At 38.3% G+C, this 133,412-nt stretch overlaps 15 protein-coding genes, 10 non-coding genes and 3 pseudogenes across 38 annotated transcripts in view; 19 read left to right on the plus strand and 9 right to left on the minus strand.

The window, feature by feature from the left end:
* Nucleotides 1-2,727: 2,727 nt before the first annotated feature.
* On the minus strand, nucleotides 2,728-8,064 carry LOC103343273 (uncharacterized; annotated as a pseudogene). Its single transcript, XR_016123548.1, has 11 exons — nucleotides 8,041-8,064; nucleotides 7,815-7,949; nucleotides 7,560-7,718; nucleotides 7,079-7,162; nucleotides 6,195-6,437; nucleotides 5,864-5,947; nucleotides 5,434-5,638; nucleotides 4,773-5,349; nucleotides 3,771-3,884; nucleotides 3,222-3,662; nucleotides 2,728-2,992 (listed from the first exon to the last, which is right to left on the minus strand). The product of XR_016123548.1 is annotated as an uncharacterized LOC103343273 (transcript).
* A 3,861-nt stretch (nucleotides 8,065-11,925) lies between these two features.
* LOC103343274 (uncharacterized) lies at nucleotides 11,926-25,467 on the plus strand. 7 transcript variants are annotated; one of them, XR_016124646.1, is made up of 12 exons: nucleotides 11,933-13,523; nucleotides 13,638-13,775; nucleotides 14,009-14,083; nucleotides 14,311-14,370; nucleotides 14,497-14,571; nucleotides 14,656-14,760; nucleotides 14,871-14,966; nucleotides 23,371-23,628; nucleotides 23,903-24,040; nucleotides 24,274-24,485; nucleotides 24,610-24,988; nucleotides 25,067-25,467. XR_016124646.1 is itself a non-coding variant. In XM_089047201.1 (11 exons), exons 1-10 carry the CDS (start codon nucleotides 12,636-12,638, stop codon nucleotides 24,439-24,441), a joined length of 2,001 nt encoding a protein of 666 aa, XP_088903327.1. In that variant the 5' UTR covers nucleotides 11,933-12,635; the 3' UTR covers nucleotides 24,442-24,485; nucleotides 25,067-25,467. The 7 variants fall into 7 exon arrangements, 3 of the variants coding, with proteins under 3 accessions (XP_008245165.2, XP_088903327.1, XP_088903326.1); XR_016124647.1 differs by having other exon boundaries at nucleotides 24,628-24,988; XR_016124648.1 differs by having other exon boundaries at nucleotides 11,932-13,523; nucleotides 23,386-23,628; nucleotides 24,274-24,988.
* Nucleotides 25,468-26,054: 587 nt separating this feature from the next.
* EMB2004 (RNI-like superfamily protein) lies at nucleotides 26,055-31,662 on the plus strand. Of its 2 annotated transcripts, XM_089047203.1 has the most exons (19): nucleotides 26,055-26,275; nucleotides 26,368-26,668; nucleotides 27,041-27,253; nucleotides 27,610-27,668; nucleotides 27,796-27,933; nucleotides 28,167-28,241; nucleotides 28,368-28,451; nucleotides 28,558-28,619; nucleotides 28,801-28,870; nucleotides 29,266-29,341; nucleotides 29,478-29,608; nucleotides 30,099-30,158; nucleotides 30,285-30,359; nucleotides 30,450-30,554; nucleotides 30,665-30,760; nucleotides 30,861-30,941; nucleotides 31,026-31,127; nucleotides 31,238-31,295; nucleotides 31,599-31,662. In XM_089047203.1, exons 1-19 carry the CDS (start codon nucleotides 26,234-26,236, stop codon nucleotides 31,640-31,642), a joined length of 1,872 nt encoding a protein of 623 aa, XP_088903329.1. In that variant the 5' UTR covers nucleotides 26,055-26,233; the 3' UTR covers nucleotides 31,643-31,662. The 2 variants fall into 2 exon arrangements, with proteins under 2 accessions (XP_088903329.1, XP_008245154.2); XM_008246932.3 differs by having other exon boundaries at nucleotides 26,056-26,275; nucleotides 31,238-31,662.
* A 137-nt stretch (nucleotides 31,663-31,799) lies between these two features.
* On the plus strand, nucleotides 31,800-33,706 carry LOC103343265 (gibberellin-regulated protein 11-like). The gene is made up of 4 exons (XM_008246933.2): nucleotides 31,800-32,848; nucleotides 32,957-32,995; nucleotides 33,099-33,138; nucleotides 33,287-33,706. Exons 1-4 carry the CDS (start codon nucleotides 32,792-32,794, stop codon nucleotides 33,469-33,471), a joined length of 321 nt encoding a protein of 106 aa, XP_008245155.1. The 5' UTR covers nucleotides 31,800-32,791; the 3' UTR covers nucleotides 33,472-33,706.
* Nucleotides 33,707-36,858: 3,152 nt separating this feature from the next.
* Nucleotides 36,859-38,917, plus strand: UGT74B1 (UDP-glucosyl transferase 74B1). Its single transcript, XM_008246934.2, has 2 exons — nucleotides 36,859-37,742; nucleotides 37,937-38,917. The coding sequence occupies exons 1-2, from the start codon at nucleotides 37,095-37,097 to the stop codon at nucleotides 38,699-38,701; spliced, it is 1,413 nt and encodes a 470-aa protein (XP_008245156.1). The 5' UTR covers nucleotides 36,859-37,094; the 3' UTR covers nucleotides 38,702-38,917.
* Nucleotides 38,918-38,920: 3 nt separating this feature from the next.
* Nucleotides 38,921-42,234, minus strand: EMB3108 (DEA(D/H)-box RNA helicase family protein). 2 transcript variants are annotated; one of them, XM_008246935.2, is made up of 9 exons: nucleotides 41,753-42,234; nucleotides 41,337-41,627; nucleotides 41,069-41,182; nucleotides 40,531-40,952; nucleotides 40,100-40,418; nucleotides 39,651-39,803; nucleotides 39,421-39,472; nucleotides 39,149-39,213; nucleotides 38,921-39,050 (listed from the first exon to the last, which is right to left on the minus strand). In XM_008246935.2, the coding sequence occupies exons 1-8, from the start codon at nucleotides 42,059-42,061 to the stop codon at nucleotides 39,158-39,160; spliced, it is 1,716 nt and encodes a 571-aa protein (XP_008245157.2). In that variant the 5' UTR covers nucleotides 42,062-42,234; the 3' UTR covers nucleotides 38,921-39,050; nucleotides 39,149-39,157. The 2 variants fall into 2 exon arrangements, with proteins under 2 accessions (XP_008245157.2, XP_008245158.2); XM_008246936.3 differs by having other exon boundaries at nucleotides 39,149-39,210; nucleotides 41,753-42,189.
* A 3,191-nt stretch (nucleotides 42,235-45,425) lies between these two features.
* POL{LAMBDA} (DNA polymerase lambda (POLL)) lies at nucleotides 45,426-50,087 on the plus strand. 3 transcript variants are annotated; one of them, XM_008246937.3, is made up of 13 exons: nucleotides 45,426-45,633; nucleotides 45,705-45,863; nucleotides 45,980-46,292; nucleotides 46,385-46,515; nucleotides 46,914-46,976; nucleotides 47,228-47,407; nucleotides 47,503-47,556; nucleotides 47,834-47,922; nucleotides 48,227-48,317; nucleotides 48,938-49,018; nucleotides 49,248-49,315; nucleotides 49,613-49,700; nucleotides 49,790-50,087. In XM_008246937.3, exons 1-13 carry the CDS (start codon nucleotides 45,523-45,525, stop codon nucleotides 49,886-49,888), a joined length of 1,527 nt encoding a protein of 508 aa, XP_008245159.2. In that variant the 5' UTR covers nucleotides 45,426-45,522; the 3' UTR covers nucleotides 49,889-50,087. The 3 variants fall into 3 exon arrangements, with proteins under 3 accessions (XP_008245159.2, XP_008245161.2, XP_088903368.1); XM_008246939.3 differs by having other exon boundaries at nucleotides 45,427-45,633; nucleotides 45,726-45,863; XM_089047242.1 differs by having other exon boundaries at nucleotides 45,480-45,633; nucleotides 45,719-45,863.
* A 1,018-nt stretch (nucleotides 50,088-51,105) lies between these two features.
* PRIN2 (Serine/Threonine-kinase) lies at nucleotides 51,106-52,573 on the plus strand. Its single transcript, XM_008246940.3, has 3 exons — nucleotides 51,106-51,417; nucleotides 51,500-51,595; nucleotides 52,165-52,573. The coding sequence occupies exons 1-3, from the start codon at nucleotides 51,166-51,168 to the stop codon at nucleotides 52,354-52,356; spliced, it is 540 nt and encodes a 179-aa protein (XP_008245162.1). The 5' UTR covers nucleotides 51,106-51,165; the 3' UTR covers nucleotides 52,357-52,573.
* A 663-nt stretch (nucleotides 52,574-53,236) lies between these two features.
* Nucleotides 53,237-53,356, plus strand: LOC148919819 (U5 spliceosomal RNA). The gene has a single exon (XR_016124870.1). It is a non-coding gene; the product is annotated as a U5 spliceosomal RNA (small nuclear RNA).
* Nucleotides 53,357-55,139: 1,783 nt separating this feature from the next.
* LOC148919820 (U5 spliceosomal RNA) lies at nucleotides 55,140-55,258 on the plus strand. Its single transcript, XR_016124871.1, has one exon. It is a non-coding gene; the product is annotated as a U5 spliceosomal RNA (small nuclear RNA).
* Nucleotides 55,259-57,094: 1,836 nt separating this feature from the next.
* On the minus strand, nucleotides 57,095-57,703 carry LOC148919821 (NDR1/HIN1-like protein 10). The gene has a single exon (XM_089044449.1). The coding sequence runs from the start codon at nucleotides 57,701-57,703 to the stop codon at nucleotides 57,095-57,097; it is 609 nt and encodes a 202-aa protein (XP_088900575.1).
* A 4,211-nt stretch (nucleotides 57,704-61,914) lies between these two features.
* Nucleotides 61,915-62,033, plus strand: LOC148919822 (U5 spliceosomal RNA). The gene has a single exon (XR_016124869.1). It is a non-coding gene; the product is annotated as a U5 spliceosomal RNA (small nuclear RNA).
* Nucleotides 62,034-65,454: 3,421 nt separating this feature from the next.
* On the plus strand, nucleotides 65,455-65,569 carry LOC148919823 (U5 spliceosomal RNA). Its single transcript, XR_016124867.1, has one exon. It is a non-coding gene; the product is annotated as a U5 spliceosomal RNA (small nuclear RNA).
* Nucleotides 65,570-65,884: 315 nt separating this feature from the next.
* LOC148919824 (U5 spliceosomal RNA) lies at nucleotides 65,885-66,004 on the plus strand. Its single transcript, XR_016124868.1, has one exon. It is a non-coding gene; the product is annotated as a U5 spliceosomal RNA (small nuclear RNA).
* Nucleotides 66,005-66,179: 175 nt separating this feature from the next.
* On the minus strand, nucleotides 66,180-68,555 carry LOC103343589 (Putative thiol-disulfide oxidoreductase DCC). Its single transcript, XM_008247245.2, has 3 exons — nucleotides 68,152-68,555; nucleotides 67,811-67,978; nucleotides 66,180-66,535 (listed from the first exon to the last, which is right to left on the minus strand). The coding sequence occupies exons 1-3, from the start codon at nucleotides 68,447-68,449 to the stop codon at nucleotides 66,312-66,314; spliced, it is 690 nt and encodes a 229-aa protein (XP_008245467.1). The 5' UTR covers nucleotides 68,450-68,555; the 3' UTR covers nucleotides 66,180-66,311.
* Nucleotides 68,556-68,779: 224 nt separating this feature from the next.
* On the minus strand, nucleotides 68,780-72,445 carry LOC103343590 (RNase H family protein). Of its 3 annotated transcripts, XM_008247246.2 has the most exons (10): nucleotides 72,050-72,445; nucleotides 71,796-71,954; nucleotides 71,234-71,317; nucleotides 70,785-70,874; nucleotides 70,450-70,542; nucleotides 70,229-70,372; nucleotides 69,712-69,819; nucleotides 69,508-69,559; nucleotides 69,354-69,408; nucleotides 68,780-69,264 (listed from the first exon to the last, which is right to left on the minus strand). In XM_008247246.2, the coding sequence occupies exons 1-9, from the start codon at nucleotides 72,395-72,397 to the stop codon at nucleotides 69,377-69,379; spliced, it is 1,110 nt and encodes a 369-aa protein (XP_008245468.2). In that variant the 5' UTR covers nucleotides 72,398-72,445; the 3' UTR covers nucleotides 68,780-69,264; nucleotides 69,354-69,376. The 3 variants fall into 3 exon arrangements, with proteins under 3 accessions (XP_008245468.2, XP_088903081.1, XP_088903079.1); XM_089046955.1 differs by having other exon boundaries at nucleotides 69,508-69,819; XM_089046953.1 differs by having other exon boundaries at nucleotides 69,133-69,408; nucleotides 69,508-69,819.
* A 1,817-nt stretch (nucleotides 72,446-74,262) lies between these two features.
* LOC103343591 (RNA-binding (RRM/RBD/RNP motifs) family protein) lies at nucleotides 74,263-76,497 on the minus strand. The gene is made up of 4 exons (XM_008247247.2): nucleotides 75,840-76,497; nucleotides 75,537-75,744; nucleotides 74,563-75,222; nucleotides 74,263-74,472 (listed from the first exon to the last, which is right to left on the minus strand). The coding sequence occupies exons 1-4, from the start codon at nucleotides 76,426-76,428 to the stop codon at nucleotides 74,385-74,387; spliced, it is 1,545 nt and encodes a 514-aa protein (XP_008245469.2). The 5' UTR covers nucleotides 76,429-76,497; the 3' UTR covers nucleotides 74,263-74,384.
* Nucleotides 76,498-76,562: 65 nt separating this feature from the next.
* Nucleotides 76,563-76,636, plus strand: TRNAV-AAC (transfer RNA valine (anticodon AAC)). Its single transcript has one exon. It is a non-coding gene; the product is annotated as a tRNA-Val (tRNA).
* Nucleotides 76,637-78,897: 2,261 nt separating this feature from the next.
* On the plus strand, nucleotides 78,898-78,971 carry TRNAV-AAC (transfer RNA valine (anticodon AAC)). The gene has a single exon. It is a non-coding gene; the product is annotated as a tRNA-Val (tRNA).
* Nucleotides 78,972-79,074: 103 nt separating this feature from the next.
* TRNAV-AAC (transfer RNA valine (anticodon AAC)) lies at nucleotides 79,075-79,148 on the plus strand. The gene has a single exon. It is a non-coding gene; the product is annotated as a tRNA-Val (tRNA).
* A 102-nt stretch (nucleotides 79,149-79,250) lies between these two features.
* On the plus strand, nucleotides 79,251-79,324 carry TRNAV-AAC (transfer RNA valine (anticodon AAC)). Its single transcript has one exon. It is a non-coding gene; the product is annotated as a tRNA-Val (tRNA).
* A 5,205-nt stretch (nucleotides 79,325-84,529) lies between these two features.
* On the plus strand, nucleotides 84,530-87,871 carry CYCD1;1 (CYCLIN D1;1). Its single transcript, XM_008247248.2, has 6 exons — nucleotides 84,530-85,015; nucleotides 85,281-85,367; nucleotides 85,864-85,962; nucleotides 86,060-86,261; nucleotides 86,407-86,537; nucleotides 86,620-87,871. Exons 1-6 carry the CDS (start codon nucleotides 84,764-84,766, stop codon nucleotides 86,857-86,859), a joined length of 1,011 nt encoding a protein of 336 aa, XP_008245470.2. The 5' UTR covers nucleotides 84,530-84,763; the 3' UTR covers nucleotides 86,860-87,871.
* A 20,000-nt stretch (nucleotides 87,872-107,871) lies between these two features.
* LOC148919825 (small nucleolar RNA R71) lies at nucleotides 107,872-107,976 on the minus strand. The gene has a single exon (XR_016124829.1). It is a non-coding gene; the product is annotated as a small nucleolar RNA R71 (small nucleolar RNA).
* Nucleotides 107,977-117,667: 9,691 nt separating this feature from the next.
* LOC103343330 (protein PLASTID REDOX INSENSITIVE 2, chloroplastic-like) lies at nucleotides 117,668-123,059 on the plus strand (annotated as a pseudogene).
* Nucleotides 123,060-127,802: 4,743 nt separating this feature from the next.
* On the minus strand, nucleotides 127,803-128,542 carry LOC148919826 (uncharacterized; the record flags this gene model as incomplete). The annotated part of the gene is made up of 3 exons (XM_089044450.1): nucleotides 127,803-127,965; nucleotides 128,109-128,308; nucleotides 128,407-128,542. Coding segments are annotated over 3 exons (450 nt in total), but the record flags the coding sequence as incomplete, so codon positions are not given.
* A 272-nt stretch (nucleotides 128,543-128,814) lies between these two features.
* On the plus strand, nucleotides 128,815-130,667 carry LOC103343333 (putative amino-acid acetyltransferase NAGS2, chloroplastic pseudogene; annotated as a pseudogene).
* Nucleotides 130,668-131,338: 671 nt separating this feature from the next.
* Nucleotides 131,339-133,292, plus strand: LOC103343332 (protein PLASTID REDOX INSENSITIVE 2, chloroplastic-like). The gene is made up of 3 exons (XM_008246998.2): nucleotides 131,339-131,611; nucleotides 131,721-131,819; nucleotides 132,925-133,292. Exons 1-3 carry the CDS (start codon nucleotides 131,381-131,383, stop codon nucleotides 133,117-133,119), a joined length of 525 nt encoding a protein of 174 aa, XP_008245220.2. The 5' UTR covers nucleotides 131,339-131,380; the 3' UTR covers nucleotides 133,120-133,292.
* The window catches only part of LOC103343329 (uncharacterized), a 1,522-nt gene continuing 1,217 nt past the window's right edge, over nucleotides 133,108-133,412 (minus strand). Inside the window, exon 3 of the mRNA XM_008246997.2 lies at nucleotides 133,108-133,412. This exon is cut by the window's right edge and continues 224 nt beyond it. The gene's annotated coding sequence lies outside the window, so the exon portion shown is untranslated.

Here is a 133,412-nt window from a genome sequence, read left to right on the forward strand (position 1 = left end):
ATGGGTGGTAAATCTTTCAAAAGATACAGGGAATACAATAATTCAACTCTGGCACTCAACCGTCAGTTCTTAAGATCACTTCCCTGTTTTTCTTGAAAGAAAACCCAATATTTCTCCTTAATTCAAACTGCCCCCTGTGAGATTAGACTGTGATGGCTAGTTTTTTATTTCTTTGAACAAAATCCCTGTTTTCCCGCTTATCTCTTTTCGAGCTTGTAGTCTGCTTATCTCTCGGGAGGATCTTTTATAGAAGAAATATCTCTGAAATATATTAATATGTAAGGGGATTTTGATAAGCAGACAATAGCTTGATGTCCCTTCCTAATTTACCAGCTATTGCCCTTCTCTAATCAACTCTGTGATAGTTGGTTTTGTTGACTTTTCTAAATATGAGAAAAAGGTGTCACGTGGGTTTCTGAAAACAATGGGTCTCTTCTTTTATCAAAATCGTGTTGGGTTTATTTTTGTCTAGAGCCCGAAGGTGATTTTTCTTTTGAGGCCCAAGTTTGCTTGTCTGTTTTGATAAGTCTTGGGCTAGACCTTTCTGGATTTTGGGCTTCTGTTTTCCTATTTTTTCAAAGACAAAACTATTTGAGTTTTGTAGTTTTATTCTGAGCCTCTTTTGTTGGGTTAGGCGTATCAATTTAGGCCCAAACAATATATATATATATATATATAAGGCTCACTCCTCTTAACAGACAAACAAAAGTAAGGAATTGATTGGGTAATGGAAAGTTTGAGAGATAATCAAATCCTATGAGATTGGAAGAAGCCAAAGTGGGGATGAGGGAACAATAGAATGGCAACAAAGTACATGAGAATTTTCTAGTCCAAAGATAGAGGTATTTATAAAGAAGTACATAATGCTAAACCCTAGACATAATTACAACAGAAAAGAAAACCCAATTATGATAGGACTATACAAACAGGACCCAATTACAGTAGGACTATACAAACAGACAAGTTTGCTTCCAAAAAACAAGGCAAGTTTGACTCCAAAAAATTAGTCATGTTTTTGGATAACGTTATAGCATTCCATTAAAATCCCTACTTTTTAGCATTTATATTTAATTTCTATTATTTGGGCACCTATTCAATAATAAAGGATTCAACCAAAAAAATAAAATAAAAAATCAATGAACACACGCATAAATAATATAATTACACCTAATGCATATGTACAATAATATACCTATATAATAATAATAATAATAATAATATCATTCGATAAACAATAATAAATATACCTAATAAAAATTGGTCTTTTTGCCTAAAAAGTATTGTTTAGGTAATTGTCCGTAGGAAAATTATGGTGATACATGCAAAAGATTACTTGGTAATTTACCTATACTTTGTAGGTATACTAATTTACTTACATTGTAAATTAGGCATGCATGTTTTCTTAAAGTTGGAAATAAAATAAATTATCTTTAAATTTGAGAGAAATATTATCGACTGAAATCTAAATATTGTCTCCCAAACTTCCATCTCCTATATTTCCAAATGATGACTTCAAACCTAACTTCAAGCCCACTCGTGTTAATGAAGCATCTATATGTCATGCATGTTTTACTTGTTTAATTTTGAGAGGTATTTTTTCCAACTTGTTGTGTCGTTGGATATGGCTAGGGCGGAGACTGTGTCGACGTGGTGCACCCAGGTGCACTTCTTGTGTCGCCGGATGGCGACGTAGTCCTTGGGAGAGAAGAATCGTGGGAACCGGTCTTTTAGGGCGGGGATGGTGGCGATGCATCTGAAGTGTTTTTTATGAGATCGTGTGGATTTTGTGGTCTTGGTGAGCACTGAATAGTAGCTCCCCAACGACCGCTAGACTTAACGGTGCTGTTGGTGGTGGCTACCACCTTGTTGGGTGATGAAGGGTGTGATCGGCTCCATGCTATGATCTGACCGTTGGATGAGCCGCTGTATAGGAAGTTTCCGGAGTGGGCTAGAGAGCATACGTAGGAGGAGGGCTGGGTTTTGAGGGTGGCCATGCGTAGGTGGTGGGTGTTTGGGACTTGTAGAACAAGTTCAAGTTGGTTGGAGATTGGGGAAGTTGAGGGAAGGAACAGAGGGAAGGTTTGGTTGGGAAGATAGAGAGGAGGAAGAGGTTGATGCTTCTGAGTGGAGGAGGTGATTGGAAATATTGGAGTGATCTTCCATGAGATTCTTCTGCGTTTATGTGACATGGCAAGGGACGGACAAGGAACAAGTCCCATTAAAGAAAGCTTTGGTTTAAAAAAAGAAAGATAATTCAAACGCAGCTATATCTTCTGTATGGGTTGTCGGAATGAGTTTACCTTGTTATGAAAGATATCGTGCGCTTAATAAGTACAAATTGAAGCTTCAAAAAAGTAGCCGCGACCCACTGGAACATTCATTTTCCAACTTTTCTTGACAATAAACTAGCTGCTGCTGCTGTTGGTGTAGGATGCAAGTTAGATATATTAATTAGCCTACTCTCGACCCTTTTTTTTTTTCCCAAATGGCATGGCTTGGTTGGCCGGGCCTAATTATTAGTTAAAATATTTTGTGGATTTTCCATTTGAAGGATAATGCTTTCCACTTGCTTCCTATGCTGCTGTACAAATATTTCTCAAAATAGAAAAGCATGGGCCCTTAGGCCATTTTGCTGATGCGTATAAAATTAGGTTGAAGGGCTTAAAAGTTGGAAACATACATATCCCATGTGAACCCAATTCATGATGCTACCTCTAACCACCGCTCTTGAATCAGATTTTTGAAATTAATTAATCAAATAACTGACTTAAGAAAAAAGGGTTGGAAATATATAATCTGGGTCTGCATGGGTCCAGTCCTTTCAGATTGTTGAATCTGTCGACCAAAGTAACATCTTTATCATTCACATTGTTTTTTGTAAGGATAGAAAGCTGAAACACATACCAAGATAGTGTACGTAAAATTTGTCTATGATTCCAGAAGTCCACCTTCCTAACCCAGCTACTTGAGTGGCATAGTAAATTGTAAGAGGCTGAAAAAGAAAAGAAAAAAGTAACAAATGTTAATATTTGTGAAACATATCAACATATCCAAAAACGGGCAGATATACAAAATTAATATGAATTCATCGATTTGGACGGGAGAAAAACTTAAACTAGGATCCCATATATTCAAGCCAATTAGGTATCTTTCCTTAACATGCATACTCCAAACTCTATTTGTACACAAATTCCAACTCTCAACTGACATACATATCATACCCGGTGGAGAACCAAAGCAACAGGCGAATGCAGTGGGATGGACCTCCATTCATAGTATGCCTTCCAACTGGTTAAATTCTTTGATATCATAGATAAAAGGCTCTGCATGTGTACGTCAAAAATTTATAAACATCAACTTTTATTGAATTATCTTAGCAAGATAAACAAGATGATACCAGTACATGGGTATTTGAGATATCCCAATAATTATTTAACCTGCCAATAGAGAGAAAAGAGAAAAAAAGAAAGAAAATAAAACATACGCGAACAGAAATAGAATCAACATGAAAAACAAACTAATGAAGAGAATTTCAGATGTACCAGGCAGATCAATTAAAAACAAAAGAAACCTTGAACGATCAAAGGAAATAACCACATTCCCATCTGATGGACCCCTCTTTTTTTCAAGACTGAACACCTTGTCTCCTGCTTTTCACACACCTGAAAGATCACTCCCGAGAGACACATCAGTGAAAACACTCAGACAGTATAATAGAAAAGCCACTACTCAAAGTTCTCTGTCTTGCAAAAAGAGAAATTGTTTATTACCTGAACAGTAGCTTCTTGAGTAAAAGTGAAAGGAAACTCATTCAAGATATCCATATGCTTCATATGTTGCTCCAACCTTCCACACTCTTCTTTATTATCAGGCCAATGCACAATCTACAATAAAAAGTTATTGAGTTGGACAATAACTTAAATTCAAGGAAAATCATGACAACCAAAACACTTTTTGGTCAATGGAAGTTAGAAAAAGATTGTAACCCATTCAGCCATAATGAAATTGAGCAGTGAGGACCGAGCATAGTGAGAAGACCTAGCGACCAATGTAAACACGTAGGCACATGCCTACAAGTGGTGAAGGCTTTGACAAAATTAAAGCCGCAGCATCAAACGGTATGAATACGGTTAAGATCGCAGCTCATTTGGGTCTCCACTGGATCAAAGGCAAGTGCAAGACAAGCCGAGAGCAGTAGCAGCAGCTTATCTTTAATCTTTGTACAACATACACGCACAGGCATTGAGCAGTGAGGAATGAGCATAGTGAGAAGACTTAGCGACCAAGGTAAACACATAGGCACATGCCTACATGTGGTGAACCTATACACATGGACTATAATGCTGACACCCAAATAATCAGCTAACCCATTATCAGTAATTTCTTTGTTTATTGAGTTACTTTAGTCTTATTAGCTCAACTGCAATACTATTTTGCTGTGGGCATGAGTTACCACTTAAGACACTATTCTAAGCTGCAAACCAAGACCCCAGACCCAAGCCAACAGACCCTTATAATCAATTTCTCCCTTCCTCCTCACACACCATTTCTGCACAATTTAAGACTAACCCAATTGTTGCTCTCTTACATGAAACCTAAAAACATAGCTAGATATCAGCACCCATGACAAAATCAAGAATAAGGCTTCTACACTTGTATTTTTAAAACTCAGCAGTCCATGTTTTGCGGCATGCTTATCAATTTCTGATTTGCTTTCAAAGCACAGCCAATTGAAAAAAATAGAAAGAAAAAAATAAAATAAAAGGTCATACAAATTAGAAGGACCTGCTGAGAAACAGAGCAACAACCAACAGCTCCACAGCAAGCACGTCATCTTGCGGTTGTGTTTGTGGCTGGTCCTGTGCACCGAGTCCCATGTCCCTTCCCGGCACACTCCATTGTTACGCAGAAGCCTTTGCTCTTCCTCAGTTCCTCTCACTCTCCGTTTGAACTTGGGCACGTTTGTACTGTATGCCGTACGGACTGCGGCCCTTGGAAAACTCTGGGCCTTTCCAAGTCTACCCAACTAAGAAATGCCCATTGCTTGCCCATAAGTCTTACGAATTTTTCAATACACAACTGCAACTTGATAAATGATGTATTACATGCCTAACTGGGAGGTACAAATCTAGTGGGACTTGAATTTAGCACCATAGAGGTCTGTCGTCAGTAGGAGGTAGGGAGGGGCAGTGCTCATTAATGTTAGCGTATGGCTCTATGGTGTTATATTCAGGTAGTTCCGTCCAATATTCACCAAGGATCCGGGACCTATTCGTCCTTGCCGTTGCACCAACTTGGCAAGCGGGTTTGGTTATCCTCAAAAATCTTAAGCATGTACGCATCACAAATCTGTGACCAAGTTTAAAAGCCATGTCATATATGGTCACGGTTATGAAAGTTCAAAGAAAACTACAAGAGTGCAAAATGACTTACCGTGAATTCAGTAACTTGGATAGAGTTGGAAACAGGACCAAAAATCCCGGCTTCTTTATACATTGCAAGAATAAATGCAACACATGTTGTAGATTTGGCATTGCTGCATGCATACCCATTCATCTTGTTCTGGAATTGTAAGCAAATTATCAAAGGCCATTTCACGATTCTCAATCTCAATTAGAATCTCATACAGGTCCAACCCCTAAAAGGAAACACAGGTGCAAATTAACATCAGATTCAATATGGAGCAAGCAGATAATATACTTAAATAAAATTAGAAGATGCACAGGGCATTAGACTTCTAAGAGCAGGCCTCCGGTGTTCATTAAACAAAACAGAACAAACTGGCATGGCTTAGGATTTTAAATAAGTTAAATTTAATAGACACCAAAAGTAAAATGAAAAGCCTCAAGCAAAGCATAATTGCCTCTTTACCCAGCCGCTTGTTGAGAGCTTCATTCCACATATTTGCAGAATAAGCAGGCTGCATACTTGTCCGCATAGAAACAACCTGAAAACAGGAGGTGCCAATTAGGATGAAAACTTGATTGACCAAAACCAAGCACACTCCATCTTAAAAAACATATATACGTACATGCATATATACATGCATGTGTGGGGATGAAACGCAGGATGAAATGCGTGCGTGCTGGTGAAATAACAATATAAACTAACAACCTACATGACGATACTCTGCCTCATCTCTATAATGCTTACTGTACTAGGTCACGTAAAAGTTTCAAGCAGCAAAGGCATACCAAGTGAGTATCAAGACGAGGAGGATAGTTGTCAGCCATGGTGTCAATCCAGCTAAACATCATATTGTGATAACCATATGGCTTCCCTGACATACTCTGAGCATATTCCCATTCTTCCATAGAATTTAAATTCGCACGTAACTCTGGATGCAAGGGAAGCAAGGCTATTTCTGGATTAGAACTATCCTTGAGTGCCAGTTCCCACCACTCATCCCATGGAACCACTGGTATAATTTCTTCACCCTGCAATATTAATGCTTGTAAAATGTCAAAACAACCCAACATGCAGTCAGACGAATCACAATAACTTCACATAAAGAGAAAGAACTAACCAAAGCTGAAGAAAATTAAAAAACCTATGCAACATTGTCATCAATTTAATTTTTTTCAATACACAAATCCCCATCATCACTTCCAGCCTGATTCAACTATCACTTCTACTCTTTGTAAGAACCAAAACATTTAGAAAGCTTAATTAAAGTCCAAACCAATGAAATCAGTGAGTTAATTCTATTTGAAACAAGTAGAAACTAAAGCAGCAAAATCAAAATGAATCTGACGCACAAGGCACAGAATATAATCAACCTACAACGTCTTTAAGTTGTAGTTATATCCATATTATACGCAAACCAAAACAATTAACAATAAGGAATAAGCTGAACATTTGAATAGGGATAAACAAGAAACAAAATAGAAAATGCCCAGAAACACACGAGATGATGTATCTTTATTGTATACAAAGAAATAGAAAAGCTGAAGAATACAACAAATTTTACTGGTAGATTGTTGGAAATAAGAAAGTAATAGCATTTCCAAGACAATTGTTTTTCATTTTCTCCAATGAGGGTTTTCCAGTTCAGAGATAGCCCTGATTATGAACTCACCAAATTATCTGATGCAGGCACTTCATGGGATCTCCTTTTAAGCGCATCCGTGACAGTTGCTCCACCTTGCAAAGATGCTGGATCCTGAAGTGAAAAAAGAAATAAATTATACTCCCAATCTGTAGATAATTAGTACGAGATGCACGGAGAAGCAACTCAAATTAATTCAAAAACACCTGTCCAAAAAAGCTTGAGCTCAGACTAACTATTACATTCTTCAACCTCAAAGTTAAAAAGTGTCTCTGTTGAGCATAGTAAATTGTCTCTCTTACTCCAGAACATGCAAAGGAGCTGACAATTACCAAAAATAATCTATAATACAAGATACAAGCACAATCAACTGCTATGCCATAAATGATAAATCTCACTGGTCCATTGGAAGTCTAATTACGAGTTTAATTCCAAATGGGCACACGTAAAAAATTTGCCTTTTTGAAATCGAAATCGGAAACGAAATTGAAGGTAGCAAGTGAACTCTTACTTGAAAAGGGCAATGTATAAGCTTGCCAAAAATATCGTCCTTCAAATCAGCAGCCGCGATTGTGTAAACGGCATTCGTAAGTCCACATGAACCAAGATACTCTTCAGTGTCCTTAGGCAAAGAGTACCCTTTGTACACACTAACCGGAGGATCAAATATCTACCACAATTCCAAATAAAAAAGAAAGAGTGAAGTGAAGTGAAGTTCAAGCACATTAAACCCATTTAACCCAGAAAAAGAAAAATGTAAAATTACCGAAGAACTAAGCTGAGCCTGACAATCGCCGACACCCTTATAAACACCAACAATATCTCCTTTGCGCACTACATAGAAGGCATCTTTTGCCAGGTCCACAACCGGTTCAGCTTCTGACTTCCTCCGTGAACGAGACTATGTCGTCTTGCTGCTGGCTTTGCTTCGAGATCAGCAGAGCTGAACATGGAATCTCGTTGATTCTAAGTTGATGCACTTAACCCCACACGAAAGGTCCAATTTTCTTTTCCATGAACAGGGTCTGTACAGAAAACTCGTCGCCACGAAACGACCCTTCGTTCTGAAAATGGCGGTTGCGTATGACGAAACGTGCGACAAGCAGTTCATCACACACGCAGCGTCAGGATGGATTGTCCAGGTTTCTGAAACAGAGCCAGAGGAGGCAGAGAGATAGAAAAGGATTTGGGTTTGACTGGGCACAAATAATGGATTCTCATTGGAGGGCTCTTCATTCTCTGTCGAGCCCTATAACACCAATAGAAATGTTTCGTTATTAAACTTACAAATGCTTTTTTGTCTGTGAAAACGATCGAGAATTATGTTCTTTTTTATTCTTTCTCTTTCTTGTTCTACCATTACCCTACAATTCCTCATAATAAACATATACAATCACTTACTAATATTATGAAAGAATAAAAATCTGAGTGTAATAACTCGATCCTAAATTAATATTTAATAATTAAATTATTCAAATAAAAGACAACTTTACCCCTCGAGAATATTTTAATGGGATTAAAAGTTGACTTTTTGTTCGGGAAAGAATCTGGAGATTTTAGTAGTACTATTGCGTATATCACGTCGAGATGAATCTGTAGACACGTAGTGGGCTCAAATCGAATTTATAATGAAGAAGTTATGATCTAAAGTAGCCTAGTGGCAAAATCGTAATTATATCAAAAAGGGTTTTAAAAAAAATATGAAATCTCTCTCAAATAACAGAACTATTTAAGAAAAACTATTGCTCGTTTTGTCAATTAACAATTATTTAAGAAAAAACCACATCCACCATCATGTTCCATGCACACGCTCAAATAACAGAAAAAGTTAACAAAATTAATGGTAAGACCATTTGTCCTAACGAAACTAAAGTTGAAGGACTACGGAAATGATTTTGAAAATTGAGGAACCAAAATGCAAATTGAGTCAAAATTCAAGTACCATTGAAACTTAAAGATGACCATTTACCATCTCATCCAACTATTTTGTTGGTTGAACACCACCAACTATTCTATTTTGTGTTATCACACTAAGAATTTGCAATACATATTTAGAAGTAGGTTGTTGATGCTCTTTTTCGGAGAGGGTCAACTTAGAGAAAAAGGGATTTGCCTTTAGCAGGGAAAGGGTCTGGGCCTTCAATAAAGGCTAGCCTGCAGAAGACAAAAATAGGGAAGCGATCGTCAAGCTCCGGCACCGTGTGGTGCCGAAGGCTCTCCGATGCTTAAGTCACTAAGAAGGGTAACTTTTGCAGAGTAATAGTAAAAGGCAGAAAAGTAGTTACCCTCTTACTAGGGTACTGTTCCCTTTATAGGGAAGTGAAAGTGGGAGGTTGGTGTAGATTTCCGATGTGGGACTCTGCAGTTGCTTTGCGGTGGTGACACGTGTCATGAGAATTAGGTTTAACAGTTTGTGAGCTTTGGCAGTCGGGAGTTTCGGCAGGTGCTTGGCACCTCGGAATAGTGTCTTCCTTCGGCAAGAGAGAAGGCGTGTCTGCCTTGGTGCTAGTTGTTTTGAGACTGGATATGCTCGGTTGATTATGGTGTAAACAGAGGTCAAACTAATATATGGTCAAGATTTTTAATATAAAATTGAAGTTTATAAACTCATTTTCCACATGCATGAAAGGAAATCCCCAAAAATCTTGTGCATTGTTACGGTGAGAAGGATAGTTTTAAGCAATAATCACCTTTCACTTTCCTAATGTCAAGTTCCTGAAGGCCTTATCCACAATATCAAAAGTAAACCATGCAGCATATGATTCGGCAGTGTTAGGCCATGATCAGACTCACCCTTCAATTTGGTTTCCTAATTTTTCCTTTTCAATTGTTTGTAAATTTTTATATGATCATGTAAAAAGACAATTAGCCATGGTTAAGATATTCAAATGTTATAGCAAGTGCAAGCTTTACAGTTTTGATTTTGATCCCAAGTTTCTAGAATATTAAAAGAGATAAGAACTTTCCAAGGGCATCATGGTTTTTTGTTTTTCTATTTTTCTATTTTTTAAATGGATCCATGGTAATAGAAAATAGGGAGTTTCACTAAAACACCCAAAATGAGGGTTGAAATTATAAAAAAACTCAAGCACTATTTAAACATATAAACACACCCAAAACTCATCATTACACACACTCAAAACCCATTTATAAACACACCTAAAAAGTTGACTTTGGGGTTGATTTTGGGTGTGTTTCTATGTTTAAATAGTACTTGAGTTTTTTTATAAATACATGTCTAGGATTGAGTTTATTTATAAATTTGTATAGAAAATACTGTGCGTCGGGTTGAAACGGGTTAGTGGATTAGCTTCAAACAAATAAAATTTACAATTAAGAAAAGAAAAAGAAAAAAAGAGAAAAAAGGAGCTGTATCGGGTTGTACGTACGTACATAGTGTTGAATCGGGATTGAATTTGATTTGGTCTCTGGTAGAGAGAATATTGGAATGGGATTGTGAATTGGACGTGTTACAAAATGCATCTCTTTGGGAGGGAGTAGGACACCTTGGTTAGGTGGGATCTTTGGCCCTTTGCCCTCATCACCCTCTACTCCTGTTTTTCATGTCTCATTGTCTCTTTGGGAGTGGTATGCTCTCAAATCAAATTTTTATAGTTGAGACCCAATCATGCTCCACATAACACTTTTTTCATATATTGATTTTTTTGTTTGTTTGTTTACATTGGAGAAAAGAAAATCTCATTGAGTTTGATCTTAGGTGTCATGAGAGGAGGGAGAATCCACCACCACCGTGGTGGAACCCATTAGCATATATTGATTTTCATTATATACAATTAATAAATGATTGATAACCATGAATGTGTGTGAGATAGTTTTGTCCGAGGCATTATAGGAGCAACGTTTTTCGTGAAAAAATAAAAACGTGTGTACACATTTATTAACAATCCTCCACAAAACTTAAAATTATAAATTGGTATGTCAAATATTCTCGGAGTATAGGCAGAACATTTATGGTATATATCCCAGCAAAATTTGAAGTCATGGAGAGGCCCACGTCGTCTATACAAATTCAAAGATAAATAATATTAATTAATTATGTGGTCCCAACATATATAGTGATGGATTAATTATCACATGCTAATTAACTACAAGCTTGTGATGCTGCAGACAATGAAGTGAGGCGGCGGTCAACGGGGCAGCAAGATAGTTGACCCTCTTGGCTAGGCACCACGACAACAAGAGAGAAAATAGTATAAGATCATTCAATTACTCTTAATAATAGGAGATTAACGTACACACTACACACACATGCATGCAAATGATCGATGCCAATATTTAACATGGGAACGTATTAAATCAATTAAATGAAGAGAAACATATGCCCACGGCTCAATTAATCATAATTATAATTATAAATATAAATATAAATTTTGTAATTAATTAATTATTAAAGTCATAAACATATGATATGCACATCGGACAAAAGAATAGTTGAGGAATTGTGGTTACAATTGATTTTTTTATCAATGACTTTTTCTATGACTTCGTTCTTCTGTCTCTGTCATGCCTTTAATAAAAAGCTTCATGTTAGAGTATATTTCAAAAAGGCACTCAAAACATCCAACTAAACTCCAATAAAAAGCCTCTTATCTATCTAGCTTGCTGTAAGTGAGGGGTTTTGGTTGTAATCTTTATTGGAATTTGTTCAAAGGCACACAAATTGGTTCAAAGAAAAATAAACTAATGCGAGTGAGGTGAAGGTGACATACCCACGATTTTGGTGCTTGTGCTGCCTTTTCAGTAACAAAGTTAATGAGGTCAGTCTCATTTCCATAAATGATATAAAACTAAATGGATAAAAGTAAACCTACACGTGATCTATAAATATCCATATGTATGTAATAGTGAACAGCTACTTGACCTAAAATCTCACTCCCAGCACAGAACCAGAGTCTGTCACCTCCATCCCCTTCTCCCTCCTGTTGTTGCAGCCTTAAAGATTTTGGTATTGGGTCTCAGTTGTCCTGTTGTTGCAGCCTTAAAGATTTTGGCATTGGGTCTCAGTTGTTGACTCTCTCTCTCTCTCTCTCTCTCTCTCTCTCAAAACATCAGCCGATTTGTTTCTTGCTACTTCTTTTTTTCTCTCAGAGCATTACATCAGCCAAAACATTAACCTATCTGTTTACATCTCCCACATGCCTCAACCTCCTTCCTCTCTCTCAAACCGATCTGTTTACATCAGCCACATGCCGCCTCAACCTCTTCTGCGGTTCTAGCTCCCGGCCAATACGGGCTCACAGAAATTGTTGTCGTTTCAGCCCGTTTCGGTTGAGCGAAGGAACGCAGTAGCTCCACCGATCTGTTTACATCAGCCATATGCCGCCTCAACCTCCTTCCTCTCTCTCAAACTGATCTGTTTACATCAGCCATATGCCGCCTCAACCTCCTTCCTCTCTCTCAAACCGATCTGTTTACATCAGCCACATGCCTCAACCTCCTCTCTCTCTCTCAAAACATTAACCGATCTGTTTACATCAGCCGATTTGTTTCTTTTTTTCTCTCATAGCTCAACCTCCTCTCTCTCTCTCTCTCAAAACATCAGCTGATCTGTTTCTTTTTTTCTCTCATGGCTCAACCTCCTCAACCTCCTCAACCTCCTCAACCTTCATTTGGTTCTAGGATTATTCAAACCCTAACTCCATCATGGGTTCCAGAGCTCACTCTCTTCCAACAGACCGATGGGGAAGCGATTGTGTCCAAGAGCAATATCTTATTAGTGGTGACCACATTTGTGACTGTTTTAGTGTTTGGTATGGGCGTGAATCCACCGGCGGAATACTGCAAGTGCTTCAAAGAGGAACATAAAATATGCAACTGTGCTATAGCAATTTATGTGTGGGAGTTCATTATGTCTGAAGCATTGGTGACATGTCTTTTGGTCATCAAATTTATGGTGAGACAGTATCCGGTTAGACAATTTATCTACCTTCTCCTTCTCTGTCTTTTGATTGGATATTGGTGCATACTCACTACGTTCATACTCATGTCTTTATGGGTGACTATGCTATGCCTGTGTTGTTTTCCTGCTATTTTTGCCTTGTGGCTAATGAGAAGCATTGACCAAGCTGTTGAGAGAAATGGAGGGGTTGTTGGAGGTGGCATTGAAGCTGGTGCGGGACATAATGTTGCCATTGAGGCAGGTGCTGGAGGGGGCGTTGGAGCCAGTGCTGGAGAGCCTGCTGAACCTGCTGGAGATGAAGCCGTCGGAGTTGGAGAGCTTGCCGGTGTGCTTGCTGGAGATGAAGCTGCACTTGAGCTTGCCGGTGTGCTTATGACAAAATCCACCATTGATCCTTGTGATGATCTTGAGGTAGAACTCATTGATAGTGAAGAAGAGTTAATTCAAAAGTACGGAGAACTTGTGAAAGTGCCTTACAATTTAAAAAAGCAAAGTGTGCATCTCTGGAATAAAGTCATTATGCTTCAACAAGAAAACTCAGATTTCTCTATTCGTGTGAGTCAACTTAAGCAAGAAATTAAAAAGTTAAAGTTTGACTTAGATCTGTCTAGAAAAAGAGAAATTAATTTCACCATTGGACAATTATTTTGCGCTTTTATTGTGTTTCAGACTGCTGAAGAAGTGAGTTTTGCTGCAAATGGAATAACTGGAACTGGAATGAAAGCCTTTGATGGTGTTCTTCAATCTAACATTATGTTAAAGACTCTTAATCTTTCTGGAAACCCCATTGTGGATGAAGGCGTTAAGGTCAGTCCAAATTCCACCTGTTTATGATAAAGTTGTCTTGTTAGTTTGCTTGCAAGATTGAGTGTCGGAAATTTTTTCTTTTGAACATCAAATGCTCCCTGCTTCCTAGGCAAAATAACATTTTTCAACCATGGGAGTGCAAAGAAAAAGTTTGTAGCTCAGTTGCATGTGTATATTATTGCTTATTCTTGAATCTGAGAGCTTAATGTTGTGTGATGTACTCTTCTTCACAGTGCCTATGTGATATATTGGTGAATAATAATGGTATTCAAAAGCTCCAGCTCAACAGTACTGACTTAGGGGATGAGGTTAGCTTACTTCTTTCTATCAAAACTAGTGCCCTGATGAGTACAGACACATGCCTTCAAAATCTGCAAGAGGAAAGGATTGTCCATGAATGATATGCCTAACAAGCTTAAGACATAAAAGAGAATTGAAAACTAATTTTGATCTACTTACTTATTTTGGAACTTAGTTCATTGTTTTTGCTAAAACTTAGTTCATCCTTGCTGGTTTAAATCCTGTTCATGTTTAGGGAGCTGAAAACATTGCAGATGCTTTGAAGCAAAACCGGACAATAACAACCATAGACCTGGTGAGAAGAGCATGCTTCTTTGTTAGCATAACTTTTTATGTACATGTTTTACTCTATTTTATTTAAAAACGAAAAAAGAGAGGTCCTGAACATACTAATTTAAAAAACATTGGGTCGCTTTCAAAGGGAGGAAATAACATCCATGCCAAGGGAGTCACTGCCATAGCTGAAGCGTTGAAAGATAATTCTGTCATTACATTTGTAAGTCTCTAATCTGTGCCCTTTTCCCTTTTTTTTTCATTTCTATTCATGAATGTAATGGCAGAAACTCATCTCTTCTCTCAGTTGGAGCTTGGTTATAATCCCATGGGACCTGATGGGGTGAAGGCTTTATCCGAAGTTCTCAAGTTTCATGGAAACATAGAAACCGTTAAGCTTGGCTGGTGCCAGGTAATCTATAGTTTTTCACATATGCTTATCTATTTCTAGAACTTCGATCTGGGTTTTCTGTATCCGTTTGAGAGGATCTTGTAACAATGTAATATAAAAATCTTTTGCAGATTGGTGCAAAGGGTGCAGAGTTCATCGCGGATATGTTAAAATATAATACTACAATACGCGTTCTGGACTTGCGGGCAAATGGACTTCGAAATGAAGTTAGTTCCTGCAGACAAGCAATGTCTTTAAACTCCATTTGGGTCGTTTTGATCACTCCAATCTAATGTTATTTTCCTTTTTATGCATTGGAAAATACAGGGTGCATCCTGCCTGGCTCGTAGCTTAAAAGTGGTTAATGAAGCTTTAAGTTCATTAGATTTAGGGTTCAATGAAATCAGGGTATGTATTGACTTTGTGTTTTCCGTGTGCTTTTTCACGTTTTAGCAGTATTTTGCACAACTTGAAAATGGTTTTGTATTCAGGATGACGGGGCGTTTGCAATTGCTCAAGCACTGAAGGCCAATGAAGATGTGACAGTCACATCTCTGAACCTTGCGAGTAATTTCCTCACCAAATTTGGGCAGGTAACCTTCTCATCCTCTTGAGGGGTTTTTTTTTTTTTTTTTCCTCTTTCACTATTTTGGCATTTTATTCTGTGCTGCTTGTTTTTGCATGCGTCTTAATGAACTTTTGCATGATGCAGAGTGCTTTGACAGATGCAAGAGACCATGTATATGAGATGAGTGAAAAAGAAATCAACATTTTTTTCTAGAAGGCTTACTTATTAGACTAGAAATGTGGGTGGTATGTGGGAAACAAATCAACATCTTTTGAGTTCTTATCGACTCCACTTACTGAGGAACAAATTGGAAATTTTGACATTGAGAGATCATAGTTGGCTCTTCAGTGATGGATAGGTACTGTTCGTAAGGCTTTGTATCTTTCAATGTACTGATAATTCAGAGTAGTTTTTGTAATGATTTATTATTAGTATTTAGTACCAAGACCAACCAAGAAAAGATGAGTGGTGGTGCCTTTATAAATTAGAGAAGTGAGTTTTGAGGGTGCCGATGCAATGCAGTGCCATATAGCCTTGGATGAGATGATCATTTACCATCTCATACAACTATTTTGTTGGTTGAACACCACCAACTATTCTATTTTGTGTTATCACACTAAGAATTTGCAATACATATTTAGAAGTAGGTCAAGGTTTTTAATATAAAATTGAAGTTTATAAACTCATCTTTCACATGCATGAAAGGAAATCCCCAGAAATTTTACTTCTACGGGCAATGTTTCTATGAAACTATGTTGTTTGAAGGATCTTTATGGCTGGGAAAGAGTTTGCAGAAACCATGTCTAATTGGCTACGTTTTCAGAATCAAGGATGGCAAAGGCAAGTGGAAAAGAACCTGTCAAATTTAAATGCAAATGTAATTACTACAAATATATTACATAAACCATTACCGGACAAATACATTTACTACAAACGCATAAACGTTTGGCATGTATATTTGTTCTACAAGTAATTTTTGTGATACAAACCTGTATGGGTATAGTTGGACATACTACCTGTCCTGTAGACTTAGTTTGGTTCATAATCTTTTTCACTACAATAGCAAGTAATTTTGAAAAATAAACCTTATAAGCCTAAGGTACAGGTACATCAACCAATACTAATAAACGGGAAGAAAAAAACACAATCAAAATTTACCTACAAACAACAAACATGAAAAATAAACCTTTCCTTACATACCTTCACTGTAGTAGGTATGTGCCAAGTCAACTATTTTCCACCCCATATTCAACACTCAAATCGACCTCCATTATAGACACATGAACCTAACGAAAAAAAACAGATAAGTTGAATACTTCATAGCAAACCTAATGGGAAAAAAAAACCAGATGTAACCCAAGTAATTCAATCCTAATTTGGAATTTGTGAAAATCTTCATTAAGGAAGTAAAAAATCAGCAGAGATTGGGATGGAATTACCATGATTATAGGAGACAAGCAGATTTTTAGGAGGGGTCAGTTTTATTTGCCTTTTCTATTTAATGACACTAGAAGTAAATATCTTAAAAATGATGGACAAAGGCATTGCTTACGTATCCATTGAATTGTATGGTAGACTGCTATTGAGGAGCCTAAATTGATATCCTTCATCCATTGTATCTTAATGAACATGGACCTATATCTAAGAACACAAACCACACCCCCAAAAAACTCTCTTTCTCTTCTCTTTTTCTTTCTCAACTATCTCATCTTGATCTTGTCTCTCGGATATTGGCTCTCAATCTCCCCATAACAACCCATTGCTCGTTTTGTCAATTAACATCTATTTAAGAAAAAACCACATCCACCATCATGTGCCATGCACACGCTCAAATAACAGAAAAAGTTAACAAAATTAATGGTAAGACTATTTGTCATAACGAAACAAAAGTTGAAGAACCACGGAAATGATTTTAAAAATTGAGGAACCAAAAATGCAAATTGAGTCAAAATTCAAGTACCATTGAAACTAAAAGATGATGATTTACCATCTCATACAACTATTTTGTTGGTTGAACACCACCAACTATTCTATTTTGTGTTATCACACTAAGGGGGGTGTATTCAATTAGGATTTTAAAAGACTATTTTGGGATAAATAAATCTTGTGGTATTCAATTAAGACTTTTAAATAATCTAAACAAGTCTTGTGATATTCAATAAGGATTTTTAAGATTTTTTAAAGAGGGTGTCCAAATCTAGTGGTATTCAATAAAGACTTTAAACAAGTAACAAAAAGTCTTTTGGTATTCAAAAACTTGCTAATTTCGAAGGATTTATTTTAAAGAAGGAATTTGTGTGACTTTTTAGTGGGAGGTATAAATACCAAACCCTAAAAAAAATCTCACTATAACCCGTCAGACTTTTCACGTGAGATTTTTTTCTCTCTGCGAGAGAAGATGAACAGTTCTTCATGAAATCGCAAAAGAAGTTAAATGGTGAAATCGATTCTCATACCGGCTCGAGGTAGATGTATCCATGAACGTTGTCCAAAACATGCTTCATTGATCTCCGATCCCGATAGCTCCCATTGTTCGCAGTAGCTCTAATTGTTGGCTCACAACTGAACTTGGAACGCTGACAGATTGATAGAGATAAAGGGGTTTAGCAAATATTAATCGATTTCACCGATTACTATGTCAGAGGAAAGGCATAGTAATTTTGCACTACTCTAGCCGGTTGGAAAGACTATGCACCAACCACCTTTTGACCCCGGTTCTAGCTGAAGATATCTGTATCAGATAATGGTTTGTGCTTGCTTGGTTCAAGTCTATACATAAACCCTAACCCTAAACATTCAGAGACTACGTGAGCCCTTGTTTGGGCAGTACATAAACACAATTGGTAACAAATAAATAATTGCTTGATGTCTCGACTAAACGAGAAATTCTGCGTCAGTGAGCTCAAGAATCAAAGTCATATTGTTAATTTTGTTGTTGTAATTGGGCTAACAATATTTAAAAAAGTCTCACTGCCTGCAAGTAGGGGAGATTTCCAACATCCGATTCCTCAACTAGTCTACTACCAACTATCGTTTTTATCTCCACCCTGAGCTTGTTGAATATGTCGGGATGGTTGATGAGCTCAGCTACTGCCCATTGCATGGCCTCTGCTGTGGTAGCAGTACCTCCGATGAAAAGATCCTAACATAATGGTAAATTATGAATTGATCAGAAACAAGATGTGGTTTGAAAATGGAAAGGATTGAAATCGCTTACAAGCAAGAAAGCCTTCACATGAGTTCTGGAAATCTTGACCTCGGCTTTATCATCTTGATAGGCCTTCAATAGTATATCCATCAAATCTTTATCTTCTCTATCCCAACCCTCCCTCTCTGCTCTCTCTTCATGCTGCTTCACCCTCCAGAAGTTTATCATACCCATGGTCACATCCATGAGCTGCTTCCCATCAACCCAGAAACCCAACCTCTTCAGTGGGCCCAACACATCCCCAAAACAAACCTTTGCAGCCAACTCAAATGATTCTTTTACCAACTCCCTGATTTTTTCAGCTTCCTCACCATTCTCCGAACAACTAGTGCTTATAGCCATCCTGCTATTAAACAGGCACTTGTTAAAAATAGAAATATGGGAGAAAATTTCAAGGGTCATATCAAATTAATTGTAGAGCATGCCTGCATATACTGTTGTTTGTAAGACTCATCAGCTCAGCACCCACATCAACCATCTCTTTCCTCGTAGCACTCTCCAACATTTTCCTCAAAAACTCTGCAACCTCTGCATGTCGAATGGCACGTGACCTTTCTATTTTGCAAGAGGAACATCACTCACATGTATGTAACCCTTGGATAGTTACATATTAAATTAATAAGAAAGCTGAATTTTCAGCTTAAATCCAATTTGGATGCAGAACCATTTTTGTCAAGCCTTCCAATGTTGGCGAAGATTGGTGTCAATTTTATAACCCATTTTATAAGCCTTCCTGTTTTCATTGACTCTTGTAATTTTGAATGTTTGCTTTTATTTATTGTTCCATTCCATTTGATCTCGTTTATGTTATTGCTGATGCAAGTGCCCACAACTAAGTTGGTTGGTTATCGTACAAATAAAAAATCCATGTTATCTTTTCAAATCTTATAAATTCTTATGATATAAATCTTTAAAATCCAAATATAAAAAATTCTGAATATAAAAAATCTTTCAAAAAAATCTTATAAGTCATTATATTCTTAAATAGTCTTTTAAAATCCACTGGACTTATTTATCCATAAATAGTCTTTTAAAATCTCAATTAAATACACCCCCTAAGAATTTGCAATACATATTTAGAAGTAGGTCAAGGTTTTTAATATAAAACTGAAGTTTATAAACTCATCTTTCACATGCATGAAAGGAAATCCCCAGAAATCTTGTGCATTGTTATAGCATAAGAGGTGCTGCATACTTGAGATTGGTTTAATTTTCTGCGTTTGTGTTGGCCTCACACTACACCAAGAAAAGCATATGAGTTCTTTACTAATCTTTTGTAAATCTCTTTGATTGTATGAATTAATTGTTTAAAATTTTGGAAGTTTGTTCTTTCTTTTAAACCTTTCTATGAGTTGAGAATTCTGATTTGTGTTCCAATGTACTTTCGATTGATTGCATTGTCCCACTGAGCATCCACTTGATTCTCCCAGATTTGAGTTCCTACGAAAATCTATAGGTATCGGACCAAAAGATTAAAACTGCACTGCACAATTGTTCTAAAAAATAAAAAATAAAAAAAGTTTTTTGTGTTTGCTCTCTCTCTTTCTCTCTTCTTTTTATTTTTTCCAATCTTTTTAAGTTTTTGTGGTGCAGTTCTGATTCTTAAATCCTTTATCTTGCAAGTCAGTGTTTCGTTGTTTTTTTTGAGCATCATATATCATAAGTTCAATCCTGGCCATTTGTTGGATTAATACAGTAAGAGCTCGTTTGGTACACCGTATTAGACTCTGGATATGAGTAAATAGTCTATGTCAGGTGTTTGATGTCAACTTGTATTATTTAATTACCCAACTATTTTATACGGGTTGGGCTTTTAATACTCTCCTTGCCTGACTAACTAATACAACCCACACACCTCGGTTTAGATAATACACGCTTAATTATACGGCTAAGCACGCGTTCTACAAAAAAAAAAATCATACGCTCTTTTTATCTTCTTCTCCCTAGGGTTCTTCTCTGCTATCTTCTCCACATGTTATTTTCTTCACTCTTCTCCAGGTGTCCATCTCTCTCACTCTCTCTCTTTTTCATACTCTCTCCAATGTGCTTCTTCTTGCTTCTTCTCTATTCTTTATATATTTCAATTTTTTAATTAAATTTTTGTGGAAATTAGGTTATGTATTTTTCGTTTTTGAAATTAGGTTATGCTTACTTACATGAATGAAAGCTAAATCGTAAAAGGACCTATTTTACAATGAGAAACATTGGACATGGGATTAATGAATGAATTTTTGTCTCTCACTTGGAAAGTGATCAAATTCCACTAATATTTTTTCCCAAAGACTTTGACCCTTTTATTGATTCTATTTTCAATCTGCCCACCACCTTGAGGCATATGCCCCTTCCTCCTGTGATTTACCCAACCCCAAAAAAACTCGAAGTGCATAATAATATATGAACCTTTTATTGCTTCTGTTCTGCTCTTCTTATTGTACATGAAACTTTGATGTTAGTACAGACATATGCATATCAATATTTACAGTACAGTTCTAATAGTTAAACCACATATATTTCTGTATATGCAAGCCGAATGGTATTTTGTAGTCTTCTGTCATGTGTAGAATTCTACTTATTTTTGAATTATTCTAATTTTACATGTAGTCTTGTGTAATGCATGATTATGAACAACTTTCCCTTTTTCTTTTATCATCTTAGTATGTGATCACTTTGAATTATACATTATTTGGTACTGTTTTTATTAACGTATGCGAGTATGTTGGAATTTTTATGAGATACTACAATTATGATAAGGGGTTATATGAAAAAAAATCTTGGCAAAAACAATTGAAAAACAAATCTTGTCATATAAATCTTACCAAAAAAAATTCGTGTCATTTGAATCTCAATTTCCGTTAAAATTATCAAAGAATTTTTTTTTATTTTAAAAATAGTCGGATTTGATGTGGAACATCACCAAACACAGTATAACTTAGTCGACTATTTATCCGGAACAGCACCAAACGCCTTATAATATTATGGATAAATAGTCAGTACTCTTTGAAATAGATTAATACTATCCGACGGAAATTAGTCAGTACTGTCCGACGTGTTGTATTAATACTTCCACCAGGATTGGAACATTAGCAACTTCTTTGTCTGTTTGTGGTTGTCCTTTTTGTCTTGTTTCTCTGCATTTTTTTTTCCTGCTGTTGTGACTCTATTTATTCTTTTATTTGGCTTGTTTTTATCTTATTTTATTTATTTCGTTTTTCTGTGTTAGTTTGTGTTTCCTAGGGGTTGTTCTCTCTCTCTCTCTCTCTCTTAACTCAACTGGCGTGTTTTTCTCTTATTCCCTCAGTTTCTCCGCTCTCTCTCTCTCTCTCTCTCTCTCTCACTTCTCTTCTCTCTGCTTCAATGGAAGAAACCGCCTCTGGCCCCTCTCGCGTCACAAACCCGGCTCCCTCAGGCACTCAAGCGCCACCTCCTGCTGGTCCATCCCTTTATCCTTCATCCCTCAGGCACTCGGCGATTATCAGGCTCAGTTTAGTTCTTCGGTAATTTTACATTTTTCTTTTTCTGGGTTAAATGGGTTTAATGTGCTTGAATTTCACTTCACTTCACTCTTTCTTTTTTGTTCGGAATTGTGGTAGATATTTGATACTCCGATTAGTGTGTACAGAGGGTACTCTTTACCTAAGGACACTGAAGAGTATCTTGGTTCATGTGGACTTACGAATGCCATTTACACAATCGCGGCTGCAGATTTGAAGGACGATATTTTTGGCAAGTTTATGCATTGCCCTTTTCAAGTAAGAGTTCACTTGCTACCTTCAATTTCGTTTTCTGATTTCGATTTCCAAAAGGCAAATTTTTTACGTGTGCCCATTTGGAATTAAACTCCTAATTAGACTTCCAATGGACCAGTGAGATTTATCATTTATGGCATAGCAGTTGATTGTGCTTGTATCTTGTATTATAGATTATTTTTGGTAATTGTCAGCTCCTTTGCATGTTCTGGAGTAAGAGAGACAATGTACTATGCGCAACAGAGACACTTTTTAACTTTGAGGTTGAAGAATGTAATAGCTAGTTTGAGCTCAAGCTTTTTTGGACAGGTGTTTTTGAATTCATTTGAGTTGCTTCTCCGTGCATCTCGTACTAATTATCTATAGATTGGGAGTATAATTTATTTCTTTTTTCACTTCAGGATCCAGCATCTTTGCAAGGTGGAGCAACTGTCACGGATGCGCTCAAAAGGAGATCCCATGAAGTGCCTGCATCAGATAATTTGGTGAGTTCATAATCAGGGCTATCTCTGAACTGGAATACCCTCATTGGAGAAAATGAAGAACACTTGTCTTGGAAATGCTATTACTTTCTTATTTCCGACTATCTACCGGTAAAATTTGTTGTATTATTCAGCATTTCTATTTCTTTGTATACAATAAAGATACATTATCTCGTGTGTTTCTGGGCATTTTCTATTTTGTTTATTGTTTATCCCTATTCAAATGTTCAGCTTATTCCTTATTGTTAATTGTTTTGGTTTGCGTATAATATGATATAACTACAACTTAAAGACGTTGTAGGTTGATTATACTCTGTGCCTTGTGCGTCAGATGCATTTTGATTTTGCTGCTTTAGTTTCTACTTGTTTCAAATAGAATTAACTCACTGATTTCATTGGTTTGGACTTTAATTAAGCTTTCTAAATGTTTTGGTACGTACAAAGAGTAGAAGTGATAGTTGAATCAGGCTGGAAGTGATGATGGGGATTTGTGTATTGAAAAAATTAAATTGATGACAATGTTGCGTAGGTTTTTTAATTTTCTTCAGCTTTGGTTGGTACTTTCTCTTTGTGTGAAGTTATTGTGATTCGTCTGACTGAGTGTTGGATTGTTTTGACATTTTACAGGCATTAATATTGCAGGGTGAAGAAATTATACCAGTGGTTCCATGGGATGAGTGGTGGGCACTGGCACTCAAGGATAGTTCTAATCCACAAATAGCCTTGCTTGCCTTGCATCCAGAGTTGCGTGCGAATTTCAATTCTATGGAAGCATGGGAATATGCTCAGAGTATGTCAGGGAGGCCATATGGTTATCACAATATGATGTTTAGCTGGATTGACACCATGGCTGACAACTATCCTCCTCGTCTTGATACTCACTTGGTATGCCTTTGCTGCGTGAAACTTTTAAGTGGCCTAGTACAGTAAGCATTATAGAGATGAGGCAGAGTATAGTTGTGTAGGTTGTTAGTTTATATTGTTATTTCACCAGCACGCACGCACGTTCATCCTGCGTTTCATCCCCACACATGCATGTATATATGCATGTCAACTTAAGCAAGAAATTGAAAAGTTAAAGTTTGACTTAGATCTGTCTAGAAAAAGAGAAATTAATTTCACCATTGGACAATTATTTTGCGCTTTTATTGTGTTTCAGACTGCTAAAGAAGTGAGTTTTGCTGCAAATGGAATAACTGGAACTGGAATGAAAGCCTTTGATGGTGTTCTTCAATCTAACATTATGTTAAAGACTCTTAATCTTTCTGGAAACCCCATTGGGGATGAAGGCGTTAAGGTCAGTCCAAATTCCACCTGTTTATGATAAAGTTGTCTTGTTAGTTTGCTTGCAAGATTGAGTGTCAGAAATTTTTTCTTTTGAACATCAAATGCTCCCTGCTCCCTACACAAAATAACATTTTTCAACCATGGGAGTGCAAAGAAAAAGTTTTTAGCTCAGTTGCATGTGTGTATTATTGCTTATTCTTGAATCTGAGAGCTTAATGTTGTGTGATGTACTCTTCTTCACAGTGCCTATGTGATATATTGGTGAATACTAGTGGTATTCAAAAGCTCCAGCTCAACAGTACTGACTTAGGGGATGAGGTTAGCTTACTTCTTTCTGTCAAAGCTAGTGCCCTGATGAGTACAGACACATGCCTTCAAAATATGCAAGAGGAAAGGATCGTCCATGAATGATATGCCTAAAGGACCCTTCACCATTGGCAATATGACTCCTCTAGGTAGATGTCTCTGTTATTTGCTAAAATCTAATGTGTTTGCTCCCACCAACAAATCAAGAATGCCAAAATCCCTTGTTGGCATGGCTTATCTCATGATTTCCTCCTCTAGTCCTGTGCCCATCAGTCGGCTCATTTTTTACAGTATCTTACATGCCGGAGTACAAAACAAGGATGACAAATCCACTTGGCTTGTGTTTCCCTCCTTGATTACTTCTCTTGCCCTTCAAGAAGGTTGTCCTGTGTTCTTCTCTGACTCCAGACACCTTCCTCTCACTGTGGATGCAACCACTTTCAAACGCAGTGATGCTGCCTCTACGAGATCAAAAAATCTTCCTCCTACTGCTCCCTCATCCAGTTCCTCCTCTGAAACTGCAATTCTTGCACTGCAATCTAAACTGGACACCATGCATGAACTGTTAAAAGAGATGTCTAATGCCCCATTTCTGCCAACCAAGCTTCTATCATTGCCATTCAAAACTTGTTGGTCTCTCACGGTATCTCTGGTGCATCTCCCTCTTCAAAAACTGCCGTTTCTTCTGCTTCTCCACTTAACTCCTCTGATCCTAACAACTTTGCTGCAGAAGCCCATGCTGACTCTGTCTCGGATGAGGATTTCATTAGCACGCTTCTCAAATCTCACAAGCGAAAAACTGCTGAAGAAGTCCCTTGTGCCTCTGTTAATCCCTCACCAAATCCTGTCGCTTCTCCAGTCATTCCTATCGAGAGGAGAAAGCTTCCTGCTAGGAAACGTCGGATCTAATACTAAGGGGGAGCTGCTGTCATTTTGTGTTTTTCTGTTTTTTTTTTTTCTTCTTTTTTTGCTGTTCTAGTTTGGTCTGTGATCCCTTTGTCTTTTCTAAGACAAAAAGGGGGAGAATTTTGGGGACAATTCCAATTCTGTGTTGTCTTTGTAATTGTGGATCAGCTGCGGTTTGTGACACACTTTGTTTGCAGGTAAGCCATTTAGCTACTCTTAACTGAATTGTGTAGATCTTCGTGACGACTTGTGTAAATTTACTTTTTAAACACAGGATACGATAAAAACTAGTTAAACACACATATAATAGTTTAGAGAGTTTAGTGTCGCATTGTAAGCGGCTTCTTTACATAAACACTCCCAAATTGGAGTTAATGTTTTGGTTGACGTTGACACCACGTGGAGCTTTTATAACACTAGGGCTACGTTGAGGAAGTGTTGAGAGTTTCAATCCAGCTGACCGTCGAGTAATATGAAGGAATTATTGAACTTAATTATTTTCATTGATCGTCTCTATTTAAAAAAATAAAATAAAATAAAAGGAAACATTTTCATTGATCGGTGGATATTAGAGATCCCTCATTATAGCCCCTCATTGTTGTATCATTTGACACATGTCATTTATACATTGTTTGGAAAATAACATAAATGAGAGAAATTAGCAAGGCACAATTCGAGACTGTTGGTTTTGGGCTTCAAAGGCAAACAGTCCAACAAAATTCAGATAAGCCCTACAATGTATTTACCCAATAATAGCAAGGCCCAAGAGAGCTGTGAAGCGTCCACTGAACAGGTGAAGCAAATTTTGGACGGTGTCTTAGTAGTTGATAGGCTGATCGCCTGCTGCTGGTTTGTTCGATAACAATCTCAGAGACCCCGCCGCTGCAGAATACTATCAACTCTGCAATACAAACCTCCATAGCCATATCCGTACATACGTAGCCAAGAAGAACCCTCTCTATGCCCTTCTAACTTCTATCTCGCTCACCCTATGGGCTCCGCTTCCGCCATCTCTCTCTGCTCTCATCCCAAGGTACTCTCTTCTCTCTCTCTCTCTCTCTCTCTCTCTCTCTCTCTCTGTTATCCTCTTTTACTTCAATAATGAAATTCCTGTTGGGTTCTCAGATTCTTCTGCGGCCCCTCACGAACAAGCAGAGGCTGCAATCTCAATGCCAATCCCAAGGTTCGGGGAGTGCTTGGCTGGGCTATCGTACGCAGGGTGTGTTTTTATCTCCTATCCTTCTTAGAAGGAGGAGATGCTTGGCGGTAAAAGCGGCTTCTGCGGCTGAGGGAGGTTCTAGAAGGCCCGCCAGTGCTCGGAGAGTGTATAGAGAATCACAGAGCGCGAGCTCATTGCCTGTTGCTCCAGTCAAGCAGCTCGCTTCCTTCGTCGTTCCCGCCGCCTCATTCTTTGCCGTCACTTTCGGTACTGAATTTACTTTCAATTCCTCCCTTTTTTTCTTTTCTTTTTTTTCTTTTTTTTTTCTTTTTTGTTGAAAAACTCTAACTTGGTTGAAATGTGGGTTAGAAATGAGGAAGTAGAAGCCTTTATAATTTGATTATTAGCAAATTTCAACTGGCAAAAAGCATTGTTCTTTTTCTGTTTCTGTCTTAATCTGATCCTCCATATATAAATGCCGAATGTAGATGAGGATGACACTCCCCCTACCTGTCGATAAATACCCTTTATTGCGCTTGAGATAATCAAAGTCATTTTTTCGTTCCGCCATTATAATTTCATCTTTATGTTTACCATGCCTCCCAAATTGGTGCACTAATTTATGTCTTCAGCTGACAGTTTTGTGGAAATTGGTGGAGAAAATCCTTGTTCCAAAGCGGCAGAGGACTTCATCTGTTGAAAACAAAACGCCTGCCGAAGGAATGAAGTGGTCTTTTGCCGCCGGTTCAAATTTGCTTACAGGTTTTGGTGCAAAGATTGAGAGAGAGTCCAAGCTGAAGCTCAATGACTTCGCCAAGGAACTTAGGTCATTCAGAAGTGTCGACTTGTCAGGTAGTTCTAGATGCTTTACTGCTCGTGCATGCAGCTTCTCTATTTTTACAGACTTTTAGGAAAAATACTGGCTAAAAATTATATTCTACTTTACGTTCTTATTTTCCATTATTCATATCAATTTCATTTAGATGCCAATTTCATTCGTGTTAATTTCTGTAACAATTCATATTTCAAGTTATATGTTTTCATAAGAGGTTTATTATTGTTTGTTAACTGTCTCACTTGATTGTATCTTTCTTTCTTTCTTTTGAATACAAACTGGGTTTATTATTCAATTAATGTAATGATTGTACTATACTTCCAAACAAAATGTAAAAACTCATGTATATTTTGGCAACACTTTATTTTGACAGGGCGTAATTTTGGAGATCAAGGATTATTTTTTCTTGCTGAGAGTTTGGGTTACAATCAGGTTTGAGTTCTTTAGTCAAATATTTCCACTATCTGTTTTTATTATATATATAATAAAAAATTCATCTTATTAATTTATGAAATATTGTGACTTTGGACAATTATTGTGTGCTTTTATTGTGTTTCAGACTGCTGAAGAAGTGAGTTTTGCTGCAAATGGAATAACTGGAACTGGAGTGAAAGCCTTTGATGGTGTTCTTCAATCTAACATTATGTTAAAGACTCTTAATCTTTCTGGAAACCCCATTGGAGATGAAGGCGTTAAGGTCAGTCCAAATTCCACCTGTTTATGATAAAGTTGTCTTGTTAGTTTGCTTGCAAGACTGAGTGTTGGAAATTTTTTCTATTGAACATCAAATGCTCCCCACTCCCTACGCAAAATTACATTTTTCAACCATGGGAGTGCAAAGAAAAAGTTTGTAGCTCAGTTGCATGTGTATATTATTGCTTATTCTTGAATCTGAAGGCTTAATGTTGTGTGATGTACTTTTCTTCACAGTGCCTATGTAATATGTTGGTGAATAATAATGGTATTCAAAAGCTCCAGCTCAACAGTACTGACTTAGGGGATGAGGTTAGCTTACTTCTTTCTATCAAAGCTAGTGCCCTGATGAGTACAGACATGTGCCTTCAAAATCTGCAAGAGGAAAGGATTGTCCATGAATGATATGCCTAACAAGCTGACGGCTTCACTGTGCAGGGTGCGAAGGCTATTGCAGAAATGTTGAAGAATAATTCAAGCTTGCGTGCTCTCGAACTTAACAACAATATGATCGACTACTCTGTAAGGAGTTGCCTCCAGATATTCTAAGATTGTAGGTTTTAATGACTTCAATCACAGTTGAATAACTGGTTCTATTTGTGATTTGTTCTTTGCAAAATGGAGGTAGGGATTTACAAGTCTTGCTGGAGCTCTTGTTGAGAACAACACAATACGGAATATACATCTGAAGTTAGTGCACCCTCCTCCTCTTTCTTATATAATACAATTTCTGGTTTATATGTACCGTTTGTTTGTTTGTATTGCTTGGCAATGGCTATTCTTGAGCACACTAAGTTAAAAATTCTATTGTAGCGGTACTTAACTTTTATTCTTTTTAGAAATTCTGATGTCATTTTATTATTTTTTATAGTGGCAATTATGGTGGTGCCTTGGGGGCCAATGCTTTAGCGAAAGGACTTGAGGGGAACAAGTCTTTAAGGGTACATGTTTCATCACTTCCACTTTTTTTCTGTTTTGCATTGAGACAAATTAATTTACCACTCTATGTTGATGACCCCTCAGAATTTTGTATAAATTTCGAAGGTATTTTACATCCTCTGGTAACTGGAAAATACAAGTAGTTAGATAGCTGAACTGACTATGTAATAAGAAGTCTTAAAAAGACATTCGGTCACAATGGATTCACAAAATATGCTCTTCATCAACACTCTAAGAGATTGACAAAACCCTATTTAGTGTTGCCAAGAAATGGTGATCATTATTCTTCTTTGATATGTCACAATATTGTTGCATATAAATAGATGAGCTCGCAACAGAATGGATTAAGTTCTTCATTGTAAGGGATCTGAGGTTAATAGCTATGTTATATATGCAGGAACTTCATTTGCATGGAAATTCTTTTGGAGATGAAGGAGTGGCTGCTTTGATGTCAGGTTTATCATTACATAAAGGTTTGCATTTCACTATATCAATTGCCAACGTTAGTGATGCAGAATGCATATGAATAGTTTTCCTAGTTCTACATCAGTTAGTGAGCTATTTTATTTTATTTTTTCAGCAATTGATCTGATATGCATATTTGCTCAGGTAAACTCACACTTCTAGATATTGGCAACAACTCTTTTAGTGCAAAAGGCGCCTTTCATGTTGGTGGATATGTCAAAAAGACCAAGAGCTTGTTATGGTTGAACGTTTACATGAATGATATAGGTGATGAGGTACAGTATTTTTAAGTTGCTAACCATTTCTGCCGCACACTTACGCGAACTCGTACTTTTATTTGGTTCCCTGTTCATTGGTTAAAATCACTTAACATAGAATATTTAGGATTTTTGTATGTGAAATTAGATTGATGGATCAAGTCCTCCATTAAGTGTCGTTTCAAGGTTGTCAGCTTGCTTTGAACTCCTGCTACTGCGACAGCTATCACTGTTTGGATGTTTCTGGCATTTGACAAGCTTAAGACATAAAAGATAATTGAAAACTAATTTTGATCTACTTACTTATTTTGGAACTTAGTTCATTGTTTTTGCTAAAACTTAGTTCATCCTTGCTAATGGTTGGATGTTTCTGGCATTTGAAAAGCTTAAGACATAAAAGAGAATTGAAAACTAATTTTGATCTACTTACTTATTTTGGAACTTAGTTCATTGTTTTTGCTGAAACTTAGTTCATCCTTGCTGATGTGTAAATCCTGTTCATGTTTAGGGAGCTGAAAACATTGCAGATGCTTTGAAGCAAAACCGGACAATAACAACCATAGACCTGGTGAGAAGAGCATGCTTCTTTGTTAGCATAACTTTTTATGTACATGTTTTATTCTATTTTATTTAAAAACGAAAAAAGAGAGGTCCTGAACATACTAATTTAAAAAACATTGGGTCGCTTTCAAAGGGAGGAAATAACATCCATGCCAAGGGAGTCACTGCCATAGCTGAAGCGTTGAAAGATAATTCTGTCATTACATTTGTAAGTCTCTAATCTGTGCCCTTTTCCTTTTTTTTTTTTTTTTCATTTCTATTCATGAATGTAATGGCAGAAACTTATCTCTTCTCTCAGTTGGAGCTTGGTTATAATCCCATGGGACCTGATGGGGTGAAGGCTTTATCCGAAGTTCTCAAGTTTCACGGAAACATTGAAACCCTTAAGCTTGGCTGGTGCCAGGTAATCTATAGTTTTTCACATATGCTTATCTATTTCTAGAACTTCGATCTGGGTTTTCTGTATCCATTTGAGAGGATCTTGTAACAATGTAATATAAAAATCTTTTGCAGATTGGTGCAAAGGGTGCAGAGTTCATCGCGGATATGTTAAAATATAATACTACAATACGCGTTCTGGACTTGCGGGCAAATGGACTTCGAAATGAAGTTAGTTCCTGCAGATAAGCAATGTCTTTATACTCCATTTGGGTCGTTTTGATCACTCCAATCTAATGTTATTTTCCTTTTTATGCATTGGAAAATACAGGGTGCATCCTGCCTGGCTCGTAGCTTAAAAGTGGTTAATGAAGCTTTAAGTTCATTAGATTTAGGGTTCAATGAAATCAGGGTATGTATTGACTTTGTGTTTTCCGTGTGCTTTTTTCACATTTTAGCAGTATTTTGCACAATTTGAAAATGGTTTTGTATTCAGGATGACGGGGCGTTTGCAATTGCTCAAGCACTGAAGGCCAATGAAGATGTGACAGTCACATCTCTGAACCTTGCGAGTAATTTCCTCACCAAATTTGGGCAGGTAACCTTCTCATCCTCTTAAGGGTTTTTTTTTTCTCTTTCACTATTTTGGCATTTTATTTTGTGCTGCTTGTTTTCACATGCGTCTTAATGAACTTTTGCATGATGCAGAGTGCTTTGACAGATGCAAGAGACCATGTATATGAGATGAGTGAAAAAGAAATCAACATTTTTTTCTAGAAGGCAGGCTTATTAGACTAGAAATGTGGGTGGTATGTGGGAAACAAATCAACATCTTTTGGTTTATTCTTTTTCCCAGGAAGCATGGGTAAGAACTCCAATATCCAAACTTGTGGTTGAAAATTTTGAGTTCTTATCGACTTCCACTTACTGAGGAACAAATTGGAAATTTTGACGTTGAGAGATCATAGTTAGCTCTTCAGTGATAGATAGGTACTGTTCGTAAGGCTTTTCTTTTTCTTTCATGGGTGGTGTTATTCACTAGAGAGTTGAAATATAAGTCTACAAAGCTTTGTATCTTTCAATGTACTGATAAATTCAGAGAAGTTTTTGTAATGATTTATTATTAGTATTTAGTACCAAGACCAACCAAGAAAAGATGAGTGGTGGTGCCTTTATAAATTAGAGAAGTGAGTTTTGAGGGTGCCGATGCGATGCAATGCCATATAGCCTTGGATGGATGATTTTATTGAACTGTTAAGCGGTGTAGCGTGTGCGTGGCTCACTTTGGAAACAGCATTCATGTCGTGGCTGGGACCATGGACTGTTGTGTCACCGCACCACCGCCTCATCGTCTAATGAGCTAGCTGGTCCTCTTGGAAATTTAAGGGCAGGACACACCCACCGTTTCAATTTCTGTGCCGAGGCCAACTTTTTTATTTTTGTTCTGCACTCATGGTTAGTCCAGTTGGCTAAAGCACATCTACTTTTTGCACTTGAGTTTCATCACTTTCTTCATACATTAGAGTAATTTAAAATATCGTTTTGTTTGAAAGAGAAAAAATAATACAATAATTCAGACATGTTCGACATTATTGATTCAAAATCCGTCTAGTAACAAAAGATTGATTCAAAACCATCCTGTAACAAAATATGGATTATGACGTCTCATTCCCTTATATGATACATACATGCATTATGCATACAATACAACTAGAGCCGAGCTGTCTCCTGTATACATGCATGCTTCCAATCCATACATCCAGCCAGCTTGGTAGCCTGCCTCCTGCATCCTGCATCCTGCTGCCCATCGCCATTTTTATTTCAAATTCCTTTTTTATGATCTTATCTTATCATAAATAGTTATGTTATGCATGCATACTATTACTGGTTTACATCCAAAAAGGGGAGAGCAAGAGAGAGAGAGAGAGAGAGAGAGGAGTATATCTACTTCTTGTAAGATATCATATGTTCGTATTACAAAACAAAGTCAGCTACTGCCAAAATGGGGTCTGTCATGGTTTCAGACCCCGATGGCGTCGTACTTAGTTGAAAACAAAATCACAAAATAAAACGACACTGTTGTGTTCATCATCTAATTAAACGCAGAAGAGTAGAAGACAAGACATGCGCAATATGGGAGAAGATACATGGGCAATAAGGTAACTATATTATTAAGAGGCAACTGCTATGCTGTATATATCAAGAGCTTTGCCTTTCAGTTTCGGATATATACAACACTGCCTCTGCTTGTGTTTAAATTGAATGGCTTTTCGCTTGCTTCTTGTTATGGCGGTTTTGCTCTTCTGCATGGCGACGCAGGTAATAACAAAAGCCTTAAAGTTCCACTCCCTTCCCTTTATTACTCACTCTTTTCCTCTGGAGATCATGCCTTCACCAAAATATTTACATGTTTTTCCATACATGCAGGTCTCATCTGATTCGAATATACAAGACCATGAAACCCAGGTTTAGACTAATCACCACGACCTTCTTTTTTTTTTTTTTCGGGGTGGGGGGGTTGTTTTGTGTGCTGGATATTTAATTAATTAGTTCTTACCGATTACTCTAGGTGGTGAAAGGAGCAAACAGAAGGCTTTTACCCTACCTGAGTATGCCTTTTCTCAATCCCTTGCCCTTGTTGATGATGCATGCATGTAGTTCATTTAGTGTTTAATAAATAACATAAGTTAACACAGCGGTGTGTGTTAATTAAATGTGTTTTGTTTTGTATTAATTTGATAATTAATAATAATGCAGATTGTGATGAGTTATGCAACTCGAGGTGCAGGTTGCACTCAAGGCCAAACGTGTGCACAAGGGCATGCGGTACCTGCTGCGTGAGGTGCAAGTGTGTTCCTCCGGGTACCTCCGGCAACCGGGAGGCCTGTGGAAGGTGCTACACTGATATGACCACCCATGGCAATCGCCTCAAGTGCCCTTAATTACTACTATATTTCCAATTAAGGCCAATTACTGAAAAAACCAAAAAAAAAAAAAATTCGCACTAGGAAATAAATTTCAGATATTTAGTCAGTGAGTGTTGTGTTTTGTATGATGTTGTTGTGTATGTGTCTCCTCTACTATTTTCTTTCTTTGTATCAATGTTGAGTTCAGTTTCTGAGTCGTGTTATTTGTTGTAACTTGTAGCGAACAATAATAAACTAAATATTGCAGACTTGTGTATCTGTAAGATTGTATCTCCTCCTCTCACGTCCAATGCTCTTAAAACACAACTCTTTTTGTTCTTTTTGAAATCATAAAACCCAACCTCTTTGGCCCATTTTATTACTGGACAGAAGAACCGACACACCATTTAGGAATTATATATATTTCGGGTTTTATCCACGGTGGGTCAAAAATTTAAAATTGTTCTTATTTCAACTGGTGGAGGAAAATAAAAGATTTGTAGCTCCATTGATTAAAAAGTATTTATTTTTGCACTTGAGATCTTAGGATTGAATCTAATGCTCCTTTCTATCCTGATAGTGCTTGTAACCAGGGACGGACTCACAGTGGGGTCAATGGAGTCAAACGACCCTATGGACTCCATGAAAGCAAGGTAAAAGCAATGGCGGATCCAGAATTGTTACCCTATGGGGTCATAATGTTAAAGTTTCAATTTTCTTTTTAAAATGAAATAATGCAAAAAAATAATATTTAAAAACACACCAAATTTATTCCAACTAACAAAAACATCATTCAATAAATCAAGCTCATATATGTATTATGTAAGCCATAAATTCCATCAAAATAATAACATCAACCTAAATAATAAATAAACTCACCCAAAAATAACCCAAAAAATAAAATATCTTAAATATTAAAAACAAAAACAAAAACAAAAAACACAGTGAATGTTAAACCATTATCCTTAAGGTCCATTTCTATTCAAAGACCACTATGGTAAGTGATGTCTTTATGCTATTCATCTATACTTTTAGTATTTATATGTCTACTCAACAAAATTAAAATAATATTAAAAAAACACTAACAAATATCTTCCTTTTAAAAAAAATTATGTCGACGCATCTTCTTCTCCTTCTCAGTCTTCATCTTCTTCCTCCCCCTCCTCTCTTTTCTTCTCCCTCAGTCTTCTTCTTCTTCCTCCCCCTCTCTCTCTCTTTCTTCTTCCTCCCTATTTCTTCTCCCTAGCAGCTTGCATCTTCTTCTCCATGGGGTCGTCTCCCACGGTTGCCAAGAGAAACCAAGAACCTCCAAGCTATTTCTAGGGCTGCCTCGGGGTCGTCTGACCCCATTGACCCCATGGTGGATCCGCCACTAGGTAGAAGGTCTCCTTGAATGGCTGTGTGTATGGCTGAAGGAGAAGGTTGTAGATCTGAAGAAGAAGAAGCTGAACAACTATTCTGTTTTTTTTTATATATTAAACAAGCTGGCCAAAACGGTGTCGTTTTGGTCCAGTTCTAATTTTTTAAAAACAGGCTGGCAAAACGGCGTCGTTTTAGACCAGCCTAACGATTTTTTAAACACACCGCCAAAACGCCGTCGTTTTGGTCCAACTTCTATTTTTTTAATAAGCAGGCTGGCCAAAACGCCGTCGTTTTGGACCAGCCAATGACTTTTTTTAAAAAGCGCTGGCCAAAACGCCGTCGTTTTGGACCAGCGATGTAATTTTTTTATGAAGACTTAGCCAAAGCAGCGTCATTTTGGTCAGGTCTTTGAAAAAAATAGAACAAATTGTATAATTGAAACAAACCCTCCCTCCCGAGTTAAGAACTCCAAAACCCCAATTTCCTAAATCATCAAACCTAAATCCCCAATCTCCACCCCCCACAAACCCAAAACCCCCATTTCTTGAACTTTTACACTAGACTGGAACATTATAGTCATTAATTAATATGACAGTAAACTAGCAATGTTATTACCCTAGACTGGAACATTACAAAGGTATACATGCATTAGAAATAGGATGTCATAGGAAACTAAAAGTGTTATTACCCTATATTGGAACATTACAGGGGTAGACATGCATTAGAAATAAGATGTCATAAGAAAATAGCAGTATTATTACCCTAAACTGGAACATTACAGTCATTAATCAACATGACAGTAAATGTGTGGAATATTACAGTCATTAATTAACATGACACATTAATAAAGCTATGGTTTTCAAGACGTATTGTTTGTAATGAATTATTTGGGTTCTTTTACAAAATTGGGCTGGGTTTGTTTTGGGTGCTATTTAATTTTTTTGTGTTGGACTTCTTTTTTAAGTTGATTAATGGCAATCACATAATTTACATAAATTTAAACACCAATTTCTTATATAGTAAATGAGTTTTGGGTGTATTTCTAAAGTGCGTTCTATGTGAGTTTTTTTTTATAATTTCAGCCCTTATTTTAGGTATATTAATGAAGCTTTTTTTTTTTCTTTTTTTTTGGGTTACAATAATGTCATATCTTTGATCATATTGAAATTTGTATTATGTGATAATGAAAGATTATGAATTTTTTTTGTGATGATTATTTTTTCGTACAAACCAATCATTCAATTTAATCTAATTCAATATACATTAGATTAGATTAGATTGGATCCTGACATCTGACCATATTAGATTAAAAGTAAATTTAGATTTTAGCCACAAAAAAAATTTCACTTTTTAAAAAAGACAAAAAAACCTCTCAACTTTCAAATCAAAGACATGCAAATGTGAAGGATTCCTTAGGAAATCCAAAAATAAATCAGGATAATTTTGTCTATTTTTACTTATTTTACAAAAAATTTCTCTCTTTTGTGTTTTTTCAAAGTCTCCTTAGATTAAATTGTAAATTTTGTAATCTAATAAAAAATTGGATTGAAATGAATTGGTAAAAAAACCATCGGTTTCAAACCGATAGGGGTTGATCTCAACTACTCCTTTTAAGTTTCTTTTCCCTTTCGTGTTGTACGTGTATCTTTTTGAAGCCGCAATAATATGGATGGCCTGCTGAGTGTTTTCATGCGTCAGCATCTACCAGCTTCTTTAATAATTAAATGGCACTTTTATCCTGTCGATGACCCCATGCGCAATCATGGAGTTTTAATATGAAAATACTGCCTTTATAATCCATGCAATTGCAATATCGCACGCTAACTCTTTGTCGCTTTAGAGCATTTCCATCCCTCCTTTTGCCATTGCAAGAACACCACCCGCAAAGGAAAAGTCCGTGATAAAAAATGGGCCACGAAATTGAAAAAGTCCGAAGGCAAGACTTATTAGGCAAGCTGATGTCATGTTGATAATTAGCATGATGTCAATGGCCAATTTAAATACTAAAAAATTCAGAATCTTTTTTTTAATAAATGTCTAGCAACATTCTTTACTTCCCACACCAAAATCCATACAAATTCATCTCATCATATCTTATGTAAATAGTGATTGCCCTTAGATTGACATGGCAATCGTGGGTGGAAATGCATCAAAAAATTGCTAGAGTAATCACTATTCATATGAATAGTATTTGCCCTTAACTTTTACCATGACACAATGGGATGGAAGTTCTCGTAGCTTATAAATAAACAGCGCCGGTGTTAGAAGAAACCAAGCACAGAACAAAAGCAAAAGAAATGGAGAATCATCATAACGAATATAGAGGTCATGTTGTGGTGCTTCCATATCCAAGCCAAGGCCACATCAACCCTCTCCTTCAGTTTGCAAAACGCCTGGCCTCTAAAGGCGTCAAGGCCACATTGGCCACAACCAGTTACACTGTCAACTCCGTTTGTGTCCCGAACGTGGGGATCGAGCCCATCTCCGATGGGTTCGACCAGGCCGGCTTTGCTCAAGCCGCAGATGAGGACACTTTCCTTCAATCATTCAAAACCAATGGCTCAAGAACCCTATCTCAAGTCTTGGATAAATACCAAAACTCCGACTTTCCTGTCAATTGTGTAGTTTATGATTCTTTTTTGCCATGGGCTCTTGATGTGGCCAAGAAACGTCGCATATATGGAGCTTCATTCTTTACCAATTCGGCCACGGTGTGCAGCATTTTTTACCGCATTCATCATGGCTTGCTTTCTCTTCCATGTAAGCTGGAAGATATGCCCTTGTTGGTTCCTGGCCTGCCGCCACTCAACTTTCCTGACCTGCCTACTTTTCTTAAGAAGCCAGATAGCTACCCAGCTTACTTGAAGATGAAACTGAACCAGTATCCTGACTTGGACAAGGCTGATTGGGTCTTTATAAACACATTCGAGGCACTAGAAGGCCAGGTACGAATGCTAATCTAGACAACTTGACATGTTATGTTGTTCGACTATCAATCTCTTTCCATTAATCAAGTACATATGCTAGGCATTTGGTGTCCATAAGCGAGCTTTCTTATCAGCATTGCATGCATTTGTGCTAGCTGCTCAATTAAATATCATGTTGCCAAATTCCAATTCTAATTTTAGTTCAATGAAAGGCTGCAAACGGATTATCAAAGCTGTTCTCTGGGAAGTTGATTGGCCCCATGGTCCCTTCAGCTTATTTGGATGGGCAGATTACGGGAGATAGAGGATATGGAGCAAGCCTATGGAAGCCTCTTGGCGAAGAATGCACCAAATGGTTAGAAGCAAAGCCACCCAAATCGGTTGTTTATGTCTCCTTCGGAAGTATGGTGTCTTTGACAGAAAAGCAGATAGAAGAGTTAGCAATGGGGTTGAAAGAAAGTGGGGTGCATTTCTTGTGGGTGGTGAGAGAATCTGAACGCTGCAAGTTGCCCAAAGAAATCTCTGACTCAGCGAAGGAAAAGGGTCTGTTTGTGAAATGGTGCAACCAGCTAGAAGCACTTGCACACGAAGCTATTGGGTGCTTTGTGACTCATTGTGGCTGGAACTCTATACTTGAAGGGCTCAGCCTCGGAGTGCCTATGGTGGCGGTGCCGCAGTGGGCTGACCAGCTCACTAATGCTAAGTTCGTGGAGGAGATATGGGAGGTTGGGGTCAGAGCCAAGGAAGATGAGCAGGGTGTTGTGAGGAAAGAAGAGTTTGTTGGGTGTTTGAAGAAAGTAATGGAGGGAGAGAGAAGCCAAGAAATTAGGAAGAATTCAACTAAGTGGAAGGAGTTGGCTAAGAAAGAATTTAGCGAAGAGGGGAGCTCTGACAAGAACATTACTGGATTTGTTGAGCATTTGAGGCTTGCTAACAAGAAAGGAGAGGCAAAGCAATTCTTGAATGGCGCAGATTAAACTTTATTATGACTGGTATGTGTGAGAAAGTCGAGCATAAAGTGGTAGATTGTGTTCGTTGTCGTGTGGTTAGCGCTCCTATTTTTATATGTAAAAGACTTGTTCTTCAACTTAAATTTCTTACCTTGTTTTTACGAGAGAGAGAGTGACAGATTCATCTTGTGTCATTTCCGTATTAATAATCAAATGCAATTGGGAAGTTACTGAAGCACAAAATCATTGTTGAAAAAAGTAAAAAATCTATAAAGATCAACGGTGTGTGCTTCTTTATACATAAATATCCTCACAACCTGCTTTTTTATGCTAGAACATCCTCATCAACATCTAATGAGCTTGATTTTCGTAAAACCTGCAAAAATATAAAAATGATAGTCAGTCCCGTATATCATTACCAACATGAAATCTATCATAACAAAATTATTCAAGATGCAAGTTTGTTCCACTAACCTAGCCGTTCTATGCTACAACACGCTCTTCATCAGCTCGTGAATCTGTGATCCTTTGCAAAGCTGCTGAAAGAACAAAAATGATAGAATCAGGCCCCCTATATATCATAACTAATCTGTCCCTAATCATAACAAAACCATTGAAGATGCAAGTGAACCAAAACTCAAATTCTGCTTTACTACAGATTTTGCAGGGCACACTTGATTTATTTTTAATTTTTTCATCTTGACTTCTGATTTTAAATTTTACACAGTTGAAGATCTGAACTTTACCTCTTTTCTTAAGCTTATTTCGAAAGCTTCTTTTCCTGCTAAATGCTGTCTCCTGTAATAAGAAAGCAAACTAGTTACCAAGGTGCAACTAAAAGATTCCATCGTCAACCAGAACACTAGAAACATAAACATATGCAATTCATTATCTAAAATCCAGGACTAGGAGGTTGCAAAACTGTTGAATCACAACCAGACATATCTCGTTGGATATAGCAAGTTTCAATAGTTACCACAGGCTGACTAAGTTCCCCTGCTTGACGAACTGCAGCAACCAGATCTCGGTTGGATTCAGTATACATGCTAGTTACAAGTCCGTACTGACCAGCTCTGGCTGTGCGACCAACCCTGTGTATAAAATCCACAGCAGAAGTAGCAAAATCTGCCTGGATAAGTAAACAATGCCAAGTGTTAGCTCCTGTTCATACTACTAATAAATAGCATCACAGAGGCCAATGAATAAATAGATCACAACTAGAAAAAGAAAAAAAAAAAACAAATATCTTAAGAAAGCATGCTAGATAAAATAGTGTCAGAGAGCACATCATGAAAGAGGAAAAAAATCATCCAGAGTTCCATCTAGAGTCTCAAGCGGCCTGCAGTAAGTAATTGGGGAATTCATTTGTCCCTTCCCAACATTTTTGTTGGTCTTCAAGCTAATTATTTAAAAACTAAGACGCACCTGGATAACATGTGATACGTTTGGAATGTCAATGCCACGTGCAGCAGCATCTGTGCACACAAGAATACCACCTTTCTCTTGGAAATCAGCCAATGTCTTTGCTCGGTCTTCCAAGGAGCAATCTTTATGGTAATGGTAGCATTCAATGCCACCTCTCATCAATATCTTTGCCACTGATTCCACAGCCTCCACAGTATTTGCAAATACCATTGTTCGGCACTGACCAGAAACTGATCTCGACTCAAATCCATGCTTCACAGCCTTTATAAGTTCATCCACTTGAGTATCAAAAGTAACTTCAATCCACCTTTGCTTTAATCTGAAATACAAAGCAACCAAAAAATGTTGTGAAATGAACACAACACAACAGTTGACTAGTGAGGAGGTAAAGAAAATTACAAACAGTAACTGGTAGCTAAAACATGGTGTACCTGGGGTTGTGACAATGGAGGTAGTTTCCACTAACCCAATTGGCCTCGGGAAACATCTTTTTCAACACTGCCCCGGCAGTTCTCTTTCCATTTACTGGAAGAGTGGCTGCAACAAAAATGTATTGTTTACTGCGCTTATAAATTTTTCTCACTCTCCTCCAGTCTGTATTTTTGACATGCCCTGCCTCAAGCTCCTCATCTAAGTCATCATTTTCCACAGCATCTCCCTCTTCTTCTGACAAATCTTCATCCTGCAGATTGTCTTCATCTTCTGTACTGAAATGTGATGAAGTTTCAGATTCTGGTAGATTTTGTTCATTTGACCGTGACAATAGCTTTTCGTCAAAGCGGAGCATGTGTATGAGACGGATAACCTTATTCTGGTAGCCCCCAGAGAGAAGCATATCCGCTTCATCAAACACCTGCAAATGCCATATTAGTCATAAATCATGTGATTTTTTCTATGCATGAAATTTCACATATGCGATTTTGAAAACAAAAAATAATCATACAGAGTATGAATGAAACTAAAACATACCACATATTTTACACTCCGTATAAAATCCGTACGACGGAAATTTTTTGGGTCAATATTATTCAGAAGAGCGGCTGGTGTTGAAACAATAATATCAGGTTCATTAACCGGCCATCCCTGCAGTCAAAGTTTCTTATTTGTGAGAACCTCATTACAAAAAATTAATACGCAAAGCCAAAGAGAAAGAGAATTGCATCCTTCAGTAATAGAAGTAACACCATATAAATACAGAATTCTATACCCAGAACAGAATAATAAAAACAATCAATACCTGTCTCCCACATAGGGATACAACACTTAGAAGTGGTTTGCCATTTTCGTCACAAAGACCGTCTGCCATCCGAACCACTTGCTCAGACAGTGTTACATTTGGACACAAAACAAGAGAAATCTTACGGGGTTGGGAGACTCCTTGATCAGAAGAAGCAATATTCGCAGAGTCGTTCTGTTCATTGCATAGCTTATCAATTAGAGGGACAAGGAAGCTATGCGTTTTGCCACTACCAGTTTCAGCTGCAACCACCACATCCTTTCCTGAAAGTATAGATGGTATGCTAGCAGCCTAAAATGCAAAAAACAAAAACAAAAGTTTCGATAAAAAGTTCAAACTTTTTAAATGATTTCAGAAATCGAACCAATACATCGAGAAATTAAAAAGTAGATTAGGGTTAGGACTGAACTTGGCACCTGAACCAGAGATGGTTGGCCAAGGCCGGCATTGTAGAGAGCTTGAGAAACCTTATCGGATACGCCAAGGGAAGTCCATGAAACGCTTTCTTCAGTGAAAAACGTATCTCCTCCTTCCTTCCGATACGCGGCGGTAGTGACGGTTCCAAAAGGGCGGGGGTGGCTCAGCCAAAGCAAGCTAATCCGGAACGAATATGAAGAATTGGAGAGAACAGAGTAGGAATATCTGAATTGAGAGAAGAGTTTAGGGGGAGATGACGATAGTTTGTAGAGTGGAAGCATTGTTGTTGCTGAGCGATGGAGTATCATTTGGGATTTTGTGTTAGGGTTTATGGGATATGGATAAACCCTTGCTGTAAGAAGATTGGGTTTGGGGATGGAGGGAGAGGTTTATGAAGAAGATACAGCGACAGCGATAGTGAAAGCAGTTCCTGACTGACGCATTTGAGTCCGTTGGATCATTCGTGGATCAAGGAACGCAAATCTTGTAATTCCTTTCTTCTTCTTCTTTTTAAATTTTTTTTTTTTTTTTTTTTCCCAATTCTTTGGAATTTACCTCCAGACTGTAAATTTAAGCAGAAAACAAATATGAATATTGGGAAAACGTTTTCCATCACAAATGGCTTTATACATACATGAGGATGATGGTATCATGGTAGTATGATTTTTTTTTTTTTTTTTAGTAAAGATGGTGCGTAGTATGATTTTTTATTCAAGGAAAAATGATATTCAAGTCTTCTTGTGTTACAAGTGAGAAAATATATAACGAAAATGCTACGTTAGTAGTATGTAGATATGCAAAAGCATGTGTGTCTAGGTTAGATCCTTAAGACAAAGACAATTTAAATCTCAACTTAAAAATGTGAAACTACAATTAAATTTGCATATAATAGGCTCCGTATGTACTAGTACAAGTAAATATCATTGTCCTTTTACTTTCATTTATTTTTATATTACTCTATTTACTTAAGTTTACAATGTAAATAAGAAAGTACCCCTTATTTGGATTCAAATAAAAATACTAGAAAATCAAATTCCCACCAAATCAAAATATTAAAAATCAGTTTTAGTGTAAAATACGATTTAGGCTAAAAATGATGGCTCATTAAGTCAATATATGTTTCATACTAAAATCTCATAAAATCAAATTTTCTTATTTGAAGTGTAAGGAATAAAAGCAGCAGAAAATTATCTTGAGAAAACGATTATTCCGAAAAACCATTTTTCATACTGAGTCAATATTGCACCTCCGCTAAAAGATTTCTAGGTCCGCCAGTGTATGCACTTATTAATAATACTCACTTTTATTAAATATATTATAATAAAATACATGTTGTTCTTGTACTATTGAGAAGAACTAAAAATATTTAAATTGTGATATAATTACCAAATTTGTTAGAGCAACTCTAGCGGTATGACCAAGCCTCGAGCTGGGGGAAAAAAAAGCCAAAATTCGTTTCAAAGAGGAGCCCAAGCCCGGGCTGAGAGTGGGTCCCATGAAGACAGTGGCCCAAAGGCGATTCGCCGAGCTCGAGCCCAATGGTTGATGACGTCAAGCACGACGTGATTGCGCGTTTTAATTTATTTTTTTAACCTTTGGCGTGTGCAACGGTAAAAAAATTTAAACCAACGTCTGACGCGTCACCATATGCAAACTCCAACGGGTAGAAGACAGGTGTTACACCCCAACGCTCCTATCTGCTTCTCCTCCTCCAATCCAACGGTGACATTTTTTTGGCAATAAAATTATGAAAAAAAATTGAATTTTAAAAAAAAAAATACTAAATTTTTTTATTTTTTTTCTTTCTATAAATACCTATCAATACCCTTCACTTTCAACACCAATCCTAATACATTTTATTCTACTTCTACTATTATTCACTTTTTACTCAACATTTTCCTCTCTTTCACCTTGTATTTTTATTTCTTATCTTTATGGTTTCTTCTATTGAAACTGGAGGGGTGTGGCGCACCGGGAAGATGTTTCCTTATCTGAGGCTTGGCTCCAAGTTTGTTATTGTCCTATGTCAGGCAATGAGATGAAATTTTTTCATATGTGGAAAAAAATTCATGCCGAATTTTGTGAAAAAATTCCGGGGTCGACTCGTACGGAAATAGCATTGTCTAGTAGGTGGAAAATTCTCAATAAAGAGTTGGGAAAATGGAGAGATGCCTTGGCAAAAGCGATGGACAACTATAGAAGCGAGGAAAATCGTAGTAACGAGGTAAGTATTTTGTAATTTTCATTTTATTAAGTTTAATGTCCTAATATATATATTTTGTTAATATTTATTGCATTTTCAATCTTTTGTTAATATTTCTTGCATTTTCAATATTTTGTTTATATTTCTTGTATTTCCAATTGTTTCTTAATATTTCTTCATCTTGCAAAGCCATTGCTATGACAACTTGTTCATCGGCTTCTCTCTGTAACATATTTATTTCATCTGCTCTACGGTTTCTCTAATTTGATTCTTGCTTTTGCCTCTCCAAGCATCTCCTAAATTCTTCCATTGAAAATGAATGGAGTATGAATTCTAAACTCTGAGAAATGGAAATATAGAAAGATATGGTGTGAGAGGTATGAGCTGAGCCTCTGATTTTACCTCCAAACTGTAAATTTAAGCAGAAAACAAATATGAATATTGGGAAAACGTTTTCCATCACAAATGGCTTTATACATACATGAGGATGATGGTATCATGGTAGTATGATTTTTTTTTTTTTTTTTTATAGTAAAGATGGTGCGTAGTATGATTTTATATTCAACGAAAAATGATATTCAAGTCTTCTTGTTTTACAAGTGAGAAAATATATAACGAAAATGCTACGTTAGTAGTACGTAGATATGCAAGAGCATGTGTGTCTAGGTTAGATCCTTAAGACAAAGACAATTTAAATCTCAACTTAAAAATGTGAAACTACAATTAAATTTGCATATAATAGGCTCCGTATGTACTTGTACAAGTAAATGTCTTTGTCATCTTACTTTCATTTAGTTTTATATTACTCTATTTACTTAAGTTTACAATGTAAATAAGAAAGTACCCCCCATTTGGATTCAAATAAAAATACTAGAAAATCAAATTCCCACCAAATCAAAATATTAGAAATCGGTTTTAGTGCAAAATACGATTTAGGCTAAAAATGATGGCTCATTAAGTCAATATATATTTCATACTAAAATCCCATAAAATCAAACTTTCTTATTTGAAGTATAAGGAATAAAAGTCGCCAAAAATTATCTTGAGAAAACGATTATTCCGAAAAATCATTTTTCATACTGAGTCAATATTACACCTCCGCTAAAAGATTTCTGGGTCCGCCAGTGTATGCACTTATTCATAATACTCGCTTTTATTAAATATATTATAATAAAATACATGTTGTTCTTGTACTATTGAGAAGAACTAAAAATATTTAAATTGTGATATAATTGCCAAATTTGTTATCGTATATATTTAAAATATTTACAGAAGAATACGCATCGTTCCAACAACAACAAAATACACATCGCATATTTTATCTGTTACGTATTGGATTGTCACCCATCAAAAGGAAAAAACGGTGTTTGATTGCCAAGTGTCTTCCTCGAAACACACGTGTCCTCCAACGATCAGGATTGACAATTTGACAGCATTGATAGCGGTTGCACGCAAAGCTCGCAGATGACGAGCTCACCCAATTCAAATGTAAAACTGTAAAAAGCCCTCGGCTTCTTGTAGAAGGCCCCCCGACACACCCAGAATAAACGAAACCCAGTCAAAGTAATGGCGCCAAAGGCAACCAGAAATCAAAGTCCACCGTCCGATCCTCAGGGAATGTTCGCTGGATTGGTCTTCTTCTTAGTCGAAAAACGAGTTCAGAGCCGTCGTTTACAGGTAAAACACTCATAGCTTCTCGACTCCATGGCCCATGCGTTTTTATTGTAGCTTCTTCTTCATATTTTCAGCATTGGTGCCTAAGTTTTCAGATTTGGAAGAAAAAATTGGTCCAAATGGGGGCTACAATCAAAGACAGCCTAACCGAAAGGGTCACTCACATACTTGCTATGGACACAGAAGCCCTCTTACAACAACTGGGTAGTGAGCGCTTGGCTCACTTTAAAGGAGTGAGTTTTCATTCACCATTTCATTTTCTTTAAGGCTTTGATTAATTGAATAAGATTCAATTCAGTTTTAGAATCGAGTATAATCTTCCAAGTTTCAAACTTGTGTTGGTTTGCAGACAGTTGTAGTTTATCAGTGGCTAGAGGATAGTTTGAGCTCAGGAGAGAAGGTATCTGAGGATATGTACCATCTAAAATTGGTTGCAGACAAGTCTTCCAAAGATTACATTTCTAGCGATGATGAACCACCAAAACCCAAAAAGCCAAGATCATCCTCTCCTGATGACTTGGCTCGCACTTCAATACCCAAAACCCCTGAATCTCCAAATAAGGATCAGATCACTGCATTGCAGTCGGCTGTGCCCTACAGCCCACCTGACTTGAATAAGAACATAACCCAGATATTCGGGAAACTTATCAATATTTATAGAGGTGGGATTTCTTTAACATCTGTTTGTTCACTTTGCATTTTTGGATTCCAGAATTCTGATGCTTGGTGGTAATCTTGTGTGTTTCAATTAAAGCCTTGGGTGATGACCGAAGATCATTTAGCTATTACAAGGCTATACCAGTTATAGAGAAGTTGCCTTTCAAGATTCAAAGTGCGGACCAAGTTAAAGACCTACCCAACATTGGAAAGTCTATGCAAGATCATGTAAGACACATGCCTAAGTTTAAATTTTGTATTGGGAGGATTCTGTTCTGATATGGGTTTGTATATAGAGGAGGATTTGCTAGTTCTTTGAATATGTTTTGTGTCAAGTACATGTTACTAGGTGCACTTTGTGAAGTCACAAGTCTTATGATATTATTCTTACTATTTATTGGCATTTTGAAATTTAGTATGGTCAATGCTTCCATCATGAAAGGATAGTCGAGTGGGAATTGTTTTCAGTTACTTAAACTATAATTAGATATCAGTCAGCTACGTGAGAGATTATATTTCATTTGGAGCTTCCTATTCTGAAAGTATGCATATTCCTCTCTGTGAGGAATGGTGAATTCTTCCTACTTTGTCCACCTGATAACAGAAGCTTTGATCTGTGATTGCAGATTCAGGAGATCGTGACTACTGGGAAGTTATCCAAGTTGGAGCACTTTGAAACAGATGAAAAGGTGTTGGCAAGGTTCTCAGTAAATCTATGGTTTCAGTATTCTGCTGCTAATTTGAATTTGAATTCTGCTTTTTGTTAAACTCATGCTCCAGTAGATGTTTCCTTTTTTTAAAGTGTAAAGACACTGATTCACTTATGATTTATGTTTGTGTGTGCAAGGGGAATGCACTATTTTATCAAATTCTAAGGCTATAACTTCATATCTTTATTGTTTGACGGTTCTGGTTTCTTCATTTGGTTAATGAATTGCAGGTACGAACAATTGCCTTATTTGAGGAAATTTGGGGTGTTGGTCCAGCTACTGCACTGAAATTATATGAGAAAGGACACCGCACATTAGATGATTTGAAGAATGAAGATTCATTAACAAATTCGCAAAAGTTGGGGTTAAGATATTATGACGATATCAAACAGAGGATCCCACGCCATGAGGTCTAATTATAATATTTGTTTTCCCGATTTCTATGCTAACCTGATTCCTTTGCATCTACTTACCCACAACAAACTGGTTTTTTATTATTCAATAGGCCGAAGAGATGGAACATCTTCTACAGAAAGTCGGAGAGAATGTTTTGCCTGGGGTGAGCATATAATAATGTTTGAACTAACTGCCATGTGAGGCAAAAAAGAACTGGGTTTGCATGTTCACACTGGCATGGCACTGCTACTATATACTGGATTTAATTGAGCCAAATTGAACGTATGCTTTTTCTAATTCCTTGTTTAAGTATGACCTTTTAGAAAATGAATGTGGATACAATGTAAACATTCAGTGACCCATTGTTTAAAAGAATTAGTCTTGCTCTTCTCTTCTAGTGTGTGGCTTGATATTTGTATGTGGGCTATATCTACCTGTAGGTGGTCATTGTATGTGGTGGATCATATAGACGCGGGAAAGCTTCTTGTGGGGATCTAGACATTGTAATTACACATCCTGATGGAACCAGGTATGAAGCCATTGTTTCTCATCCCTTTTTGAAAAAAAATTAAAAAATACATGTATTCTTTAATAATGATGTATACCAGCTAAAGGGAGTTCTCATTATACCCTGGGCTCAATTTGGTTAGATGCTACTTAATTTGCTGGTAATTTTCCTTGTGGATAGCTTGCATTTTTCTTTTTAATCCATGTTTTTGTCTCAGATCCCATTCTTTGATACTACTACTTTAGTTGTGTTCTTGCTATTTACCAGTAAAATTCCTCCTGGTTTTAGTTTTGAAAGGATTACTTACTTTGGTCTGTGTTTTCAGTCATAAAGGTTTTCTACCAAAATATGTAAAGCAGTTAAAGGATATGAAGTTCCTACGAGAGGATTTGATTTTCAGTACGCATAGTGAGGAGGTAACATGATATATAAATATATATATATATATACAGTCCCGATCTCTTGTACCACAGGAGTCCAAGAGATTGTGGTCACCCACCTTTGGATATTAATCCATTGGTTCAAAAAAAAATTTCTTAAAAGGAGTGCAAGAGTGAGTGAACCGTTGAATTTACATCCAACGGTGAGTGACCACAAATCTTTTGGACCCCTGTAGTCCAAGAGATCAGGACTGTTATTATATATATATATATATATATATTTTTTCTTTTTTCTTTTTTCTTTTTTCTTTTTTAGCATACATATTTTTTTTCTCTCTCTGTTTTAGCCATTTCTTCGCATGATTTTTGCAGTGTACATATGTCAGTGTTACACACACAGATGCTGTCATAAATTGAACTCAGGTTTTCATTAACTAGTTGAGTGGTGATACTTTTAGGAAGCATTTGGTTTGTGTCAAGTTAGAATGCTGCAAAATGTATTATACACTCGTTGAACATCAGAGTCATCTGACTTCTCAAAATATATTTTAATGTTCTCTTAATATTTTTCTTGTTTATGATGCTATGATATTATTATGCACTTGCCATGACATAAATTTGCTTGCATTAACTTCTTCTTTCAATAACATGAGCAGGGTACTGATTCTGGCGTTGACACATATTTCGGACTTTGCACATATCCAGGAAGAGAGTTGCGACTTCGCATAGATCTTAAGGTATTTGGTGATCTCTCTATCATTTTTTATTATATCAGACAAAGTTAGCAGAAAGTCTTTATTTTTTGATTTTTCATTTCTTACTTGTACAATTATACTTGTGTAGTATGTCCCTCCTCCCGGGCAGGGACACTATGGCCTGCTTTTTGTGATTGTTTATGGGAGAGTCACATTAATATATATGATCAATTTTCTGATATATTCTAATGTCTTTGGTTTGTTTTTATAGGTTTACCCATTGGAGATATATGCATTTGGACTAATAGCTTGGACAGGGAATGATGTATTGAATAGGAGGTTCGTTTTCTTTATTGACTTATATGCTATGTCAGGCATAGTATCATATTTTTGAAGCATCCTCTCAATTTAGAGGGAAAAAGCAAGGCTCTTAATTTCTCAGTCTTGTAGTTTCTATAAACATCATGACTCGATGATCCGTGTTTCTATAAACATCAGTCTTGTAGTTTCTATTGGGGTAAAGTGTTATTCACCCAAATGCTAAGTCGAAAAGTTTGTAAAATTTTATCTATTTTGTTCCTTCTGTTGGTGAGAACTTCAATACACCATCTTTAAGTTTGTCACAATCTAATGCAGGTTGAGATTACTAGCTGAATCTAAAGGATTCCGGCTTGATGATACAGGGCTGTTTCCAGCTACTCATGGCTCTTCCGGCAGTAAACGGGTAATGGCTTGTTGGTTTTTGTACCTTTTCCCCCACTTTGTATCTCTTCATGGTTCACTGAATGCATGCTTGTATCTTTTATGTTGCAGGGGGTGAGAGCTACCGCAAGCTTGAAATTTGACACAGAAAAGGAGGTGTTTGATTTCCTTGGGTTTCCTTGGCTTGAACCACATGAGAGAAATTTGTGACGTGTGAATGTTTTGTATGAGCAATGTGTACATGTAAACTAACGAACTCGGCCTTGTAAGGGAAACACACTTAAGTTCCAATTTTGCAGACAAGGAGAGAGACAGTCTTGTTCACATACAAACCCTTGCAAATTTTTGAGTCTGTCTAATGATATTGTTATGATTATCTTCAATTAATCCGAAGAACTATTTAAATACAGTCTAACGATCAGGATGATGAGCTTCTCATTTTTAAGGGACACAAATCACAACTGCTAGATGAAAGAAAAAAAAAAAATCAAATGGGACATAAAAATGAAAATTACTGTTAAAATTCAATAAAATGCAAAAATTAAAAATTAAAAATTAAATAATAAAAAAAGTTCAGTGTTACTGGACTCTACAATTTTTGCTGGCGTTCACATTGGCACGATATAGATAATACATTCTCTTGTGAGTTTTTTATTAAAAATAGTCAAAATTTACTCTTTATTTTCATAAATGTCAATTTTTATAAAAACTTTTTAAAATAGCAAAAAACTTACTTAAAAATACTCAAATGCCCTCAAAACTAAAATCCATGTCAATCTTAAAAGCAAAGCCTGCATCTCTTTTTTCAATTTGATTTCAAAAATAAAAACAAAGTTTCAGTCAATGTTATATCATTGTAGGACTGAACCATGAATATGATTTCCAACCTGTAAACTCCCCTATGTTTCGATCAATGTTATATCATTGAAACAGGAAGGTACCATCAAAGCAATTAGAAGTGCATCATCAAACACAGGACTTTGAGCAAACATATGGTGATCATGATTCAAATTACTTGCGCTTGTACCAGCAGTTGTACTGCTATGCAACTCAGTGAAAGATATATAGGCTTGGGGGCACTGTAGGGAAGCTTCATGGTTCAAGTCCTCCAATGATATAACATTGATCGAAACATAGGGGAGATTATATGTTGGAAATCAAATGAAAACGAAGATTGCAGGTTTTATTTTTTTAGGTTTACGTCGGTTTTAGTTTTGAGGGCATTTGAGTCTATTTAGGTGAGTGTTTTTCTATTTTTGAAATTTTTAAAAAAATTGACATTTATAAAAGTAAAGGGTAAATTTTAGCTATTTTTGATAAAAGCTCTTGTCCTAAATTGTGAAAATGGCAGCTCTGTACCCCCTGGGGCAGGGGTGAAATTGTAATATAAAAGTAGTGAGGCTATCAGCCTTATAATAAAATCCCATAATTCCAAGAGCAGACATTGTTAAGATTTAGAGGAGGTTTTAGATAAGAGAAGGAAAGGGATGAGCTGGAGTAGTGTAGGTCCGCTTCTATCTGTAACTCCTTCAAAACTTGACTCATCCTCTTCCTTCCTGCCTTCTTCTTCCTCTTCGGTTTCAAGTGTTAGGGTTTCGTTAAGCTTGTCATGGAGATTTAGACCAACTAGTATCAGATACCTTTCTTCATCTTCGTCATCTTTGTCGTTAAGAAAGCAAATATGCAGAGCAGCAGCAGAATACAAATTTCCCGACCCAATTCCAGAATTTGCTGATGACGTGAGTCTCTTACAACTCACCATCTTTTCCTTCTCTAATAAGAATTGATTTTTATTCGATTTATGGTTTTTTTGGGGCCCAGGAGACAGAAAAGTTTAGGACCCATCTCCTGAATAAGCTTTCCAAGAAAGATTTGTATGAAGACTCTGTTGAAGAGGTCGTTGGGATCTGCACTGAGGTACTGAGTTAACTTCCCTTGTAATTGTATGCCTCATTTTGTAATTCTAAGAGAGAGACTGGAGCTAAAAACGACTTTGCCTGCTTAACACCAAATATTTTGCTTAGGCTGTTTAAAGTTTATCAGTTTATGTTTTGGAATTTACTCAGGGCAAGCGACTAAGTAGCTTGGAGAACAAAAATCCTTGCTTGAATTAAGTTTGGCATTGTATATCCATAAACTTGATATTTCTTTTGTAATGACAAATTTGCGTTGGGAGTTCTCAATCGTTGCCAGATATGTTGGTAATCATAATGTGTTATATGAGTTCCTTGGGAAATAGAAAGAGAGAAAGTTCTTCACATTGCATCATTGTCTAGCACGTTCTTTGCCTATTTGAAGTTGTTCATAGAAATGCTTCTGCACTGAAATATTGTCATTTCAGAGCTTCTACTTTCAAAGCCACTTCCTTTGTGTATGGATTTGGATACTTTGTGTTATATATCGTCTCATTAGGGATAAGATTCTTGTTGATTTGAATGGAAATATATAGGCACTAAACTGTTTTCCCTATTGATTCTTTCCCACAGATATTTAGTACTTTCTTGCACACCGAGTATGGTGGTCCTGGGACACTCTTGGTAGTTCCTTTCATTGATATGGCTGATACTCTGAATGAGCGTGGATTACCTGGTGGACAGCAAGCTGCGCGTGCAGCAATCAAATGGGCACAAAATCATGTTGACAAGGACTGGAATGAATGGACTGGTGACGAAAATTAACAAAAAGCTCATGTTCTGCAAGATTGTTCCCCTAGTCAGTTTTGATTCCTGTTATGCTTGTAAAACTGACGAGGAGGGAAAAATTCGAAAGTCTATTAGTTGCCCTTTGTTGTAATGTTATGCTTTGAAAATGTACTCCTGGGGGATGGGAGTGTCTACTTGAAGGCTTTTGGTCCAAGCATCAATGAAAAGCTGTTCTTTCAGCCTTATGATCTCATCTTCTGCTTCTTGTCTTTGAGATTTATCTTTGTCCAATAGTCAAAGTACTCAGTGTTGCAAATTTGCAATAGGCGACAAAGTTTTCTCATTGTTGGTCTTCTATGCAAATATCATACTGACCACCCTGGGATCCAGTTATGACGGAATATCATTCAAATTCTGCGTTCTTGTTTTGAATCAATTTTCTTAAACCCAGAGGCTTAATCCGATTTCATGGAAATTGTCCAATTTTGGAATCTGACCATAACCTTGGCGTGCAAGGGGATGGAATGCTACGGCTCAGTAAAACACATTTGTGGTGAGGCTGGATAGCTTCATAATATAAATATAAAGATTAAAGACAGGCCATGAGACCTCCAAAGGACAAAAGGGAAAGGAAAGAAGGATATTGAAAGATGGTTTTTAAAGTCTTACAGAATAGACCCAATTTGATATGGGTTCGTTTTTGAAATAAACAAGTTAAATTTTGAACCACCCAAGCCATGTATCAAACATCCCATGAGGTTTTCGAATGCAATCTATAGAAACTCGTATAGGACAAGACAAATGATAAGGTGTTGAAAGCTAATCGCAACGAAAGTCCCACATCGACTAGGGGAGTTGCACAACCTACCACAGAGCTTCTACATTATGCCTCTTGAGCTGACAATGAAAAGACACGGAGCCGTGCGGTGAGCACAAAGTGAACTATTCTTTCGCCTTTTACTAAAGAATACCGTGTGCTCGCCGCTAATATTGGCGTACTCTATATTTTTCAAGGGTGCATCATTCTTGTGGTGCCCTACAATTACAGTCTAATCTTGTATCTGAAATGTTGTAACTTTAATGCGATCAAAATTGCTTCTCCCTCTTCATTTTCTTATGTAATTGTTAACAAGAAATAGCTGTGTGCTTGTTTTTTAAGTGAAAATCTAATTTCTAGTTGTAGAAGGGCTTTATCAATCAACACGAAATTAAGTTCATCTCGGAGTGAAGAAGCTTATAGACATTGTAAGTCAAATAATTGGCTTTATATAAGAAGTAGTAAGCAACGTTCTAACTAATACTCCTGCTTCTTGAAATCAGCTTTTAAGTGCTACCTATAGATGTCTCTAAAAAAATCCTAGCCGCACTTTGGTCTTCTTTTTCTTTATCGACAACCAACTGCAAGGAAGCTAAGTGGGGAGGTGGGGCCACTGCCCCTCCTCCCCTCCCCTCCCCTCATCTTCCCCTTCCTCTCCTCATCTACCCTTCTTTTTCTCCCATCTTTTCCCTTCCTCTTTTATCTCCTCTTCTCCTCTTCCCGTCTCCAAATAGTCTAGATATGTTTGGATCTAGGTCTGTTTGTCTATTTGTTTTGTTTGATTGTTTTTGCAGTGTTCTAGGTGGCTAGTGTTGTCTTTGTCTCGACGATGACGATAGTAGTGATGCTGGATTGTGTCTCTCCTCTGGAGAGTTGTGATACCTGGTGGCTGATATTTTGTCTCTGTTTCAATAGCGGCAGTGGCGACGGTGACGCTGGTGGTAGTTATTGGGATGTGGTGCACTTCTCTACTCTGCATTGACCAAAAAACTATGTTTGGTCATAGGAGGTTTTCTTTGTCCGGTTATGAGTTGAAGTGGAGTGCTTCTCAGGGGTCTTTTTATTGTTGTTTATGTGGTGATGCTGGATTGTGTCTCTCCTCAGAAGAGTTGTGATATCTAGTAGCTGATGTTTTGTCTCTATTTCAACGACAATGGCAGCAGCGATGCTGGTGGTAGTTGTTGGGATGTGGTGCTCTTCTCTACTCTGCGCCGACCAAAGAACTATGCTTGGTCATAGGAGGTTTTCTTTGTTCGGTTCTGAGCTGAAGTGGAGTGCTTCTTAGGGTCCTTTTACTGTTGTTTATGTGTTCCTCCTACGTATTCTCTCATGGTTTCTACTTTGGTATGACTTGTAGTTTGTGTGGTTGTCAAAGGACTATGATTTTGCTCATAGAAGGCTTCTTTTGACAGTTGAGATGTTTTGCGATCCTCTCATATGAGTCTACTATGTTGGTCTATAGTTGCGGTTCTCGTCGGAGGTCTATGTGTTAGTTTTCTTTTTTTATTTGTTCTTTTATTGTAATGGTCCAAAGTGACATGAATTTGACTATCTTGTTAGTCCATGATATGTGTGGTACTCTTTCCTTCTCTGGGGTTTGTCCCATGAGGTTGTCCTAGGAAGGTTTTAACGAGGCCACTGTATCATGGCGTTCTTTGTACGTCTTTGGTTTTATGAATGAGTTCTCATTCCTAAAAAAAAAAAAAAAAAAAACTATCATCATATAGACGTAGAGAAAGTTTCAACACCACCACCTGATTTATCCACATATATATGTATAATTTTATAATTTATATTGTTTTTCTTCAATTATCTGTGAGAAAAGTGATGGTCGTTACCAAATACAGAGGAAAGGTTTCCAAATGAAAATGCTCTTAAAGTCCGATTAGGTAGGAATTGAAGATAGGGATTGTTTAACAAAGTCCCACATCGGAAAGAACCACAAGCCAATGACTGAGAAGCTAATATATTAAGCAGCTTGAGCTTGAAGTGAAAATCACGGAGCCGTGCAATGAACACAAAGAGAAATATTCTTTCGCCTTTTACTAAAGAATACCGTGTGCGCACTGCGATTAGCGGCATACGCCCATTTTTGGAGGACTTGGCCATTATTGGCTGAGCCCTATAATTCAAGTTCTAAAATTTTAGTTTGAACGAGCAACAACAATTTACGTCATTCTCTGTCCATGCACTGTATAGGCAACCTAATGTGTGACTCTGTCAAATTTGGAAAGTATCTCTCTACCAATGATACTTTTATACTATCTTAACGAGAGAAAATCGGATATAACGAGGCTGCAAAAACACCTGCCCAAAAAAGCTTAAGCTCAGACTAACTATTACATTCTTCAACCTCAAAGTTAAAAAGTGTCTCTGTTGCGCATAGTACATTGTCTCTCTTACTCCAGAACATGCAAAGGAGCTGACAATTACCAAAAATAATCTATAATACAAGATACAAGCACAATCAACTGCTATGCCATAAATGATAAATCTCACTGGTCCATTGGAAGTCTAATTAGGAGTTTAATTCCACATGGGCACACGTAAAAATTTTCCTTTTTGAAATCGAAATCGGAAAACGAAATTGAAGGTAGCAAGTGAACTCTTACTTGAAAAGGGCAATGCACAAGCTTGCCAAAAATATCGTCCTTCAAATCTGCAGCCGCGATTGTGTGAATGGCATTCGTAAGTCCACATGAACCAAGATACTCTTCAGTGTCCTTAGGCAAAGAGTACCCTTTGTACACACTAATCGGAGGATCAAATATCTACCACAATTCCAAACAAAAAAGAAAGAGTGAAGTGAAGTGAAGTTCAAGCACATTAAACCCATTTAACCCAGAAAAAGAAAAATGTAAAATTACCGAAGAACAAAGCTGAGCCTGACAATCGCCGAAACTCTTATAAACACCAACAATATCTCCTTTGCGCACTACATAGAAGGCATCTTTTGCCAGCTCCACAACCGGTTCAGCTTCTGACTTCCTCCGTGAACGAGACTATGTCGTCTTGCTGCTGATGCTGCTGCTGGCTTTGCTTCGAGATCAGCAGAGCTGAACATGGAATCTCGTTGATTCTAAGTTGATGCACTTAACCCCACACGAAAGGTCCAATTTTCTTTTCCACGAACAAGGTCTGTACAGAAAACTCGTCGCCACGAAACGACCCTACGTTCTGAAAATGGCGATTGCGTATGACGAAACGTGCGACAAGCAGTTCATCACACACGCAGCGTCAGGATGGATTGTCCAGGTTTCTGAAACAGAGCCAGAGGAGGCAGAGAGATAGAAAAGGATTTGGGTTTGACTGGGCACAAATAATGGATTTTCTCTTACTTAATTGTGGCCTAAAATTTCAGAACATGGTGATAATTAAAGTGTTTGGTATTAATTAGTAAGTAAATTTAGGTTTTAGTCACAAAAAAAATTTCACTTTTGGAAAAAGCCAAAGCTTGTTAAAAAAAAAACAGAAAAACCTCTCAACTTTCAAATCAAAAATGTGCAAATGTAAAGGATTCCTTAGGAAATCCAAAAATAAATAAGGGCAATTTTATCCATTTTTGCTTCTTTTAAAAAATTTCTCTCTACTTGGGCACAAAGAATTAAGTGCACTGATTTTCCAACTTCCCTTTTTTTAAAATTGTATGTACTCACTAGATTGGATGGGGAGTGGGAAAATCACTACTCATAATAAACGCACACCACATATTTGCTAAAATAATTAGGTAGGCCTTCAATACTAGATTTATCGATCATTGAGGAATAGTTTATACAAATTTAAATTTAATATATAATATTACCACATATTGTTTTTCTTTCCTTTTTTCGTGAAAGAAAAAGGATAGTTGATATGCTAACTTAAACATCTTCTCTATAAAATAAAAACTTAAACACCATGACAATGCTGAAAAGAGAACATCCCGAATGAAATAAGGAAGATTGCCACAAAAGGTTATTAAGTTTCGGGAAAGAATTTATTAGTATTGAAGCACTTTGTAGTGTCGAAACACTCGCCGCCATTGCCATCAATGGATGTTCCAACAGTAGTCAAAGGAACCAACAACTTGCAGAGGATGCCAATCTTATTACTTCTGCCCTTGTATGACATGCCGTATCTAGCCTTCACCCGAAGAGCAAGCTGCAAGTCAATACTATAGACACCATCAACGGTCTCGGATTTACACTTGCAAAGATGAGCTTCTTCAAACCGCCCTTGAACCAACAAATTATGCAAAACAGTGGTGTTTTCGTGGCCTTGATAAAAGGGTGCTAATATCCCACCACCCAAACTCAAGTGAGTAAACTTCTTATGTCCACACATCGCAGTGGCTTGGATGTCACGGTACTCTATGCCTACCCTTTTGTTAGGGTTTGTTATTGTGATGTCAACAGTAAGGTTGTCGTGGAGACTCTGGTCGGTGGCTGTGTCAAAAGTGAATTGGGTAAGAGAGGCATTTGTGACGCTGAACTCGGGTTCTTGCAGATTGTAGAAGAGAAATAAACCGAAACATGCAAAAACGACGATGAACAAAAAAAGAGCACAGTATCCCCCTCTACGGAGCATAATGTAAATAATATATATATATATATATATATATATATCTAAGGCTCACTCCTCTTAACAGACAAACAAAAGTAAGGAATTGATTGGGTAATGGAAAATTTGAGAGATAATCAAATCCTATGAAATTGGAAGAAGCCAAAGTGGGGAAGAGGGAACAATAGAATGGCAACAAAGTATATGAGAATTTTCTAGTCCAAAGATGAGGTATTTATAAAGAAGTACATAGTGCTAAACCCTAGACATAATTACAACAGAAAAGAAAACCCAAGTACAATAGGACTATACAAACAGACAAGTTTGACTCCAAAAAACAAGGCAAGTTTGACTCCAAAAAAGTAGTCATGTTTTTGGAAATAAAATAACGTTATAGCATTCCATTAAAAATCCCTACTTTTTAGCATTTATATTTAATTCCTATTATTTGGGCACCTATTCAATAATAAAGGATTCAACCAAAAACAAAATCAATGAACACACGCATAAATAGTATAATTACACCTAATGCATATGTACAATAATATACCTATATAATAATAATAATATCATTCGATAAACAATAATAAATATACCTAATAAAAATGAGTCTTTTTGCCTAAAAAGTATTGTTTAGGTAATTGTCCGTTGGAAAATTATGGTGATACGTGCAAAAGATTACTAGGTAATTTACCTATACTTTGTAGGTATCCTAAATATCCTAATAATTTACCTATAATTTGTATGTATACTAGTATACTAAAATACTTTACCTATAATTTGTAGGTATACTAATATACTTAGACTGTATAGGTAAACTATTTAAAAAATAATCTACCTATACTTTGTAGGTATACTAATTTACTTACATTGTAAATTAGGCATGCATGTTTTCTTAAAGTTGGAAATAAAATAAATTGTCTTTAAGTTTAAGAGAAATATTATCGACTGAAATCTAAATATTGTCTCCCAAACTTCCATCTCCTATATTTCCATATGATGACTTCAAGCCTAACTTTAAGCCCACTCGTGTTAATGAAGCATCTATATGTCATGCATGTTTTACTTGTTTAATTTTGAGAGGTATTGTTTCCAACTTCCTGTGTCGTTGGATATGGCTAGGGCGGAGACTGTACACCCAGGTGCACTTCTTGTGTCGCCGGATGGGGACGTAGTCCTTGGGAGAGAAGAATCGTGGGAACCGGTCTTTTAGGGTGGGGAGGGTGGCGATGCATTTGAAGTGTTTTTCATGAGATCGTGTGGTTTTGTAATGACATTGATGTCGATTTTCCAGACTTGGATTTTGTGGTCTTGGTGAGCACTGAATAGTAGCTCCCCAACGACCACTAGAGACTTATGTTGGAATTAATGCACTTCCTTCATTTTCTAGGATATCTCTACTTATTACAACAGCTGTAGCTGTCCTTAATTAATTTGGTAGAGTTCCTATGCAATGTCTTTTAGGTTCTCTAGGAAGTATTCTCTAGAATATTTGTAATCTTTAAAAAGCCTTTGAGCTTATCATTGTAAACAGAAGCTAAGTGAATCAGAATGCAAAGAGCTCTGCTGAAGCAACTCATATTTCCAGCACTTCATATTTCATTACAAAACCAACAACTGGTATCAGAGCAATGTTCGATCATATCTGGGCGTTGAAATCAATTCTAGAAGATGTCATCAGGAGCCAAAGAAGGTCCATCAGTTTCCTACTCTATTCTCCCAATCTTTGGAGGTGAAAATTATGATTTCTGGAAGGTGAAGATGAGAATTATACTGTTATCAGAAGGATTTTGGAGCTTCATTGAAAGAGGGCTTCAAGAACCAGAGAATCTAAGTCAGCTTCCAACAGCAGAAGTCGAGAAATTCGAAGCAGAAGTCATGAAAGATGCCAAGGCTCTCTCCAAGATTCAGAGCGGAGTCACTTTAGACATTTTTCCAAGAATCACAAGAGTTAAAACATCAAAAGAAGCCTGGGATACATTAGAAAAGGAGTTTCAAGGTGACAGCAAGGCCATAACAATCAAGCTACATACTTTGCGCAGGGAGTTCTATAATCTGAAGATGAAAGAATCTAAATGCATCCAAGATTATGCCTCAAGACTAGCTGAACTTGTGAATCAAATGAGAACACTTGGTGAGGAGATCTCTGACTGGAGGGTTGCTGAAAAAATATTGATCAGCTTGCCTGAAAAATATGATCCCATTGTTGCTGCTATCGAAGAGTGCAAGGACATCACCACCTTATCAATTGAACAATTGATGGGTTCTTTAAAGTCTCACAAGTAGAGAAGGTTGACACGAAATGATCAATCTGTTGAGAGTGCTTTCCAATCAAAACTAAGTTCCAAATCTCAAAAGTCCTCCAGGAAAGGCAATTCTAGAGATGACAAGCGAACGGGGAAGCAAAGAAGGTGGAAGAAAGGAGAATCCAGTAAAAAGAGATGAATCCAAGAATAGGAAAAGTACGAATTCTAAAGATAATCAGCCTTCCTGCAGGATTTGTAACAAAACAAATCATGATACGTCAAATTGTTGGAACCGTGGAAAGCCAAAGTGCCATCATTGCAACAAATTTGGGCACGTTGAGAAGAACTGTAGATTCAAGAAAGCAAACCAAGCAAATTTTTCTGAAAGCAAGAATGATGATGATGGAAATGAAAACTTGTTCTCTACTTGTTTATCTGCCCTTGAGGAAAAAGAAAGCATCTGGTATCTTGACAGTGGATGCAGCAACCACATGTTAGGAAATGAAAATATTTTTCTTGATGTGGATACTTTAGCTACCCCAAATATCAAAATGGGTAATGGTGCTATTGTGGAGGCAAAAGGAAAAGGAAGAATTGCTGTCAAAACTAAGAAGGGGGTGAAGCAGATTCATGATGTCTTGCTTGTTCCAAAACTAAGTCAAAATTTGCTTAGTGTTGGACAACTTGTGGAGAATGGCTATGGTCTTGTTTTTCAAGATGGTGCATGCATCATTTATGATAAAAATGCAGTTGAGATGGTGATTGCAAAGGTGAAAATGGAGAGGAATAGAAATTTCCCCATTGAATTTCAATATGCTGAAGTTGTTGCCATGAAAGCTGATGTTGTGCAGGACTCTTGGCTATGGCACAAGAGATTTTGTCATCTAAACTTCCAGGGGCTGAAGCTACTCCAGAAGAATAGTATGGTGAACGGGCTGCCAGAAATTAAAGAAACAACAGATGTATGTGAAGGGTGCATTATGGGCAAGCAACACCGTAATTCTTTTCCGATTATGAGTTGAAGTGGAGTGCTTCCCAGGGGTCTTTTTATTGTTGTTTATGTTGTAATGCTGGATTGTGTCTCTTCTCGGGAGAGTTGTGATATCTGGTGACTGATGTTTTGTCTCTATTTCAACGATAACGGCAGCAGCGACGCTGGTGGTAGTTGTTAGGATGTGGTGCTCTTCTCTACTCTGCGCCGACCAAAGAACTATGCTTGGTCATAGGAGGTTTTCTTTGTCCAATTCTGAGTTGAAGTGGAATGCTTCTCAAGGGTCCTTTTACTGTTGTTTATGTGTTCCTCCCGCTTATTCTCTCCTAGTTTCTGCTTTGGTATGGCCTGCAATTTGTGTGGTTGTTAAAGGACTATGATTTTGCTCATAGAAAGCTTCTTTTGACAGTTGAGATGTTATGCAGTCCTCTCATATGAATCTATTGTGTTGGTCTATAGTTGCGATTCTCGTCGGAGATCTATGTGTTAGTTTTCTTTTTTTTATTTGTTCTTTTACTGTAATGGTCCAAAGTGACATGAATTTGACTATCTTGTTAGTCCATGATATGTGTGGTACTCTTTCCTCCTCTAGGGTTTGTCCCATGATGTTGTCCTAGGAAGGTTTTAACGAGGCCACTGTATCATGGCGTTCTTTGTACGTCTTTGGTTCTACGAATAAGTTCTCATTCCAAAAAAAGAAAACTATCATCATATAGACGTAGAGAAAGTTTCAACACCACCACCTGATTTACCCATATATATATATATATATATATATAATTTTATAATTTATATTGTTTTTCTTCGATTATCTGTGAGAAAAGTGATGGTCGTTACCAAATACAGAGGAAAGGTTTCCAAGTGAAAATTCTCTTAAAGTTCGATTAGGTAGGAAGTGAAGATAGGGATGGTTTAACAAAGTCCCACATTGGAAAGAACCACAAGCCAGTGACTGAGAAGCTAATATATTAAGCAGCTTGAGCTTCAAGAGAAAAGCACGGAGCCGTGCAATGAGCACAAAGCGAACTATTCTTTCGCCTTTTACTAAAGAATACCGTGTGCGCACTGCGATTAGCGGCATACGCCCATTTTTGGAGGACTCGGCCATTATTGGCTGAGCCCTATAATTCAAGTTCTAAAATTATAGTTTGAACGAGCAACGACAATTTACGTCATTCTCTGTCCATGCACGCAACCTAATGTGTGATTCTGTCAAATTTGGAAAGTATATCTCCACCAATGATATTTTATACTATCTTAACGAGAGGAAAATCGGATATAGTGAGGCTGGAAAAAGAAGAGAAAATTAGACCAATTGACACAATTGCCTTTCAGTTTTTATTATTATTATTTTTTTTCAATGGCTTCGAGCCCGTTGCATCTTCTTCTGTGAAAACCAGAAATGGCTCTGTGCCAAGTCTACCAATTTGTCAATGAAAATAAAGTGCAGGAAATGCCATATGCTTTAGTGCAAGAGCAAAGGGAGATTCCAGGAGAGCGTCAAGAAGAAGAAGCCACTCCTCAAACACCAGCAGGTGCCGGAAATAATTCAAACGCTGAACCTGTTTCCCCAAATTATTCTTCGTCAGAAAGTCCTCCACTAAGAACCAGAAGCTTGAATGATATTTATGAGACTTGCAACTTTTCTGGTATAGAGCCAGAGAGCTTTGAAGAAGCCTAGAAGCATGAAGTATGGGTGAAAGCAATGAAGGATGAGATAAGAATGATCAAGAAAAATCAAACTTGGGAGTTTGTGGATCTTCCAAAAGACAGAGATGTGATTGGAGTCAAATGGATTTTCAAGACAAAGTTTAATCAAGATAGAAGCATTCAAAAGCACAAAGCAAGGCTCGTGGCTAGAGGTTTTACTCAAAAGCCAGGTATTGATTTTTTTGAAACTTTTGCTCCTGTCGCAAGACTTGAAACAATTAGAACTTTGATTGCTCTTGCTGCCCAAAAGAATTGGTTGATTTATCAGCTTGATGTGAAGTCAGCATTCTTGAATGGAGTGCTAGAAGAAGAGGTTTATATTGAGCAACCCCAAGGTTTTCTTGTTGAAGGGGGAGAAGACAAAGTTTACAAGTTGAAAAAGGCTCTTTATAGGCTAAAGCAGGCACCCAGGACTTGGTATGCTGAAATTGATGAGTATTTTTCACATAGTGGTTTTCAAAAGAGCCAAAGTGTGCCCACACTTTAAATCCTAAAGAAGGTAGCTTCTATTCTTATTGTTTCACTATATGTTGATGATTTTACCTTTACGGGCAATGATGAACACTTGATCCAACAGTTCAAGAAGGATATGATGAGCACCTATGAGATGAGTTATCTGGGCTGGGATTACTTCATTATTTTTTGGGAATTGAAGTTTCTCAAACTGAAAATGGGATCTTCATTTCTCAAAAGAAATATGCTGAAAATATTCTCAAGAAGTTAAATTTGCTGGGCTGCAAATCAGTGGCTACTCCTTTGATAGCAAATGAGAAAATGAGGAAGTTTGATGGTGCAACGAAGGCAGATGCTAAGAAGAACAGAAGTTTGGTTGGTAGTTTTTTGTATCTTACGGCAACTAGATCAGATATTATGTTTGCTGCAAGTTTACTTTCACGTTATATGCAAGAGCCAAGTCAGATTCATTTTAGAGCTGCAAAAAGGGTGTTGAGATACTTGCAAGGCACACTTGATTATGGAATTTTGTTTACAACAGTAGAAAAATCAAGGCTTATTGGTTACACAGACTAGAGGTGTCAAACGGGCCGTGCCGTGCCGGCCCATCCCATTTAAACTCGTGCTTTTAACGTTTTCGTGTCGGGCCGGGCCGGCCCATTTAATTTATCGGGCCGTGCCGTGCCGGCCCATTTAGTAAAATTATTAATCCCGGCCCGGCCCAAAGCCCATGTCCATATTGAAACGGGCCGGGCCGGGCTCGTGCCGTGCCCGTGCTCGTGCTCGTGCCACACTCGGGCCCAAGAACCAATCCATTTAATTTGAATTTTTTTCACTTCATTTTTTTTTTCACTAGATAATTCAAATTATAAACATTAAAAATATAATTAGAGGCAAGAAATGATGAACTATTTGAAAACATTAATCAATCAAACATCCAAACAATATGAAAATGGTAGAGGGCAAAAAGTGTCAAACTCTACAAAGTCCACTTCAACTTTTCATCTTTAAACAACTTATTATTTTATATGTGAAATAATGTCTTACTTTGATTATAAGATAAGCATATATGTCATATGTACTGATTAGATATCAAGTCCAATATTGTTTAATTAATTTGTAGTTGATATGTTTAATTAATTAAGGACCCAAGTAATTTCCCTAAAATGAAATACATCAAATATATATTTATGATTAAAAAAACATATAAATAATGACATTAGATGTCAAATTATTGCATTTTGACTTTTGAGAAAGAAAAAAATGTTAAGTGGGCCGTGCTTGGGCCGTGCTTGGGCTCGTGCTTGGGCTCGTGCCGTGCTTGAAGCGTGCTCGGGCCAAGCCCGGCCCATGTCGGGCCGTGGGCCGGTCCGGTCCATTGGACCTCATTTTTGATCCCGCCCGGCCCAAGTTTTCGTGCCGTGCGAGCACGGCCCATTAATATTCGTGCTCGTGCCGTGCCGTGCCTCATTTAAATGGGCTGGGCTCGTGCCGTCTGGGCCGGCCCGTCCCGTTTGACACCTCTAACACAGACAGTGATTGGGCAGGATGTCTTGATGATATGAAGAGCACGTCAGCCTATGTTTTCTCACTTGGTTCCGGCATATGTTCATGGGCATCAAAGAAGCAAAATGTGGTGGCACAATCTACTGCTGAAGCAGAGTACATTGCAGCAGCTAAGGCAGCATCACAAGTTGTATGGCTTAGAAGGATACTTGAAGACATTGGCAAAAAGCAAGAAGAAGGCACCAAATTATATTGTGACAACAAATCAACCATTGCCATTGAGAAAATTCCAGTGAGTCATGATCGTACAAAGCACATTGCCATCAAGTACCATTTCATTTGAGAGTCAATTGAGAAAGAGTTGCACTTGAATACTGCAGGACAGAGGAGCAGTTGGCAGACATACTCACCAAGGCACTTCCACAAGAGAAGTTTTGCTATTTAAGAGAGCTCATTGGAGTTGTGAAGAAAGTCCATTAAGGGGGAGTGTTGGAATTAATGCACTTCCTTCATTTTCTAGGATATCTCTACTTATTACAGCAGCTGTAGCTGTCCTTAATTAATTTGGTAGAGTTCCTATGCAATGTCTTTTAGGTTCTCTAGGAAGTATTCTCTAGAATATTTGTTCTCTTTAAAAAGCCTTTGAGCTTATCATTGTAAACAGAAGCTAAATGAATCAGAATACAAAGAGCTCTGCTGAAGCAACTCATATTTCCAGCACTTCATATTTCATTACAAAACCAACAACTTAACGGTGCTGTTGGTGGCGGGCGGCTACCACCTTGTTGGGTGATGAAGGGTGTGATCGGCTCCATGCTATGATCTGAGAAGCTAATATATTAAGCAGCTTGAGCTTCACTTGGAAATCACGGAGCCGTGCAGTGAGCACAGAGCGAACTATTCTTTCGCCTTTTACTAAAGAATGCCGTGTGCTCGCTGCAATTAGCGGCATATGCCCATTTTTGGAGGACTTAGTCATCTTTGGCTGAGCCCTATAATTCAATGGAGACAGTTGTTGAGAGAAGCTTCAAAGGAGAAATATGAACCTGGTCTGGTTCATTTTGAAGCAGTGTTTAACTCACCTTTCAATAGTTTCTATGACCTGAATGGACTAACGAAGACAGTTGTTGGGCATAAAATGTATTTTTTATTCCTTTCAAGGCGAAAAAGTTGAGAACTATGCTTCTCAAGTCCAGCTGGCGGAATGATGGAAACCTTAAATCCCACATCGCCGGCGAAAGACAAAACTAGCATCGAAGAGCAAGTATATATGCGTATTGAGCCCTCACTTGTAAACCACGGAGCCCTGCGGTGAGCACAAAGCGAACTGTTCTTTCGCCTTTTACTAAAGAATACCGTGTGCGCGCCGCATATTGGGGCATACGCCTATTTTTGGAGGGCTCTTCATTCTTTGTTGAGCCCTATAACACCAGTAGAAGCGTTTTGTTTGCATATGCTTTTTCTGCATCCCCCGGACCCTCCTCTTAGTTGCACCAGTTAAAACGTTTTGAGGCTTTTTTATGGACTCTGCTCAAACCAAGATTTTTATCTAGCTTATAAAAGAACGGAACGCATGCCACAGCTCAAAGCTGCAATCTAGGACCGAACTGTTGTATCACATTATGGTAATCAAAATAGCCACATTGTATACAGAATGATATATTTTATTTCATTTCTTTACATCAACCATAACCAAAACGTAGGTGATAGCTAGCTTTATGGGAGCTAATTAAAAATCTGGTCGAGCTCGATACATTATCTCTTCCCTATCAATGAAACGCTCCAGCAACTCTTTCTCTTGCAAGACTAAGCAATCTTCAGACTTGCCGAAGATGTCATAGCGCCGTTTGGCAACATAATCATAGACAATCTCCCTCAGAGGAGTTGGGATTACCATGAATGCGCTTAAAGCAGAGTAAGGGAGAGGCAAGTATGACAATACTTTCAGTGCAGCTGCAGAAACATATGAACTGAGAAATTTAGACCACATTTTCAAAAGCTTACAAGCAAAAAATATGAGATGCAGGCTAAAAGGAAAAGCACTTGCAACTGACATGGTTTGCATTCATACATTCATATACATAAAAATCTGCCCAAATTCTATTAGTTTATCATGATTAAAGTCTTGTTCACTCAAAGCCAAGAGCAGAAAGTTTCTCTCGAACAACAAAGTTTAGAACTAGAACTATGCACAGAATAATGAGTCAAGTTTGAAACTAAGTTTCTTGCTACGATTTTTATCAGAACAAGAAAGAAGAATCCCCAGAATCTTAGACATCCATCCTGAGGAACCTAACGGTATCAACCTTCAGAAATGGTGTGGATGTAAGGTTCAAAAGTGTTCCTCTGCGTTTTCAATTATTATGGCCGAAGAAAGTCTACTAAAGGGAAACTAAAACCAAGTTCCTTTTATTTGGAAAGATGGGCTATGGAAAGGTTGCAGTAAGACTATTACTTATACAAGGATCAAGCATGTCTACCTAACCCCAAACCCAAATATCTGGGAAGTTACATAGTTCATTCCTGTTTTAATCATAGCTGTGCAACAAAAATTCAACATGTTTATTATAAAGCCCATGCAAAGAGCCATGATTAAGCAGTTAAAGAAAATCAGATCTAAATTAAAAGTGTATAAATTGTGTCCTTTGATTTGGAAGGATGGACTTTTCTAATCTTGTGTCTCTCTCTCTCATATACAATTTGCATTTTCCCTCAAAGTTTTCATAATTGGTTTTATTTTCCGAACAGCATTGACAGAATTATGAGTGCAAATAAAAGAGGGTTAGTTTACAAAAGCAATATATCGAAATCCCCATTTACAATCCAGAATCAAATACTGAAAGAATGTGGAATGTCTAGTATGGGTTATAGTCTTTACTCAGATTTTGCAATGTAATTCGATATTATTCCTGGTCACACCTAAGAAAACCAACCCTTCTGTGCTTCCTATCTAGAACATGTCTAAAACAGAGGAGTTACAGATACCAAGTCCCACATTATTATTAGTACCCATTTTTAGTTTTGTTACTTTACTAAGACTGGTAACTGAGCAATGAATTAATTTTTCAAACAAGGGGAAGCCCATGAATAAAGATGTGAACTTGAGGTGAGTGTCATGAGAATACATAGAAACCCAAAACCAACCTCAATGCAAAGTACTAGTAACAGGCAAATCCAGCATCTAAAGCATACCAATTACAAAATTGAAGAATGGTGAGAGGTACTAACCAGTAGAGCCTTGGTGATATAGCCCCGGGCCTTCAACAAACAAAAAGCGACGAAGAACATCCTCTCGATCAAGACCACACAATCTCAAATAAGGCTCAGCAGTCTCCGATTGAAGGCAACAGAATTTGATCTTCCTGTACTTGTCTGCTTTAATCACCCACTTCACCCCTGTTTATCAGTTTTTCGGGGAGAAAAGGAAAGAAAGAAAACCACTTTAGACAGAACAGAACCCATCTGACAAATTGGACTGAAATGAAAACCTAGAAATTCAGAGCCCAAAATACACACACACACACACAAAAAAAAAAAAAAAGGAAAAGCGGAAAAGGGATTTCTGAAACCTCCATGGCAGAGATGGCAGACCCCATCGTAGACCACAACGCGTGGCTGAAGAAGAGTGGGTATCATGGGCTTAACCGCCGAAGGAGCAGTTGGGTTAGAGTAGATGGGTACATCATTATCTTCTTCATCACCAAGATCAACAGCATCAGCAGCAGTGCTCGAAACGACGTCGGACGAAGACAGTGATGATGATGATGATGTGGAAGAAAATGAACATTTTAATGGAAAAGATGAAGAAGAAAGTGAAGGTCTTGTCGTTAGTTTTGGCAGCAATCTCATTAACCTTGTCACCGTCATCTTTAGCAGTAGCGCCGACTAGCGACCTCTGTATTTCAAGGGTTATATTTTCCAACTAAACTTCAGAAGAAAGTTTAATGGGATCGCATCATTTAACCAACTGCCTTTTGCTTGGTTTCCAAGTATTCGCCTTTGAAAAAACTTAAATATGAATTTTAATTTGATTGTTCCAAGTAGAAAGTTTTAATTTCATTGTTTTTTTCTCCACTTGTTTATATAATTCTATTGACGAAATTTATCGCCATTGAACCTAACCTAATGTGTGGCATTGAGATAGCATCAAGTTCAATCGAATTCGCGAGAAACAATTCAGACATCAAATTATGCCAATTAGACGGTAGGAAAATCACATTGTATATGCTTTATGGCTTCATTTTTATCGTCGTATACACAGTATGTTACAACATTAAGATTTCTCCTAACTGTTCGTAAAAGTGCATAAAAACTATAAGAATATTGAAACAATTATTATCTAATGCTATAATAACACATTTCTCCTATGCATTTTTCCTTTTCTGTATGCTGAGGCTTGCAAATCCCAATGTTTGCCGTATCAGAGTTTGTGAAACTGAGTCTCCTTTCTATCATGAATTATTTCACCCCGCTGCCACACCCTGGCTCCACCTCAAAAGATTGATTTACAGAAACGCTACGAGTCAGACAGTTACGCAGCTGAAATCATGGCTGTGCTGCTAATTCATGCCCAACAAACCACATAATAGCAAATCACCAAGCCACAGTGCTCATCGTACACTCAGCTGGAAGCCCAAATATCCTGAACTTATCAGGGTCTAACCCTCAAAAACTCAGGTCACCTGCATTAGCATTCAACTTTAGGCCAAAGAATAAGAAAACTTTGTGATTATCGTCTTAACCTTCTGTTGCATGCCAACCCAAAACATACCCAGCAGTAGACTATCATTTAACCTACTTCCCAAACTCCTCCTGGACTTGACCATCTGCATAGTGAACAGGCCCCATAAACATTGATAAATTAGATTGACCATATACAGAATCCAGAAACTGCATAAACGCAAACTCAGATTTGAAAGCCTCACCCGCAAGACGGACTGCCAAGTTTGCTTGAGCATCTGCCTCAGAATTGAGTTCCTTTTGGGTATACAAGAAAATCTCAGAACGTTATAAGCAGCCGAAATGAGGTGGTGAATTAATGGGATGGATGAGCATTTAACAAGAATTGTAATATAAACCCACAAAAGTATTGTAGAGCATATAATATAAACAGAATCGACTTTACCCACCCTGAGAACATGACTGATCTCAAAGGAGAGAAATTTATCCTTCAGTTCCTTCACCTCTTCATACAAATCAGACATGTTCTGGTTTCTGACCTTCCATAACCCCTGCACCTGTTCCAGTAACATCACAGTTATACAGTTGCAGGAAAAAAGAAGAAAAGGAAATAACAAATACAGAACGCCAGAAGCATCAAACACCATAAACACTGGATGTAAGGAAGGGCCCTTTGAGAAATTACAACACTGTACACAGTGTTTTAAGCTTAAAGACCCTAACAGAGCATATGTCAAATCAAATTTTCTTTTTCAAAATCAATAAGGACAACTTAAAGATGGTTGCATTGGCATCTAAAAACATTAACCAGTACATGCAAACTAAAGACTGAAAGTGCAGCAGATGTCCCTGGAGTTTGATTAAAACCATTTTAAACAGAAAAAGAATTACGAAGTATAACAATCCATGACAGAAACAGATAAGATAAATCACCCTTAGCAGAAGATAACAAAAATAAAAACATACCTGCATACAGACGAGTTTGGAGTCACCTTTGGCACGAATCTTAGTAAAACCTTTCTTAAGAGCATATTTTAGCCCTAGAATCAGAGCTCGGTACTCAGCAACATTATTGGTTCTAACACCCAGACCTTCATGAAGTTTACAGATCTACAGAAGAAGCATGGTCAAAGAGAAGACTCTTCTTGTGTTTTAAAGTATGCAAACTCTAAAGCTAAAATGCATACCAAACTTCCATCATCAGCTCGCAGCACAGCTCCAGCACCAGCTAGTCCAGGATTTCCTTTTGATGCACCATCAAACTCAAGAGTACAGAAGCCCTAAAAATATAAGATGACCACCAAATCATTTTCCATTTCTTTTTTTTCTTTTTTTTGGTTAAACAACACAAGTGCAAAGAAATGATAATAATGTACAGAACTCCAGACTGTGAAAGATCACTTGAGAGACACCAAAAAGTGGGCAAAGGGGTTTATATTTATAGCATCTTTAAAAAAATAAACAATAAAAGCTTGTTTTCCAATCATCACACATCATTGGCATTACCACGAATTCAACTTACAGAATCTAAGGGTAATGATTGAGTGGAATGATCTATCTTGACATGCTTTCTCAATGGATCATCTGCTATGGAAGGTGAACCAATTACTTCCTGCAAAGCATTGAAACAAGTAGAAACTAAAGCAGCAAAATCAAAATGCATCTGACGCACAAGGCACAGAACATAATCAACCTACAACGTCTTTAAATTGTAGTTATATCATATTATACGCAAACCAAAACAATTAACAATACAAAAGAAGCTGAACATTTGAATAGGGAAAAACAAGAAACAAAATAGAAAATGCCCAGAAACACACGAGATAATGTATCTTTATTGTCTATAAAGAAATAGAAATGCTCAAGAATACAACAAATTTTACTGGTAATAGTCAGAAATAAGAATACAACAATTGTTCTTCGCTTTCTCCAATGAGGGTATTTCAGAGATAGCCATGATTATGAACTCACCAAATTATCTGATGCTGGCACTTCATGGGATCTCTTTTTGAGTGCATCCATGACGGATGCTCCACCTTGCAAAGATGCTGGATCCTGAAGTGAAAACGAAATAAATTATACTCCCAATCTATAGATAATGAGTACGAGATGCATGGAGAAGCAACTCAAATTAATTCAAAAACACCTGTCCAAAAAAGCTTGAGCTCAGACTAATCATTACATTTTTCAACCTCAAAGTTAAAAGTGTCTCTGTTGCGTATAGTACATTTTTTATCTTACTCCAGAACATGCAAAGGGAGCTGACAATTACTAAAAATGAAATATAATACAAGATACAAGCACAATCAACTGCTATGCCATAAATGATAAATCTCACTGGTCCATTGGAAGCACAATTAGGAGTTCAATTTCAAATGGGGACTTTTGAAATTGAAATTGGAAGCCTAAATCTCACTGGTCCATTGGAAGTCTAATTAGGAGTTTAATTCCAAATGGGCACACAGTAAAAAATTTGCCTTTTTGAAATCGAAATCGGAAAACGAATTGCAGAGGGTAGCAAGTGAACTCTTACTTGAAAAGGGCAATGCATAAGCTTGCCAAAAATATCGTCCTTCAAATCTGCAGCCGCGATTGTGTAAATGGCATTCGTAAGTCCACATGAACCAAGATACTCTTCAGTATCCTTAGGCAAAGAGTATCCTTTGTACACACTAACCGGAGGATCAAATATCTACAACAATTCCAAACAAAAAATAAAGAGTGAAGTGAAGTGAAGTTCAAGCACATTAACCCATTTAACCCAGAAAAAGAAAAATGAAAACTTACCGAAGAACTAAGCTGAGCCTGACAATCGCTGAAACTCTTATAAACACCAACAATATCTCCTTTGCGCACTACATAGAAGGCATCTTTTTCCAGCTCCACAACCGGTTCAGCTTCTGACTTCCTCCGTGTACGAGACGACGTCGTCTTGCTGCTGCTGGCTTTGCTTCGAGACGAGTAGAGCTGAGCATGGAATCTCGTTGATTCTAAGTTGATGCACTTAACCCCACACGAAAGGTCCAATTTTCTTTTCCACGAACAAGGTCTGTACAGAAAACTCGTCGCCATGAAACGACCATTCCTTCTGAAAATGGCGGTTGTGTATGACGAAACGTGCGACAAGCAGTTCATCACACTCGCAGTGTCAGGATGGATTGTCCAGGTTTCGAAACAGAGCCAGAGGGCCAGAGGCAGAGAGATAGAAGAGGATTTGGGTTTGACTGGGCCGGCTAACTATCAGTTGTGGGCCACGGCCCATGTGACAACACGACATCATTTAACGTTTTTCTTTCTTTTCCTTTTTTTCATACAATAAATATTTGGAGGAGAGAATCGAACATAAAGGAATCTCCTCTATAAATTTTGTCCGCTAGAATAAGGAAATAAGGCAAAACTATTAACAAATTTAGGTGAATTTAGCATTATATTTAGATTCGAACCAATCGAATGGCATGAGTCTTTCGTTGTGAGACAATTTGATATGTTATATTATAAGACTAATAATATTTGAATTAACTGCTATGCAGGGTCTTCTACAGAAAGCCTGCAGGGAGGATGTTTTGCTTATAATATAATGTTTGAATTAACTGCTATGTCTGGCAAAAAAAAGTGTATTATTAGGGAGAATAATGAGCTTAACTTGGGTTTCCATGTTCACAGTGGCACGGCACAACTACTGTAAGTCTGTATACTGGATCTAATTGAGCCAAATTGAATTTAATTATGCTTTTGTAACTCCTTGTTTAAGTATGACTATTAGAGGTTTATAAAATAAAAACTTACACACCATGACAATGTTGAAAAGAGAACATCCCAAATGAAATAAGGAAGATTGCCACAAAAGGTTAGTAAATTTCGGGAAAGAATTTATTAGTATTGAAGCACTTTGTAGTGTTGAAACACTCGCTGTCATTGCCATCAACAGATATTCCAAAAGTAGTCAAAGGAACCAACAATTTGCAAAGGATGCCAATCTTATTACTTCTGCCATTGAATGACTTACCGTATCTAGCCTTCACCCGAAGAGCAAGCTGCAAGTCAATACTATAGACACCAGCAACGGTCTCGGATTTAAACTTGCAAATCTGAGCTTCTTCAAACTGCACCAACTGCATACCTTGAGAGAGCAAACATCTTATGTCCACACATTGCAATGGCTTGGATGTCACAGTACTCTATGCCTACCCCTTTGTTGGGGTTTGTTATTGTGATGTCAAGAGCAAGGTTGTAGTGGAGACTCTGGTCGGTGGCTCTGTCGAAGTTGAATTGGGTAAGAAAGGCATTTGTGACGCTGAACTCGGGTTCTTGCAGATTGTAAAAGAGAATTAAACCAAAACATGCAAAAAAGGCTACACCTAAAAAACATACGGTGCCCAAAATAATAGCATAGTATCCCCTTCTATGGAGCATAATGTAAATAATAATATCTAAGGCTCACTTCTCCTAACTGAAAAACAAAAGTAAGGAATTGATTGGGTAATGGAAAGTTTGAGAGATAATCAAATCCTATGAAATTGGAAGAAGCCAAAGTATATGAGAATTTTCTGGTCTGTATTCTTCTCCAAAGAGGAGGTATTTATAAAGAAGTAGATAGTGCTAAACCCTGGACAGATAGAGTTGATAGAAACAGGAAAGAAAACCAATTACAATTACAGTACTACTATACAAACAGGCAACATAGAAGAATAGGTAATTTTCTGACTTTTCTTACTCAGTTAGAAAATAAGGCCCATATGACAATACGACATCATTTATTTATGTTCTCAACGTCAACGTTTAAAGAACATCTCCCGGCCTAACCAACTTCTGCGTAGAAATAGAAAGATAAGAAAATAAGGCAAAACCATTAGCATTATGTACTGATTCGAACCAACTGAATGACATGTTTTGTTGTGACTCGTGAGACAATTTGACATGTTATATTATAAGACTGTAAACGGAAGTGTAACCAAAGGTTTCTAGACAAGATAATCAACTATAACATCGACGGCAAGAAGGGGAAGAAGAGCATATTTCATTCATGAATTTGCACTTTCCAGTTTACAGTTACACATCATACTCATAGTTATGGTTTCCTTTTCTCGATCAAAAAGATTTACAATAGCCTGGTTACTGGTGGTTAGCTATCTTCCTTCGTAGCCAAAGTAGCTTTTGCCCCATATTTTGAGAACACATCGTTAAGCACAGCCTTCTCCTTGACCTTTAACCTGCAACGTGATCAACAAACTTAATGTAATTTTTCCATTAAAAGAAGAAATAAAAACAAATGAAAACTTCTGCAAAAAGTAGTTGATTACCTCTTGGCAGATCCCCCCACAGTCAATTTTGGAACCTTCACTGTTTTTTCTTTCACAGTTAGTTTCTTCTTGGGAGACCTTTCTGCTTTCCCTTTCACAACCGGCTTTCGGTGAGGAAGCTTCTCTTCTTTACTCTTGGAAAGTAGCTGCTTTGAGGAAGATGAATGTGCTAATAAGGACTCAGATTCTGTCCTTAATTCCATGCTATCTCTATCTCCACCATTTAGGTCTGACCTACTGGTAGAGTCCAGATTCTCTATGGCACCTTCCAGTTCTGGTCCCACAACCTCAACATCAGAGCCTTCATATTCATCAAGTATGGTCTCCTCCCATGTGTCCAGGGAAGAATCATCAAAGTCAGAATCAGCTCTCTGCATATTATCTATGGCATCATCCAGTTCTGGTCCAACAAGCTCCACATCAGAGCCGTCATATTCATCAGGTATGGTCTCCTCCCATGTATCCAGGGAAGAAACATCCAATTCAGCAACAGCTTTCTGACTTCCTCCCAGTCCAGAAACAGCTAGTCGAGGAGCAGTATGGTTATCTGTTGATTTTTTCTGCTCATAATTCAGGGCTTGCGAATCTACAAACTCGCATTTTATCTGTTTCTGAATTTTACCAAATTGAACACTCTGAGAAGAGAACATTTCAACAAACCTGCCATGAGAGGAATGCCAATCATTTCAGATAATAGAATGCCAGCAAAACAATAAGATTTATCCCACTATGCCTAAGATCAAAAGGCAAATGTTAATATGCATGCTTGATAGTGTTCTCAAATCTCTATAAGCATACCTGAAAGTGTGCCCTGTAACCTGTTCTACATTAATATACCACACCTATCCACATTCATAGCCCAAAACTTTTGCACTTTCTCATCAATCACTACCTTTTTTCATATTCTTATAATTGTTACCAGCAAAAGTTTTAAAATTTGAATTCCATTTCATAACTTTAAACATAAAACATACCTAGTTGCATCCTGCTCAGACTTAAAATGAACAAAAGCAAAACCCTTGCAAATGGGGTCCTTAGTTTTCTTGTTTCCAGAAACCGCAGGGTTTATGCTAAGCAAACCAGGGACTAATTTGAAAGCTGCGCTCAAATCCCTATGTATGTTCTTCTTCTTCGGAAGGTTCAGCACACGAACTCTAACTCCAGCTGGAACCACTTCTTCAGCTGCAAATGCAGTAAAATTGAAGTAAAACATTCAATCGTAAATTAGAGAGTGAGTGACTGAGTGTGATTTAGAGCCAATGAAGACAGACGCAGACCTTTGTTCTTGTTCTTGCTTTGGTCTTGCTTGGAATTAAGGTTTTCAGGGTCGTCTGAGAGCTTAGTGAGATTCTCAGCCTGCGCTTGTCTACTCTTCTCCATTTCTTCGAGCAGCTTCTCTTCAATTGAAATGTCGTACTCTTTGCCTTCGCCAAACCCACGGGGCTTCTTCTCCAGCCACTTCTTCATCTTCCCAAACGGCACAAACGTATCTTCTTTGTCGTCACCGTCGCCACCCAACTCATCATCCGAGCCGTCCAACAAGTCCAAGTCCAACTCCTCGTCATCAGAGTCGTCCATTTCTAAGAGCTCAACGCCGCCTTTTCGCTGCTTTTTTCGGGCAGAGACTCGGGAAACTCTACTTCTCTGGCCATGGACGCCGCAAAAGCCGAGAATTGTGCGCTGGGTTTGTTGAATGGGAGAGAGGAACAAGCTGGTTTTGAAACTAGTGGTGAGGAGCGAAGAGGTTGAAGATGCGTGTGGGAAGAAGGCCAAGCCCAAGTGGGCTTTGTATGGTGAGAATGAGAGGCCGGTGGTGGAAAGAGACTTGTAATTGCAGGAAGGTGAAAACCTACCGGTGCTTATCATCTTTGTCGCCCAACCTCTTCCTGTTCCCCTGTGCTCTGTGCTACTGAGCAAAATGAGTCAGTACCTCCCCCCTTGATATTAGTCAGCTGTCTATTTAGTATTAAATCCCAAATATTGAGGAGACATAACAACAAGGTTTCGTGGTGTAGTTGGTTATCACGTCAGTCTAACACACTGAAGGTCCCCAGTTCGAGACTGGGCGAAGCCATATGTTTTTTGTTTGTTGAGATTTTCACTTTAGTGCTAGATTATCTCAGGAGTCTCCAAATTCTAGATAAAAAAGTTAGAAAGCTATTATAGCAAATCACTTAAAAGGTGTTTTCTCCAGCAATGTTCTCTGTTTTGACTAATCTAAAATATTTTATTATTATTTTCTCTCATTTTATCTTTCTCTTCAATTTGGCGAGTCTTCATTTCTCTTTCCTCATTGCTAGATGTAGAGGGCCAAAAGTTGGTTCTCTAAGGGCACTTCCAGCAGTTGAAATCTTGCCATAGCAAGTAGACACTATTCACGAAAATAGTGTCATGTCGCAAAAAGTAAGTTTCACTTCCAGCAGTTGTCATGGCAAGGGGGGTACTATTCAATTTTTTGTTTTTTTTCACAAATTTGTTTACCTAACAATTAATTTGGACAATATATTCGGATGAGATTTTCTGATAAGATATTCGGAGTTTCAAATTTCAGATAAATTTTTTTAGAGTTGAATAATTAAACTTGAAAGTGAAAAAAATTTAGAGTTGAAAGTGAAAAATTATTGAGTAGAAAGTGAATAATTAAACTTGAAAGTGAAAAAAATTTAGAGTTGAAAGTGAAAAAATTATTGAGTAGAAAGTGAATTTGTTGTTAAAAGTGAAGAGTATGGATTGGTATTTATAGAAAAAAATTCAGCAGGGCATTGGATTGGATGAAAAATCGGAAATCGAAGGACCAGGTTATGCGCACATGGCAGTGGAAAGAAAGAAAAAATTTAATTACGCCTCCGACGTCACTTGCCTTGGTGAGCTCGCTCCCCGCCGGACGGATCTAGGAATTTTTCAGGGGAGGTGCAAGATTTAAAAGACTAAAAATCGCAAAGGACTCGAGCAAGGTCCAAGGTTCAAGTCTAATATCCATGTAGTGTGTTAAAAAAAAAGGCTAAAAATTCAAAAATTAATTTAGACAACCAAATGCCCTTAGAATTTTAACAATACTAATGTTATTCGTAATTAAAACAAATAAGAATTTTACGTGTATTACTAATTGATTACAGTATGTATGGAATATCAATTAATATGAACAAAATCCATGTCAGTGACACAATTAGTTTACCAAAATTCATATCAAATATGAACAAAATCCATGTCAATTACTTAATTAATCTAACAAAAGTTAATACCAATTAATCTAACCAAAATTAATACCAATTAATCTAACCAAAAGCACATGTGATTTGAAGGTCAGAGATAAAAGTACACATGATTAAAAGTTCTGGGTAATTTTTTGTGAATTTTTTGGCACACATATGAGTTTTTAATGAATTTTTTAAGTTAGGCCAATTAGAAATGGACATGTGTCAGTTTGCTATTGGACCATTTAAAAAAAAATCAAAAGTGAGAAGCAGAGTCTTTCTTCTTCCTCGAAGAGCCTCTGCAACTCTAACTTTAATTCTAGAAAAACTTCGAAAATTCATAACTTTGGTTGTGGAGCTCCGATTGATGAACCGTTTTCTCCTACATGCTCGTGAGATCGAGCCCAACAATCTAAGGTAAATATTTAGAGTCTCTCACAGCAGCAAACAAAACAACGTCTTTGAGGCATTTAGTCGAACAATTGGTGGGCAATAGCAAAGGGGCATATTCTGACATCCCCATGAAGTTTCCGGTGAGGAGAGGTGCAGCTGCACCTCTTTGCTCCTCTGTGGATCCGCCAATGCCAGCCTAGGCTCGTGGACCCCACTCTGCCCAGGCTAGCCTTTGTTGCTGGAACTTGCATTTGGGCTCTTGCCCCCCCGCCTCCCCAGCCCGAGCCCTCAGGGGCTACTGAAAGTGGCCTAAAATAGAGAGACAAGTAAGGAGTCTGCTGGAAGGAGGATTTTCCTTCTTTTTAGCCAAAGTAGCTAGGGAGTCTGCTGAAGATGCTCTTAGGAACATACTTGCATCCTTCCCTTATAGGTAGAAACTCCTGTAATTTTTCCAATAACAATTTCATGTGTGTAAAAGTTTTTCTTTTTATATTTTTTATGAATTATTTTTGTATGTGTCTAAATTTTGATTTGTAAGTATGAATTTCCACATTTTTGTGGATAATAATTTGACATATATAGTTTTTCTTTTATTTTTAATAAATTATTTTTACATATGTATCAAACCGTAATTTATATATGAGGAATATCACCTTTCATCAAAGGAGGTGAGCAATATTTGGTGTTATGAATTTCTTAGTTGAAATATTGCTATGTCAGTCGAACTATTGTGGAAACATAACATCAAGGTTTCGTGGTGTAGTTGGTTATCACGTCAGTCTAACACACTGAAGGTCCCCAGTTCGAACCTGGGCGAAGCCATTTCTATAGGACAAACTGTTTTTGAGATTTCACCTTGCTTTTGTGGATTCTCTTCAATTGTGTTAGGCTTTAAAATCTAAATATTGCGTAAACTTAACAGCACGGTTTCGTGGTGTAGTTGGTTATCACGTCAGTCTAACACACTGAAGGTCCCCAGTTCGAGCCTGGGCGAAGCCATTTTGAAGGACCACCTTTTTTTGAGATTTCACTTTTGTTTTATGGATTCTCTTCAGTTGAGTTCATCTTTAAAGGCAACATATTGTGGGAACTTAACAACATGGTTTCGTGGTGTAGTTGGTTATCACGTCAGTCTAACACACTGAAGGTCCCCAGTTCGAGCCTGGGCGAAGCCATGTGTTGAATTTTTTGGTATTTTTTTGGAGCTGAAGAAATACAGCGGAGGCAATGATTTTTCACTGGGCTTGGTTTGGTTGGTCTTTCCTTCCTAACCAACCAATTGAAATTCAAGCCCCATTCACTTTTGCTGTTTTGAAAAGTTTATCCTTTTTAATACATAAATCCCATCAAAGTGCTTCTTCTTGTTCTATATTTTTGGTCAGATTTTTCCACAACCATTCACTGAAGGCCCAGCACCATTTCTAGGTTTGTCATTTCATAATCCATCCGAGCCCAGATTCATCCTTGTGTTGACAGGTTATTGAAGATCATATCTTAAAAAAATGTGCTGACGGAATCTAGCCCATTAAAAAAAGTGTCTTCACTTGCAGAATTTTTATACGTGTGTAGATCAACTACAGAGCACAAGAAGCCCCTGTATGTCACAGGCACAAGTGATGGTGCAAAAGTTAACCGCATCCAGCTTGTTCCGATATGCATTGGGAAGGATTTGATACAACGTATGGTATTGACTTCCGAGTTGTGCTTAGGCTTTCCAGAACCACAAGGATTATCCTCACGCCAGTTCATAAGATTCGGGGGGAGATAATTAATCCAAGAGCTTGTTGACTCTGCTGATTTACTAATATCCAGGAGGTAACTTAATTGGAGAATTTAGGTCTCTGCTAGCCCAGTTCTCTTGTTGCTTTTGTGGCGTGCTTTCGCACATAAGATAAAAGGTTGCTTTTAGCTGAAAAGATTGAGCCGCCCCCTACCCTAAGTCATTGCATTGATAAAGATGAGTGCCCTGATTCCTAGCCTTGGATGTCTTGCTTTGAATAAAACTAGTTGATGAACCAAGCACTGGAGGAGACTTCACTTCTGATCCTTGTATAAAAAAAATAATACTAATAATGCATTATTTTAAACAGCACAAAAGTCAGCATCAGACTCCTGAACAGAGGGGGCAAGCAATCAGTGCATGGTTTCCAATTCCAAGCATGTTTGTTGGCATTAGGCATTAGGTGAGTGAGAGCTATCCATCAAGTCTATAATCTATAGTTTTCATTTGATTGGCATTTCAGTTCAACATATAATTATGAAAACCACATTTATATTTTTATGTACATATGAATATGATCGACACTCCAAAATACCAAATACTAACTACTCATTTGGCTTCAGTCCCAGATTCCTGTTCTTCTGTTTTGATTTTCTTTTCTTCTTCATTTGCAGATCTCTGTTTGGTCTTCCTTATCCTATACATCCAACAAACAAGTTAGCAACTAGTTTTAATAATAATTATTATTTATTGTCTAATTGTCTGCTATCAAACATGAGAAGATCTCAAACCAGAGACAAGCCGGTTTTGTCAGTTGCATAACAAATACATGCAAATTCTGAAAATCCTTTATTTTGTCATTTTTCTTTTTGGCTTGTAAATTTGGAATTACATAAGTTAAACTTAATTAAACACTGCTTAATTAACTTGATGGGATGGGAATGAGCAATTGGGGCTTGTTAATTAATTTTGAGAGTCATTATAAAATTATTTACTGATTGAAGATGCATATCCCCCAAAATCATGATCAGCTGCACAACCTAATATTCAATCTACCCATTGACCAAAATGCAAAAGGGGAGTTATGTTATGGGTCCTATTATTTATACATAGAGTTTTTGAGAGTCCAATAATTCTAAAAGCATATGGATAGAAACTGATACCAGAATTCATTTCAGCATCAAAGGGAGCCTATTATTCATGAAAAACTCTAGCTTCTTCTTCACTCTGTCTGACAAAAAAGAAAGAAAATTAAAAGCAATCTCTCCAATTGTCTTGTCTGAGAGAGGCAGATAATACAAGGACAGCAAATTATCAAAAGCTAAAAGAACAGTGCTGATCCCACTTCATCTTTTAACTAGCAATTAAATTATCATGATTCATGTCATGGGGCAGAGCTGGACAGACACAGCTAGCCCATCTCCTCCACACATTGTTTTTTGTTTTTTGTTTATATTTTATATAATTTTAATTTTAATTTCTTCTTAATTAACACATAGACAAATTTATATAGCAAGTCATAGTTTTACTTTCAGAGTGAAGTCTTCTGACATGTTGGATCATATAACATACATGTATAATTTTTTAAGCAAATGCCGAACTAGGTTGAGTGGGTTTCACCTTTATAAAAGAAGCTATATATAATATGGTATAAAAATGTAATAAGTCTAACATTATCCTTTTACGAAGCGTACCTCTTTAGTTTCTATTCGCCAATGGCAAATAGGGATGAAAATTCTACCTGTCATTCAAAGGCATGTAGTATACTGAGACTGGCCACCTAACAGTCCACATACTAAATTTCATCTCTTCTATCCAGAAATAAAAGTGAAAAATGATTGCTTTGAATTTGGATGCGATGTTCAATTAAAATATGAATAAATTAACTCCAAAGTAATTTTATTGAATTTAATGTCCCTTGAATTTTCTTCTGAATAATGGAACAACCAACAAAATTCCCTCCACACAAGATCAAAATTCAAATCCCAACTTTGAGCGCCAATGTCTCCCCAAATCTGAACGTGGACGTGCAGGGAGTCAAATCCCAACTATATATATGTCATCTGAATCAATTAAATGTTCCGAGCTGCCACCCTATGTTGGATGTGCAGGGAGTCAAATCACTCACAATGTGTAGTTAAGGAACACGGCACACTCCAACCACTCCGACGCAGATTATGTCCTCTAGTCATTTTCCACAGTGAATCCACCAAATATTTGTAGCATTAATGACAAGGGTTCACATGACGACCAAGCCTTTTTCGATTATTAATGCAGAATGAAACTCGTACACATCAATAATTAAAAACTTTTCGTTCGAATCAAATCGTTGATGCATTGTGAATCAAATATGCATCAACAATTCAGGACCTTCCACATTTTATTTCACATTCATGTGCCAACCCTCAGGCTAACGTTTGAGTCCCTTTTATTTTCTTCTTGTTGTTGGTTTGCAACTGGCAAGTAGGGTCGATGATCATACATTATATTTTTTTGACTGTCAGTACCTCCCGCCAGTTGATCCGTTGACCAGTCAACAACCACATCACTGGGCTGACAAGAGGTACCCGGCCCAGCAATTTAATTAGATTGGATTTTACCAGAAAGCAGCCTCTGTTTTATTTTTACTGGAAAAAGTAGCCTCTGTTAACCCAGTAGAATTATTCACATACACGGATTTGAATGGGACAGCTTTGTCATCATCAAGATGAAAAGGTTATTTAATAATTTCACCTCTAATTGGAAAATTATAGTCTTTTTCTCTTTTTGGTGTCATGGCAGTCCGAGATTGGCTACTTTAATTATTCACATTCTATTCTAACGCATACTGTATGCAAACTTTTAAGAGTTCAAAATGTTAAATCATCATGTCACGGAGAAAGAGATAGCTTACTTTCCACTTTCTTTCTTTTTTCTGTACCAATAAAAAGAAAATCGTCAAGCTCCACAAAAGTTAACAATTAGATCACTACGCTTTCCCTTCTAAAGCAAAACAAAAATTTGTTTGTGCTACTTTATAAATCTATTCCAATTTACGTACTTATATTCTTTTTATACAATAAATAGTTTAAGCTATTGTAAAAGAATGAGAATTCGAATTTAAGTGTAAAAGGACGAATTCAGTGCTTCGACAAACAGACTTATCCGACAGGTTTACAATCTATGTATTATTTAAGAATCCAATGTACTGATCCAAAGTCTACTTGGTGTGGTCTTCTCCTTTTACTTTCGGTAGTGCCACCCGACCCATTTTGCCTTTCATTGACGCAGTTTGCCTCTTTTTTCTTTGTATCCAGATTTCTTATAATTATTTGATTAGATTAAGCAGGAAAATGAGCGTGCCCCATATTCATATTCAATGATGTCATGTCCCCAAACAAAAGCAAAGCTCCAAAATCAAACGATAAAGCCATTTATATATATGTTATTAAGTTGGCGCATGCCGTGACTGTGTGAAATGGTATTAAGTTAACTGTGACATCCAAACAAGGTCCACCAATGTAATTATATGTCATGTCATCTCAGATGCATCCATACAGGACTACACGTTGTAGGTCTCTTTATGCATTGCTGAAAAATAAATATATATATATATATATATATATATTCAAAAGTATATTGCCCTACTGGTTGGGGACTTTTCTACGTCCCCATTTGTTTCCCTCCAAACCAATTTTGTAAACAAACAAACAAACAAAATGTTTTCATGGAATTTATTTACTAATTTTACTCGTAAAAATAAATAATTAAGAGTAGTGATTTTTCCACTCCTTTTTTTCATATTTTATCAACTTACACTCTTTTCTTATAACTAAAAAAGGAGTGTAAGTGGATAAAATAGAAGTGGAAAAATCATTGCCCATAATTAATACCAATCAATGAGTACTTAAAAAAGGTGGACAACATTGTTAAGAGCCGGAATTAGCAAAATGTTGACCTCTAAAATATAAAATCTGTTTAGAAAAACCCTTGACAACAACTAGAGAAAAGAACCATGTTAGGCACGCACATCAACAGTTTTGTTTTTAAGTGCGAAAAGAATTGCCATACTTTATTATATTCTGATAAAATAAATTTAATTATGACATGACCTGACATTATTTATTAAGAACCTACAAAATGATGATTTTGAAATGGAATAAAACAAGATAAGAGGAGACCAACAACTAACTATTAGTTATGTTTTAAGGACATTTTTTATAAATAAAATAAAAAACGATAATATATTAAATTCGCACGTATTAATATTAGGACTGAAATTCATAACCTTTTATAGAAGAATAATTGCTCCAACCACAATACCAGTGAGTTCTTCGCGCACAATTAACTATTAATTTTTTTTGATAAATTATACAATTCCTAAGTTTGAATGAGACGCTATCTTGAATTTGAAAAGAAAAAACTAGACATCTTACCAAAAAATTGAAAAAGATAATATCAGTAAATCGTATGGGCCACGTGGCATCACCATTCTATTGTGTAAGTTGACGTGATGGAACTCCAGTAGCCATCACGCATTGTTTACGTAATATTTCCCCCCTAAAAACGGAAAATTATATTTTCCCGGGAAAATCAAATCTCCTGTTCCAGTCTCGAAATTTCACCTCCAACAAAAACAAAAATAAATAAATAAATACAGCACCTCATATTTATTTATATCCAACGAAACAGATAGAATCGCCGAATCAAAATCTCAAAGTCTAAAGACTGTCTACTCATCTCCCTCACACAGACACACACAAGCACAAACACACACTCTCCCCTCTCTAAACACACACAGAGACAAGCATTCCGGCGACGTGTCCGATCAAATCCGACGGCCACCAAGCGATGGCGAGAGAATGAAGGAGATTATCGATCGGAGACGGCAGCGATCATCATCATCACCACCATCATGTCATCGGTTTGGAGCTCCGACTGCTTCTCGGACCTACTGTGCTGCGAGGACTACTCCGGAATTCTGTCCGGAGAGTCGCCGCAATGCTCGTCGGACTTGGAATCTCCGGCGTGTAGCGAAGAATCCATCGCCGGATTCATAGAGGACGAGCGCAACTACGTCCCCGGCTTCGACTACTTGTCTCGCTTCCACTCCGATCATTCCCTCGACATCTCCGCCCGAGCCGACTCCGTTGCATGGATTCTCAAGGTAATTAACCAATCAAATTCCAGATTTTCATAATCGGACACTAACTTCGCACTTATTACATGATTGCCATGGCATGCGCGTGCGCTCGTTAGATCTATTGACCGTATTGTCTCCGGCTTTTCTAACCTGCGCCGGGGGTGCGTACTGTTTGGCTGAAGTGAAGATTTTCTTTATCAGCAGCCGGATCTAACTATAAAGCTCGCTGGCGGTTCACTTATGATTATTAGTTAAATTAATATTACGTCATGTATGGATGGTTTTGCAGGTCCAGAGTTACTACGGGTTTCACCCGCTGACGGCGTATCTCTCCGTTAACTACTTGGATCGGTTCTTGTACTCCCGCCGCTTGCCGGTAAACTCAGTCTCCGTTAACGCTTGGATGATTATGTGAAGAAAGCTGGATAATGATGAAGATTAATTATCTTAATTATTTCTGAAAAACCTTTAATTATATATTAGTAATTATATTTGACTTTTCAAACGTACGTGGAAATCTGTACAGTAGGTGATTGGGCGTACGTACTGTTACATTATAAAGTTCATGGGATGAGGAGGCAATTACGATCCTCTAAACTCCCAACATAGTGATTATGTTTAATTGGACTTTATAATAACTACAGTATAAAAGTACAATCATACTAATTATTACATGCCTTTTTATTTATCATAATTTGCTTTTTTTCTTGTCACGTGCATTGCACGTGAAAAATACTTGTAGCATAAAATCTCAAGTAAAAACTCCATCACAGAGCAATAATCTAATGTGTTTAATTATTATATATGTGATGACGATAAAAGCTTTTGCTAATAGTATTCGTTTTGTTTGTTTGTTTGTTCGTTCGTTCCAGCAAGCAAATGGGTGGCCAATGCAACTTTTAAGTGTTGCTTGCTTGTCCTTAGCTGCTAAGATGGAGGAACCTCTGGTTCCTTCTCTGTTGGATTTACAGGTACATATATAATACACAACCAACGCTAATTTCTTCTTAATCTAATATTTTATCAATTTGTTTAAAGGTTTAGGACATAATATAATATGTGTCGTAGGTGGAAGGTACGAAATTTATCTTCGAACCGAGAACAATCCGTAGGATGGAGCTCCTTGTGCTGGGTGTTTTGGATTGGAGGCTACGATCCATAACACCCTTCAGCTTCGTCGCTTTCTTTGCATGCAAGCTCGACCCAACGGCAACTTTCATCGGATTTCTGATTTCACGGGCCACAGAAATCATATTATCGAATATCAAAGGTACGTGTACGTATGTGTACGTAAAGAAATACATATACATGCAGTACGCCTACGTAGAAAAGGCTGCTTTACACTACAGTACATATTATTATAATATATAATTAGTGGCCCTTGACTTGTTCTTGTTGATTGATTATGTCAACAGAAACCAGCTTTCTTGAATATTGGCCATCATGCATTGCTGCGGCAGCCATACTTTCCGCAGCCAATGAAATCCCTAATTTGTCGCTTGAAAATCCGGAACATGCTGAATCATGGTGTGGTGGACTGAGCAAAGTAAGCACATGGGACTCTGATGATTTCAATTGGGATTTTAAAATAATTATTATATATGTGTTCATTTTCAATGAATTTGCAGGAGAAAATCATCGGATGCTATCGATTAATGCAAGAAGTGGTGGTTGAAAATAGTGGGATAAAAAAGTCATCACCCGATGTTTTGCCACAGCTTCGAGTTACGGTTCGGGGCAGAGTGAGGTCCAGTTCTGAGTCATCGTCCTCGTCCGTCTCCTTATCATCATCATCACCAATATCATATAAAAGGAGGAAATTGAATAACTGCTTATGGGTAGATGATGACAAAGGAAACTCCGAGTAAGAGAGAGAGAGAGAGAGAGAGAGAGAGAGAGAGAGAGAGATGGGGGAAAGGGAGACTATAAATAAAAGAAAGGAAAATGGTGGTCCAAAAAGTTGTCTAGAAACCTCAATATTTTTTTAGGAGGGTTTTGGGATTAAAATTGACCTGATCATGGGTTTTGTGTAGATTATAGTGTCTATATATATATAAGTGTATGTATGTATGAGAGAGAGTTTGGTGAGTTTGGAGATTTTATTATTTGTTTTGTTGGTGGGCAATGCCATTATTTCATTATTAATAATGGCTTTGCAGATTCCCAAGGCAGAAGGGGATTTGTTTGGTAATGTTTTGGTGTGTGACGAGAAAGCGAAGGGAAAAAAGAGATATATATATATGTTTTTAAATGTAGTGGAGTCATGGAAGCGTGAGAGAAGTGGGGGATTAAATTCAAAGGCTGCATTGATTATTGAATGAAGAAAACGATGAAGCTGGTGGGGCATCAAAAGAAAAAAGAAGAAGAGAAAGAGAGATTAGGGTTGGCAAAATTAGGGGAGTGAGCTTTGAAGTTTGAGCTTCTTGGGGATCAATTTACAAGTCAAGACTTCTCTGCCTCTTTTGAATTTGACGGGAAAACCAGCTTGAATGCGATCGGTGGCTCCACCCCCATTTTAGACTTTTTGAGTGGTTTGTGTGCTCTCTTAGCACTGCTTGGTGGCACACGTCTGTGTATGTGAGTGCATTTTTGGCGGGAATTGCCTCTTTTATTGGCCATGAGGTGGGCCTAACCATACTGTAACTCTTTTTGATTTGGGTGTTTCGCTCGGGTGTGCATGGCCACACGTGTGCTTACACTTTTTTTGGTTGATTTTTTTATTGTTAAAGGGGAAAAAAAAAAAAACTCAAGATGATGAGGAGGAGAAACCTCCTATCATATGGCGTGAAAAAAAAAAAAGGGTCTTTGGGGCCTTTCATGCGTGTTTGTTGTATTTGATTCATCAGCAATAAAATAATATAAAGACAGGTTTCTTTCTTCTCTCTCTTCTCCTCTCTCTCTGCATGGAGAAAAACCTTCGCTCCCGGTTGCATTGCCCTCTTCTTCTTTATCTCTCATCATGTTGCTTATAAAATTCTTCTTATTTCTCATCATCACTTATAAAAAAGAAGAAAGATAGAAAGAAAAAGACAATACAACGGAGATGAAAAAAGTGTTTCTCCTATGGATAGCACATGATTGACATTACAAACTTTGTAGCTTGGTGCTTTGTTTTATTATATTACTGTGTGGAAGTCTGTGAGTGATAATAATTATCTCCTCTTATCTCTCTGGAGGCCTCTCGTGACCAAACCCCATGGCTGTTGTATCAGCTCCCCCAGATATCAGACAGCTCTGCCGGATATAGCGATATATCACCTTAATTATTGTGTTGTATTGATCAGCCAAACGAGCAGGGATTTAGTCTTTTTTTTCTTTATGAAAAATTAAACAAGTGGGCACAGTGAGTGTGAGATATGGTAGGAAAAAGCCAATGCCTGGAAAAGTTGCTTTTAGTAGAAGTACTTACCAGCTTATTACACTACAAATAGAAAAACGCCAACTACGAGCCTGTCGTTTAGCCACCGATCCCCGACATGGGGTATATTATTTTTGCATGTAGCTTAGTGCAAAAGGCAACCATGCATTTAAAACACCACCTGCATTTCATTGCATGCACAGCAGGTTATGCAAATCTTATCAACTCCGCCTTCATTTCACAGGTGGCATCACGGAAACCTGTCCAGCATCCATCACCTCATTTTACTTTTACTCACACGTCTAATTTAATATCAAATGGACCACCCTACCCTACAGCGACAATTGTTGGAAAGAAAGTACCCTTTTTCTCTAATTTCTCTCTTGGATGGGCTCTGCCTCTTACAGTAAAACTCATGCCATGCCTTCCACCAACGACATTCAGAAAAAAACACCAGCTAACTTATACTAATCATCAATTACTTTTCCGCACATGTGAATTAGGTTAGTTTATCAATGTAGTGCGTTTCTCTCTTTGTATCGAGTTCGAATCCATTTATTCGTACATTAGAGTAGTTAAAATATTACTTTGTTTATAATTAAAAAAAAACTAATTAACTAGTTCCCTTCTGCTTTATGAAGGATTTCCAACAATGTGGATCCCATGATCGATGCTGTCGGAATCCACTTGGTAATTAAGTAAATTAAATTGAATTAAATGAAACTCTGATTTAATTATGATCTCAGCTTGCTAATCAATGAATGCAACCTGGAATTGCCTGATTAGGCCAGCTATGGCCTTGGTGGGAGCCATGAAAGTTTAATCTGGACCACATCAATATCGATCGATCCATCACTAAATGGCAATCGGATCCACCCCCACTGAAAAGGTGAACCCATTAGACAAAATGCAGGTCCGCAGGTTTGGTGATCATCAACTGATGAATTTAATTTAATCACCATAGCCCACCTGCTAGCCCTATGGATCATATGTGACAAAAGATTAGGTTAAATAGAAAAAATAAAAAAATAAAAAAATAAAAAAAGGGACAGGAAATAGGACAAAATGTGGAGCGCAATGACATTGCCATCAGCACAATTTGATCATCTTTTTTACTTTATCCAAAGATCATATTTTTTCCATAGCAGCCATACATGGTGCTGTTTACACAAAGATTTATTATATGCTTTATTTATTTATTTATTGGCCCTAGTCACATGAGAAAAGGGTTCAGGGTCCCTTGAGTATAATTTGATGGCAGTATATCGAGCCCGCAAATTGGGGCAGGATGGAGACGTGACGCCATCCCATTGGATATTAAAAGGTGGATCGTTTTGTTTTTATCTTTATACTCTCCTTTTTTTGAATAGAAATAGTAAGGTGGTACCTATGTGAATTTGGATTTTGTAGGCAATTTCTTCCCACCATTATTAATCCCCTCCACCCACGAAGGCCAAGCAGTAAAGTGTGAGAGCGAGGGTTGTTGAGGATTAAAATGTTGCTATCATTCCCCTGTCATATGTATGTGCAAAGATTGAATGGCAATTGACAATTATGCATAAAATGAGTAAGTGTTGAGAAGTTGAGATATATAACTTCAATAATTATGATCGATTAGTATAACTTCAATAATTATAAGATCCAATTTTCAATAATTACTTCTTCTTTATGCACAAATATTTTAAGGCGGAATATGATGAGCTGAGCTCGATTCATTTTAAGTGCGAGAGTATATGAAAGTAATTAGTGCTTTACCATAGAAGTTATAAATCGATCATATTTAATATTTGCCGAGCTCGATCAAACACTCATTTAAAGTGTGAGTATATGAGCAGAAGTACTCTACCAACCCTCATGGAATTGCGGGGGCCCAACCCTTTTATTTTTCAGTGATAAAAACTTGTTCACACACTCGCACACACACTTCCTTTTTATGTAAACAAAAATTTGGTTTTAAAGTGAGGAATCCGAAGTATAAACCCAAAAGCCAAAATTTCTTTTTGCCCTCATAGTGAAGAAAAGTAGTGGTTTGGGAGTGTAGGGAACAGAATCTAGCTCTTTACCTACTCCTTTTCCTGCGGAAATTTCAACTTTTAGAGGCCAATGACAAAGATAGAGGACCCTAATATTCAGCTTTTAAAGATGATTTTTCGTTGTAAAACCATATGCTCGTGGGGTTGCTGCAAAAGTCCATAGGCCCCTTGGACTAAAGGGTTCAAAAGCTAGAATGATGCTGAATATTTCAGATACGAGATATGGGTTTTGATTTTATGCTGAATGCAAGACAGCACCACTCTCAAGTCCTTCAACTACTCATTGTCCCCATCTCCTGTATAAAATTTACATTAAATCATCATAAAAAGAAAATTTGATCATAATCATAAATTCATATGAGGAGGCCTAGCTAGCTTAAGCTTAGGTATAGCTATAGTTAGTGCAAGTGTTGGCTTTAATTTTACAACTCAAATTGAGTGTCTTTGGATGCCATGAAAAGAAGATGAATTGAAAGTGCAGATGACATGAGGAGGGTCGGTTGGCTATTCTCGAGGGAGCGTCGTGATCTTCTTTATTTGCTTTTTTGATAGTGCCTGGAGCTGGACCTCCATTCCCAAGAGTGGAGACAAAAGAGTCGTCTGTTTAATCATCAATATTCAACAGCCACCATCTCTTCATTTAGATCATATCATACATTGCATGTCAATGTTTAACTATATATGTTTGTTTTCTTGTCATAATAATTTCTTCAAATGCAAACAAAATGTCTTTTGCTAGCTAGAATCAGCTAAATGTGTTATCCGATTATTGTCATATTTCCAATCAAACACGTCTTGGTAACAATTTAACAATATAACATACGAAACTAGATCCTACGATCATGGCAAACAAATTAGGCTGACAAGTAGCTTGCATAACGAAGACAACCACCAACAATTGATGAATGGGGCTTGATTTTACTAAGTCGTATGACTTAGCCGAAAAGGAAGTTTTACTCAGCCGAAAGCTCCAACTCAGACTGCATTAAAAGAATAATCAGGACAAAGAAAATGATTAGAAAAATACCCTTAATATGTGGTGAGGCATAGACCCCTATATCTAGGGTGCAAATCCCCTTTTTTGGCCTCAAAACATTTCCTAAACCGGTATAAGTAATTGGTGTTGATTTATGACAATTATATCTTGCACTCATTCAAGTGCAATTACTTTATTCAAAGAGAAATCCATCCATGAATAGTATGTGTGTATGTATAAGTTTGTTGGTGTGATGAACATGTCTGGTTCCTAAGTGGTATAGCAGTTCTCCCCTGTGTCTGTCTATGTTTGCATGTGAGAACTGCTATGCCAAAAAGAAAAAGGAAACAATTGATTCCATCTAAGTGCATTCCACATCAATAACCCACAACCGAGAGAAACAGTAAAAATAACATCTTCAAACCGTCAATTGAACATATGTAACAGAAGATTTTAACAGAAGAGAAGGGGCTGGGCTGATGCCTGGTGATGCTTTTGTTTAGCAAAAAGCTTCATCCTTAATCTTGATTTATTAAACATTGGTTGAGGAGGAATGTTTAATTAATTAGGATAGGAGACACACTTTTTGCTTAACTTTAGAAATTAGTACAAATTTAGCACTTTTCTTTCTCTGTTTTTTTGGGGGGTGAAGATTTAGCACTTTTCTTTCGTTTTGCCTTTTTCCAATTAACTTTTCCCTCCCTCCCCTGTGCTGTGGCAGTAAAGTAAAATAGTAATTTAATTATGATATAGGTCAAGTACAAAAACATGTAGGATCTTTGGGGTTATCCAAAATATTGTCTATAAATGCTCAAATGATCAAATCTCACTTCCACTTTTTAGTTTTATTTCTGTTTAAGATTTTGGAGTTTCTATTTGCCATCCATACTTTTTCTCACTTTACCCAAACTCACACATATCTTAATTTTTGTCACAACAGTATAATTCCACCCAATAGCATAAATACTTGCGACATTCTATAGTGAGGGTGCTATATATGGACAATTTATATGGATCTTCATATTTGTCGTAGAATCATTTCATTAAACTTAAGTGAACTATTCAGATGAATCTTGTGGCTAATATAAATGTCCACATCAATGGTCGATATATGACACCCTCACCACAGAACAACTCATAAACACTTTCATTGATGTCATGGCATAGTTACCTTGTCGTTTTCTTCTAAACAAGACCCAACACCCAACAAACAAGGATCAATCTGGTATAGTATCCAAGGCCCAATCTCATTTCTGGTATAGTATCCAAGGCCCAATATTGTTTCTAGCCCAGCAGCCTGATCCATCCATTGGATATTGTTTACAGCCCAATCTCTCTACTTTTCCTTCTTCCTCCCTGGTCCATCATGTTTGTCTTTGTTGACATACCCCAAAATTTATTATCAAAAAGCAAAAAAGCCCAAATTTCGATTTCTGGTTTTAATGTTTAGTCCCATTTAACATAGGTCTATTTTATAGTTTAGAGAAGTGGGTTATCTCAAATTATGGGGAAGAATTTTGTTCCAATTATTTCCAATTCGAGTATTATTCTACGTAATATAATTAGTACACTAATTTTAAGAAATTAAAACTTTCCCCTTGCCACCACTCACAAAGTTAACTCATAGCTTTTTGAATTAGGGTTTTTTCTCATCTCCGTGGCTAGCTCATTGATAATATTACAATAATACATATTTATTTCCCTTAACATTTAATTTTAAAAATTCAGTATCTAGGGGGTGGATAGAAATCTTAAACTCTCTTTGAAGGTGAAACTGTGAGCTTGCGGCTGCCACCCCCCTCTGGGGGTGGGTGGCTTCCTCATCTTCCATCTCTCTCCTCATCTCCCTTTCTACTTTCCTAGTTTTCTTCCCCTCTCCTATTCTCTCCCCAGATTTGTCTGGATATTGGGTCCTTTTGCCCAGATCTATCTGGATATTGTCTTTTGTTTGTTTGTTTGTTTGTTTGTGTGTTTTCTATTGTAGGTCCTTGGGATGGTTGCAGTGTGGTGTTGTAGACCCAGCTTTTCTCTTTGGTTTTCGTTGTGTTTTCGAAGCAAGTACTGCAATCCACCTTAGACACCATGATTTTGTTGTAGCTTTTGGTCCACACATATGGAATTTGCTCCAATTCAGTGTTTGGAGTTGGAAAAGTGATTGTTGCTGGTATGTGTGGGATCAGGTTTTGCCTGTGCAAAATAAGAGGCTTAGTCATGTTGGTGCTACGAGTCTCTTTGGTTTGCTGGAGAGGAAGTGGTGTGGTGTCCTTGTTTCTGTGTTTATGTTAGTCTAATAATTCTCAAAAACTCAATAGGTGTAACAACCCGATTCTTAATTAATATTTAATTATTAATTTATTCCAATAAAAGACCATTATACCCCTATAATATTTTAATGGTTTAAAAGTTGACTTTTTGACCCTGGAATGAATTTTGGGATTTCAGTTATACCGTTGCGTAGAGTGCAGCGAGATGAGTCCGTAGACAAGTAGTGGACTCAAATCGGAGTTGTAACCGTAAATATGTCGAAGTCCAATTTTTTTTTAAAACCCAGAATTTCGTCTTTTAGGGGCAGCTCGACTAGCCATCTTCAAGGGGCGATTTCTCTCACCTCCAATCACCGATTCAAGCAAGACCGGTCACGTTAGAACCACCACACTTCCCTCTTCCAGCCCCAGCTCTTCGCTGCCTCGATCCGCAGCCGTAGTGGCCGGAATCAGCCACGAAACAGCGGTGTTGGACAGATTTTTCTTAAATTTTCACCAGTTGTTTCTCTCCCCTCTGACCACCAAATCAGTTAAGTGAGGTATGGATTTCTAGCTATTTTTCATGCTCTAGTTGCTGGTTGGGTAGGATTTCAGAGATTTGAAGTGTAGATCGTTCGATTTTTAAGTTAGGTTTCAGCAGACCTTCGGGTCACTGTTTCGGCCACTTCTAGCCAGTTTTTGGGGCAGGTCCGAGAACAAAAGTGGCTCCAAATAGGGTGTTATACCTAGGGTAGGAGTCTTGAGCTTTGATTCGGAGTTTTCCCAATAAAGTGTTATCGCTTTAGGCACCACGAGCTGTCGGCGCATGGGCGGCGCGTGAGCAGCAGTGTGAGGACCACAGTCAATCCTAGAATAATCTTCTAGTCCCCACGAGCGCGTAGGATTTCGCGGATCTTAATTCGGATGACGTTTGGACCCCGAACGGATCTCGCCTAGTGTGCGATTTCCGGGTTCGATACGTTTGAACTGTTGGATCGCAGTCATTTTCAAGCGAGAATTAAATTTTGATATTATCGCCGATATTTCGGCGATAATATCATTTTTTTTGGGTCCCGATATTTTCGCAACATTTCATTTATATTTCGTCAATTTATCGATAATATCCTCGATAATATCACTGAAATATCGGGACCAATATTTTCGTTCAAATTCAATATGAAATTGTCAATATATCGCGATATTATCGATAATATCACGACATTAACTTTCATATCACAGTCAAAGTTGTCGAAACGCAAGAAATCCAATCATAACCTTAAGCTAAATTCTATTACAGAGGAGCTTAGTTACAGAGCTGGGCAGCCATTGTTCAAACCCAACAATCAAAGAACTTGAAGATCCATACTGGATCAGTTGACGATGAGAAATTAAAGCGAAAATGAGGTAAGGAAGAAGTGGAGCTTACAGGGAGGAGAAGAGTAGAGACGACAACGGAGACGACAGAAGAAATAGAGGCGCATATGAACCGTCGGATCATGAAGTTCTTGAAGGAAGGGGGAGGAGGAGGACGAAGGATTTGAGTCGGGGCATAGAGAATTGCAACGTAGAACAACGCCATGGCGGCGGAAGCCACCACCGCCACTGCCTTCAAAACGCCGCCGTCGTCCATTTTGAGTTGAGAGAGAGACTTCCACTCACTGTTGTTTATCATTGAGATTGATTTTCGAGGTTTTTCTGGTTTTTTTAGTTGACTGCTTGGAATTTCTTCCATTTCCTTTTGTTTATGCTGCTTTCTTGTCAAGCAAAGCCCAAAGCAATGATCCTCGATGGGCCCTATGGGTCACCAATAAGCTTCTTTTCCCCTATCTTTCATTGTCAATTTTATTCATAGGACAAATATTTATGTATAAGAGCATGTTCATCCCAAAAAGCTAAGGCTAAGGCAAGGGCTGTCACTATTCATGTCCACCCCAAAAGGCTAAAGCTAAGGCAAGGACAAGGCAAGGGCTGCTACTTTGTGATAATAAGCTATGGAATCTGTATTTATAATACTTGCGAGCTGTTTCTCAAATTAGAAATTAACATAATTACTTATTATTTTATTTTGTTGTTTAGTTACTTAATTACTTAATATAATTTATTTCTTTTCTATTTAATCCATTTAATGTTATTGATTATTTTATTATTCATTATAAGTACTTACATTACTAAATTCCCCTTCAAATTGTTGCTTAATTACTTAAATCTCTATAATTATTTTCTTTATTTACTATTTAATTCTTCCTTGGATAAATTTATTTATGTTCTTAGTTAATTTTCAATCTTCAATATTATTTTTTAAGCATGGTAAAGTACCTAATTTTCATGAAAAATCAAGTTGGTTTACATCTTTAATTATTTTTCAATTTTTGATAAATAATAAATATAAGAACGTATACCATGTCCAATGACGTTTGTGAAATAAGGTTACTCATGTATCTTACAATGCAATTATAAAGTGTAAAATATTGTACTAAAAAATGATAAATAAATTACTAGGGGGTGTTTAATTCTCTTTCATTAATTACTCTAAATTTTTAAGTCACAGAGTTTGTCAGCTCGCAATATAATCAACTTAAATCACTCAAACCCAATATGCAATGCATTTCCTTCCAATTTTTTGTGTCAAAATAATATATGATTGACTAAATAAACTTCTTCTAAAGTTTCATTAAAAATTTCCATGTATTTATGACAATTTCCGTGGTTTTTATTCAATTTTTATCGATATCGATATTTTCCCAATATTTCCATCGATATTTCCCTGTTTTTGAACCACCGATATTTCCAAAACTATCGATATTTGAGACCTTGTTTTCAAGTATGTTGATCTAGGTAATTCCAGGATCGTATAGTATTCGACGGATAGTAAAACAAAGACCCGGTTACTCCAGAAATGTCACCTTAGAGCAAGTTTAATGATAAATAAACCCGTTACTCGATAAATAAACTAGTTACGGATAAACAAACCAGATTACAGATCAGGAACAAAGGAAATAATTACGTGTGGCTTGATCCTCAAGAAGGGTACGTAGGCAGCCTACGCTTATCGGCGCAGCCACGAGTTAGGGCTCGTGGTTTATGTTCCTGCTTTTGGTATTTTGGTATTTTACGACCCACACTCACTAGGTGTCAGTTTTAAACAGGATTCGGCCCGGATTTCAAAGTGGAATTTGGGTCCGGTCGTTTCAATAGGAGTTTGCTAATGTATGTATTTAGTGTTCGACTTTTCGATGCGGATTTGTCGTTACTGCTGTTGCGCGGTGGATCTATATTGTAGGTCTGAGTACAAATGCTTCTTGTTTGCCGAATTAGAGTTTTTAGATTTTTCTGGCGTGCGTAATTCTCTCAAGATCAGACCAATTTATTTTTGTGTTTGGTCATTGGAGAAGTTGTACTCATATTTGGCATTACGACTACTCTATACTTTTTTCTACGTTTTGAATAAAATTACTATCACTTTTAATATAAAAAAAAACATTTAATTTTAAAAGCAATCATAATGGGTAATTAAATAATCTTATGCATTTATATTTTTACTTGGTCAAATTGGTTTAATGTTATTTCATTAACTTTGATCAATGACTTCCTATGTAGGCTTGTGTGTTGTGAAAACCAACTCAATTTGCATGCCAAGAAGTGTGCCACCGAAAGATAATATGTTAGTGGCCAATTAAAGAACTTCAACATATCCATGAAGCAATGATGATGAAGGAAGAAGTGCAACTAGCACAAGAAGAAAAGAATTGAAAAGAATGCATGAAGTGCCACACCCATGCTAAAAGAAGAAATGAAAAGAAGTATGGGATGGAAGCAAACAAGAAGAAATTGAATTCACATGCTTGTGAGATGTCATCCACACCAAAGAAGCTCAAATTCAATGCCAATTCATAGGCAAGATGAAGTGGGAGTTAGATATTGCAGTAAAATAGGAATGGTGGTGTTGGAATCCGTCATGATGTTTCTCCTTCTTAGCCCTATAAATAGAGAAGTCTTCAAACTTCAAAACACACGCCAAGCTCACAATCTTCTCTTGTGCTCTCTCTCTCCTTCCTCCAATTCTTCTGGTTTTAATTTCTTTAGTTTTATTTTATGGGAAACTAACTGTGGGAGCAAATTTTCCCACAAGAATATTCGATTGGAAAGATTCCCTTTTCTTCTTCGCCGCCTCTTTCTCCCTGTAAAATAGAACAAATAAGAGGACCACACCAAGGGGGTGTTGGCCAAAGGCCCTTCGATGCCTAAATTAGTTCAATTGATTTGTAGAGAAAACAATAGCTAATGGGGTACGGGGATATGTTTATGGTGTAAACCAGGCAGCAGAAGCCTTATGTAAAAGAGATAGAGAGATAAGGTGGCTAGGGTTTGTGAAGGGAAGATCTTTACAGAGTTTTAATAGTAATTCTGACGTACCTCAATCTTTATGCGTAGCTAAGTATTTATAGGGCGCCTCGACGAGGTTGGCGAGGTTGGTGAGGTTGATTAAATCAAATCCCTAATTAAGGCAAGAATCAAATACACCCAATCTGAATCAAATAACCTCCCAATTAATTCAGGTAACTCCCAATTAATTGGGAATTGTGGTAGGAATCAAATCCATGCTCAACCTAATTAGGTAACATTCAATTTAATTGGGTAATTCCCAATTAAATTGAGTAACTCCCAATTAGGTTGAATAATTTCCAGTTAGGTCAAATAATCCCCAAATAGAAGGAATTATTTGACCTAGGGTTCTGATTTAATTCGGTTCCCACAAATGCCCCCAATCTTCTGCATGGCGCGTGTTGACATGTAGGAGATGTGAATTATCTGTTGGGCTGTCCAGCTGTAATTGGGCTTCCTTAAGGAGTTTGACTCCTTTTGCAGATTGGGTTCCCAATTGGAGTGAGCTTTTGATTGTTCTTAGAGTTGGGTTCCCAGTAGGAATGGGCTTGCGATTCCTTCTTAACCTAGGATGCCCAACCTGTGTAAATGCAGAGCTTCTCTTCATTCTTCTTCACATCGCAAACTTAACTTCTCTACTTTCTAGCTTGAGAGAGATCTTGGAGAATTCATACTGCTTGTCGAAGAAAGGAGTCGCGGTGTATCCCAAGGTAAGTCGAGCACGTGTATTTTTTTCTTCATTTTTTTGCTGCGATGGCGGTTGGGGAAGCCCACTGGTTGTCGTCGTGGCAATGGTGGCGATGGCGGCAAGCCCGGTGGAGCAGTGTCTTGAGGTGGACCAGCTGCTCCCTATCGTCCGCAGTCTAGGCTAGAGCGTGCTTGACCTCATGCGTTTCGAGCCGCATTAGTTGAGTGGGTATCGGAGGAAGTCGGTGGTCCGTCCCATGCTCAGGATGTTGAGAAATGGAAGTAGAATAGTCTAGACTCGATGATCCGCCACCAGGCGTAAGGAGTGCTCTGCCGAACCCCTAACAAAAGAAGGTTGTTGCCAAGTCTTCAAAAGATGAAGCTACTTCTTCGTAAGCTAAGAATATGTTTCCATTGAGGAAGAAGCCAAAGCTCCCTTATGCTGAGAAGACTTAAGTGGGGTCTATTCCATCGTCATTTGCCGGGGTCAAACATCTTATTGGTGCTGATAGTAGGAAGATTGGTGGTACGCGCATTGCTCGGGATATTGTACTCAAGCCTCATGCTAACAAGTTTGAAAACCATGATCTGCTTCGTAGAATAGCTTGTGCTCGATCTAGCTCACCTGTTAAGAGGCAAATGGATGTAGATATTCCTCTTCGAAGTACAGATCGTCTGCCTACCAAAGGATGAAGATTGAACTGGGAGGTCTGCTCATGATCCAACTGTTGAGTCACAAGCAATCAAGTGTAGAGTTGATTCAGCATCATTGACTTCATTGAAGTGAGGGTGGCGACAGCTAAGAAGACGAGAGAGTCATCTCCCGGGCAAAAGGCTCTTCTGCAAAGTCGAGGCTGATCCCAAGGTGGACAAGCCCGAGGAGGATGCAATTGTGTCTAATATGCTAAAGACGAACTTTCTGTCAAGTCCGTCTGCTTGCTTCAAGCTGGTTGATCATATCCATCAGGTTGGTGATCTTGAGATAGTCTCAAGTCTTTCCTTGGAAAAATAAAGGGAAGCAACATTTCATCTGCTTCAAAAAGGAGTAGTTCTTGCTGTTGAAACTATCTGAAACTCGTTTGCTGTTGCCCCTATTTTGCTGCTGACTTGGTTAGTCGAAGAGATGCGTACTTCAGTTTTGAGCACAAGAATGTTGACATCTCCTTTAGTTATGACAAGCTTTTGGCTAGATTTGGCACCCATAGCAAGTCTGTTGAAAATGTCAAGTTCGAAGTTACCATGAATGCGTACAAGCTGGGCTACTTAGACTACTCAAATGGAAATGATCCCTTCTATGCCATTGGAGATGGAGACATCGAGATGCTCTGTTATGACTTACTCCCTATCTAGAGTGAGCAGGTTAATGCTGTGAATATGGAAGGAGCTGGAGATCAAATGGTTGAAGAGGCGGCAGCTGAAGATGATGAAACAGAGGAGGATGCAGCAGATGAGGTAGGGACAAACATCACGGATCAGGCAGGTGGAGGCTGAGAACGTGGTGATCAGCGGACGCCAAGAGGTTGTAGATTAGGGATCTCCTGTTGGCGTCTCGGAGTAAATGAAGACTATTTTATTTCTTTTCAGCTTTTGTAGTATGCTTTTTTGTGTAGAATAATTGGTCTTATATGACCATATTCTCTTTGTTGAACTTGGCCGGTTGGTCAGCTTGCTATGAAAATTTCGGTTATTTTTTTCAACTTCAATTTGCGTATTGACTTGTGAGCTGCTTGCATAACTAACCAGTATCTTGATTGTGTGTCTTCCTTAGGTGATTTACGAGTGCCAGGGTCCCCCTTGAGAGACTCCGGGCTTGCTCTACATATCCCGTAGGATGGTTTCCCTTAGGAAGTTGGCGAGTGCCAGGGTCCCCTTTGAGGGACTTTGAGTATGTTCTGCACATCTCGTAGGATGGTTTCCCGAAGGAAGTTGGGGAGTACTGGGTCCCCCTTTGCGGGACTCCGGACATGTTCTACACATCCCGTAAGATGCTTTGGTCATCGCCTTGTATTTTTCGAAGGACGCTGCTTATTTCCAATTGCATGACTATCCTGCCCCCCTTAGGAAACGGATAGGAATATGAATACCTCCCTTAGGAAGCATGGAGACCTCTCTTAGGAAATTCCTGGCGCACCCTGCATCTCTCTTAGGACGCTCATTACGGGAAATTGTGTGATTATCCTGCCTCCCTTAGGAAATGAATAGGAACCGGATACCTCCCTCGTAAAGCAATGAGACCTTTTTTTTTGGAAACTCGAGCACCATGCGCCTCTATTAGGCGCTGATTTGTAGGTGTGTCTCCCAAAGGATACTTATGGTTGTCGCCTTGCATCTCCCTTAGGATGTTTCTTTGCGGGCCGCGTCTCGAAGGACGCTCGTTGTCGCCTGCGTCTCCTTAGGACACTTCTTATGAGCGATCGCTTTGCGGCGATCCGCTTGCCAATGAACTGTGAGCCATTGTCGGTAACCGATCGTGGGCAGCCAAATCGGCAGATGATGTTTCTCCGCATGAATCGCTCCACATCGCTTCTTTAGTAGAGAATAGAGCTTCGGCCCAGATCCATTTAGTAAAGTAGTTAGTGGCGACGATCATTATGTCCTTCTTGGCGGGTGCGGGTGGCAAGGGACCCACTAGGTCAATGGCCCATTGCATGAATGACAATGGACTGTTTTGCGGATGGTAGACTTTGGCAGGCATGTTAGGGATCGGCTTGTATCATTGGCATCGATCACACTTCTTGACATATTCAGCGGAGTCGTGGCGCACGGTAGGCTAGAAGTAACCTATGTTTAGAGCCTTTTGGGCGAATGACCAGCTCTCAGAGTGGTTGCCACACTCACCGTCGTGAATTTTACAGAGAACCTCAAGTGTTTGAAGGTACTTTATGTAGGTGAGCTTGTTGTCATGCATGTAGTATCTCGTGGCCTTCTATTGGACATTTCTAGCTTCGGACATGTCCGTTGGCAGATTTTTATTCATCAAGTAGTCGACGATGGGGTCTTGCCAGCTGGGTCCTCGTCGATCTGCATTGTGTCTATCGGCCCTGTTTCTTCAATGCTTGGTCAGTCAAGGTGTTCAACCGGGATGAAGTGTCTGAACTAGGTATCCAAAGATCGACCCTTAGCTGCCAGCTGCTTTTGTATCCACATTTTCTGCCCGGGGTACTTGTTGGATGGTGAATGTAGGAAACACCTTTAATAGCTCTTGGACTTTTGTCAAGGTACAAGATCATCCTTGGATGCTTCGCCATGTATTCACCTGAGGCTTGATTTGTGATGAACTAGGAATCTGAGTAGATGGCTAGCTTTTTGATTGCGAGCTTCTTTGCCAAGCGCAGGCCGATGAGCAATACCTTGTATTCTGCCTCGTTGTTCGAGGCGGGAAGCCAAGCATGATAACTTGTTCCAACAGGGTTCCATTCGTGGTGGTGATGACTACCCTTGCTCCAGCTTCCTTTTCAATTGACCCTCCATCTACGTGCAATCGCTACACGCTTTTTGGGTTGGCTACGTTCACGGAGGTCCCGTCTGCTTTTGAACTTTCCTTCTTTTGTTGACCAACTTCTCTTATTGGTGATAGGTGAACTCTGTGACGAAGTCTGCTAAAGCCCGGGCTTTTATTGCGCTTTTTGGCGGTAGGGAGGTTATATTGGCTTGGCTCTATAGCCCACTTCAGGGCTGTGGAGGATTGATCTCAAAGGAAAATTGGTCATGACGATGACTCGATGTGCTTGGTAGTAGGGTCGCAGCTTTCGCACGGAAACTACAAGAGCCAAAATGAGCTTCTTCAATTTTGGGTAGCGAGTCTCTGCATCGAGAAGAGCTTTTGATGTGTAAAATACCGGATGTTGGGCCCCCAGTTCTTCTTGGATAAGAGCTGAGCTGATGGTTGAGTTGGACACTTTGCCTGGTACACGAACAAGTCTTCACCAAGAACTGGCTTTGAGAGCAAGGGAGGTGAAATGAGGTAAGTCTTTAGATTCTGGAAAGCTACTTCGCACTCCTCATCCCATTTGTCTCTTTGTCCTTTCTTCAAAGCTTTGAAGAATGGTCTGCACTTGTCGGTAGATCTCAAGAGGAATCGGTTGAGGGTTTACCCGTTAGACTTTGTATTTCCTTCATTGTGGAAGATGACTTCATCTAGAGAATGACTTTGGTGTGCCTCAATACCTCGTTGTGTGACTAGATATTCCAAGAATCGACCGAAGGATACACCAAATGTGCATTTGCTCGGATTCAACTTCATGCGATATTGGCGAAGCAAGCTGAATGCCTCGGCGAGATTTTTGATGTGATCTGCACGTTTTTGGGGCTTTGACCAGCATGTCGTCCACATAGACCTCCATAGTTTTACCGAACTGCTCATTGAAGATTTTATTCACAAGTCTTTGGTAGGTTACTTTGGTGTTCTTCAGCCCAAAAGGCTTAACCTTGTTGTAGTAGGTCCCTCTCTCGATGATGAAAGAAGTTTTCACCTTGTCATCCTCGTGCATCAGATTTGGTTATAGCCAGTGTAGGCGTCTATGAAGTGGCGAGTGATTGCCGTATGAAATCTACGAGTTGGTCGATTCTCAGCAATGAGAAGTTGTAATTGACGTAGACTCTCTCCATTTGCCCTTTTCTTATTTCGCCACCAAAACAACGTTGGCCAGCCATTCCAAGTAGGGGCCTCTTCGATGAAGCCGACAACTAGGAGTTTTTCAATCTCGGCCGTTGATAGCGACCGCCGGAGCGGTTGTGTATTTTTGTGCCACCGGATTCTTTGCCGCGGGTTGACGTGGAGTTGATGGTAGATGATGTTTGGGTCGATGCCAGACATGTCTGATGGTGACCATGCGAACATCTCTTTGTTGTTTTGGAGGTAGGTGGTCAGCTCCACTTTCTCATTTGAACTTAGGTGCGAGCCGATCCGCACTTTTCTGTCTGACCGTCGATCCAAGGGTATTAGCGCGACGTTCTCTTTGGGTTTCCATCATTCCTTAGGAGATACCTCTGGACAGATTTCCTAGGCTTGGTCCTGACGTTTTGATTGCTATAAGGGAGCAAGATTCGGTTGTTCAACCTCTTTCAGATATGTCTGACTTATAAGGAGGAACTGTGCTTGTTTGGTCGCTATTGATTTGGACGACACCGCCCCCAGGGATTGGGTACCAGATTTTCTGATGTGTGGCGGAGGTGATGGCGTTGATCTTGCGTATCCATGGTCTGCCTAGAATGCCATTGTCGGGTGAGACCTCATTAATGACCATGAATGTCTCCGAGTTGATTACAGGTGGGGAATAGACGTCGAGGTCATCGTGCCCACTGTAACCGTTGTTGCACCATTAAAGCCGGCCAGCGATCCGGCTAATTTGTTAATCTTTGTCTCCAAGGCCATCTGCTGGATGACCGCCAGTTGCAACATATTGGATGTGCTGCCCTCGTTTGCATGGATTCGGTTGACCATGACCTGAGCGATTTGAATGCTGAGGACAAGGGCATCGTTATATGGCATGTCGAGGCCGATCAAATCTTTCTTTTGGAAGCCGATCACAGGATTGTTTTCTGCTGGCGAAAGGTCACTTGAGACTTGAGAGATCACAGTGGTCCGCTTAATCTTCCTTTTCTTTTCTTTATTGGTTAGCTCAGACTCCTTGGAGTCGGCTAGGATTGTATTAATCCTTATGACCTTATGATATGGCTCCTTGGCTGTGTCACGATCCTCAATCCATTGGATGGCCTGCTTCACAATGAATTCCGTGCAATGACCTTCTCTCACGAGTTCTTCAAGGTGTGCTTTTCAAGTGAAACAGTTGTTTGTAGAGTGCTTGTGCATCCCATGGAAGGCACAGTATCCCTCTTGTCTAGATTTCCTTTCAAGGGTGGCGACCTTCTTAACCAAGGTTTGTCTTTCACTTGGGCTAAGATTTGATGTATGGGGATGATGAACTTGGTGTAGTTCTTTCTTATTGTAGCTTCTCCTTGTGGGTGCGACCTAGGCTTGTCCTTGTTCCTGTTGCTAAACCCGTCGCTTCTTTGGCCTGCCCGCTTAGTCGACAGTCCTTCCTACTTAGTAGACTTCTTTACGGTGATTCGATTGTCATCCTAGAGCGCGTCTAGCTAGGTGTGATGGTCAGCTCGCGATACTAGTCGTATTCAGCTGGAAGACCTTTTTTGAAAGCAAAGGACGCGATTCGGTTGTCACATCCTATAATGTTGGTCTTTTCTGCTTTGAATCTCTTGATGTAGTCTCGAAGGGATTCGTCGAACTTCTTTCGCAGATTGTATAGGTGGTTAGGGTTTTACTTGACCGTCCGGTAAGAGGTATATTCTTTGGTGAAGACCTAAGCCAGCTCCTTGAAGCTACTGATCGACCCGGATAGTAGAGTGTAGAACCAGTCTTGGGCTGCTCCTCGTAAGGTCATCGTAAACACCTTGCACATCAGCGTATCGTCAGCCTTGCGGAGGATCATGATACTTTTGAAGTGTTTTAGGTAGCTTTCGGGATCGGAATCCCCTTTGAAGTATATAAACAAATGCGTTGAGAATCGCTTTGGGGGAGCACCCTACTCAATTTCGAAAGTGAAAGGCGTAGAGTTTGCCTGGTCTATCTCTTTATGTAGTGCATCTTCCAAATTTTTGCTGGTCTTCAAGTCTCGAAATCGGTCATTCACAAGCTTCTTAACTTCTTCTGTGCACATTGTTGGTCGATCAAGTCAGCGACCTTCGTGATTTGGGCGATGATGATTGACTTTCTCATTGATTTGTGAAGGTTGACCTTCTCGCCTGCGCTGCCTAGGCGGCATGTTGATGGATGCGCTTGTGAAGGATTTTCAGCCTGTCGACGAGAGTCAACTCTTCGACAGTGAGCAACAGAGCGTCCTTCCTCATGGTCCCCATTGTGAAGGTTATCCAGTTGACCTCCTTGGGGGCCTAGCCTTTCGTGAATGCTCATTTGTGAGTGGACAGCTGAGCGCCTTTCTTCATGATCCTCATTGCGATGGTTGTCTGGCTGACCTCTCTGGGAGCCTAGCCTTTGATGTACATTTCCCTGCGAGCCCAGGCGAGCACGAGTGTCAAGTCGTGGGCCTAGCCTCTTGTGCATGTTGTTCCTTAGGCTCGTTCTGGATGGGTGACTTCGTCTGCTTTGAGTGTGGCTCGCAGATGCTTGCAACATGTCGGCAGGCCAATCACGTTGTTGTCCCTCTCCTTGTCTGCTTACTCTTGCTTGATCTGCTTGGTACTCATTGAGCTGCCTACCGGTGCGTTCATCCATCCTTCTCTCTTCGCCCGGTTGTCTAAGGCCAAGGTTTTGAGCCAAGCTTATTTGGTTGAGAAGCTGCCTCATTAGATTGCTTTGGTCGTCTATTCTCTGAGCTAGCTGGTCAACTCTCATATTAAGGTCTACTTACGTAGATCGGGAGGAGAGAGGTGTGCCTAATTGCACACGGGCTAGGGTTTCATTATAGGTGTACGCGGGAGCGTGTGTCGAGTGTGGGGGCAATGAAGGGAACGCTTGAAATTGCTCCAAGATCAGGCCTAAGTCGGCAGTGGTAATGAGCCCACCTTGATGGGAGGTTCCACCATGCTCGGCGACGTTGACATAAAGGTGGCTAGATCCGGCCACGGGGCCTTGGGTTGATATGGCAACGGTAGTGGCCAATGCGGTGGTCACAGCTACGAGTCCGATAGGTAGCATGGTGGTAAGAGGTGGTAATGCCACCAAATCGATCGCGGGATCGTGAGTGGGGTGGCTTTGGGCAGTCACAGATCAAGCCATCGCGGCGATTTTGCCCCTCGTCTTCTTGCTTCCAACCATGGTTGTTTGGAAGGCTTCGGTGAATTGGAAAATGAGTTTGGAGCACGCCTTGAGTATATCTCGTGCTCTCAATGAAACCACCAATTTGTGGGAGCAAATTTTCCCACGAGAATATTCGATTGAAAGATTCCCCTTTCTTTTTCGCCCCTCTTTCTCCCTGCAAAATAGAATAAATAAGAGGACCACACCTGGGGGGTATTGGCCAAAGGCCCTTCAATGCGTAAATTAGTTCAATTGATTCGTAGAGAAAACAATAGCTAATAGGGTACGGGGATGTGTTTATGGTGTAAACCAGCTGATTGGAGCCTTATGTAAAAAAGAGAGAGAGAGAGAGGAGATGGCTAGGATTTGTGAGGAGCTTTAATTATTTTGAACAACTACAATGGAAAATATCTTGTGCATCAAATTAATAAGATATGCATACTTATGTTAAAAGTGGAACCCCAATGCCTTAGTGTTTTAATCAATTAAATTTTCTTTAAATCAAATATTGATTAAATCTACACCTTTATCTTAATTGTTCTGTCTCAGCTCTGTTATTTTCTTTACACTCACTCTTTATAGAGACGACACTCGGACTTCCAACCTACACTGTTATACGGCACCTTCGCTTGGATTTTGCAAAGTGGTACAAATCAGTTGGTGCCGTTGCCGGGGAGCAACTTGTCAAAGAGTACAGAGATCCATTTGGTCAGAGGTTTGCTGGTTATGTGAAATTCTTCACATATGGTAAACTCTTTCCGAATTCATCTCATTGTTAATATATATATATATATATATATTATTTTTGTTTTTATTTTTGTTTTTATTTTTTTTGTTTATTTATTTAATTTCTTTATGCGACCTAGAGATCATCTAGGAAGATTTGTTAAAAAGATTGAAATTTTAATTTAGAACATTCGGATTCAACTTCTTCAACTAATACATCTGACAAATCTGAAAGCATGATAGAAATTATGAATAATGAACATGAAATTGTGAATAATGAACAAGAGGTTAATGCTCAGATTGTGAATAATGAAATAAGAGAAGAGGTAGTTACACGTAAAATTTTAGAGACGTTATTGCATCCTGTTCGAGCACCAAATCCTTCATGCATCTTGTTTCCACCTAACATGCCAAATTATGATTTCAAACCTGGAATGATTCAATTGCTACCAATTTTTCATGGTATGGAAAGTGAAAATCCTTACGTGCATTTTAGGGAATTTGAAGAAGCTATTGGCACTTTTTACAATGGTCAACTTGATAGGATAAATTGCATAAGGGTAAATTTTTTTCCATTTTCTTTAAAAGGGAAAGCGAAAAATTGGTTATATTCATTAAGAGCTAGGGTCCATAGGTTCTTGGGCGGAGATGACTCAAGCATTTTTTTTAAACATATTTTCCTAATCACAAGACAATTGCTCCTAAGAAAATAATCTCCAATTTCTCTCAGAAGGAAAATGAAACTATATCAAACTTGGGAAAATTTTAAAAAGTTTTTGAATTTGTGCCCACACCATGGCTTTGAAAACTAGCGTCTTGCTAGTCATATCTATGAGGGAGTTCTCCCTCGTGATCGCCAATTTGTTGAGTCTATGTGTAGTTGAGACCATTGATCGGTCTTCTACTAATAAAGGAATTTATCAATTAAAAGAGGACGATGATTGGAAATTGAAATATGAGGTTTTGACTAAAGAGATAGTTGCTTTGAAAATGGAAAAATAAAATTTGCCTCAACCTGTTTATCAAGTTGATGTTAATCAAGTATGTGATTCTTGTTATGAGATTGGTCATACTGTTAAAAATCGCCCAATTTTTTAGGAAATGAAAGGAGCTTATGAGGAGCGTTATGCTGCTATTGGAAACTTTAAACAACAGTATTTTCCTTTTTTCAACACTTACAATCTAGCAACAAGTAATCATCCAAATTTTCGCTAGAGCAATGAGCCACAACCTCAAGTAAGTGATAGAAATTCTTTCAATCATCATTTGCCTGCAACTAATGCATTTAATGCTAGACCTTCTTTGAGCGATACTCTTCAAACATTTATGCAGGAACAACAGAAGCAAAATCAAAGGTATGATACCTTGTTTGGTCAATTGGTTGAAGAAAATAAAGAAATTAAAAGCCAAATTGACAAATTGACAAATTCTTTTGCAATAAATGAAAAAGGAAAATTTCATTCTCAAACTCAACCAAATCCAAAGAAGGTTAATTCGTGTGAAACCTCAATTGAACATGCTAAGTTTGTCATTACTCGTAGAAGTGGTAAAATAATTGATAACACACCTTCACCAAAGGAAGTTGAAAAATCTAGGAATAACTAAACAAGTCCAAATTGAGTGAATCAAATGAATATCATTTTCCTGCTCCTTTTCCCCCAAGCTTTAAATCCTCCAAAGAAATTGAATCAAAATTCTGAAATTCTGGATGTCTTTAAAGAAGTTAAAGTTAATATTCCTCTGTTAGATGCTATTAAACAGATCCCTTCTTATGCTAAATTTTTGAAAGATCTATGCACTTTTAAAAGAAAGCATCATGTGAAGAAAACTGCATTTTTGACTGAACATGTGAGTGCATTGTTGCAACATAAGGTCCCTCCCAAATACAAAGATCCAGGAAGTCCCACTCTTTCATGTGTAATTGGAAAAAATTACATAAATTGTGGTTTGCTTGATTTGGGGGCTAGTGTAAATTTATTGCCATATTCAGTATATTTGCAGTTAGGTCTTAGAGAATTGAAGCCCATAACAATGAAGTTGCAACTTGCTGATCGTTCTGTACGAATGCCGAGAGGGGTAATTGAGGATGTATTGGTCCAAGTGGACAAATTTTACTACCATGTTGACTTTGTTGTTTTGGATACATTAACCTGTTTTGCATTTTGAAAATGAAATTCTTGTCATTTTAGAATGTCCCTTACTTGCTACATGTGACACACACATTAGTTGCAAAAGTGGGGTAATGAAACTCAGTTTTGGTAACATGATATTGGAAATTAACATTTTTAATGTGTTTAGGCGACCTTATGAAGATGATGAATGTGCAGTGGTGAACTTGATTGAAGCTCTTGTGCAGGATCAATTTGAGAAGACTAGTATTTCTGAACCTTTAAAGTCTCTTTTATTGAATTCTATTGAATTCTAAAGAATCTGAATTACTTGAAGATCTAGAAATTGCTGATCTTAATTCATTGTTAAATTCCTTGCAGGTTGATAAATGGAGGCCAAGGTTTGAGAAGCTTCCACCTCGGAAGGAAAATACATTGCCATCAAATGTGGAAGTTCCTAAGCTAGAATTAAAGCCTACCCACAGGACTTAAACATGCATTCCTGGGGTCCAACAACACTTTTCCAGTGGTAATATCTTCTGAACTTGAATTCTCACAGATCTGCCATTGGTTGGACTCTTGCTGACATTAAGGGAATTAGTCCTCTTGTTTGTACTCATAAAATATTTTTAGAGGATGAAGCCAAGTCATCTAGGGAGGCACAATGTAGGTTAAACCCAATCACGAAAGATGTTGTTAAAACTGAGGTGCTGAAATTAATAGATGCGGGTATTATTTATTCCATTTCTGATAGTAAATGGGTAAGTCTTACTCAAGTTGTACCTAAGAAATCTGGCATAACTGTGGTTGAAGATGATAAAAATGAATTGATACCTACAAGAGTTGTTTCAAGTTGGCGCATGTACATTGATTATAGAAAGCTAAATTCTGCAACTAGAAAAGACCATTTCCCTTTACCTTTTATTGATCAAATCTTAGAAAGGGTAGTCGGTCATGAATTTTATTGCTTCTTAGATGGATACTCAAGTTATTATCAAATTGAAATTGCCATTGAAGATCAAGAAAAAACTACTTTTACATGTCCTTTGATACTTTTGCGTTTCGTAGAATGCATTTTGGACTATGTAATTCTCCTGCTACTTTTCAAAGATGCATGATTAGTATTTTAAGTGATATAGTTGAGAAATTTCTTGACGTTTTCATGGATGACATTTCTGTTTTTGGTGACTCTTTTGATAATTGCTTGAGTAATTTGGAAAAAGTATTGGTTCGATGCCAAGGGAGTTTTAAATTTGGAGAAATGTCATTTTATGGTTTCATCTAAAGAAATTGAAGTGGATAAAGCTAAAATTGAGTTGATTTCAAAATTGCCAGTTGCAAAAACGGTTAAAGATGTCAAATCATTTTTAGGTCATGCTGGTTTTTATAGGAGATTTATTCAAAATTTTAGTGCAATATCTAGACCCTTATGTAATCTCCTGTTAAAAGATAGTAAATTTGAGTGGTCTGATTCATGTCAAAAGGCTTTTGAGAAATTAATTGAAATGCTCACATTTGCTCCAATTATGCAACCACTTGATTGGACTTCACCTTTTGAAATTATGTGTGATGCCAGTGATTATGCGGTTGGGGCTGTTTTGGGGCAAAGAAAGGATGAGAAGCCACATGTCACCCATTATGCAAGCAGAACCTTGAACAGTGCTCGGATGAATTATTCTATGTCACATCCAGGGATCGGTTCAGACGTAGCACGATATTATCCGCTTTGGGCCCTGCTCTCTACCCTTACGGTTTTGTTTCTAGGAACTCACTAGCAACTTTCCAGTGGGTTGCTCTAGTTTCAACTCGCTTAACTTCGGAGTTCCCATGATTCCAAACCCAGTGAGCTCCCAAAAGGCCTCGTGCTATATGGAGGTAGGCATGTACATATAAGGCACATCGCCCCCTCTCCGTTGGTGAATGTGGGATGTTACAATCCACCCCCCCTTAGGGGCTCGACATCCTTGTCGGCATACTCGCATCACACGACAGAATGGCTCTGATACCAAATTGTCACATCCCGGGATCGGCTTCGTTATAACACAATATTGTCCGCTTTGGGCCCCCCTCTCTGCCATCATGGTTATATTTTTGGGAACTCACGAGCAACTTCCCAGTGGGTCACCCATCTTGGGATTGCTTTAGCCTCAACTTGCTTAACTTCGGAGTTCCCATGACTCCGAAGCTAGTGAGCTCCCAAAAGGCCTCGTGCTAGATGGAGGTGAGCATGTAAGGCACATCACTCCCTCTCCATTGGTCGATGTGGGATGTTACATTCTACAATTGAAAAAGAACTCCTTGCCGGGGTATTTGCTTTGGATAAGTTTAGTGCTTATATAGTTGGATCACCTATTGTTATTTTCACTGACCATGCATCTTTAAAGTACCTTTTTGAAAAAAAGGATGCTAAAGCTCGACTGATTAGATGGATCCTACTACTTCAAGAATTTGACATCACAATCAAAGACAAAAAGAGAGTAGAAAATGTAGTGGTTGATATTTATCTAGATTGACTTTTGAGGATTCTATTGGAACATTGCCAATTAATGATTCTTTTCCAGATGAGCAATTATTTGCTGTTTCGGAAGTACCTTGGTTTGCTAACATTGTTAATTTTCTTGCTATAGGTAAGATTCCATCTGTTTGGATTGCTCAAGACAAGAGGAAATTTCTTACAGAGGTTAAAAATTTCTTTTGGGATGACCCCTATTTGTTTAAATATTGCCCTGATCAGGTCTTTAGGAGGTGTGTACATGACAATGAAATCCATGCAGTAATTTCTTTTTGTCATAATAAGCATGTGGCTGTCATTTTTTTTTTTGTAAAGAAAACCACTGCAAAAATTTTGTAGTGTGGATTTTGTTGGCCTACGCTTTTTAAAGACACTAATTCTTTTTGTGGAACTTGTGACCGTTGTCAAAAGTTGGGCGCAATTACCCACAAAAACATGATGCCTTTGAACCCAATTTTGGTAATTGAAATTTTTGATTGTTGGGGCATTGATTTTATGGGTCCATTCCCTGTTCTTTTGGATATCTTTATATCTTGGTCGGTATTGATTATGTTTCCAAATGGGTAGTGGCTGTTCCTTGTAGATATAATGATCATAAAACTGTTTTGCGGTTTTTAAAAGAAAACATTTTCACAAGATTTAGAACACCTTGAACTATTATAAGTGATTGGGGGAAACACTTTTGTAATAAACCTTTTGAGGCTTTAATGAAAAAATATGGTGTCACTCATAAAGTCACTACCCCATATCACCCACAAACAAGTGGTCAAGTTGAACTTGCTAATCGGGAGATAAAACAAATTTGGGCCATTAAAATGTTTAATTTTGGTTTAAATAACGCAAGTTCGAATAGAAAGCGTCAGTTGAATGAGTTGGCAGAATTGAGGAATGATGCTTATGAAAAGTCTCGAATTTACAAAGAGAAAATGAAGGTTTTTCATGATAGAAATATTTTGTGGAAAAACATTGAACCATCATAGAAAGTTCTCTTCTATAATTCGAGATTGCATATTTTTCCTGGTAAACTTCGTTCCAGATGGACAGGTCCATTTGTGGTTACAAGAGTTTTTCCTTTTGGAGCAGTAGAGATTGAGGATCCAAAAAATGGTAATGTTTTTAAAGTTAATGGTCAACGCCTTAAACCATTTTTGGAGAATTTGGTGTTGCAAGATGACGCGATTCACTTGGAGAATCCTGTTTATCAGGATTGAATTTTCTGACTATCTTTAGTTTAGTATTTAGTTGATTTATTATTATTTATTTGTCTTTTTGTGTTTTATTTATTTATTTATGTTTCATGGATACTAACAAGCTGTAGGATATATTTTGAAGAGTTTCTGTTTTTCTTTTCAGGTGATCTTTTCTTGTTCAATTATAATCATTTGTCTCTCTTTAATAAATTATGCTGCTCACATTGAGGACAATGTTTCATTCAAGTTGGGGTGAAGTGGAATCATTTCTCGCAATTTGTTACTTTCCAAAATTTAAACTTTTATTTATTTATAAATAATTAAAAAATTAATTAAAAAAAAAGCAAATTTTCCCCACACATTTATTTTATTTGTTTATGTAACCAATTTGTGTTTCCTTTTGGTTTTGTTTATTTTATTCGTTTGTGTGTTTCCATTGAGATTTTTATTTTATTGTTAAGTCTTGTTATTTATTTATTTATTTCTTATTATTATTTTTACTTATTTCTCTTGGCAATTGCATATATTATATCTTTTGTGCTTCATAAAAAGAATAATTTCAAGGTGAAACTGGAAAAACATTTTTTAGGTATGAAGTTTCTGTCTTATCCGTTCTAAATTTTTGCATTTTGTTATGCTTTAATTTTAAATAAACACATTGAATACAATGTTTCATTCAAATTGGGGGGAGTGGAATTAGTTATCGCAATTTGTTTCCAAAATTTTATCCCAAAAGAGAAGTTTAAAAAAAAAAATTATTAAAAATTATTTTTAAAAAAAAAAAAAAAACCTCTACGCTTGTTGTCATTAAAATATATTTGCATTAAATTGAGATTTGATATTCATGCATGAATTTAAAATTGAGAACACTTGAGGGATACAATAACTAATCCAGTCTTTAGTCTTTTTCATTTATTTATACTTAATGAATGATTTATGAGCTAGGCTTTGATAAATTCACACTCACACTATATACGCTGAGAAGATAGAGTTTGAGATTGATTGTATTTATCTTTGTTATAAAAAAAAAGAATAAAAAGAGAAATTTCAGTTAGTAACCGGGCCTCTTGCCTAATTAGTAGTGAGTGTTCGTGTCAAACCGTGAAGTTCTTAAAAAAAAAAAAGGAAAAAAAAATTGCATGTGTGACTTGTTTAGCTTTGTAGCCTTTTTTTAACTCGAGTTATTAAGCTCATCGGGTGTTTCTACACCTAATGCCTTAAAACCTTTGTGTTTGAGAGTCATTGACCTAACACTTGCTACATGGGTTAGTTAGAAAGCTTAAGGGAGCTAAACATTGCATAGTCCACATAATAAAAATAACATGTATATATTTATCTAAGATGGCAAGGATGGTGTGATTACGATTGAATTTTTGTCTTCTCAACTGTGTTAGTTCACTTTACACCAAAGAAAGCAAATGAAAAGTTTATTTAGTGGTGATAAATGACTTTGACTTGAGATTGAAAGAACTTAAAGTTTTGGATTTGTGTTTGCTCTTTTAAATTTGTTCATGAAATGAGAATCTTGTTTTTTGAGCCTTGACATTATTGATGATGATTTGGTAGAAGAGTAACTTAAAATTTCAGATGTTTGCGGGTATCATCCCTGAAAAGAAGTATGGCAACCTAGGGTTTTAAAGGCTTGTTGCATACGCTAAATGCAATCGAGATCCTTGTGAAAGTGGCGTAGTTGTTTTGCTTGTTTGGTTGTTTGTTTGTTTGTTTGTTTTTTTTTTTTTTTTTTTTTTGAGTTGGAGCTAGATTTCGTTTGTGCTTGAATTGCTAGAGCCTACCAATAAGCTAATAATACATGTTTATTTCCTTAGTATTTAATTTTAAAAGCAATTATAATGGGTAATTAAATAATCTTATGCATTTATATTTTTACTTGGTCAAATTGGTTTAATGTTATTTTATTAACTTTGATCAATGACTTTCTATGTAGGCTTGTGTGTTATGAAAACCAACTCAATTTGCATGCCACGAAGTGTGCCACCCAAAGATAATATGCTAGTGGCCAATTAAAGAACTTCAACATATCCATGAAGTAATGATGATGAAGGAAGAAGTGCAACTAGCACAAGAAGAAAAGAATTGAAAAGAATGCATGAAGTGCCACACCCATGCCAAAAAAAGAAAGGAAAAGAAGTATGGGATGGAAGCAAACAAGAAGAAATTGAATTCACATGCTTGTGAGATTTCATCCACTCCAAAGAAGCTCAAATTCAATGCCAATTCATAGGCAAGATGAAGTGGGAGTTAGGTATTGCATTAAAATAGGAATGGTGGTTTTGGAATCCATCATGATGTTTCTCTATCTTAGCCCTATAAATGGAGAAGTCTTCAAGCTTCAAAACACACACCAAGCTCACAATCTCCTCTTGAGCTCTCTCTCTCCTTCCTCCAATTCTTCTAGTTTTAAATTTTATTTTATGGGAAACTAACTCCCTAGCTAAGGCTAGGGAGAAAGCTTTTAATATGAGTATGTAATTTTTATTAATTTGATCCAAACTTAAGCTTTAATGTAAATTTGTAGTTTTGTTCAAATGGAAGTCGTAGTTTTTCTTTTTAATTAATTGATGAATGTTTGATAATCTATTTCATGGGTTCAATCATGTTTTTTCCATTGTGTAGTAAAAACTTTCATGCTTTTAAAAGAGGAGATAATTACTAAGGTTAATAGAATTTCGACGAAGATTATTTTTTGATAGTTTGTTGCCAATGGTACAAGTTATGTTTAGAATACTTCTAAAGGAAATTAAAAAGAGCTTTAATTATTTTGAACAACTACAATGGAAAATATTTTGTGAATCAAATTAATAAGAGTTGCATGCTTATGTTAAAAGTGGAACCCCAATGCCTTAGTGTTTTAATCAATTAAATTTCCTTTAAATCAAATCTTGATTAAATCTACACCTTTATCTTAATTGTTCTCTCACAGCTCTGTTATTTTGTTTACACCACTCACTATGGATACGACACTTGTACTTCCGAACTACACTGCTATACGAGTACGACACCTTTCCTTGGGTTTTGCAAAGTGGTACAAATCACCCATGGCTGCAATGAGCTTTCTAGGAACCCACCTAACAATTACTGCCATAGCAACCAAGCTGCACTCTCCTACTCGCCATTGTTCTCTAACTAGAACCCGAAAACACTCACACTTGCTGTCGATGGTAAATAACGGAATAGCCAAGGGCAAGATAGTAGTGTCGTCGACATTATTCAAGTGCAACAATAGAGATCACAACCACATGGAGATCTATGATTCTGCGGAGGATGAGGAGGAGGAGGTGCACGAGCAGTTCGAGTGGTGGTTTCGAGAGGCTTGGCCCTATTTGTGGGCCCACCGCTGCGGCACTTTCGTCATCATCATATACGACGAAGTTGCATCAAACCCAAATTACTTAAACCCTCTTCTCAAGGACATTGCCTTTCTCCATCACTTGGGGATCAAGTTTGTTCTTGTTCCAGCCACCCACGTAGAGATCTATAAAATTCTGGCAGGCAGAGGAAAGAAGTCACCAACCCAGAAACCCTAAACGCAGCAAAGGAGGCGGCCATGCGGATTTGTTATAACATAGAGGCAGTTCTTTCCACAACGCCCTCCGTATCCAACATCTGACGGCGGCATGGCAGCGACAGCAGCCGTCTTCATGACGTCGGCATGAGCATTTGGTACATTATAGCTGCTTCATATAATACTTGGATCCATGGGACAGATTAATCTTTCCCCTCCTCTTCTAGGGGATTGATTCAGTTGAACCTTCAAAATAACCGCGTCTCTTGAACCAATCCACAGCTCTAGTTGTAAGCAAGAAGAGCTTGTCCAATCTGAGACAAGTTGCCTTCTTCTCAATGTAATCAAGAAGCTTATGTCCCTGCCCTTGCCGATGACAATCACTAAAAACTGCAAAAGAAGCAACCTCCCCACATTTTTCTTCATAATCAAGAAGCTTATTTCCCCATAATCAACACCGGTAACAACTCCTCTTCTTTTGGCCACAAAAAAGTTACCAACGTGTTGGAATGCATAATCATAATCATCATCATGCAAACTGAAGAAGAATGAACAATGAATTTTACACCTATTAGTGGTACCAATTCCAATTACAAACCCCCCCAAATCAACATTTCTTCCTCCTTGTCTTAATTGATTATGGTTTTGTGTTTTTATTAATTAATTAGGGTTTTTTTTTAGGGATATGATTTCCCCACTCTTCTTTTCTCCACTTACACTCTCTTTTGCTTTTTAATACCTTTTAATCAATTTTGTTCTTTCTCTTTCGTATTATACCCTTACCCTACATTAATTTTTTTTTTTTACTTCACTTTTATATTAGTTCTTTTTCTTTATACTTAATTTTCTAACTTGCACTCCATTTTCAGTATTAAAGGTGCTATCATTTGTATTTTCTAAATTGATTATAGTTTTGTGTTTTGATTAGTAGAGTTAGGAATGAAAGTGCTATCGTTTAATTTGTAAATGTTATTCTCTTCCAAAATTTTTTTTAGAACTTTTACAAAGGATTCGCTAGAGGCCCAATCAAATAGTTGGCTCACTCGATGGCCCTTAGATACTGAACTGGCCCAATTGAAACGATATTACTGCTGTCGTTTAATTTCGTTAGGATTCTGATTTTCCACAGAGAGCGTATGCAATCCTATCCTAGACCCCCAATGGCGCTCTACAGGTCCGGTGGCATTCTCATTTCGAGCCCAGCACTCGCTCCCTCCAAAACACCAATCTCAACCATTCACCTTCAACATTTCCCAACAATTTCCTCAAAACCCATATTCAAAAACACCACTGCAAAGCCACTAAGAGCAACTCAGCGCAACCCAAATCGGGTGAAAGGCTGCCAGGCGAGCCGAAATGGCTCTGTGGGCTCGTAGCCTGTTTCATGGTGGGTCCCACGAGCCCGAGGAAGCCCAAGGGCAAGTCTTGCTCGGGCCAAGCCCGAGTCCGACACGCGCCAACGGTAAACAAATTTAACTTCCGTGCGCTGGCATCAACGTGACGCAAGCGCCGATGTCATCACTGACAGCTCTAACGGGCGTTTGCCGTGGCGCAATAGGGACTCTCGGATGGATTTTTTCCAGAAATCCGAGTCCTCGTTTTTGGCTAAAATTGCAAAAAATCGAAAAAATTCTGATTTTTTTTTTTAAAAATACCCAAAAATTCTGTATTTTTTTCTCTATAAATACCTACCCATTTTATTTACTTTCCACACTAAATGTTCATACAATTTCTTCTCCATCCAATATTTTTTACTCTCCACTCACATTATTCACTTTCCACACCAATTCTTCATACAAACTTTTCTCTTCAAATATTTTTTTATCTCTACTCACATTTTTCACTTCCACACCAATTCTCCATACAAACTCTTCTCCTTCCAATATTTTTTACTCTCCACTCACATTTTTCTACTACTTTCCATTTGTATATAAAAAAAACGAATGGCATCTTCTGTTGAAGTCGGAGGCTTGTGGTCAACGAATGAAGATATTGCGTTGTGTTAATCTTGGGTGAACGTTAGTCATGACCCTATCACGGGCAATGAGATGAAGTTTCATCACATGTGGAGCAAAATTCATGGAGAATTTTGTCAAAGATCGGGTTCTATTCGGACCGAAATGACCTTATCTAGTAGATGGAAACTTCTGAATAAAGAGTTAGGGAAATGGAGAAATGCCTTGACAAAAGCAAAGGCGAACATTCAAAGCGGTCAAAATTTGACCGATGAGGTAAAATATTTATAATTGCCATTTTAATCAATTCAATGTCACTTTTTTTTATTGCATAGTCTATTTGTTTTTCTTGCATAATTTTTTTTTCCTTGGTGCACCTTTAATTTGTCTATATTTTCTTGTATAATCAATTTTATTTTTGCATTTCAAAATAGTTTATATTTTCTTGCATATTAATTTTTGTTTCTTGCACTTCCAATTATTTATTTTTAATAGATGATACAAGCACAAATGTGGTTCGGTGCCATGGGGCAAGGCAAAAAAAGTTTCGTGCATTTCCATTGTTGGGAAATTGTGAAAGATTGTTCGAGATTCAAAATTATTCCGACCGGTCTGCCGGTTGTGGTGAATGAGACGCCACTTCACGATTCGACATCAACCAATTCTCCATTGGACTCCCCAATGGAAACGGAGTCACCATTTGTGCCATGTCCGCCGAGACCTATTGGGAGAAAGGCGGCAAAGGCCAAGAGAGGGGGCACTTCGACCAATGAATGTGTGCAATTATTGGAGCAAATAGCTAAGAGCACCTCACTAAGAATGGAGAGAGACTTGAAAAGAGATGAAATGGACGTGGCACGAGAGGAAGCATTTGTTATTCAACAGCAAAAGGCACAAGAAAAAGACATAGAGGATAGAGAGATGAAAATCATGGTCATGAATACGAGCCATATGTCTCCCGAAACAAAGGCCTATTGGAAGCTACGACGAAGAGATGTGATGAGAAGAAAACTTTTCCATGACGACTGACCTAGCAATACGGATTGGTTAAATGATGAAAACCATTAGGTTGTATTGAAACACCTTTGCCATATGTTGTATTGTTGTATTATCCTTTAATTTGTTGTATTGTTTCCTTTTTATTCAATAAAAAAAGCATTAAATAAAATGACTATTTATTAAAAACATTTAAGCATCAAAACAAATATTAATTAAAAAAAACCTTCATTTATTGCAAACAACACACAAAACAAACCATACATAAAAGCATAATAATAATAAAAAGCATAATTCCAAAAAACACCACACACAAAATAAAGCATAATTAAAAACAAAGCATAATTCCAAACAAAGCACTAATCTTGACTTCATCCATTGTGAATGCCTTTCATCTCCCACAAGTGCTCGACCAAGTCACCTTGACGTATCTCGTGAACATATGAAGATTGCATTTCTTGATACCGATCAATCATGGGGTTGTTGAATTGACCATCCCGAAGTAACGGTTTGGGCTCCAGTGGTAGTCCATTTGGCCCAATCGGCCTTTCATATATTCTTGTCAACGATGTGTTCATTGGATCGGGTTCAAACACCTCTGGAGCATTATAGTCATACTCATCCTCCACAATCATGTTGTGGAGGATGATGCAAGTCATCATAATACTTCGCAACACCTCCTCATCTAGCATCCGAGCAGCACCTCTAATAATTGCCCAACGAGCTTGCAAGATACCGAAACACCTCTCCACGTCTTTCCTGTAACCTTCTTGAAAGGAAGCAAAGTTTCTTTCCTTCTCGGATTGGGGATTCAGAATTGTTTTCACGAATGTCGCCACCTAGGATAAATTCCTTCGGCAAGGTAGTACGCACCAGAGTAAACGGATTGTTGATTTGGTACGTAACCTGGGGGGAATGACCTCGCAATACCTCATCGAACATTGGGGATTGACCAAGGACATTGAGGTCATTCTGAGATCCGGCAACCCCGAAGAAGGCATGCCAAACCCAACAATCGAATGAAGCTACGGCCTCCAAAATTATACTTTTTTGGCCCTTCCGATTCGCGTACTCTCCTTGCCAAGCAATAGGACAGTTCTTCCACTGCCAGTGCATGCAATCGATACTTCCAATCATTCCTGGGAAACCTCGAGCCTCGCCTTTTTGTAGAAGCCGTTGCAGGTCTCTTGGCGTGAGTTTGCGAAGGTACTCCCTCGTGTACAAATTTTTCACTGCATCACAGAATCTCTCTACGCACTCTAGGACAGTAGATTTTCCCATCCTTGCAATCTCATCCTCCTGCTCTGCAGATGCCCCATAAGCAAGCATCCGCAAAGCAGCTGTAAGTTTTTGCTCCGGGATAAGACCCAAAGCTCCATCAGCATCATGCTTTTGAATGAAGTATGTGTCGTAATTACAAATATCATGCATGATTTTTTGGAACAAATGCGGCTGCATTTTATATCTTTCTCGAAACTTAGAAGCAGGATATAACGAATTTGGGATAAAATAATCCTCCATGAGATTCTTACCCCGAGACTCCCTACGTCTGTCCACATTCGGGGCACGACGACGACGGTGTTGCCTTGATTGATCCATCATACACACCGCTGCTGCAAGCATTTGTTCCTCTTCTTCATCGGCGTCCCGATCTTCTTGAGCACGTCTACACCGGATTTCTTCCCTTTGTTTCTGTTGCCTCTCCAACACCCTCGACAAGTTTGACATTGAGAGTAGAATGTGTTTTCTAAAATATGAGAAATGAAGGAATAAATAAGAGATGGTGTGAGAGGTATGAGTTGATGGTGTAGTTTTATATAGGGATTTAGAAGATAGAGATGACACGTGACACAATTTTAGAGGATGAAAATCTTATCTAAAATCTGAGATTATAATTTTTTTAAAATATCTGAAAATCTTATCTGACATGGGACACGTGACACAATTTTAGAGGGTGAAAATCTTATTTGAAATCTAAGATTATAATTTTTTAAAAATATCTGAAAATCTTATCTGACATTGGACACGTGGCACAATTTTAGACGGTGAAAATTTTATCTGAAATCTGAGATTATAATTTTTTTTTAAATATCTGAAAATCGTATCTGACATGGGACACGTGGGACAATTTTAGAGGGTGAAAATCTTATCCGAAAATTTAATTACCAAAGATTATCAAAATTAATAGTTTAAAGTATAAAAAAAAAGGAAATAAAGTACAATGAATAGTAATTGCCTTAGACTTGCCCTCATGGGTGGAACCACAAATACAAAGGATGCCACTATTCACGTGAATAGTGGCAGCCCTTCCTTGCCCTTACCTTAGACTTAGCCGTTGTGGGTGGAGATGCTCTAAGAGCCACGAAGACACCCCAGAAGTACGTGTACCCTGACCCAATCCCCCAATTTGCAGAATCTGTAAGTACGTTTCAAAATTAGTGCACTTTTTTTTTCTTTTTTTTTTTTTTTGGGAGTTCGAAATTGAATGCATGTTGTGTAACTGGCTTGACTTGTTTGTTGTGGCCTTGTGGTTGCAGTGAGACCAGTTGGTGAGCTTTCAGAAGTGTTGAAGGACAAGGAGACTTTTGGGGATGACCTCCATGGCGTCATAGGCGTTTGTTCATAGGTATGTTTTGATGAAGATGACAAGTATTCTTAGCTGCACTGACATTGGTAGGTGTAAATTTCAGAAAATGATGCTCTGTGTTTTCACAAGCTCAGAGTTATAGGAATTATGAAGAATGAATAGATCACAAGTTGGCCCATCCAAAGTAATGGGCTTGGGCTTGTAGACATTTTTGTTTATTTTCAATTTTTTAACTAAACTATAAAGAGGGAGATTCGAACTTGAGTGCACAGTGAGAAGCACATCGGCTCTAACCAACTTAGCTAAGCCCATGTTTGCTTCCCTTTTCAAAGTTTTAATTTCTTTTTTCCATATATATTATAAACATTAAGATTGAGGTTATAAAGTCATTAAAAGAAGGGAGTTTCACTAAAACACCCAAAATGGAGGTTGAAATTATAAAAAACCCCAACACCCAAAACACTTTATAGAATTAATAATTGGGGTCTTTGGGTGCAACTTTTTTGGTGCGAGCCACCCTTATCTGAATCAGCAAAGATTTGTTTCCTTTCTTTTCTGTGGTGAGGTTTGAGTTTGCCCTGACCTGTAAACCGTACAATAATTGAGCCCCTAGACAAATATCTGACCCGACTCCATTATACTATTTTTCGGACAGCTTCCATCAAATTATTCTAACTTTCTGTGCACGTTTACCTTCACGCTGGCAATGTTTTGACTTATTACGACCTATATGCGGTGCATGAAGCTAAAGTTAGATCTGCATAACTATTTGAACTATTCAGAATCAACTCATTTAACATGTTGGTTTAATCAAACCAGATATTCAGTGAGTTCTTTCTCAAGGAGTATGGAGGACCGGGGACATTATTGGTGGAGCCTTTCACCGATATGCTGGTTGCTCTCAAGGAGAAGGAATTACCAGGAGCACCTTTGGCTGCAAGGGCATCTCTGTTATGGGCTCAAAGCTATTTAGATCAAGATTGGGAAATTTAGAACTCAAAATCACCAAACTAATGTTGTTTCTTCATTTACAATCCACACAAGTCTGAATTGTTCATTTGGTGTTTTATTTCTCCAGATCATTTATATATATATATATATATATATCAAACACAAAAAACTGCAAAGACCCAAAACTCCCACTTCTAATACAATGTCAGATTCAGTGGTTTTTGTGTTGCTATACATGATGATGATGTCTTATTGCTTTGAACATGGGTTGAATTGGGGCCATGTGGTTGTGGTTGACATTGGATTAGAAAACTTGGTGTGGGGATCAAATCTCACGTGTCATGGCTTAACCCATATGCCACAACTAAAAGACGTGGGATGATCCAACTTCCCTCCCACTAGAGAAGTGAGGAGCGAGGGAGACACAAATCGGTCATCTAATCCCCATTACCTATGAAGTGGAGGACGAGATGCGCAAAGCTAGGGAAGTGTGGCTAAACCCAAGAACTCGAAGCACTATAAAAACCCGGCTAGACCTCCAGCAAAGGGATGAAAAATTCAATTGAACACTAAGAGTACGCTGCACAAACACTAACTTGAGCATTGGATTGACTTTTGCTGGTGCTCATCCCATTTCCACCGTTTGTCCTCGGGAACGGAATTCAGAGTTCTCTTTCAACCAAGGAAGTGTGCGGACTTTAGTCAAAAACTTGTGGAGGTATTTCTTCTTGAAAGAAATCCTACTCCATGAAGCATGGGGTATTGGAGTCCATCTGGGATCGGTTAGCAAGGAGAAACCAAGAAGTATGGGGCCAATCGGATCGACAGAAGCCTAAAACCAAGCGCACCCCAATTGGGGTCCATTTGGGATCGGCTAGCAAAGGGAAAACAAGGAGCATGGGGCCCATCAGATCGGCAAAAGCTTAAAACCAAGCGCACCCCAGTTGGGGTCCATCCGGGATCGATTAGCAAAAGAGAAAATGCACATGGGCCCACCAGATCGGTTACAGTGCAAAGAAAAATAAAAGAAATTTGCATGGGAACCGTCTAGGATTGGCTGGAGTGAGAAAAGTTCAAAACTATTAAGGCCATGCGGGATCGGTAGAGGTGCAAAAATCCAAAATAAAGAAAATGGTCCACTTGTGCATGGGATTGACTGTCCGTACTTGGATATTCCACATGTTGATAACAGTCCACAGTTGAAATTTGAAAAGTCAGCAACGTGCATGAAAATTCATATTTGGATATTTCACATGCAAGGTGTGAAAGCAACATGCATGGGTTGGTAATAGTCCAATAGGAATCATATTTTTGGGTTTGACCAGCAAGGGCAAGAAAAAAAAAAGAAAAAAAAAAGAATCGTGAATACCTTGGATCAGTTGAGAAAACAAAGGTGCACGGGTCCGAAAGGACGACTTAAGGGTATTGGGGCCTGCATGGTTGGCTCAAGCGCAAGAAAAAAAAAGGTCATGAACACCTTGGATAAGTTGAGAAACCAAAGGCGCACGGCTTCGGAAGGACAGCTCGAGGGGTCTGGGGCCCGCATGGACGACTCAAGCACAAGAAAAAAAGAAAAAAAGGTCATGAACGCCTTGGACCAGTTGAGAAATCGAAGGTGCACGGTCCGGAAGGACAACTCAAGGGTATTGGGGCCCGTATGGATGGCTCAAGTGCAAGAAAAAGAAAAAAAAAGAAAAAAAAAAGTGGTGGACACCTTGGATCAGTTGAGAAATTGAAGGTGCATGGGTCCGAAATGATAGCTTAGGAGTATTGGGGGCCTCATGGACGGCTCAAGTGCAAGCAAAAAAAACAAGGTCGTGAACACCTTAAGTCATTGAGAAATCAAGGCGCACGGGTTCGAAGAACACTCAGGGTATTGGGGCTGTATGGACTGGTCAAGCGCAAGAAACAAGAAAAAGAAGAAAAAAAAAGGGTCATGGACACCATGGATCAGTTGAGGAACCAAAGGCGAATAGGTCTGGAAGGACAGCTCAGGGGTATTGGAGTCCATATGGGATCGATTAGCAAAGAGAAACCAAGAAGCATGGAGCCCACCAGATCGGCAGAAGCCTAAAACCAAGCGCACCCCAACTGGGTCCATTTGGGATCGGCTAGCAAAGAAAAAGCAAGGAGCATGGGGCCCATTGGATCAGCAAAGCTTAAAACCAAGCGCACCCCAACCGGGTCTATAAAAAGTCGTGGACACCTTGGATCGTTGAGAAATCAAGGCGGACGGCCAGTCGGAAGGACAGCTCAAGAGTATTGGGGCCCTCATAGACAGGCACAAGCGCAAGCAAAAAAATCGTGAACACATTGGATCAGTTGAGAAACCAAGACACATGGGTTCTGGAAGGACACTTCGGGTATTGGGGCTTGTATGGACCGCTCAAGCGCAAGAAAAAAATATAAAAAAAGGTCATGGACACCTTGGATCAGTTGAGGAACCAAGGCGCACGGGTCGGAAGGACGGCTCGGGGTATTAGAGTCCATCCGGGATCGGTTAGCAAAGAGAAACCAAGAAGCATGGGGCCTCACTGGATCGGCAGAAGCCTAAAACCAAGGGCACCCCAACCGAGGTCCATTTGGGATTGGCTAGCGAAGAGAAAGCAGGGAGCATGGGGCCCATCGGATCGGCAAAAGCTTAAAACCAAGCACAGTCCAACTGGGGTCCATCTGGGATCGGTTAGCAAAGAGAAAAATGTGCATGGGCTCGCCGGATCGGTTGCTAAGAGAAATTTGCATGGGACCCGTCTGGGATCGGCCGGAGTGAGAAAAGTTCAAAACTGTTGAGGCCATGTGGGATTGGCGGAGGTGCAAAAATCCAAAATCAAGAAAATGGTCCACTTGCACATGGGATTGGCTGTCTGCACTTGGATATTCCACATGGGGATAACAGTCCACAGTTGAAACTTGAAAAGTCAACAACGTGCACGAAAATTCATACTTGAATATTTCACATGCAAGGTGTGAAAGCAACATGCATGGGTTGGTAATAGTCCAATAGGAATCATATTTTTGGGTTTGACTAGCAAGGGAAAGAAAAAAAGAAAAAAAAGAGTGGGTCGTGAACACCTTGGATCAGTTGAGAAACCGAAGGTGCATAGGTCCGGAAGGAAAGCTCAGCGGTATTGGGGCCCGCATGGATGGCTCAAGCGCAAAAAAACAGTTGTGAACACCTTGGATAAGTTGAAAAACCAAGGCACACGGGTCCAGAAAGACGACTTAAGGGTATTGGGGCCCGCATGTACGGCTCAAGCGCAAGGAAAAAAGGTCATGAACGCTTGGATCGGTTGAGAAACCAAGGTGCACGGTTCGAAGGATAGCTCAGGGTATTGGGGCCCGCATGGACGACTCAAGTGCAAGAAAAAGAAAAAAAGAAAAAAATAAGGTCGTGGATATCTTGGATCATTGAGAAACCAAGGCGCATGGGTTCGAGCACGACTCATGAGTATTGGGGCCTTTATGGACGACTCAAGCGCAAGCAAAAAAAGTTGTGAACACCTTGGATTAGTTGAGAAACGAACGGGCACGAGTCCGAAAGGACGATTAAGGGGTATTGGGGCTGGATGGGCGACTCAAGCGCAAGAAAAAGGAAAAGAAGAAAAAAGGAAGAAAAAAGGGTCATGGACACCTTGGATCGCTTGAGGAATCTGAAGGCGCCGCGTCTGGAAGATTCGGGGTATTAGAGTCCATCTGGGATCGGTTAGCAAAGAGAAACCAAGAAGCATGGGGCCCACCGGATCAACAGAAGCCTAAAACCAAGCGCACCCCAACTGGGGTCCATTTGGGATCGGCTAGCAAAGAGAAAGCAATGAGCATGAGGCCCACTGGATCAGCACAAGCTTAAAACCAAGCGTACCCCAATTGGGGTCCATCTGGGATCGGTTAGCAAAGAGAAAATTGTGCATGGGCCCACCGGATCGGTTGCATTGCGAAGGAAAATAAGAGAAATTTGCATGGGACCTGTCTAGGATCGGCTGGAGTGAGAAAAGTTCAAAACTGTTGAGGCCATGTGGGATCGGCAAAGGTGCAAAATTCCAAAATAAAGAAAATGGTCCACTTGCACATGAGATTGGATGTTCGGACTTGGATATTCTACATGGGGATAACAGTCCACGGTTGAAACTTGAAAAGTCAACAACGTGCATGAAAATTCATATTTAGATATTTCACATGCAAGGTGTGAAAGCAACATGCATGGGTTGGTAATAGTCCAATATGAATCATATTTTTGGGTTTGACCAACAAGCCCAAGAAGAAAATGTATGGCTTATTTGGGCTCAGCCATGAGCCCATCATGACATCATGCGCTCAATGCCAAGAAATCCTGTTCCAAAGTCCCACTTAAATCATTTTTCCCTCTCCACCCGCGAAGCGTGTAGAGAGGAAAAAAGGGGGGGTACTATGGGGACCAAATCTCACGTGTCATGGCTTAACCCATATGCCACAACTAAAAGACGTGGGATAATCGAACTTCCCTCCCACTAGAGAAGTATGGAGCGAGGGAGACACAAATCAGTCATCTGATCCCATTACCATGAAGTGGAGGATGGGATGCGCAAAGCTAGGGAAGTGGGGCTAAACCCAAGAACTCGAAGCGCTATAAAAACCCGGCTAGACCTCTAGCAAAGGGACGAAAAATTCAATTGAACACTAAGAGTACGCTACACAAACACTGACTTGAGCGTCGGAGCGACTTTTGCAGGTACTCCCATTTCCACAGTTCGTCCTTGGGAACGTAATCCAGAGTTCTCTTTCAACCAAGGAAGCGTACGGACTTCAGTCAAGAACGTGTGGAGGTACACTCACTATACTGCCTACTATGCATTTTGCTGCTGAAACTTTGAACCATTGATCAGCTCACACCCTCAGAGATGCTCTGCAATGAGGGGCGCCAAGACTTTGACCTCAGTGCAGCAGCAGCAGCAGCATTTGCCGTCCTCGGTCGGTGCCTTTTGCATTTTGTTGCCTGAAAATTTTTTGACATGGTGAAAGCATTAGTATTTCTGACTTGTCACCAGTAGTTCAGAATCAAAGATTAAAAGTGTTGTTTTGGGTGATTTCTCTTGTTCAATTTCTCATCACAGATGAGGATGTCCAAAAAGAAAGCACAGAAAACAAACTAAGATGACGATTGCTTGATGAAATGAAATGACATACATGGTTGATATTCTCCTTCTCAGACTTCCCTTCTTCTGCCTCATCACAACCTGAACTCTGTTTCTCTTGCCCTGCTTGCAACTTCTCAAGTGTTTCCAGCTGCTGCTTCTTTGTTTTTGCATGCTTCTTTGTCCTCAGCACCTTCACAACCTCTACAACCACAAACAAAAACCAAACATCAATTAAAGACTCTTCAAACCCTACAGCCTCATACTCCAAATATATATTTACACACAAAACAGAAGTATACCTTGAGTTGTGACCAGCCGATAGGCATGGCCAAGAGCAAGAGTTTCGTTGGGTCTAAGAAGCTTAACACGATTGAAACGCAGAGTCTTGTTGTGCTCCTGGCTCTCTACCTCTTCCTGATGTTGATCAGAAACCCAAATTCATTATCAAAAAGCAAAAAACAAATTTCGATTTCTGGTTTTAACGTTCCATCCCATTTAAAATAGGTATGTTTTATGGTTTAAAGAAGTGGGTTATCTTAAATTATGGGGAAGAATTTTGTTCCAATTATTTCCAATTCGAGTATTATTCTACGTATTATAATTAGTTCACTAATTTTAAGAAATTAAAACTTGCCCCTTGTCACCGCTCACAAAGTTAAGTCATAGCTCTTTGAATTAGGGTTTATTCTCATCTCCGTGTGTAGCCCATGGCCGCAGCGAGCTTTCTTGGAACCCACCTAACAATTAGTGCCATAGCAACCAAGCTGCACTCTCCTATTTGCCACTGTTCTCTAACTAGAACTCCAAAACCCTCACGCCTGCTGCCGATGGTAAATAACGGAAGAGCCAAGGGCAAGATGGAAGCGTCGTCGACATTATTCAAGTACAACAAAAGAGATCAGAGCGACATGGACATCTTTGATTCCGCGGAGGAGGAGCACGAGCAGTTCGTGCGGTGGTTTCGGGAGGCTTGGCCCTACTTGTGGGCCCACCGCGGAGGCACTTTCGTCATCATCATATCCGGCGAAGTTGCGTCAAACCCAAACTACTTAAACCCTCTTCTCAAGGACATTGCATTTCTCCATCACTTGGGGATCAGGTTCGTTCTTGTTCCAGCCACCGACGTAGAGATCCATAAACTTCTGGCAGGCAGAGGAAAGAAGCCAGAGTTCGTCGGTCCTTACATAGTCACCGACCCGGAAACCCTAGACGCCGCAAAGGAGGCGTCCGGGCTTATTTGTTCGAACATAGAGGCAGTTCTTTCCGCAGGGCCTTCCATATCCAACATCCGACTTCGACATGGCAGCGATAGCAGCCGTCTTCATGACGTCGGCGTGAGCGTTGCAAGCGGCAACTTTGTTGCGGCCAAAAGAAGAGGAGTTGTTACCGGTGTTGATTATGGGGAAACCGGCGAGGTTAAGAAAGTGGACGTCCGTCGGATCCGCGAGAGGCTCGACGGTGGCGATTGCATTGTGTTGTTGCGCAACATAGGCTATTCCAGTTCCGGCGAGTCTTTGAATTGCAACACTTATGAGGTTGGAACGGCTTGCTCCCTTGCTATTGAAGCAGACAAGCTCATCTGCATAATGGACGGCCCGATTCTCGACGATAAGCGTCTCATTCGGTTCCTCACTCTTGAAGAGGCGGAGGCAGAGGCAGACATGTTGATTCAAAAGCGAAAGCAAGAGCACCACCAAGGTTTAGGTTTTGCTGTTGGGGGTTATGAGAGGCAGCAACAAAGCCATCGGTTAAATGGCTACATTTCAGAACTGGCTGCTGCAGCCTTTGTTTGCAGGGGAGGGGTTGAGAGAGTTCATCTCTTAGATGGAACTAAGGGCGGTGTTTTGTTGTTGGAGTTGTTTAAAAGAGATGGGGTGGGGACGATGGTTGCAAGCGACGTTTACCAAGGAACCCGAATGGCCACAGAGTCAGATTTCTCTCGAGTGAGAGAATTTATACAAGCTTCAGAATCTTCTGGAGAACTGGTTAGGAGAAGTGATGAGGAGCTGCTTGAGATGATATTGCTGGATTGCTTCGCTGTTGTTGAAAGAGAAGGTCAAATCGTTGCGTGTGCTGCTCTAGTTTCTTTCTCGGAAGAAAAATGTGGGGAGGTTGCTTCTTTTGCAGTTTCTATTGACTGCCGTCAACAGGGGCAGGGACATAAGCTTCTTGATTACATTGAGAAGAAGGCAACTTGTCTCGGATTGGACAAGCTCTTCTTGCTTACAACTAGAGCTTTCGATTGGTTCAAGAGACGTGGGTATTTTGAATGTTCAATTGAATCAATACCCGAGAAGAGGAGGGGAAAGATTAATCTGTCCCGTGGATCCAAGTATTTTATGAAGCAGCTATAGTATATGAAATGCTTTTGACATGTGAACGCAAATGAAATCATGTTCAAATGATAATATATCAAGTTTCCGATGTGATACTTTACATTAATCAACATTAACAATATTATTATTATGCTACATAGAACTATGCATGTGTTATATATATATATATATATATATATGCAACTTACCTCATGAGTCATGCCCATACATTTTGTAGTTGTCATGCTCTTCCTACAAAGGAACACAGTAGGAGTTTAATTTTTCTCTTTTTTTCTTTTTATGTACAAAGGCAGACCAAGTGATTGATTCACAGTCTGACTCCGCAGAAAAGCTTTTTTCAATTTTTCTTGGATTTTAATTTGATTTATTGACCTATTTGTAAATTTTCTTTCTGTTTTGGTCTCTGAGGTTTCTTGGTTGTTTGCCTGAGGGGATTGCACTTTGACAATGTTTGGCAGTGAAAGTTTGCTTCAGCTTTCTGCTCTCTCATTTTAAGGTCCATCTCTTTTTGCGCTTGGCTTGGTTTTGGTTTGGTTTCATCGTAATTTCTTTACTTCACTATTCTTCTTCTTCCTCTTCTTCTCCCTATCCTATGTTTATGTGGTGGGTTGCTTTGTTTTGTGTGCTTTTTGACATTTGTGCTTCGTGCTTCATTGGATTGGAAGTCTTCCCTTTTCCCTTTCTCACCCACCTCCCCATTTGAGCTATTCCTCTCCTAAATTTTATTTTTTGTTTTTTATATCAAGTACGAAATTGTCAGGAACAAAACCGAAGACCGATTGAAATGTAAAACAAGGAAAATTACAAAGGATTGGCTAGAGGCCCAATCAAATAGTTGGCTCACTCGACGGCCCTTAGATACTGAACTGGCCCAATTGAAACGATATTACTGCTGTCGTTTAATTTCGTTAGGATTCTGATTTTCCACAGACAGCGTATGCAATCTTATCCTAGACCCCCAATGGCGCTCTACAGGTCCGGTGGCGTTCTCATTTCGAGCCCAGCACTCGCTCCCTCCAAAACACCAATCTCAACCATTCACCTTCAACATTTCCCGACAATTTCCTCAAAACCCATATTCAAAAACACCACCGCAAAGCCACTAAGAGCCACGAAGACACCCCAGAAGTACGTGTACCCTGACCCAATCCCCCAATTTGCAGAATCTGTAAGTACGTTTCAAAATTAGTGCACTTTTTTTTTTTTTTTTGGAGTTCGAAATTGAATGCATGTTGTGTAACTGGCTTGACTTGTTTGTTGTGGCCTTGTGGTTGCAGGAGACCCAGAAGTTCAGGGCTGAGCTTTCCAGGAAGCTGTTGAAGGACAAGGAGACTTTTGGGGATGACCTCCATGGCGTCATAGACGTTTGTTCACAGGTATGTTTTGATGAAGATGACAAGTATTCTTAGCTGCACTGACATTGGCAGGTGTAAATTTCAGAAAATGATGCTCTGTGTTTTCATAAGCTCAGAGTTACAGGAATTATGAAGAATGAACAGATTACAAGCTGGCCCATCAAAAGTAATGGGCTTGGGCTTGTAGACATTTTTGTTTATTTTCCAACTTCCAAGCTGATTTTTTGTTAAGGTAATGAGAACATTCAAGTTCTGCCTAAGAAGGTACCATAATAAAGAGCTGGTGCAAGTGGGTTGTTTGGTTTACAATTATTATTCTGAACTTGTGGTAATTGGTTGCCAATGTGACATGTGGTCCTAGCATTCATGGTATCCCTGTGTGTTGGATTTTATTTCTGACTCATTTATTTGCCAACCCTGGGAAAATCAGGTTTGAAAATACTATGTGAAAGGACAATTTGCTTAAGCACTAAACCTCCTTTCTTTTGGAAGGGTGATTGATTCTATTGGCACACAAAATGTTTATCTAGAAACCTTACTTTTTAATTCCAAGTTCAAGCCATGGCTGGCTGGAGGGGGAAAGGGATATGAGAGATTTCCTTTTCAATTTTTTAACTAAACTACAGGGAGGGAGATTCGAACATGAGTGCATAGTGAGGAACACATCTCTAACCAACTTAGCTAAGCCCATGTTTGCTTCCCTTTTCAAAGTTTTAATTTCTTTTTTCCATTTATATTATAAATACATTAAGATTGAGGTTATAAAGTCATTGAAAGAATTAATAATTGGGGTCTTAGGGTGCAACTGTTTTGGTGCGAGCCACCCTTATTTGAATCAGCAAAGATTTGTTTCCTTTCTTTTCTGTGGTGAGGTTTGAGTTTGCCCTGACCTGTAAACCATACAATAATTGAGCCCCTAGACAAATATCTGACCCGACTCCATTATACTATTTTCCAGACAGCTTCCATCAAATTGTTCTAACTTTCTGTGCACGTTTACCTTCACGCTGGCAATGTTTTGACTTATTACGACCTATATGCGGTGCATGAAGCTAAAGTTAGATCTGCATAACTATTTGAACTATTCAGAATCAACTCATTTAACATGTTGGTTTAATCAAACCAGATATTCAGTGAGTTCTTGCTCAAGGAGTATGGAGGACCTGGGACATTATTGGTGGAGCCTTTCACTGATATGCTGGTTGCTCTCAAGGAGAAGGAATTACCAGGAGCACCTTTGGCTGCAAGGGCATCTCTGTTATGGGCGCAAAGCTATTTAGATCAAGACTGGGAAATTTGGAACTCAAAATCACCAAACTAATGTTGTTTCTTCATTTACAATCCACACAAGTCTGAATTTTTCATTTGGTGTTGTATTTCTCCAGATCATATATATATATATATATATATATATATCAAACACAAAAAGCTGCAAAGACCCAAAACTCACACTTCTAATACAATGTCAGATTCAGTGGTTTTTGTGTTGCTATACATGATGATGATGTCTTATTGCTTTGAACATGGGTCGAATTGGGGCTCTGTGGTTGTGGTTGACATTGGATTAGAAAACTTGGTTCCCAAACTCCATGAATTTTGGGTTCTCAATCTATT

Source organism: Prunus mume, linkage group LG2 (genome assembly GCF_029339155.1).
Source record: "Prunus mume cultivar Tortuosa linkage group LG2, ASM2933915v1, whole genome shotgun sequence".
Lineage (NCBI taxonomy): Eukaryota > Viridiplantae > Streptophyta > Magnoliopsida > Rosales > Rosaceae > Prunus > Prunus mume.

Excerpts from the sequence above, each read along its gene's own strand:
- UGT74B1 (XM_008246934.2), top strand. The coding sequence starts at position 37,095 with ATGGAGAATCATCATAACGAATATAGAGGTCATGTTGTGGTGCTTCCA. Across the intron at positions 37,743-37,936 it reads TCGAGGCACTAGAAGGCCAG|GCTGCAAACGGATTATCAAA; the intron begins GTACGAATGCTA and ends GTTCAATGAAAG.
- EMB2004 (XM_089047203.1), top strand. The coding sequence starts at position 26,234 with ATGGGCTCCGCTTCCGCCATCTCTCTCTGCTCTCATCCCAAG. Across the intron at positions 27,254-27,609 it reads CAGAAGTGTCGACTTGTCAG|GGCGTAATTTTGGAGATCAA; the intron begins GTAGTTCTAGAT and ends TTATTTTGACAG. Across the intron at positions 31,296-31,598 it reads GAGTGAAAAAGAAATCAACA|TTGTATCTTTCAATGTACTG; the intron begins TTTTTTTCTAGA and ends GTCTACAAAGCT.
- LOC103343332 (XM_008246998.2), top strand. The coding sequence starts at position 131,381 with ATGCAATCTTATCCTAGACCCCCAATGGCGCTCTACAGGTCCGGTGGC. Across the intron at positions 131,612-131,720 it reads TCCCCCAATTTGCAGAATCT|GAGACCCAGAAGTTCAGGGC; the intron begins GTAAGTACGTTT and ends TTGTGGTTGCAG. Across the intron at positions 131,820-132,924 it reads TCATAGACGTTTGTTCACAG|ATATTCAGTGAGTTCTTGCT; the intron begins GTATGTTTTGAT and ends TAATCAAACCAG.
- LOC148919821 (XM_089044449.1), bottom strand. The coding sequence starts at position 57,703 with ATGCTCCGTAGAGGGGGATACTGTGCTCTTTTTTTGTTCATCGTCGTT.
- LOC103343589 (XM_008247245.2), bottom strand. The coding sequence starts at position 68,449 with ATGACGGTGACAAGGTTAATGAGATTGCTGCCAAAACTAACGACAAGA. Across the intron at positions 67,979-68,151 it reads CTGCCATCTCTGCCATGGAG|GGGTGAAGTGGGTGATTAAA; the intron begins GTTTCAGAAATC and ends ACTGATAAACAG. Across the intron at positions 66,536-67,810 it reads ATATCACCAAGGCTCTACTG|CTGCACTGAAAGTATTGTCA; the intron begins GTTAGTACCTCT and ends ATGTTTCTGCAG.
- LOC103343265 (XM_008246933.2), top strand. The coding sequence starts at position 32,792 with ATGGCTTTTCGCTTGCTTCTTGTTATGGCGGTTTTGCTCTTCTGCATG. Across the intron at positions 32,849-32,956 it reads TCTTCTGCATGGCGACGCAG|GTCTCATCTGATTCGAATAT; the intron begins GTAATAACAAAA and ends CCATACATGCAG. Across the intron at positions 32,996-33,098 it reads TACAAGACCATGAAACCCAG|GTGGTGAAAGGAGCAAACAG; the intron begins GTTTAGACTAAT and ends CGATTACTCTAG.
- LOC103343590 (XM_089046953.1), bottom strand. The coding sequence starts at position 72,397 with ATGAACTGCTTGTCGCACGTTTCGTCATACACAACCGCCATTTTCAGA. Across the intron at positions 71,318-71,795 it reads TTATGCATTGCCCTTTTCAA|GATCCAGCATCTTTGCAAGG; the intron begins GTAAGAGTTCAC and ends TTTTCACTTCAG. Across the intron at positions 70,543-70,784 it reads AATCATTACCCTTAGATTCT|GGCTTCTGTACTCTTGAGTT; the intron begins GTAAGTTGAATT and ends TTATATTTTTAG.
- EMB3108 (XM_008246935.2), bottom strand. The coding sequence starts at position 42,061 with ATGATACTCCATCGCTCAGCAACAACAATGCTTCCACTCTACAAACTA. Across the intron at positions 40,953-41,068 it reads TACGGAGTGTAAAATATGTG|GTGTTTGATGAAGCGGATAT; the intron begins GTATGTTTTAGT and ends TGGCATTTGCAG. Across the intron at positions 39,473-39,650 it reads GGGAACTTAGTCAGCCTGTG|GAGACAGCATTTAGCAGGAA; the intron begins GTAACTATTGAA and ends TTCTTATTACAG.
- LOC103343591 (XM_008247247.2), bottom strand. The coding sequence starts at position 76,428 with ATGATAAGCACCGGTAGGTTTTCACCTTCCTGCAATTACAAGTCTCTT. Across the intron at positions 75,745-75,839 it reads AAGCAAGAACAAGAACAAAG|CTGAAGAAGTGGTTCCAGCT; the intron begins GTCTGCGTCTGT and ends CTGCATTTGCAG. Across the intron at positions 75,223-75,536 it reads TCTGAGCAGGATGCAACTAG|GTTTGTTGAAATGTTCTCTT; the intron begins GTATGTTTTATG and ends CTCTCATGGCAG.
- LOC103343274 (XM_089047200.1), top strand. The coding sequence starts at position 12,636 with ATGGCTCAACCTCCTCAACCTCCTCAACCTCCTCAACCTTCATTTGGT. Across the intron at positions 14,572-14,655 it reads ATAATTCTGTCATTACATTT|TTGGAGCTTGGTTATAATCC; the intron begins GTAAGTCTCTAA and ends CTCTTCTCTCAG. Across the intron at positions 24,041-24,273 it reads TTGGGGATGAAGGCGTTAAG|TGCCTATGTGATATATTGGT; the intron begins GTCAGTCCAAAT and ends TCTTCTTCACAG.
- PRIN2 (XM_008246940.3), top strand. The coding sequence starts at position 51,166 with ATGAGCTGGAGTAGTGTAGGTCCGCTTCTATCTGTAACTCCTTCAAAA. Across the intron at positions 51,418-51,499 it reads TTCCAGAATTTGCTGATGAC|GAGACAGAAAAGTTTAGGAC; the intron begins GTGAGTCTCTTA and ends TTTGGGGCCCAG. Across the intron at positions 51,596-52,164 it reads TCGTTGGGATCTGCACTGAG|ATATTTAGTACTTTCTTGCA; the intron begins GTACTGAGTTAA and ends TCTTTCCCACAG.